General features: G+C 57.2%; 4 protein-coding genes across 14 annotated transcripts; 2 read left to right on the top strand and 2 right to left on the bottom strand.

The window, feature by feature from the left end:
• Positions 1–2847: 2847 nt before the first annotated feature.
• Positions 2848–7014, bottom strand: HRH3 (histamine receptor H3). Its single transcript, XM_061125798.1, has 3 exons — positions 6759–7014; positions 5583–5749; positions 2848–4571 (listed from the first exon to the last, which is right to left on the bottom strand). Exons 1-3 carry the CDS (start codon positions 7012–7014, stop codon positions 3642–3644), a joined length of 1353 nt encoding a protein of 450 aa, XP_060981781.1. The 3' UTR covers positions 2848–3641.
• A 15935-nt stretch (positions 7015–22949) lies between these two features.
• Positions 22950–58768, top strand: OSBPL2 (oxysterol binding protein like 2). Of its 9 annotated transcripts, none has more exons than XM_061126884.1 (14): positions 22950–23051; positions 41089–41259; positions 44551–44659; positions 46327–46402; positions 46552–46686; positions 47295–47392; positions 49709–49891; positions 51434–51541; positions 52306–52395; positions 53764–53887; positions 55150–55278; positions 56531–56654; positions 57224–57314; positions 57542–58768. In XM_061126884.1, the coding sequence occupies exons 2-14, from the start codon at positions 41223–41225 to the stop codon at positions 57642–57644; spliced, it is 1407 nt and encodes a 468-aa protein (XP_060982867.1). In that variant the 5' UTR covers positions 22950–23051; positions 41089–41222; the 3' UTR covers positions 57645–58768. The 9 variants fall into 9 exon arrangements, with proteins under 9 accessions (XP_060982867.1, XP_060982862.1, XP_060982869.1 ...); XM_061126879.1 differs by having other exon boundaries at positions 44515–44659; XM_061126882.1 differs by having other exon boundaries at positions 22962–23051; positions 41148–41259; positions 44515–44659.
• A 7941-nt stretch (positions 58769–66709) lies between these two features.
• Positions 66710–72461, top strand: ADRM1 (ADRM1 26S proteasome ubiquitin receptor). Of its 3 annotated transcripts, none has more exons than XM_061126876.1 (10): positions 66710–66801; positions 67520–67733; positions 68380–68496; positions 69844–69967; positions 70307–70393; positions 70945–71026; positions 71255–71487; positions 71632–71789; positions 71933–72035; positions 72230–72461. In XM_061126876.1, exons 2-10 carry the CDS (start codon positions 67521–67523, stop codon positions 72334–72336), a joined length of 1224 nt encoding a protein of 407 aa, XP_060982859.1. In that variant the 5' UTR covers positions 66710–66801; position 67520; the 3' UTR covers positions 72337–72461. The 3 variants fall into 3 exon arrangements, with proteins under 3 accessions (XP_060982859.1, XP_060982860.1, XP_060982858.1); XM_061126875.1 differs by lacking the exon at positions 66710–66801 and adding an exon at positions 67013–67304; XM_061126877.1 differs by lacking the exons at positions 66710–66801; positions 68380–68496 and adding an exon at positions 67009–67304.
• A 165-nt stretch (positions 72462–72626) lies between these two features.
• On the bottom strand, positions 72627–135118 carry LAMA5 (laminin subunit alpha 5). Its single transcript, XM_061125677.1, has 87 exons — positions 135026–135118; positions 133602–133677; positions 130983–131100; positions 130153–130291; positions 127863–127941; positions 125851–125922; positions 124707–125188; positions 124199–124492; positions 119593–119745; positions 110933–111050; positions 110004–110122; positions 109748–109918; positions 109345–109442; positions 104899–105014; positions 104418–104536; positions 104220–104310; positions 103864–103998; positions 103622–103684; positions 97527–97667; positions 97308–97445; positions 97087–97221; positions 96869–97003; positions 96645–96782; positions 96137–96189; positions 95829–95934; positions 95634–95686; positions 95438–95543; positions 94927–95026; positions 94636–94792; positions 94382–94520; positions 94078–94220; positions 93895–94001; positions 93647–93800; positions 92961–93121; positions 92744–92852; positions 90864–90961; positions 90582–90783; positions 90380–90506; positions 89664–89803; positions 89034–89149; positions 88739–88950; positions 88219–88423; positions 87850–87994; positions 87512–87652; positions 87270–87428; positions 86964–87065; positions 86777–86860; positions 86054–86284; positions 85499–85612; positions 85167–85294; positions 84848–84928; positions 84525–84739; positions 83995–84095; positions 83619–83799; positions 83374–83523; positions 82853–83004; positions 82656–82766; positions 82320–82431; positions 81523–81693; positions 81172–81368; positions 80864–80980; positions 80594–80748; positions 80178–80319; positions 79958–80060; positions 79233–79343; positions 78291–78470; positions 78048–78196; positions 77800–77970; positions 77566–77702; positions 77329–77482; positions 77076–77209; positions 76839–77001; positions 76466–76591; positions 76225–76373; positions 75998–76130; positions 75771–75917; positions 75542–75672; positions 75266–75430; positions 75030–75168; positions 74795–74940; positions 74517–74709; positions 74266–74430; positions 73997–74159; positions 73742–73875; positions 73573–73666; positions 73268–73387; positions 72627–73126 (listed from the first exon to the last, which is right to left on the bottom strand). The coding sequence occupies exons 1-87, from the start codon at positions 135116–135118 to the stop codon at positions 72999–73001; spliced, it is 12135 nt and encodes a 4044-aa protein (XP_060981660.1). The 3' UTR covers positions 72627–72998.
• Positions 135119–137177: the final 2059 nt, after the last annotated feature.

Raw genomic sequence — 137177 nt, 5'->3', positions numbered from 1 at the left:
GAGCTGAGCCCACCCCTCTCTGTGGGGAGTCCCTGAGGACACAGGCTCCAATAAATGTTGGTGGAAAGGTTCCTGCACCCCCTGAGCCCAGCCACGAGTGTCAGAATGGGAGGTGTAGGCAGGGGCTAGATAGGGTGGGTCTCCCCATGGCTCAGACCTCCAGAAGCCCTGCCAGCTGATCCCAGGCTTCCCCCATCATGACCCTGATGCCCCAAAGGACTGCTGAGTAATTTAGCCTTTTGTAGAAGGATGGGAGCTGCCTGCCAGTCTCCTGGGAATTTCACCCCAGGGTGGGAAGGACCCACACCCAGCAGTTGCGCAGAGCCAGTTCCTAGGGGGTTCTCCCAGAGCCAGTACCGCAGTGGGGGTGGGGGTGGCCAGACAGATGGAGCCATCACCCATGAGTGCCTAGGGCAGAACCCTGCCTCAGGCCTTTGCCCAGTTCTTCAGCTGTGTGCCTCTGCCAGTCTCTGCACTTGTCCTCCCAAATCCCCCAGGTACCCACTATTAGGGCTGGGCTGACACAGGCAGACCACCCTGACTGCGCACCATCCTAGGGCCTCAGGCTCACTCTCTGGTGGCCTCGTTGTCCTCAGAAGCAAGGCCACCCTCCTCATTTCGGCCTCCAGGCCCCGGAGCATCACTGCTGTCCATCTGGGTCCCTTTCACTTACATGCCCTTCTTTCAGCCCATGGGCTCAAACCCCCACTAGGGTCAGTGGAGGTTTGTGGAATGAAGGAATGAAACAATAGCTCTGCAGACAGGCTCCCTGTCCACATGGCTGATGAGTCAGGCGCCCCCTCCTCTTGGTCCCCCCAACCCTGTCTTCCACCCCCGTGGGAACGGCCCTGCTTATGGGCCAGTTGTTTGTCTACCTGCCTCCCACCAGCCCATGGCCGGCTCAGAGCCCAGCACACAGTAGGTGCTCAGTAAACAGCAGCTGCTGATGTGGGTGGCGCCCACAGGGGTGGCAGCTCCTGCCTCTGGGCTTTGTCTCTGCTCCCAGCAGTGGATCCAAGGAGAAAGGCCCCCTTGGCGGGTTTGTTTGTGGCAGGACACAACCCAATAGACTCTGTGTCTTTCTTCTCTCCTCCTCCACCCCTGCAAGGGAGCTTGGGGAGCGGCAGTTGCCAGAGATTGAAGGCAAAATTGCTTGAAAGCCTGCACTTTTATCCTCCAATTTGTAGCCATTTAGCAGGGCCAGGCTGAGGGGCAGTGCGGGCTCTGGCTGTGCGGGCAGCACAGAGGCGCCCACTGCTGCAGAGAATGGGTTCTTTGTCCTTCTCCAGACAGCTCTGGGCTGTGAAATGACGCCCACAGACCGGGGGCCAGGCAGGTCTGCAGGGCCGCAGGGAAGGTCAGTGGCCAGCCTCACCCCAGGGCCCAGAGCTGCGAGGGCTTCCCCAAGCTCCGGCCACAGGCAGTGGGTGGCCTCTGCTGATCCTGCCTCACTTCCCTGCTCCCAGTGCTCAGCTCCCGACAGTGCCCAGGCCCAAAGTGGACCCGAGGCTTGGCCCTCCCTTGGGCCACTAACAAGACTGTTGCCCTGCCTGGATCAGAGGGGTCTCTCTGGTGGATGGAGATCATGGAGGGGAAGGGGGACCAGTTTGGTGAAAAAAAATGTCTGGAAGAGAAAGGTTGTGGGTTTTAAACATTGTGAATAGCTGTGAATAGCTGCGCCCCTGCTGTAGTGGGAGTCAGCACTGTCTGGACCTCACTGCTGGATTTGGGAGCCACGGCACCCAGCCATAAGGCACTGAGGCCGCCGAGCGTCTCTCAGCCAGAGGAAGAGAGGATGTGGTCAGGACTGTAGATGCTGTTCTGGCACGGCAGGGGGTGTCTGTGAAGTCAGGGCAGGGAGGGTCCTCGTGGCTGGAACGGAGGGGAAGCTTCCTGGAGGCAGTGGCATCTGACCCACCCATGTTTATGTCACCCCTAGGTTGGGATGGTCTTGCCCTCTTTCCAAGTGGACTCTGGGCAGCTGGGCCAGTGTCTGCCCCTCTGTGGAGCCCAATGGACTCAGGCTCACCCAGCACCATCCTCCTCATCTCCTTCTCCCTGTCCCCGTCCATCACACTCGGTCCCGCCTCCAAGTTGTGGCCAGGAAGCCACGCTACCAGAGATGCCTCCCCACCTTGGGCCATCGTCCTCTTGAGCTCGGCTCCAGCCCCCACACCCCTGAAAGCTCCCTATGGCTGAGAACAGTGAGAACCCCTGTCCTAGGGCGGGCAGGCTGCAGCAGGTGGGGGCTGTGCCGTGTATTTTCAAGCCTGAAGTGAGAGGGAGTGGCGGGCGGGGCGCTGCTGGGGCGCCGTGTCCCTTACTGGGGTTAAACCCTCGTATTACTGCCGGCTCGCCTTCTCTCCCCATCACAGTGCCCCCTCCCCTGCTTGAAGAGACACTGTGGCCAGGCGGAGGGGCAGGCCTGCATCTCATGCCCGCCTGGGTGCTCCTGTGTCCCCATGGGTTCCAACTGATGCTTGGCCACCCCCATGAAGTCCTCAGGAATCAGCACCAATAAAAAAATACACTTTACTGTGTGGACTTCAGGGTCTGCAGGGGCAGCACGGCAGGTGTGTGGGGAGCAAAGCATGCAGCGCGCCAGCCAGTGCACGGGATGCGGCGAAGCGGCCCCTCTGCTGGGCTTGGCCCCTGGCCGCTGGGCTCCTCTGACTGCCCTGAGAGGACTCTCAGGGCTCGGCTGTTTCCCTCTCCCCAACCAGGAAACTCCGGTTGAATAGATGGAGCGGGAGGGGCAGCCTTCTGGACAATCAGGCGTCCGGGGCTCTGGCCACCCTCAGAGCCTCCAGTTGGGGCCCAGTACCTGAGCCGAGCCAGCTGCTCTGCCCAGCTGGCAGAGCAGCTGGCTCGGCTCAGCCAGAAGCGGCACACAAGGAAGGAGGGCGTGGGAGCCCACACCTGCCAATCCAGCCCCGAGCGCCTCAGCAATTTTGTCTCTTTTGATTAAACATCTAGGGAACATCGAGTTCATGGACGTGTTTTCTTCTTCTCCGTCTTCCTGAAACACCCAGAATGGAGACGCAGAGACCTGCTGCGAGCAAGGTTCCTGGGGAGTGCCCGGCACTTTGGGAGCAGATAAAGTTGGAGGGAGGAGGGATGAAGGACCGGGTCCGGCCTCAAGCAGGGGATGGACAGCAGCAAAGCCAGCAGCCAGGGCTTGTCTGGAACAGGGCAGGTGTGCAGGCATGCGCAGGTGTGTGTGTGTGTGTGCAGGGGCCGAGCGCTGGCCCCAGAGGCCTGCAGCACGCGCCAAGCACTTGCTTTGGGAAGAACACTGAGCAGTAACTGTGAGAAGCAAGGACATGACCAGCCATCACACTGTCTGTGGGGGTGGACAGAGTGACTGGGAGCCCTGGGTTGTCCCTCCTGGGCTACAGCAGGACTTGGGTGGCATCATCCTGGCTCACGCAGCAGGGGCCCTTCCAGCCGCCCACCAAGCTGCCTCCACTGCCAGCGGATGGTCTGAGAGGCTGCCATGGCATTTAGGGTGGGCCAGAGACAAGGCAGAGCACACGCCTGCAGGGCGGCCAGGTGGACGTGAAGGCCCAGCTGCCCAGGAACCCAGGGTCTCGAGGGCGTGGCAGTGGCCTCAAGCATCCCGGGTGCCATGGAAGGTCAGCTCACTTCCAGCAGTGCTCCAGGGAGCTGTGGGGCTGGATCTTGAGCTTCTGGGGACAGAGCAGCTTGGTGAAGGCCCGGCGGAAGCTATAGTGGCACAGCGGGTAGAGGACGGGGTTGACGGCCGAGTTGGCCCACAGCAGCCAGAAGGACGTCTCGTACCAGTAGTCGGGGATGCAGTGGCCATGGCAGGCAGCCCGAATGATCATCAGGAGTGTGTAGGGGGCCCAGCAGAGCCCAAAGATGCTCACAATGACGGCCAGTGACTTGGCCACCTTCTTGTCCCGTGAGAGCCGGAAGCGCTGGGTGATGCTCTGGGATACCATCTTCATGCGCTTCTCCAGGGACGCAGAGGATGCGGACGGCTTGGAGCCGCGCTTGAGTGAGCGAGGCCTCTCGGTGCCCCTTGAGGAACTGCCGGAGCTGGAGGTGGGCGAGGCCGCGGCACCCCCACCGCTACCACCCCCAAGGGCCACCTCCCCAGCCTCAGGGCCCGGGGTCACCTCGCTGACCCCCACCCCGTACCTGTGCAGCGGCACAGCCTCCCCACACCCTTTCTGCCAGCATCCCCAGCAGCTGGGTGCAGCAGGTGGTGGAGAGGGCTGGGCCTCGGGCGGAAGCTCGGTGGTGGCCGCCTCGCGCACTCCATCCAGCCGGACACGGGTGCGCCTCTGGATGTTCAGGTAGATGCTGAGGTTGAAGAAGGTGACGCTGAGGAAAGGGGTGAAGAACTCGAGGGTGGAGGCCGTGATGAGGAAGTACCAGTTGTAGAAGAACTCGGCGTAGCAGTGGCCCTCGGGGATGGAGCTGCCACCAGACAGGTACTCCCAACTGAGGATGGCGGGTCCATAGAGCAGGAAGGCCAGCACCCACACCAGCACCATCTTCTGCACCGCCCGCCGCGTGTCACCCTGCTGGGCCCGGTAAGAGACCTGCAGTGGGACACGCTGGGTCAGGGGGCAAGGGGACTGAGTCCAGGGCACAGTGCCGCCCAGGGCTCCGGGCAGCCTCCAGGCCTCTGTGCAGGGCCCTCCTCGGCAAAGATGCCTTCCCTTCTCCTCCATGAAGCCCCAGTAGGCTGAGGCCTGTGACTATCCCATGGGCTTGGAACCGCCCCTCAGAATCCTAATTTTGTGCCAGGCTGCCTGTCAGCCATCCCCCTGCCAGCTGTGCACTCCCCAGGAGTCACGTCACTGTCCATTCCTTGGAGGACCCGCCGTGTGCCCTGCTCTGTGCTCGGCACCTTTGATATCATCTCATTTAATCTTCACACCTGCTCCACCCTGGTTCCCACATTCTTGATGGTTCAGGTCAGGCAGGGAAGACCACAGGTGGAGGGGCTCCATGGGCAGAGCTGGCTCCAAACCCATGCTCTCTGCACCCTGACCCACTGCTTCCCTAGACCAGGACACACACAGCCACAGCAGAGGGAGCCTGGTAGAGCCATCAGAGGAGACGGCACCAGACTGACCTCTGCTGCAGTGCTGCTGCCAGCCCTGTGCCTGCGTGACTCTGACACGGGAAGGGTAGGCAGTCCAGGGTCCCTAAGTGTGGCCACCCACACCCAGGGCAGCTCGTGGAGCCTGTCTTTCTGAGGCACAGCCCCCCCCCCCCCCGCCGCGGGGAGGTTCCACCTGGGGCCCTTGGCCCCAGATAGTCCCTTAGTTCCAGGGACTTTGGACCTGCTCCAGGGTGGAGGCTGGAGTGATCCCCTCTTTCAGGTCTAGACGGCCCCTTCTGCCCAAACCCAGACCAGTCCTACTGGCAGCAGATGGCTAATGAGCAGGCAGGTGGTTACAGAATGCCTGAGGTGAGCGGACCCCAAGCCCATCCAGCACCGCCCATTCAGAAGTGGCCATACCCCCTGCCTGGTGGGTCTCCTGGCTGCCTCTGGCCACCCTGCCCCCTGGGAGCGAACATGGGCACCCACATCCCAGACTCACGGCTCGGGTGACCGACAGGAAGCGGTCATAGCTGATAAGCACGATATTGAAGACAGAGGAGGTGCAGAGCAGGTAGTCCACCACCAACCACAGCTTGCAGAGGCCCCGGCCGAAGGGCCAGCGACCGGTCAGCACGTAGGGCACATAGAGTGGGATGCAGAATGCCCCTGTGGGAGAGGAGGGCCATGGCTGGGCAGGGCCCTAGGGTCAGAATCCCCACAGCTGGGAGATAAGCAGGACCTGGGGTCACATAATGGGCCCCTTTCTGGGACCAGCAATCCCCCCTCCGCCTCCTTCCTAGGCATGCTCTGAGCCCTGCACCTGGCCTCCAACCCTTGCCCCACCCCCAGCCCCACTGTGTTCCTGGACTTGGAAGCAGGATAAAGCTCCAGCGGTAGGGCCCACTGGGCACAAGGAGACCCAAAGCGTCATTCCTGGCCTTTCGCTAGCCCTCCCAGTGCCTGAAGGAAGGAAGGAGAATTTCCTTCCTCTCCGCCCCCCTGCACCCCAGCTCCTATCCTGGCCTTTGGGTAGCTCCTCCTCATCGGCTCAGAAGCCGAGAAAACATTTCTCCGGACTCAAAGGGCACTTGACTGCTGCCACGCGGGCGGCTCCCAAGCCCCGCTCTGAGCAGCTGGCAGACGCTCCTCTCAGCCCCAACAGGTGTCTGGCGCTCCGGCCCCCTCCTTGCGCCCCGCCCCCCCAGCCGGCAGCAGCGCACGGACACGTGAGAGCGCGCGCTTCAGAGCATGTCCCCAACCCCCCCTTCCCCGCGGCCTCCTCCCCCAACACGGCTCTAAAAATCTCCCTTCCACGTCCCCTCCTCCCAGCCACCCCCCAGCACCCTCCCCGCGTCCTGAGTCCGCTGCAGCCTTTGTTTGGCTACGGCGCAGGAGCCCGCGCTGCACCGTGGCCGCAGCGCCTTGCGCCTTGCTGAGCGCCCGCTTGCTCGGACCCCTTCCCTGGGGACGTCCTTCCCCAGCCCGAGTCCCGCGGCCCGAGAGGCAAGGAACTTCTCCTGTGCCCACCTCCCCAAAGTCCTGGACACCCCCTACTCAGGCCTGGCTCCCTAGCGGGGTGTGTCCCCGAGGAAAAGCACCCTAGGTCCACGTTCCAGCCCCCGCTGACCCGACCCAGCTGGGCGCCCCTGACTCGGGCGGGGGCTGGGGGCTTTACCCACGAGGAAGTCGGAGATGGCGAGGTTGAGCAGAAAGAAGTTGTTTTGCGTGCGGAGGCTCGAATCCGCCACGAAGGCGAGCATGACCAGCGCGTTGCCCAGCACCGTGGCCACGATGAGCAGCGCCATGAGCGCCGCCAGCACCGCGGTCCAGGCGGCGGAGAAGCCGCGCGCCCCGCCCGCCGCCGCCGCCGCCGCCTCGCCCGCCAGCGCCCCCGACGCGTTCAGCGGCCCGTCGGGCGGTGAGCGCTCCATGGCCCCGCCGGCTCACGCAGCGCCGGAGCGCGGGGCAGGGTGCGGACCGCCGGCCGGGCGGCCAGGAGGGGCCCCGGTCCGGGAGCCTGGTCTTTGCGGGCTCTCGGCCCGGCCGGGTTCCCCGTTGGATGCCCGGCGCATGGTCCGCGGGCGCCGAGACGGGGGCCGGGGCGGGCCGCGCCCAGGGGGCCCGGCCCGGAATCTGAGCCGAACCGGGCCAGCGGCACGACCGCTGCAGCCTGAGCGGACCCGGGGCGGAGCTGGAGCCCGAGCCGCTGCTTGAGCGTCCGTGCGCCCGGAGTGCCGCGCGCAGCGGAGTGAGCCCCGCGCCCAGCCTGCGGCCCCCCGCGCCCCGCTCAGCGCCCCCGCCATTGGCTGCCGCCCTCGCCCCGCCCCCGCCCCGCCCGGCGCCGGCAGCACCACGGACAGCGCCGCGTGCCCGCCGGGCCGCCGGAGCCCCAGCCCAAGTGCGCACGCCGGCTGGCGAAGAGCCTGGCACGGCGGGCGCCCGAGCTGGGGGCTCGCCTGCGGTCAGCCGCCCGCGCACACAGGAGCCAGTCTCTGGGCCGCTTAACATGCCCCGTGCCCTCCGTCCCAGTGACCCCTGGCTGGCTCTCATCGGGATCTGGGGCGCCTAAGGGGGTCCGGAGTTGGGGTGAGGGGAAACTCCTGCATCCGCGCTCAGGGGAACTTGCCCCCAAGGGACCCCCTCCTCGTTTCACCCTTCGAGCAAGCAGGACTTGGAGAAAGGAATCTCCCAAGGAGAAAAGATGGGAGGGGTCTTGAGAGCCGGTGCCCTGGTCAGGGGTTCGCTCCAACCCCCATATGCGTGGGACACTGGGTCTCACTCTCCCTTGGGCAGGACCCAGGGCAGGGTCCAGGATGACCTGCAAGGCGCAGACAGATGTGGAGTTACATAAGGGAAGATGGGGAACCAGCGAACCCAGCCGGGAAGGGAGCGTGCCCATCCTGAGCTCAGGGGGCCGTAGGCTGGGGGAAAGCGCCCGTCGGCCTGGCACCCAGCCTCGGGGTCCCCCCGGTGGACAGCGCAGTCGGGAGGTCGCTGCTGCGGGGACAGACGAGGTCACTGCCCTCCCGGCGCAGCTAAGGCGGCGCGCTGCGTTAGCGCCTGCGGGAGGGGATGGGGGGAGAGCGGCAGGAGGGAGCGCCCCCTCCCCCAGGCATAAGCGCTCGGATAGACTGGGTCAAGGACGAGACAAACACAGCGAGACAGACAGACACGCCCGTAGGCAGACACACAGACACCCACAGACCAGGGAAACAGCCACCCAGCGTCAGGCTGGGGACCCACGAACGGCAGTTAGACACACACACATCAGACAGCAGACAGCGAGGGAGCACAGCCCGAGGGAGAGGGAAGCAGCGACTCCGCTCAGTCGCCAGCGGCGCACATCCGCGGAAGCCTCAGAACAGAAGGGCGCGTCTGCGCATGGGGGTAGGGACGGGAGGCTGGGGGAGGGGCTGCAGAGGGACCCCAAGTGCTGGCACACACGGGCACCCCCACATTTACATCAGCTTCCTGATCAAGCTGGGATATATTCCTCCTCTAGCCCTGAGGTGCTTTAGAAACTTTGGGGAGTGAGGGGTGCTGGGCTCCCCGTCCTCCTTCCCCAGGGCTAACTGCAGGGAGGAGACCCTAGCCCCTCACCCCAGCCCCAGAGGATGCGTGATGATTCTATGACTTCTTGCAGCTTGCGCTGGGGGAGAGCTGTTGAGACTCCAGCTCACCACCTGGCACCCAAGCCCTCTCTCAATACCTCCCCACTACCAGCAGTCTTGCTCCTCTTTTTTTTTTTTTTTTAGTCTTGCTCCTCTTACAGGCTCCCGCAGCTCCCCCTGACTGCACTCCAACTTGCATGGTGCACCAGGCTGTCCCAGGAGCAAGCTGATGGGTAGACAAGCCGAGGCAGAGAGCTCATGGAGTGGGCAGCCAGGCGCTCCCGCCATCCAAGCCTTCCTGCATCACTGGTGCTGGGTGAGGGCCTCGCGTCCCTGTGCTCAGCTGTGGCCATCCCAGGGCTGGCTCCGGCCAGTCGTGCTTCGTGGGCACCCCCACACCCCTTCCCTGGGTCTCCAGAGATGGAGTTGGATGGGGTTTTGGAGAGGGGCTCTAGTCCTCTCCTCACTGGCTGGGAGCCTGTTCCCCAGCCTCAGCTGCTGTCCTGGGTGGAGGGCTGAGTCAGGGGGTGTCTGAGCGGAGGGCAACCCCTTTACAGACAGTCAGGCTCCATGTGGTGTCCGTGTTCTCCAGCTTTCCCTGGTGGTCTCACACCACAGCAGCTGGAGCAGGGATGTGATGGGGGGAGGTGGACTCAGCTCAGACCCTGGCACTGGGGACCCAGCTGTGTGCCTTGGGGGAGTTACTCAGAGTGTGGAGACCTGGAAAGGAGGCCATCGGAAGAAGGAAAGCCACAGCTGGCCCAGAGGTTTGAGGGTGACCGTGGCTGTGGGCGGTGAGCGCCCCCTATTGTCACATACAGGCATGACCGCATGAGCCCCCGCGTTCACCCTACAAAGTGATAGGACCAGTAGCCTGTACGGAGCCCAGGAAGCCACCAGCCCAAGTCTCACAAGAACAGAGGCCCTTCTCTTGAGGGCCACACTCCTGGCCCAGCCCTGAGATCAAGGCCTCTGAGGTCACTAAAGGTACCAACTCTTGGGGCCTTGACTTTGGGTGGACGGGAACCTAGAGTCCTCTGTGCTGGGCCCAACTTAGCCAAGGCAACTTGGGATGAATGAGGCAGGTCCCCACGTGGCTGCCCACAGAGCATCCTGCCTTGAGGTCTCTGTCCCAAGGAGGGATATTCAAACCCCAGGATGGCAAGGAACCCCCCACCACCACCCAAGACACCGGGAAAGGCTGGCTGAGGGTAGGAGACATAGACCCCTCTTCTCAGCCCACCAGGACATCCTTGGAGATTATGGCCTGCAGCTTGAGTTTCTCCATTTATCAAAACAGCCAACATTTGGGATTCAAAATGTCCAGTCCAACAAGGAAGCAACGTCCTGACCACATAAACCCTAGATTAGAGAAATCAGGCCCTCTGCAAGCCCTCACAGAGGAGAGGCCTGTTCACTAACTGGCTGATTCATTCATTCATCCACCCAACAAGGTTTTATTGAGAGTGAAAGTGTTAGTCGCTCCGTCGTGTCTGACTCTTTGTGATCCCATAGATTGTAGCCCACCAGGCTGCTCTGTCCATGGAATTCTCCATGCAAGAATACGGGAGTGGGTTGCCATTTCCTTCTCCATGAAAGTTGCTCAATTGTGTCTGACTCTTTGCGACCGCTCATGGAATTCTCCAGGCAAGAATACTGGAGTGGGTAGCTGTTCCCTTCTCCAGGAGATCTTCCCAACCCAGGGATTGAACCCGGGTCTCCTGCATCACAGGCGGATTCTTTACCAGCTGAGCTAACGGAGAAGCCCAGGTTTTACTGAGCTCCTACTAAATATCAGGGAACTTCCCTGATGGCTCAGTGGTAAAGAATCCACCTGCTGATGCAGGAGATGCAGGAGACGTGGGTTTGAGCCCTCAGTTGAAGATCCCCCAGGAGAAGGAAATGGCAACCCACTCCAGTATTCTTGCCTGAAAAATCTCATGGACAAAGGAGCCTGGCGGGCTACAGTCCATAGGGTTGCAAAGAGTCAGACACGACTGAGTGACTAAACATCAACAGAATATCAGAGTATCAAGCATTCTGATGCAGGGAGGCAAGCGTAACACAGGAGTTGAGCAATGAGTGTGTCAGATAGCTGTGCACTCCAGGAAGAGAAAAGACCCCAGGCAGGGGACGGAGGGTGCCAGGACAGAGGGTTTGGGGACCACCGCTGCCTCCCTGGCATTTTGAGCCCCTTGGACCCAAGGATGAATGATCAAGAGGAGGGCTTTCAGTTCTGTTAGGGCTAATTAGCCCCAGTCAGCAAGGGGAGGTGGCGCTGCTGGTACACAGAGTGGCCAGGAGATATGCGGGGTCAGGGCTCTCCTGGCACTGTGGTAACTCTCACAGGAAGGCCTCTGAGACCTGCAGAGGTGACAGCAAGGAGGATGTGGACTGGTGAGTGGAGGCTGGAGGGGCTGAGCACCAGCTGAGGCCCCGAGACCAGCCGCAGCACAGGGCTGTCCGCCTCCCCACCACCGCACAGAGCTGAGCTGCTCAGAGGCCCCTCCACAGGGATGCTGCTAAAAGAAGGGCAGGTGACGCCGCCACCGAGACCAGCCTCTTTTCGGGCATCTCCCCAGTGGCCGTGGTACAGACTTCTGTGTGTCTGCTCTGAGGCTCACTGTGCTGGCCACCCCGCGCTGTCCCCGGGCAGCGGCTCTGCTTCCAACTGCCCCACTGGAAGACCTTTCTCCACGGGACCGCCTGCCCTGGGCTGGTGCCCACAGAGCCTTGCCCTGCTGCGTGGTGACACAGCCCGCTAATGAGAAATAATGAGGACAGTGGAGCCGCCAGCAACCCGCTGCGGGCAACTGTCCTGCTCTCCAGCCAGGGCGCATTTGCCAGGGTGCTTGTCAGCACTCTGGGGCCGAGTGCTGTGACTCCTCTTCGCTTTCACTCATTCTGCAGAAGCTCATCTGAATATGGGAATGCAGATTTTTCTTTTTTTGCTCCTTGTCTTTTTTTTTTTTCTCCTGGTGACATTCTAAGCCAGCTCAGGCTGCGTCCTGATGAGCTCAGGCCCGGGTGTGATCAGGATGGCTCCTGAGGCCACCGCTTTGAAAGAAAAACTGAGTGTTCTGTCTTCGGGGACAAGACTGAACTGGGCCCAGGGCCCTGGTGGCAGGAAGGAGGAGAGGACAGGAGAACGAGGAAATAGTTTTGGTTTGGCTGCAAATGACACAAATCAACTCAAAAAAGCCTGAGGAAAAGGTACATTTATTGTTGGCCAAGGCTGAAAAGTCCAGGACTGGGTTTCAGACAGAGCTGCATCCAGGAGCTCAAATACTGACTTCTTGTCTTTCCCCTGTGTTCACCTCATTCCTAGGAGTGAGCGTTCCCCTGAGATCTCTTCCCTGCAACTCCAGGCTGCTCTCCTGTGCTCTCGTCTACTCCCCTGAAGGAAGATGGGGTGACAACAGAGCCCCAGAATTAGCCCCATTGGCTTGGCATGGACAGTATTGGTGGCCAGCTGCGGCAGCATTGTTTGCCTTTACAGCAACGTAGTCAATGTCACTGGAACCCCATCCCAGGTGGTCCCCTGTGGGTACTATGTGCCTCCGCCACTTCCCCAGACAGCACCTTTGTTGGCGGTGCCCAGGGAGCCCATGCCTGGTCCGGGGGGGACAGCGTACCTGGACACTGAGACCCCAGTGGGAGACCCTTGAGATGAAGTTCATGAATGGGGATTAGTTGGGGAAGCTGGGCCAGGGAATGCAGCGATGGCTCTCCCTGGGCATCTGTGTCTTCTTGTGCCTGGTTGCTGTGAGTGCAAAGTCCTCTGCGAGAGTGAGCTGAGAGGGTGAGGGGAGTGAGGCAAGGGACTGAGGGAGGAGGGGCAGCTCTCTGCACAGGACTGCAGGGCCTGGGCCCGAAGGGGCTGGGGTCCTCCCCAGCGGTGGTTGCAGGAAGGAGGCTGACAGCCCTCTCCACCCAGTCTGTGCCCAGCCCTCCTGTAGCCGCTGCTGCCAGCTCAGAGGCAGGATCTCCCATCAATGGCCCCAGAAAACAGAGCTCTGGGGCCTTGGTGTCCATGTGGTGGGCGGGGAGAGGGCTCAGGCTGGAGGGAGCATGGAGAGCCTGGGGAGCTGATCGGAGTGGGGACCGGATCCTGAGTCTGAATTTTCTCACCCACTGCCCTTTCCTCCTACAGACAGTGCCCACCTGCGGAGATGTTAGCACAAGAGCAGGGAGCTCAGGAAGACTCTCTGGAGGAGGTGTGATCTATGGGCATGTGAACAGCTGCCAGGGGAGGTGCAGGGGGAGGCAGAGAGGTAGCGATGCTCTTCTCTGAGGACAAGGTGCTGTGCCTCTGAAGTCCCTCTGGGACCTGGCCTGTGGCTCTGGATGTGCCCTCTCCCCAGGGCTGGCCGTCCAGTCTTTGCTGAGGGAGTGGATGAAACCAGTTCCATCTCTGCAGGTTCTCTCCAAGCACTAAAAATGCATAAACCAAGGAGAAAACAGGAAAGAAGGGCAAAGGGGAACCTTTCTCTGGGGTGCCTTCTCCAGAGCCTTGGGTGGGGCTGGGTGTGGGCTGGCATGTGGCTTCAGGAGGCCCCCAGATCCAGCTGTGGGGGCTGGTCTCAGCCTGGGAACTTCCGCTGCAGCCCCAGGAGTATTTGGTGGGGCCACCCATGGCCCCGATCAGCAGCATCATGTATCACCGGGACTGGGGGCCTGAGCTAAGCATAGGCCGTGCATCCTGCCAAGACTCTCCAGGGCCTGCAGACTAGATCCCGATCAGACTCGGATAGTAAGTGTCAACCCTCCTGGGGTCACTGAGCCAGGCCAGGGTGGACACGCTGCTCCGATGAGGGGCTGTGGCAGTGGGTGAGTGTGGGTCACGTGTGTAAGCAGTAGGGGATGCCCAGCTCTGCCCAGCCTGACCCCCAGGTCCTCTCCCATGCTGCAACTGCACCCCAACCCCAAAGCTTCCTGCTGTGGTCTCAGCCCGGCAGTCTTGAGTGTGAGGCAAGGGCTGGGAGTGGGCGCTGAGCCACGTCTTTGTCTGGACGCCTGGCTGGCTGCCATCTGCCTGCCCCCGGAGGCCCAGCCCCCGCAGAGCATGTCCCCGAGCTGCACCCTGCGCCCAGCAGCGCCACTGTCACAGCAGGCCAGAGCCCAAAGGCATTGTCCTGCCTGACCTTACTCTGGCTTGCCTGCCCTGTTGCATTCCTGCCTTAGTCTGGGCCTCTCCTAGGGTGACCAGATGGGGTGGCCCTGGTGACAATGCCGATGAGATGACCTGGGCCAGGTGACCCCAGTCCATTCTGCAGCCCCATGCCTGGGGCTGAGGCTGGGCGGGCTGGGCTGGGGCAGCACGCCCGTTCATGGGCCAGCGACGCCCTCCCTGTGGACGGTCACAGTGAGGGTTGGGTAGTTGGTCTGGGGTGGGGGCTGGGTGGCCACTGGGCTGGGCACACTGGGAGCCATCGTGGGGGTCTGACTCCTGTGCAGGCACCACCTGCCTGGCTGTTGCCCTACTCTGCTCTGGGGTTGAAGCTGAGAGGCCGACAGCCCCCTCCCCAGAGCCCGTCAGGGCCCCCCAGACCCTGCCCTGGAACCATAGGCCACCTCCTTCTCTTTCCAGCACAGGCGCCCCTGCTCCCCGCCATGCCGCCTTCCCCTCCCAGAAGCCCACAGGGTTACTCTGGGTCTCCCCATCTGGCCCGACTGCCATGTATTGGGGTCCAGAGAGCATGTGTGTATGTGTGCATGCGTGTGTGGCTATGTCATGCATGCCTGGTGCAAGCCCCAAGGCACAGGCACAGTGCCCTGACCCTGCGGGGGGGCAGGGGGCAGGAAGCCCTGGGTCTCTCTTCCTCACGAGGCAGCCTTCAGAGGATTCAGAAGACGAGGCCCACGTTGGGAGCTGCTTCCCGCAGGAGACAAGCCCAGTCCTGGAGCAGAACCTCTGTTTACTCCCTGAGACCCGGCTGCTCCAGCAGCCGTTTGGGGAGCCTGTGCCTGTCAGGAAAATAACTGACCGACCGGCTCAGTGCTGGGGGGTGCAGTTAATGAAGACGTCCCCCGAGTCCTCGAGGAGGTGTGTACACGTGTGTCTATATGTGTGTGTAAGTACATTTGTGTATGCCTGTGTGTGTTCGTGACTATATATGTGTATGTGTCTCTGTACACACGTGTCTGGGTGCTTTTCAGTATGTGTGTGTGCATGGGGGCCTGGCTATGTGTCTATGAGTCAGTGTATGTGTCTGAGCACACACGTGTATAGGTGTGTGTCTGTGGGTGTGTTTCTGACTCCAGCAGGGGTGGGGCTCCTCCATCCCACCTGTAGGGACAGGCCAGGTCAGAGAAATGTCCCCTTCCCTCCACAGTGGTCCTGACTGTGGGACCAGGTCCCGGGCCAGAGTAGGGGTCATGGGGTCAAGAGATTGCTCCAGAATCAGCCCCCTCCCCTAGCCTGGGCACAAGTCTCAGTTGTTCACTGGCTGCACACACACACACACACACACACACACACACACACACAAACACACACTTCTGCACACACTCACCCACAGCTAGAGATCACAACATAGAAACAAGTAGACAGCCTCTACCAGGCCGGGGATGGGGGGTGGGGAGTGAGCTCAGCAGACAGAGGGGCCGGTGGGGTCACAGGCTGGGGTCCCAGGAGCAGCACCTTGTGGGTCTCGCCCTGGGAGCTGGGGTCTCGCCCTTCTGAGCTTTTGATCAGAAGCCATTGGCTTTTCTTAGGCCCGGCTAGTCAGTGGCTGCGCTGGGAGGCTGGCCTGACTTGGGCCACGAATGGAAAGTGGCCACGTTGGGCTGTGACTCAGAACCACAAAGTCCCAGCCCCCGACTAGAGCCTTGCTGTCTGTAGACAGCACAGTGGGACCACCTGAGCCCTCCCCACGGCCCTGGATGCTGGTTACCCTAGTGGAACTCCTGCCCACTGCCCCAGTCCCTGCCCACCTTCCCACCTCTGCCAACTCCCTTACACCCCTCCCCACTCCCTCACACCCCTGCCCCCTCTCACACGCCCCTGGCAGACCTCAGTTTGGGTCCACCTTTTCCTGGCATTGCATAATCCTCTCACATTTTCTAAATTTGTCTAGCTGATTCATGCAGAGCTGGAAATGCTCATGTAACAAGTAGCTAAGTTCACTGGAAGGCTCTTCACTGGGAAGCCCAGATGGACAGAGGAAGGGTCCAGAGGTCTCCCTGACAAGCATGGAGAAATCTTGGCCCAATAGGGCATGCATCTGATGGTTCTCTGGTGGTGGGCCTCCTTCAGGCCTGGCTGGATCCAGGAACACAACTCTCATGAGCCTGTGTCTCCCAGCCCAGCTCTCCCTTTGGTGTGGCCCCTCCAGGCTGACATCCCATCACTCACTGCCCTGGCAGCAGATGAGGGGGCCCCTCGCCCAAGACCATGGCCTAACTACTTATCTCAAAATGAGGTAGTGACTTCTGCAGTTCCAGACTCTTACTACTGATAGGCCCAGAGAGGGGGTCAGGCTGTGGGAGGTTCTGGGGCCTTTGCTAGAATACAGGGTTGGGAGCACTGGATGCTCATCACAGGGGTCCACGCCCATGCCCTCAGGTCCTCCAAGGGCCTGACCACTGGGGAAACAGGCTGTTCCGTGAGGTTTTGTGTGAGCAAGTGGCTGAGCCTTAACTTGGGGGCTGCAGGTTCCTCCCCGACCCCAGCTCACTGCTGTGTGCCAAACCCACTCCCACAACTGCCTGCTGGCCTCCAGAGCATCTATGGAGCATCTGCTATGTGCAGCTCAGCTAGGAGCCCAGAAGGCAGCATGGGTTCCCGAGGCCCGTGAATAGTGGGAGGTGCCAGGTTAACTTTGTCTTCTGGGGTGCCTCAGGGGGGACCCAGTCCTGAAAGCCCAAGCTCCAGGCCGTGGGGCTCTTGGATAGACTGCCTTCCAGTGGCTGGGGCAGGACTGGACAATTGCTGAACATGAGGCCTATCATCAGCCGTTTTGCCTCTTGCCCAGAACAAACCTGGCCTGCTTGCCCAGCCAGCCCCCTTCCCTGGAGGGCACAGAGCCACCAGGCCGGCTGCTCCTAAGTCCTGTGGCCCCAGGAAGTGGAAAGGTAGCACCCCATGGGCCCCAATTCCTGCACCGAATCCTCCCCAGGATGGCTACGGAATGTGTGGGTCCCAGTGCAAGACTATAGTGTGGGCCCCTCCTTAGAAGCTAGCCAGAAACTGAGCATGGAGCCCCCACCACAGTGGCCACCTCTGCCCCTGCCTCCAGCTGTGACCCCCAAGGGCAGGCCCCCACCCTCGCTGTGACCGCCTGGCACAGACTGCTAGCTGCTCCTTCCTCTCCAGGGATAGAATGGGGGGCAGCATCCCTAAACCTCCAAAAGTCCCCAAATGCCCTTATGCAAGGCCTCCATCCCCACCCACCGCCAGCTGCCAGGAAGGGAGGCAGGGCGGCTGCCACCTGTCCCCTCCCCACTGGCCTTGGCTGCTCCCAGGCAGAAGAATGATTCACCCCTATTCCTGCTCCTGGGCAGGTTTACACTTTGCCCCCTCCCACCTCCACGCCTGGCGCTCCCCTGGCCGGGCCAGCCGCTCCGACAAGTTAAATTTAACCCAGCCCAAGCTGTCTTCCTCTTGCTTCCACCCGCCCCACTGGTCCCCTGCACACAGATGCGCCTCCACCTTTCCCACTCCACGTGAGCCCCTGGGAGGGGTGGGGAGAGTAGGACCCGAGCAACCCTGCCTGCCTTCAGGTCCCCCGTGGTCCCTAGGCCCATGCTTGCTCACGATGGCACCCAGCACCCAGCGCAGGGCCAGCAGTGCAGGCAGTGCTCAGCAGTCAGGGCACAGCCAGGAAGAGAGAAACCAGGGCTCAGTCCAGGGACAATGCTGAGGCTCCTGCCTGGCACCAGGCTGGGCATGCAGCAGGCACACAGGCTGTGAGCTGAGAGTGCCTCTTTGTAGCTGGCACTGCCCCTTCTTTCCGGGCAGCTATTGTGAGCCCACACCATGCCAGGTATCTGACTGCATTTCTGAGCCTGCAGAGGATGCTGGGGGAGACCTGCAGGCCACAGTCAGGCCTGACCACACATGATCCTCTGGGTATTCTCAGGGGTCTCTGTCAGGAAAGGCCAGTAGAGAGGTCCTCTGAACAAGTGACCACACATAATATTCTTCCCCAGCCCCTTTGTTTTATTCAAACTGGAAATGCACTTAGCTAAAATGTTACTGCTCCACCAAGTGGCATGGGATAAACTTCTGGCTAGTGAGATGTGAACAGAAGTACCTGGTGTTATCTTCAGGAATAGGTTCTCAAAGGGAGCTGATTCACTTGGTGGGGCCCTAGTTCTTTCCCTCACTTCTTCCTCCTGGTCAAATATGCATGTGATGCCTGGAGCACCAGCAGCCATCTTGTGTTGTGAGGTGACACTGAGGCTAGAAGCCAGTATTAGAAGAGTGATACAATAAGGGCTTTCCCAGGTGGTGCTAGTGGTAAAGAACACACCTGCCAATGCAGGAGATGTAAGAGATGCAGGTTTGATCCCTGGGTGGGAAAAATCCCCTGGAGGAGGGCATGGCAACCCACTCCAGTATTCTTGCCTGGGAAATCCCATTGACAGAGGAGCCTGCTGGGCTACAGTCCATGGGGTTGCAGAAGAGTCAAACACGACTAAAGCATCTTAGCATAGCACACAGCACACAATAAGATAGGAACTGAGTACCTGCCAAACCTGGATGGCCTAGGCTTGTGGCATGTGAAAAAGAAGTACATTTCTGTTTTGTTAACACCTCTGTTATTCTGGGTTTTCTCATATATGCAGCTCTAACTAACCTTAAAAAGCAGGAGCCAAGTGGGCCCAAATGCCCCCCCAACAAGGTAGAAGGCCACTTCAGAGTCATACAAAGCATTCCATAGGGGAAAAAAGTTCAGTTCAAGGAAATCCTGGGTCTGTCGCAGGCCCTTCTGAGTCCTGGGGGATCCATACCCAACAGAGTGGGAAGGGCCCTGAGAAGAGGGACACTTGTTGGATTTGTTTAAATAGCATTCCCAAACCTGCTTGACGAAGGAACACTTTCCTCTCGAATCACCTCATGGCAGCCAGAATTGGGATTTCATGGCACCTCATTTGGGAAACCCTTCAAAGGGTGAATAGGGCATTTAACTGAGAAAGAACACTCAAAGGTACTTGGCCCACAGCTGGGCACACAGTATGTGCTCAGTAAGTGCTAGGGCTCCTATTGAAGCTGGAAGTGGGGCCCATGTCAACTCTCAGCACGGAAGTCACCCCAACCCCACCCGGCCCCTCATTCCTGCCTGTCCCAGGCCAGCACCCTTGCCCTGCCTTTTCTCCTGTTTCTGTGGGGCAAGGTGGCCCCCTGCAGAGGCCCAGGGACTGGGGGCAGAGCACTGCGGAATTGGGTGGCATCCACCTGGGGAAGAGTTGGTTTGCAAAGTTGCAGCAGCGAGGAAGGCACAGGGTAAAAAGTTTATCAGAGGATTACATTTTTTTCTGTTTTGGCAGAATTTAACAGGTGCAGATTGCTCAGGTCCCAAAGCCATGGGGAAAAAAAAGAAAAAGCCCTTTGCCGCTGCTATTGATAACTTGTCTCTCCACGTGGTGGGTTCAAAACTAAAAATACTCTTCTCCGACGGCGGGGAAGCCGAGCGCTGTCACGTTGCAGAGGAGAGTTGAAAGCTGTGTGGGGAAGGTACTGCGTGGGCCACGTGAGGGCTGGGGCCCCCCTGCAGTGGCCAGTCACCCTCTGCTCACCCAGGATGCATCCAGACAGAAGATTTCCTAGCATTCCACAGAAGGGGAGAGGGAAATTTCCATTCCGTGGAGCAGGAGAGTGGGCAGGGAGAGGAGTGACCTCAAGGGGGCCTCCCCAGGGGCAAAGGCCAGGTCGGCAATCCCAGGCACCTGGCATCCTTGGATGCCTAGCTCTGTTGCTGCTCTGGCCACAGATAGAGATAAAAAGATTCACCCAGGCTCAGAAGCCTGCTGGAAAGGAAAGTATGAAGCTGGGGACAGAGCAGTGGGCTGCAGGCAGGGCTGGCTCCACTGGCCTGCTTGGCAGTGTCACCACTGACCCAGACCTCCTGGACCTTCACATCTGCATCTGAAATAGGTGCCCAGATGTTCCTGGAGCCTGGGGGGCATGGCTCGTGGCCTCTGGGCCTCAGTTTCACCTCTGAAGGGGGAGCAATGATCTCTGTTCTGCCTCCTGAAGTGATGGAAGGAAGGGGGATGATGCACTTGAATGTGCCTCCTGAGGGTAAAGTGAGGGCATGTGCTCCCCCACGCTGGGGCCTCTGGAGCCCAGGATGCAGAGCTTCGCGCCCACGAGTTCAGTTGGCGACTGAGGGGAGAGGAGTTGTGGGCCACAATATCACCTGATCCTGATTCAGAAGGAGCTGGGACAGGGAGGCTCCAGTCATGCTCACTTGGGGTCAGGGGAAGGTCACAGGCAGACATGACTGCAGGGCTGGTCTGATTTTCGTCAGATCTGAGAGCAGTTGCAGTGGGACCAGACACCCAGCACTTCTCAGACTCTGAGAGCACACACAGGATGGACCCTAGGGTCCTGAAGGGACTCTGGGGCCAAGCTAGGCCCGAGTGCTCAGGATGAAGGGGGACACTACAATGACCCCTGCAACCATGGGACAGGAATCAGCTGATGTCCTGGCCACGAGCCATGCCCTCCAGGTTCCAGGAACACCTGGGCACCTATTTCAGATGCAGATCCTGGTCCAAGAGGTCTGGACAGGGCTTTGTCTTTCTGGCAAGCTCTGGGGCTAGGCCAGGCAGGAACACACCAGGTCAGGCCACTTCCTCATTGCAGGTCCTGGGTGACTCACTTCCCTGATTGAGGCTCAGTTTGCTCATCTGTGAAGTGGGAATGATGACCCACAGTATCTATTGGATTGGCTGTTGCAAACATGAAACTAGCTAATGTCAGCTTTCATCATCATTGTCTGTCCCCACACCCTCTTTGCCTGCCTTCCTGCTCCTAGTTTTCAGCCCATTCCTGGAGAATTTTGCCTCTGGAATTGGCCTCCTGACCTAGTGAAGGTCATAAGAAATGTTCCTGACTGGTCCCAAGGCACTCTCCTTGCAGCTTCTAGCTGGGGGAGGATTCCTGTCCAACCCACAGGCACAGGAAAGAGGAAGCAACAGCTGACACTCAGAACCCAGTTTGCTGCATTTGTTTGAAGGGGATGAACACCCCAGCCACGGGACCCACCTGGGATTGGAGCCCACCCCTACCCCTAAGGCCAGGGCGGAGATGGCCATGCTTAGTGTGGTCCATGGGCAGACGGAGGATCATTCAACCCCAGCCTGTCTCCTGGCCTGAGCACACCCTTGTGCACTCACCTCTGGAGTTCATGGCTGAGGGGTGGGCTGGTTGGTCGAACCCCTCAGGAGCATGTCCTTCGCCTGGGGGTCAGAGTCTTAGAGGCTTGTCAGAGTAACAGACCCTGCGCTGGACTCAGGCCAGGCCCATAAGGGAAACTGCGGAGCATCTCCGTGGCAACCGGCCTTGTCCTTGTCCTGGCTTGGGAGCCTGCACACTGCACCCTTCCCTCTCCTGCTGGAGTCGTTTCTTCAGAGGTAACCATGGCAATCCCTTTGTTTCTGAGGCTGAGCCCCGCCTCCCTCCCAGCTTTTCTCTTCAGCAGAGGCTGAGAGAGCTCCTTTTCAGTCCCCGCACGTCTCCAGCACCCACTGACAGTGGGCCCACCGGTGAGCCAGGGCCAGACCCTGGCATGGGGATGACTGGTTTTTTGGGCTCAGAAACACAGTTCAGGCCCTGGTCGTGCTGCACTTGCTTGCGCCCCACTATTTACAGGCAGCACCTTCATATGCACGGGGCTGCAGAGGCAGCTAAGGCCTGCCCTCAAGGCACCCCAGCTGGAAGTGGGGAAGTGTTCTGAGGAGGGAGAGCAAAGGCCCAGGGGGCTGGTGCTGAGGAGGAGATGGTGAGGAGCAGAAGCCCAGGACGTGCTCTGTGATTGGGGAGGTCTGTCAGCACTCTTGTGGCTCCAGGGTCCCACCTCAAACTGGCTTAAGCAGAAAGGAAAATGTGGTGATTCACTTGCCTGAATTCTTGCCTAGAGATTCCCATGGACAGAGGAGCCTGGTGGGCTACAGTCCATAGCATGGCAAAGAGTCAGACACAACTGAAGCAACTTAGCATGCACATGCCTGAAAAGTCTAGATAGAGCTTGCCAAGGTGGCAGCTGGTTCCAGGCAAGCCATGGGTGTTTGCTCTTGCTTTCCTCTGGGTTAGTCTTGTCCTCAGGTGGCCCCTCCCCACACAGTGACAAGATGCCCATCAGTAGCCCCAGACTTACATCTTTCTCTCACCTACTAGTTCTGTGGAGGTCTGTGGGTAGATGGGAGAGTCATTTGACCTCAGCTTTACCTCTGGCCTGAGCTATCTGACCCTCAGTGAAAGTCCCAGTACTGACCCTCACTGGCCAGCACAGGGTCACCTGCTCACCCATGAACCACTTGCTGTAACTCTCAGCAGTCAGCCTGATTCATGTTACTCCACTCACCCCAAATCAGACCTAAGACTTAGATGGGATTGGGTAGGAGAAACCTGGTTTGCAAAGGAAATCTTGGTACTCATAGGCTCAGAGACGTTAGTTTACTTGCCCACAGCCACACAGCTGGTAAGGATGCAAGCTCGGATCTGACTCCAGAGCTTCTGGGTTTAACCGTGGAGCCACTACCACGTCAGTAAGAGCCCTGAAAGATTTTAAACAAAGGAGGGAACCGTCAGGAGGGTAAACTGGCGCCGGGTTTTGGTGAGTGGTGAAAGGTATGGCACGGAGGGTGGACGGTGAGAAGCCCTGCATGCTGCTGAGGAAGGCAGTTTTTTGAAGGGTGACTCCGGGTTCCGCCCGTCCCCAAGGTTTGGGAGCGGCAGGCACAGAGGCCCCCACGCGCGCAGCATCAGCGACCCGGCCACCTGACTCGCTGTTTGTAAACTCAGCTCACCCAGCCACGCCCCTTCCTTCCTCTCGCCCACCCTTTTCGCGTCTATATCTGCATAATCCCGCCTTTACCCTCTTTGATTGGTCTCCCGCATCGTCACTCCTCCGCAAGGGCCGGACTCCAGAGGGGCGGAAGGCGGGGCCTATCTGACAACGTAATTAGCATAGTCCCGCCTCCCAGCACCGCCCTCGGGTCGAGCGTTGATTGGACCGGCGGCGGCTGACGCGACGGCGCCGGGCGCAGCGAGTGGCGAACGTGGGCTGTCAGTCGGCGGGGCGGCCGGCCGCACTTCCGCCTCGGTGTCAGTGGGTCGCTGGCCTGCGGGGCGGGGGCGGGGCGGGCAGCGGGAGTCGGCGGGCGGCGGAGGGACAGCAGTCCAGGTGAGTGACCTGGTTGGGACCCCGACCCTACGTCTCCCGGGAACCGCGCCCGGCGTCGGGAGGGCGGGCCTGGGCCTCGGGCGGCAGGGAGGCCGGGCCCGGCTAGGGGGGAGCCAGAGCCTCGCGCCCCCCGGCCCCTGGCCAGGCCTCGACCCCAGCCCCGGCCCGCCCGGTCTCCCGCCTCCAGCCAGCCCGCCGGCCGTGTCCTGGGTCCGAGAAAACTTGGGAGGAAAGTTGGCGGCCGGCGGCTGGGACGGCCCGCGGGCGGGGGCGGCGGGCCTGGGTCCCGGGCGGCCGCCCAGACCCCGCGTCTCCGGGCAACTGCGGCTCCGGTGCTGGACAGCCGGCCGCCGCACCCGGAAGTGGACTGGAGAGCGGGCCCGGGAGCCCTCCGGGCGCCCCTCTCAGCGGCAGGGATGAGTCGAGGGGCGCGTTGGGCAGGGGTGGCGGGACCCTCGACTTTCCCTTGTGTCTAAGGTAGCCGCGTCCTCGGTCAACCAGCCTGCAAGGGCACGCGGTGAAGAGCCAGTGTCCCCGCTCGTGGTGTAGCCCTCCCTCTCCTGCCCTCCCTTCCCCTGCCCTTGCGACCACCTGTGGGTTTGTCTGTGCCCTGCGAGGTTTTGTGCCCATGTCCACCCCCTCCCCTGCTCTTCCTTTTGTTTTTAATTTGTCTACTTAGCAGACTATACGTACTGCAGAGAGCTCTACACTTAACACATGTTAGATAAGTTAGATATGTAATCTGATTTTAAAAGCTTCCTTCTTTCTGCAGTTACATTTCAGTAATCAGCAGAATAAATCTTGAGAGTTAATAAGCCCAAGACTTATTAAGGGCAAGACTATTGGGTAATCAGCAATCAGTCTTCCCAGGTTTTTCTGGGAGAAGCAGCTGGGTGGTGTTAGGCTGTCCCTGGCACTCTTGAGTGTGAGGATCGCCTCCCAGGAAGCTGGGTTCCTGTCCTTGGGGTCAGTCTAGGACAAACTCTGGACCTCCCAGCAGCAGCATCCTGTGCCTTAGTCCCTTTGCTGGGGCGGCCTGTGCACATTTGGAAACGTGGTCTCACTCTGCAGTTCAGCAGACGTCTCTGGGGTGCCCGCTGCATGCCTGGCTGTGAGCTGCAGGCCCTGTCCATCCAGTGGGGCTGGGGAGCAGAGGTGTCCTGGGACCCCTGTCATTGTGGCTCCTTGTCCTGGTGGCAGAGCGAAGGCCCTTCCTGACTGTGCCCTGGGCAGTGTTTGCCCAGCATTCCTGGCCTCAGTTCCTTCCTCTGTGACACATAGCCATGTTCCTGGCAGGGCTGATAAGACAGCAGATGCAGCGCTTGTCTGCAGCAGCTCTGACGTGTGGCAGGTACACGGTTAACTCTCTGTCCCTTGGTTGTGGACAGGAACCTTACGGGCTGCACTTGCTCCTTGTCCTACGCAGCTCCTGGCAGTGTGCTGTTGTTCAGTCTAGGGACAGCCGAAATCTCCTTAGAGCTTACTTTTTCTGTTTGCTTCACCTGTCCTTCTGTTAATAAGCTCTTACCTAAGATGACAGTAATACCTGACAAGGGTTGTCCAGGACTGCTGTAAGCACATTATATTCACTTGATTCATGTGGTTTTCACAACAGCCTCCAAGACTCTTCCTTAGTTCCATTATCCTATGTCTAGTCATGAGAAAGCTGAGGAACAGAGAGGTTAAGTGTGTGTACTTAGTCGGCTCAGTCGTGTCTGACTCTTTGAAACCCCATGGACTGCAGCCCGCCAGGCTCCTCTGTCCTTGGGGATTCTCCAGGCAAGAATATTGGAGTGGGTTGCTATGCCCTCCTCCAGGGGATCTTCCCAACCCAAAGACCAAACCCACGTCTCTCGCCTTGCAGGCGGATTCTTTACTGTCTGAGCCACCAGCGAAGTAGAGAGGTTAAGTGACTTACTCTAAAGCACATAGGAGTAAGTTATAGAGCAGGGATTTGAACCGAGGCAGTCTGGCTCCAGGGTGCACATCCTTAAATACCTCTCTATACTGCCTTTTAAAACCAACATTTTCTTTCTCAAGGTCCCTTCAGCATTTTTCTGTGGAACGTTTAATTGCCTCATGACTGTGTGTCAGAACTTTGTTTCTTGCAGCACACATAACTGATAGCTTTTCATTTGGGGTGAGCATGAATGTTTATGAAACCGTTTAATTTCTTCTGAAATAAAGTAGTAATTCTCTATCTGGCTATCCAGGATTTTGCTGAAATATCCTGCCTGGTGCCCAGTTCTGCAGTCAGTGGGGAAGCCGCTAATGTTCGCTGTGTGAGAGGGCAAGTTGAGGGGGCAGGGATGACATGGATGGATATGCTATTGGGCCCAGGCCTGTGGTTTTGAATTCATTTCTGTGCAAGCCTGATCAGTGAACTTAAGGCTATAAACCGTGCACTGAGGGCTTTCCTTTCCTCCTAGGTGTATTCAGAGGGTTCTGGCTCTGGCTTACCGTTTTCAGAAGCAGTGTCATTTTAGTGTTTAAAAAGTGCCGCTTGACCTTCATCCCACTGCATCTTATCTAGGCCTTCCAGGAAGTGCTGGCAAACGAGTCTTGGATAAATACTTAAAACCAGCCTGACTTTAGAGATCTTGGTACAAATCTTGGTAAAATCTTCAGCTAATTATGAAATGTTGGAAACATTTTATTTTTTTATTTTTTTGGAAACATTTTATATATTCTTATACTGTCTTCAAATGATTTCTTTAGTATTCCTGTGAAAAGCCAGTGCCCATCTTTTCCTAGGAGTTTGGCTGTGTGGGTATAAGGCATTCAAGGCTTGCATCTTTGAGCAAGGGCTGTGATGCTGGTCCTCAGGTGGCTGAAGTGTTCTGTCTGAGAGGTTAGGAATCTTCCCGGAAGTGGCCTGAGGCTCTCCGGTTCTGGCCCCTTGGCTCTCTTTGATGGGAGGAAAGTTACTCATCTGCTCTTGCCTCAAGGATGCTGGCCTGTAAAGTGGGCTATTGCGTAGGTTATATGTGAAAATGTAACTGAGTGGACCTGGCACTGTCATAGATTCTCAGTAGACTTTCAGTCGCAGACCTGAGAGCCCTGAAATTGACCTCTCCCGACACTGACACAGACAGACAAATGCAGCTTATCAGTGAAGGGAAACCAGGGAAATCTTTGATAGGTAGATTTGCAGTTCTACTGAAATGAGCTACGGTAACACTTTTTTTTTTTTTTCACAGTAACACTTTTAGGATATGACTATTCAGGTGGAGTTGTCTTGTAGGAAGACCCCTGGACCCAAGCATTATCTCTTCTGGGGCTCAGGCCCACAGACAGAAACTTGATGCACTTTAAGATTGAATTGATATGGATCCTGGGAGGAAGTTAGCATTTGAACATAATTATTTACAAATACTTAAATCCTAAGAATCGTTAGTAGTTTAGGTCTTAGTTTGGGACTTCCAGTGCAGTTTCTGTGCACCGTGATTAATTTGTGTCTCTGCTGCAGTGTGTACTTGTCAAAGCATTTTTGCTGATAAATCCCAGGCATTGGCGTTGCAGCAGTATTGCCCTCTGGCTGGAAGCGTGTGTGGAATACTGGCCCAGCCCGGCAGCTCTCCTTAACAAACATGTAATGAAATGGTCACTGTAACCCATCCGGGATCTCTGTGGCTCTTATTTCCTCTTTTTTCCAAATTCAGAAAAGCACTTGGGGTCATCGGGCAGCGTTTCAAAGCATCACCATCTTTCAACTGGCTTTCCCAGTGATGTAAACACTCGTACCTGTGCGATGAGCTGGACAGCGGAGGTCAGCCTTCAGAAAGGACTGTGTTTAGAGACGTAGAGGTGTGGAGACCTCTTTGCCTGATGTTTATTTGTCTCTTTGCTTTCTCATTTCATCAGTGGAGTTCTTGCAGGATTTTTTTTGAGATGCAAACTCCGAGTCAATGCTGGCCCAGTTGGCCCTGAACCAGCCCGGCCCTTAGCCTGGGGGCGTGGGGCGGGGGAGGAAGTCTGCTCACCCCTGGGCACTGGGGTCATGGCAGGAGGAATGGTCTATGTGGCTCTGGGTGAGGCAGACCTGTCTGACCTCGAGCTCATACCTTTATCAGAGCAGTGGGCCCACTGGCCTTGACAGGTGCCCGGGACAGGTGCCTTCCAGGCTGGGGGAGAGCCTGGCATGAGAAATGGTCTTGTGCAAAGTCTTCCTGAACCCAGATTCTAGAAAAGACGACGGCAGCCAAGGGGGGGCAGGGGTAGGTGTGTGTTTTACTGAACAAATGAAACGCTGGTCGTGAGAAAAGATCAGCTGTGACTTGGCACCTGTGCCACTGTGCTTGGCTGAAGGGTGAGTTCCACTGTTGCCTTAAACCAGGGAAGTGTGTGCTCTGACGGCCAAAGCGGGCAGCTTTGTGGGTGAAAAGGAGCACCTCAGAGAGAGCTCCAGCAGTGGCAGGTGTGAACTGGGGCCGTGACCAGGGAGGGCCATAGCATCTTGTCCCCATCTTGGTACCAGTTGGGCACCAGTGCCTGTGTTCTGAAGAAGCATTAACCATGGGGCATGTTCCGACACGTGAGGGAGAGGGCTAGAGGGCCCAGGGCCGCCATGAAGTCCGTCTTGGAGGTAGGGTGCTGTGGGTTCAATGGCAGGGCTTCTTACCAGAAGAACTTGTGCAACTCTGTAAAAAGTGGAGGTTCCAGGCCCAGACCTCACCTCCTGGGAGCGGGCTCCTAGGTGGGAGGCCTGGGTCGTGTGTGCGCCCCACTCCTGTGACTCCAGCGGGGCTGGTGTTCTTGCCAGGGGTTAGGGTCTACTACAGGGTCCTAACCTGTTTTGGATCAGGATCAGGGACCACCTCCACCCCCCACCCCTGCTGCCCCTTGCTTTGAGAACTGAACGAAGAGTCTGAGTCAGGTTCCTGGGGAAAAGAATGAACGCAAACAGAACTTTGCAATTTTTCCCTTTTCGTTTCTCTCTTATTTTTCTTAGGGGTGGGGTGGTTAGAAATTGGTGGAGTTCCCTGACCTTGGTTCACGCTGAGGAAGTGCCTGGGGCAGGTGTGACTCGGTTGGTGAACTTCTTAGCAGGTGAAACTGGTTGGGGGAGCGAGCAAGTATGTCCTACTTGGGCGGGAGCTGATGGGGAAGGACCTGGAGTGGGAGAGGGAGCAGGCGAAAGGGTGAGGCTGTCAGACTGGTCCCTGCCCCATGATGGATGTGGCATCTGGAGCAGTCCCCGCCAATGTGTCCAGGCTGTGCTCCTGCTCATGAGAGATGGACCCGCCGCAGGAGGGGCATTTCCACGGCCTGATTGCTCCCGGCCCTCGGTGCGCTGCCTCCACGGTGGCTGCGGCTCTTGTGGTTTTGTATGAACACAGCCCCGGGCTCCCTGTCTAGAGCTGTCTCACCCACACCCCAGGCTGCATTCACACCACTCTGCTTTACTCTGTGTTGATTCAAACAAATGCATCTGCACAGAAGAGCATCCATTCATCCCGTGCAGTCCTTGCCTTTAGTACTGTGTGCTGCGTCATCAAAGTGTGTCCTCAAAGTGCGTACCAAGACGTACTGTCTTGGTGCTTGCCACTGCACAGGGAGCAGTTGGATCCCAGGGGTGGGGGTGGGGGGCGCATAGGTCTAAACTGAGTCTGTCATGGACAAGTAGGTGGATGGGGGTCTCAGCTGCTGCTGAGGCCCAGCAGGAAGTGTGGCTCCTGGGACCGGGCTGGTTTGCCCTGTGGGGTGGAGAATAGTAAACAGTGGGTGATTAATGGAGCTGTTTACACAGCAGAGAGGTTTGCTTACCTTCCTGAGTCTGGAAACTTTCAGTTTCTTGCCTGAACCCCTAACAACCTCGGCTAGTCATGTGCTGACTAAACTGCTCGCTGGCATGGACAAGACGGGAGCCTCTGGGGCTGGGCTGCCCTGGCCCCCCGCCCTAACATCCACCCCTCAGCGAAGACATTTTGAGGTCCCTGTAGTATTTTCATCTGTGATGAAGATCACACCACCTTGCAGAAGGCTGGGGCTGTGGAAAGTCCACAGTCAGAAAATACACACGTACTTGTTTTGCCCTAAAAGAGCACCCTGATGGAGCCTCAGGCACAACTAGACTCAACTGGATTCCATCGAGTGTAAGGAACCGTGTCCAAAAGGCCACTCTCGGTTCCTTCCTGTGGTCCCTGAGGTGCATGTGGATAGGTGCTCTGCAGATGACGGCCAGCCTTTTGAGAGGCCTTGCTGGGAGCAGAGTGGGGGTGTTTACCTGATTCCACCACTAAGCGTTTCCAGCCTTAGGAGCATGAAGATCTGATCATTCTTCAGCAGGTAGTGAAGTGCGCATTTCAGTGAGTTCAAGGTGTGAAAACCAGGGCAGCTTTGGAAATAAGAACAAAGGGCAGGCTTGGCCTGATGCTCTTCTCTGCACTCCATCTGTGGCTGGTTGGGAAAGCTGCAGGGACCAGGCCAGCTCTGCTGCCACTGCCTGACTTGTGTGAAAAGGCCAAGCGGGACCACCGGAGCTTCCTGGGTCCCCGTGTTGTCCCAGCCCAGCGAGGCCCTGCAGCGCTCTTTCTGGGATGGACACCACCCGCCACGTTGGCCACTGGAGCAGAAGGGATTCAGCCAGGTAGCGTCATAGAGAAATAAGCGTTGGCTTCCTCGCTGCATGAGCTCAGAGTCACCTGTGGCCCTGTGGCCACTGCTCCGGACAGAGCAGGTTAGAGAGAGTACTTTTAGCGCGGCGCTGGGATTGATGCAAACTGCCTGCTTGGGTCCATTAAGTCTTGTTATTTTACAGAAGAAAGAAGCTGGGCTCTGTGGCATGGTGGCAGGAGGAGGATAGATAGGAGTTGTCAGGCATCCAGGTGACAGGTGGGTTTCCTTGACAAAGTGGACATCTCAAAACTGAAACAGTCAGTGACCACAAAGGTCACTGTTCACCCACAGTGACACTGCCAAATGGAGGGGATGTGGCCTCGGGAGGCCCTGGGACTGGTGGTGTCCCTGGGCCTTGTTCCTTCCTTGGGGAGCGGCCAGATCAGGAGAGCCTGTGGGCACGCTTGCCCCACCCCAGGATGAGTTGGCATCACCCAGCAGTCTTGGTTCCCCTTTTCCAGATTTAATTTTCCCATCCCCATCCTTCGGCTCTTCAATTGCTCCAGATACTGATGGTGTCCATTATGTGCTAAACTCTGGTTTTCACACTCAGAAGAGATGCTGCTTCCACGTTCTTGGTGGTCATCCCAGCCTGTGTGCTCTGGTAACATGGAAGCGTCTCTGTAGCATCTCTCTGGGGTCTGACAGGACAGCCTCGGGGGTGTGGCCAGGTTGGTCCCAGCCAGATTGCCCCCGGGAAGGGGAGGCCCTAGGGCAATGCTGGGACCTCTGGTCTGTTCCATCACTGGCCCGAGAGTGACTGCTGCCCTCTGCACTTTGCATGGGCTTGTCTGTCTCCGGGAAGAGTTTGACCTTGACCTTGATAGCTGTGGGACACTGAGAAACTTATGGACAGACTGGGCTCTTGCTGGCTGCTGCTGCCTTGCTTCTGTCTCTGACTCATTCTTGACGGAAATCTTGTTTTTTGCATCTGATGGGTTGAGCACATGTCCTATCAGGGAAGCGTGCCCCCCGGCTGAGGCCCTGGCCGGGTCTCACTAGCGATTCCTTTGGGGTGACCTACTCCGTGACCACCCTCTGAGTGTAAGCTCTGGGGAGCAGGAGGTGGGGGTGGGGGGTGGGACCAGGCCTCGTGGAGTCCACTCTGAGGGCCTTCTGGCCAGTTCTGTACCCTTCTTCAATTCCCAAATCCGCTCCCCCACGCCAGCCCTGGTGCTCTAGTTCCCTGGTCTCTCCCAGTGGAAATGGGGATGGAAGGTTTTGGCTGCATTCGTTTGAGCCGTTACAAGGAGCAGCATACCCTGAGGTTGGAGTGTGGTTGGGGTTTGGGACCCTTTTTAGCGAGAGCCTCGCATGAGAAGCTGTCAGAGTTCCCAGGGGAATTCTCCCTTTCTAGGGCAGTGCTTCAGAGCCTGGCACCCAGCGCGTGGAGCTCTGTGCACAGTTGTTCATTTCTTGTTTGTCCTACTTGCTAATGTATTTTTTTTTCCAATTTAGAAAGTTGCAGTAAAATACAAATTTTACAAATTTGTATTTGTAAAATACAAATGCATAAAAATTACCATCCTGACCATTTTTAAGTGTGCAGTTCAGTGGTCGTATATACAGCCATCACCACCATGCACCCCAAAGCTCTTTTCATCTTGTGAAATGGTAAAGACCCATTAAGCATCAGCTCCCTGTTTCCCCTCTGCCAGCCCCTGACAACCACCTTCTTCCTTCCGTCTCTATGAATTTGACTCCTCTACAGTCCTCGTGTAAGTGGAATCACACAGTAATTGTCTTTCCGTGTCTGGCTTATTTCATTGGTCATAATGTCCTCAAGGTTCTTCAGTGCTGTAGCATGCAGCAGGGTTTCCTTCCTTTTTAAGGCTGAATAATATTCCGTCATGTGTCTGGACCCCATTTTGCTTTTCCTTTTGTCTGTGGATGGACACTTGGGTTGCTTCCACATTTTAGCTGCTGTGAACATGGGCGTGCAAAAAATTGAAAGAATTGCTTTCAGTGCTTTTGGGTGCATATCCAGAAGTGGAATTGCTGGATCACGTGGTAATTCTATTTTTAATTTTTTAAGGAACTGCCCTCCTGTTTGCCACAGCGGCTGTACCATTTTATGTTCTTACCAACCATGCGCACGGGTTCCTGTTTCTCCACACCCTCACCAAGACTTGTCAGTTTCTGTTGTTTCTGATAGTAGCCATCCTAAAGGGTGTGAGGTTGTGTCTCATTGTAGCTTTGATTGCATTTCCCTGATGATTAGTGAGCTGAGCATCTTTTCATATGCTTATTGGCCATTTGTATGTGTTCTCTGGTGAGATGTCTGTTCAACTCTTTTGCCCATTTTTGAATCAGGTTGTTTGTTTTTTGTTATTGAGTTTTAGGAGTTCTCTATATAGTCATGATATTAATCTGTTTTCAGATGTATGATTTGCAAATATTTTCTCCCATTCTGGGGTTGCCTCTATACTCTGATAGTATATAATGCACAAATTTTAAAATTTTTTCATGAAGTCCAGTTTGTCTAATTTCTCTTTGTCTCTGCCTTTGGTGCAGTTGCAGGACACCTAGGTTTGATTCCTGGGTTGGGAAGATCCCCTAGAGAAGGGAAAGGCTACCCACTCCACTATATTCTGGCCTGGAGAATTCCACGAACTGTGTTGTCCATGGGATCACAAAGAGTTGGACATGACTGAGCCACTTTTCACTTTCACTTTGGTGTCTTATCCAATAAATCATTGCCAAATCCAAAGTTATGAAGGTTTTGCTCTGTATCTTCCTTTTAAGAGTTTTTTAGTTTTAGATCTTACATTTAGGTCCTTGATCCATTTTGAGTTAATTTTTGTATATGGTATAAGATAGGGTCCAGCTTCATTCCTTTGCCTGTGGATATCCAGTTTCCCAGCACCATTTGTTGAAAAGATAGTCCTTTCCTTCTTGAATGGTCTTAGCACACTTGCTTGTCAGAAGTCAATTGACTGTATATGTGAGGATTTATTCCTGGACTCTCTTCTTTTCCATTGGTCTCTGGGCTAGTACCACATTGTTTTGATTATACTGTAGTTTTGTAGTAAGTTGTGAAATCAGGAAGTGTGGTCTTCTGGCTTTGTTCTCCTTTCTTCAGTTTGTTTTGGCTATTGAAGGTCACTTGACATTCCATATGAGTTTTAGAATGGATTCTTCTGTCTCTGCAGAAAACATCATTGATGGTTGATAGGGATTGTATTGAATCTATAGATTGATTTGAATTGTATCAACATCTTAATATTCAGTCTTCCAATCCATGAACATGAGATATGTTTCCATTTGCTTATGTTTTTCATTTCTTTTGGCAGTGTTTTATAGTTTTCATTATGTGGTCTTTAACCTCCTTGGTTAATTCCTAAGAACTTTGTCCTTTTAGATAACATTGTAAAAGGGATTGTTTTGGGGATTCCCTTTTCAGATGGTTCACTCTTAAGTGTGTAAAAATACAACTGATTCTTCTATGTCGAGTTTGTATCCTACTACCTTGCTGAATTAATTTATCCTAATAGTTTTTTTGTGTGTGTTTGTGAAATCTTTAGTGTTTTCTCTATATAGGATCACATCATCTGCAAACATAATTTCACTTCTTCTTTTCCAATTTGGATGACTTTTATTTCTTCTTCTTGCCTAATTATTCAGCCTAGAACTTTCAGTACTGTGGTGACTATAACTGTTGAAAGTGGGCATCAGTGGTTTCCTGATCTTAGAGGAAAAGCTTCACCACTGAGTATGATATTTACTGTTGTTTTTTCACATCTGGCCCTTATGATGTTGTCCTTCCATTGCAGTTTATCAAGTGTTTCTATCATGAAAAGGTGTTGAGCTTTGCCAAATGATTTTTCTGCATCAGTTGGGATGATCATGTGGTTTTCCCCCTTCTTCATTCTATTAATGTGATATATTACATCAATTGAGTTTCATGTATTGAATCATCCTTTCGTTCCAGGAGTAAATCCCATTTGGTCATGACATGTAATCCTCTTTAATATGTTGCTAAATGTGTGTCATTGTGTTCTATCTGTTAGTATTATGTTGAGGAGTTTTGCATCTGTGTTTGTAAGGGATATTGGTTTGTAGTTTTTTTTTTGTAGGGTCTTTGCCTGATTGCATAGATGGGGTTAGGAAGTGTCTATTCTTCTTAATTTTGGGGAAAGTTTGAGAGGAATTCATGTTAGTTCTATTTTAAATGTTTTGTAGAATTCACCAGTGAAGTTGTCAGATCCAGGGTTTTTCTTTGTTGGGAGATTTTTGTTTTGTTTTGTTTTGCTTTCTGTTGGGAGATTTTTGATTACTGATTGGCTTGCTCAGATTTTCTATTTGATTTGAGCTTAGTACGTTTTGTGTTTCTAGGAATTTGTCATTTCATCCAGGTTATCCAGTTTTGCAGGGTTCATAGCCCTTTCTTATAATCCTTTTATTTCTGTAGAATGAGTAATGTCCTTATTTCAATTTATGATTTTAGTTTTTTAAGTATTCTTTCTTATTGGTCTGTCTAACTGAAGATTAATCGATTTTGTTAATCTTTTCAAAGAACTGACTTTTGGTTTCACTGATTTCCTCTATTTTTCTATTCTTATTATTTTCTTCCTTCTGCTAGCTTTGGCATTTGTTGTTCTCCTTCCTTAAGTTGTGAGGTTAGTTTATTGATTTGATGTCTTATTTTTTAACATGAGTATTGGTTGCTATAAAATTTCCACTTAGCTCTGCTGTCACTGAGTCCCATAAACTTTGGTGTGTTGTGTTTTCATTTTCATTTGTTTATAAGGATTTCCTACTTTTCCCTTGTAGTTTTTTCCTCTGATCTGTTGGTTGTTTAAGATAGTTTTTCTTTTTGTTTTGGCAGTACCGGGCAGCTTGTGGGATCTTAGTTCCCTGATCAGAGATTGAACTCAGTCTCCTGAGAGTGAAAGCTGAGTCCTAACCACTGGACCACCAAGGAATTCCTAAGAGAATGTTACTTAATTTCCAGAACGTTGTGAATTTTCTAGTTTTCCTTCTGTTAGTGATTTCTAACTCATTTTGTAGTCAGAGAAGATGCTTTGTATGATACAGATCATTTAAAATCTACTGAGACATAGTCTGTAGCCTAACATATGGTCTGTCCTGGAGAACGTCCCACGTGCACTTGAGAAGGTGTGTCCTGTTGTTGGGTGGGGTGTTCTGGATACGTCTGTTAGATCTAATTGGTTGATGGTGTTGTTCAAGTCTTCTGTTTCTTATCTTCCATCTGGTTGATGCTTGCTAATGTATTTTTAAATTACTAAATAAAATTTATATTATTTTGGACAATTTAAATTCAGAATTGACATTTAACTGCAAAAGTAGCTTTAGAATTTTCAAATTATTGGTGAGCTTTTCTTTCTTTGTGAAGATTGCATCTAGGTTGCCTTGCTCATTTTTGAGCAGAGAAGTAATACACAGTTTGACTCTTTAGTGAGTTGACCTTGGAGATTAACCACCAGGTCCCTAAGCCAGCCAATTATTCGTCAGTGACTAGGTCTGTTTTTCTAAGAAAATGTAAAGATGGGTTTGTAAGACCTGAGTGCGGGTATTCATATATGTGGTGGTGAACAGTCCGCATTTAGAGCCGGGTCCTGCGAGCATGGGGCAGCACTCTGGGGGTGGGCACCTTGAAGAGAGGTGAGGAGCTCTGTGGAGGGGCAGGCACCTTGTGGGGACCTGAAAGCAGTGGGGCGCCCTGGCTGCTGGCCCTTGACGGGACCTGGAGGGAGTGCTCACTGTGGGGCTTGAGGAGGGGCTGCAGAGGGGGAGCCCCTGGAGGCCCACAAAGATGTCCAGCACAAGCTTACTTTTCTGCATTTTTCTCTGGACTTAGAAAAGGAAGCAGCTGATTTGAAAAAAGAAAGTCTTTTTCTGAAACCCGGTCTTCTCTGAGGTCCAGCAGACACACCAGAGAGGAGGCTTTCTGCTCCCTGCCCACTTTAGTGTCCCTCCATGGGTGTGGGCTGGATTGGAGGCAAGGACCACCTTGGGGTCAGAGGCCACTCAGCAGGGGACTGAGTATGGAGGGTCCCACAGCCATAAGGCTTCCGAGAAGAGGTCAGGTGGGCGGCCAAACCGAGATAGGACCAAGGATGCCCTGCCCCCATGCCCCTGGGGCCCCACTCTCCCTGCCCCTGGCCCCCCCCAAACTCAGGGAGATCCCTTGGGGGCTGTCGCTCCCAGGCATGCCCTCTGTCCTGAAGGAGGTAGATCACTGCCATCTTATGTTGATCCCATAGTGGTGGTTGGTTTCTCCTGGCACAGGAAAGACCATACAAGGTGTGTGGCTTTTAGGATAACTCCCCTAGGCATGGCCTGGACGCTGGGCGGGATTAACTGTGTACCTGGCAGGTGTGTGCAGGTCTGAGGTGGCTGCGAGGCTTCTGGCCTGGACTTGTGGAGCCTTCTCCATGGAGCTCGGGTACCTGGTGGTGGTTGGACCACAGATCTGCGTGGCAGGGTCACAGGGCTGCAGCCACGTCACAGTCCCAGCTGTTTGGCTCAGCTCCTGTCTTCACTGTTTGTCCAGCCTGACATCTTACTTTAAGCCTGACCTTCATTTTAAAGGCTTTCCATGAATTTTGATTGATTTACTTTGAACATTGGGACTTTTGTTATGGGCAGGGAAGCACATAAAAAGAAAATACCATGGCTTTGAACATGCCTTCTATTATGGGAGATATTAAAGGTACAGAGAAGCAGGAAGCACAGCACCATGGTCCCCTGTGAGCCTGTCCCCATACCCTGCAGTTCACCAGCTTCTGGCCCATCTCGTCCCCTTAACCACCCCGGCCTCTCCCCAAGTCATTTTGAAGAAACTCCCAGACATGCTGTTATTCTATCCGATGTGTTTCAGTGCATAGCTTGAAAAGATAAGAGCAGTTTAAAAGATGCAGTTATGACATCTGTGCCTATAAGTATCTTTTGGGGGGGAGTGTGAAGAAGCTGAAATTGAACGGTTCTATGAAGACCTACAAGACCTTTTAGAACTAACACCCCAAAAAGATGTCCTTTTCACTATAGGGGACTGGAATGCAAAAGTAGGAAGTCAAGAAACACCTGGAAAAAAAAAAGAAACACCTGGAATAACAGGCAAATTTGGCCTTAGAGTACAGAATGAAGCAGGGCAAAGGTTAATAGAGTTTTGCCAAGAGAACACACTGGTCATAGCAAACACCCTCTTCCAACACCAGAAGAGAAGACTCTACACATGGACATCACTAGATGGCCAACACCGAAGTCAGATTGATTATATTCTTTGCAGCCAAAGATAGAAAAGCTCTCTACAGTCAGCAAAAACAAGACCAGGAGCTGACTGTGGCTCAGATCATGAACTCCTTACTGCCAAATTCAGACTTAAATTGAAGAAAGTAGGGAAAACCACTAGACCATTCAGGTATGACCTAAACCAAATCCCTTATGATTACAGTGGAAGTGAGAAATAGATTTAAGGGACTAGATCTGATAGACAGAGTGCCTGATGAACTATGGACAGAGGTTCGTGACATTGTACAGGAGGCAGGGAGCAAGACCATCCCCAAGAAAAAGAAATGCAAAAAATCAAAATGGCTGTCTGAGGAGGCCTTACAGATAGCTGTAAAAAGAAGAGAAGCATAAAGCAAAGGAGAAAAGGAAAGATATACCCATTTGAATGCTGAGTTCCAAAGAATAGCAAGGAGAGATAAGAAAGCCTTCCTCAGGGATCAGTGCAAAGAAATAGAGGAAAATAATAGAATGGGAAAGACTAGAGATCTCTTCAAGAAAATCAGAGATACTAAGGGAACATTTCATGCAAAGATGGGCTCAACAAAGGACAGAAATGGTATGGACCTAACAGAAGCAGAAGATATTAAGAAGAGGTGACAAGAATACACCGAAGAACTGTACAAAAAAGATCTTAATGACCCAGATAACCGCAATGGTGTGATCACTCACCTAGAGCCAGACATCCTGGAATGCGAAGTCAAATGGGCCTTATGAAGCATCACTACCAACAAAGCTAGTGGAGGTGATGGAATTCCAGCTGAGCTATTTCAAATCCTAAAACATGATGCTGTGAAAGTGCTGCAGTCAACATGCCAGCAAGTTTGGAAAACTCAGCAGTGGCCACAGGACTGGAAAAGGTCAGTTTTCATTCCAATCCCAAAGAAAGGCAATGCCAAAGAAAGCTCAAACTACCGCACAATTGCACTCATCTCACATGCTAGAAAAGTAATGCTCAAAATTCTCCAAACCAGGCTTTAGCAATATGTGAACCGTGAATTTCCAGATGTACAAGCTGGTTTCAGAAAAGGCAGAGGAACCAGAGATCAAATTGCCAACATCCTCTGGATCACCAAAGAAGCAAGAGAGTTCCAGAAAAACATCAATTTCTGCTTTATTGACTAGGCCAAAGCCTTTGACTGTGTGGATCACAATAAACTGTGGAAAATTCTGAAAGAGATGGGAATACCAGACTACCTGACCTGCCTCTTGAGAAATCTGTATGCAGGTCAGGAAGCAACAGTTAGAACTGGACATGGAACAACAGACTGGTTCCAAATACGAAAAGGAGTACGTCAAGGCTATATATTGTCACCCTGCTTATTTAACTTATATGCAGAGAACATCACAAGAAACACTGGGCTGGATGAAGGACAAGCTGGATTCAAGATTGCTGGGAGAAGTATCAATAACCTCAGATATGCAGATGACACCACCCTTATGGCAGAAAGTGAAGAAGAACTAAAGAGCCTCTTGATGAAAGTGAAGGAGAAGAGTGAAAGAGTTGGCTTAAAGCTCAACATTCAGAAAACTAAGATCATGGCATCTGGTCCCATCACTCATGGCAAATAGATGGGGAAACAGTGGAAACAGTGGCTGACTTTACTTTCTGGGCTCCAAAATCACTGCAGATGGTGACTGCAGCCATGAAATTAAAAGACGCTTACTCCTTGGAAGGAAAGTTATGACCAACCTAGACAGCATCTTAAAAAACAGAGATATTACTTTGTCAACAAAGGTCCATCTAGATAAGGCTATTGTTTTTCCAGTAGTCATGTATAGATGTGAGAGTTGGACTGTAAAGAAAGCTGAGCGTCGAAGAATTGATGCTTTTGAACTGTGGTGTTGGAGAAGACTCTTGAGAGTCCTTTGAACTGCAAGGAGATCCAACCAGTCCATCCTAAAGGAGATTAGTCCTGGGTGTCCATCGGAAAGACTGATGTTGAAGCTGAAACTCCAGTACTTTGGCCACCTGCTGTGAAGAGCTGACTCATTTGAAAAGACTCTGGTTCTGGGAAAGACTGAAGGCCAGGAGAAGGGGATGACAGAGGATAAGATGGTTGGATGGTATCACCGACTCAATGGACATGAGTTTGGGTAGACTCCAGGAGTTGGTGATGGACAGGGAGGCCTGGTGTGCTGCAGTCCATGGGGTCACAAAGAGTCGGACATGACTGAGGGACTAAACTGAACTAAACTGAACTAGGGGGTATAATTAACATACAGTAAATTGCCGGTATTTGTTTATTTTTGGCCCCGCTACACAGCTTGCAGGATCTTAGTTCCCCCAGCAGGGATAAACCCGCACCCTCAGCCGTGCAAGCGTGGAGTCATAACCATTGGACCACTAGGAGTTCCCTAAATTGCACATATTGAAAGCGTACGATGAGTTCTGACATCTGTCTATACCCGTGAAACTGTCATCTCACTCAAGATAGGGAAGTGTCCCTTTACCTGCCACTTTGTGTGTGTGTGATTTATTGGTTGAAGAAGCTGAGTTTCACCCTGTATACTTGCCCAGGGTCTGGATTTTGCCCACAGTGTCCCTTTGGTGGAGTTTGGCATGTTCCTGTCTTCTCTGTGTTCCTTACGTTGGTAGTTAAGGTTGGAAGAGGGTCCATTCTCTTAGCAGGACCCCCGAGGAGGAGGCAGGTAGCGCATGTGGGTCTGTGATGAAATGGCCTCAGACATGGGAATTCATCAGGGTTGCACACAGAATGGACATAGCCCAGTCCTTCATGGATCAGCAGGAACGCCTTTAAAAAGTGGGACAGAGAGCCTGCACAGGAAGGCAACTCAAAGGCTTGTGCTTTCCTGCATGTCCTAGTTTTCAGAAGAACGTATTGTCATCATCCATCCAGTAGTGACCAGTCGATTTCTTTTTCAGCATCTCGGTGAACCTGGGTACTTAAATGTGTGAGGTGACTACTCTGGCTGTTCTCAGGGCTCACAGGAACCTGCTGTCTCAGTGGAGCCTCTGCAGGTTCGTCTGAACCTTTTGACCTGACTCAAGTAGTCTTGCCAGCTTCCTGCTGCCTCTAGAGGGACCCCACTTCTGGACTCAGCCATTTCTCCTCCAGGGAACCCTGGTTCTGCTTCGTGGCTTCTGGAGCCCGAGTGTGATGCTGGATGTTGTAGATTGGGCCTGTCACATCAGAGAAGAGTCAGAAGTGAGCAATAACTTCTCTAATTTGCCAAAAGGAAAACAGAACCAGCATGGATGACTGAGTGAGGCTTTGAATGGGTGTTTCCTGAAGCTGCCCGGGTGTGGTTCTGCCAGCAGGTTAGGAAGGTGGGGAAGGAAAGGAAATTCTGAAAGAGCTTTTTGGGCGGAGGAAGGATGGAAAACCCAATCCCAGTTGGTTTTATGACATAGATGCTCACCTGTGCTCAGGATGGAGCCCGAGATGAACCCTTTGGTGGTGATACCAGGTGCCATGTGGCCGCTCCAAGGCCTGGGGACCATCTGTTCCTTTGGAACTGCTCTCAGAACTGGAGGGGAGCGCTCTGTCCTGTGCCCACCTCACACAGTGAATGAACCGTGGGTCTCTGCTGATTTTCCTAGAACGTCAAACCTGTGGGGACAGTCTCTTGCCTGTCTTGATGAAACACTGCTTCATAAGGGAGAAGTTAATATGCAAGAGTTCTCCTAAAATATTGAGCTACAATAATTTTGGAAAAATTTAAGTTGATTACAGTTTATGCTGAGGACAGCGAACTTACACAGCAGTCTTAATTCCCCAGAGTTGAAAGTTGGTTTCAGGTTAATGTGGAATAAATGTTTTAACAGAACTTTGCATTATTTATAACCACTTGTTCCAGCTTCTGGTGAAGATATGCAGTGGCAGAGGTGTGTTGGGGCCTTGATATGTGGACGCCTCACTTTCACTAATTGGCCTTTCGAACTGTCCACGTGACCCCAGATTAGTCATTTCAGTGCTCCTTATACAGCTGTGGACAGTGGCTTTTAAAGCAACTTCAGATAGTGGTGCCCTCTGATGGACACAGATGTGACTGTTTCCTCTTGTGTGAGGTCATTCCTTTTACTATTTTGCTCGGATGTAATCGAGATGAACTCAAGGATAGTGAATGGGTATTTTTAAATGTTTCTAAACTATACAACCTCTGAAAGCTAAATACACCAAAAAAAAATTTTTTTCCCCTGTAGGTCTCCAGTGCCTGTTGGATTTTTACCTTAAAAAGTTCACAGCGTGAAATTTCTTACAGTGTCGATGTAGATTCAGTACAATGATTGAGTAGAGGACCCTCCAGATCAGGCGGCGGGCGCCTGGCTGCTGAAGGATGAACGGAGAGGAGGAGTTCTTCGATGCCGTCACAGGTAAGCGGAGTGGGTGCCAGCGCAGAGGCCAGGTCATGAGTGCGAAGCCCTCAGACATAGCCTGGGGACATGAGGATGGCCTGGGAGAGCCACACGGAGAGAAGGGTGACGTGTTCCCAGGAAAAGCACTTGTCCTGGCCCAGATTTGGAGGAAAACATCCACTTTGGACCACAGGAGATAACATGAAAGGGCAACTGTGTGTTTCAGTCTTTGAAAGGGTTGCCCTCGGGTGTAAATGTTTTTATTTGGCTCCTGAATGTGTTGGTCAGCATCCTTATATTGTTTATAATGATCAAAACCTTACTGTCCTGTCTTATAACTATATCTTGTTTTGTACCACTTAAAGTCTACCAAAGAGTAGTAGATCATCTGCTTCCACAGCAACTCTTGCTGTGTTAAAAGTTCAGTTATAAAAAAAAAAGTTCAGTTCTGTTTCGCATTTCAAACACCATTGTGAACACTGGTACACAGGCTAGTGGGGTGGAATGTATGGTGGGATGGGTGTTCTGTGTGTGTGTGAGTGACTGCGGGGGGCAGGGGGTGGGGGGCAGGAGAGGCCAGGCTGGGTCAGGCCACATTTGCTTAGAGCAGCCCCTCCTCCTCCTGTCACCTCCTGAGGGGGCCCCAAACTCAAGTTCAAGATGCCCCCGCTGCCCTCCACCCACTTGTCAGCACTGGGAGCATCACTTTGCTTTTCTTGCTGAGGGTTCTTATTGGTGGAGACGGACTTCAGGGGACTCTTCCAGTCCATGGCCTGCTCTCAGATGTGGGGACATAGAAACAGCGGCTCTGAAATGTTACTACCGCCAGGTCCTTCAGTGATAATCTCCCCAGTGCTGTCAGAGGGGCCCTACCATGGTTGGTGCCGAGAGAGCGTGGTGCCCAGCACGACAGGAGGCTCTTGCCTGGTGGTGGTCGCTGTCCCCAGACACCTGTGCTGTCCCCGCCGGGACACCTGGAGCCCTGGTGGAGCCCTGGCCCCATGCTGCCTGCGTTCATTGACCATACTTCTCCCGAGGGAGGGCTGGAGCAGTTGCGGGCCAGCAGCCCCAGGTGATGGACTTACTCTCGTCCAAAGCCCCAGAAGGAGCTGGCATTGTGCTCTCCTCGCTGTTCTTAAAGGCTGAACCACTGAGTCATCTCCCGAGATTTCATAGCTATTATGTTCCCTGTAGACATGTTTTCCTGGGAAGCGTATTGTCTGCTCAACCACCCGCTCATCAGTGATTGTTAGCAGCTGAATTCCACCTAGCAGCTGGTTGTCGGGGAATCATGCCCTTGGTCCGCCTGGCCCTGGCAGAGGCACCACGTCTGAAACCAAAAGAGCCTGACCTCAGTGAGGCCCTCTCACCCAGGAGCCTCCTGGAGTTGCCCTCTTACTGGGACCAGTGTAACTGGCTCTCCTGAGGGCTTTCCCTGGAGAGGCCCTGAACTGTGTGGGGTGCCATGTGTGTATGACTCCATCCCTGGCTCTCCGCACGGCGGGACCTTCCACAAGTCCCTGAGATGGAGGCAGAGGAAGCAGGTTTCTCGGTGAAAACAGTTTCTCACCTCAGTCCTTTGGTTCCCAAACAAGCAACAGGAAGATGAAAAATCTGAAGTCTCCCAATGCAGTGAAATGCCCAGTGAGTACTTTCCTGTCTTACAGTCGGTGTTAACTTTTGTGACTCTAGTTTAAGACATATTTAAACCCAGCAGTTACTGAATGGATGACTTCAATGGACAGTTATTCCCTATGAGAATCAGTACCTTTCAATTGAAAGGTTTTAAATAAAGCACATGAGAATATGTACAGATGAAGGGCTGTTTAAAAAGTCAGACTGACCTGTCAAAGACAGGTATCTCTAAGTAATCAGATTATAGATGCTTTCAGCTTGCTCCTTGTCTGTTCTGTATTTTCTCTTTGTGTAATAACAAGAAACATTGTGTGTTAAGATGATTAAGCTGTTACAGAGCGTTGGCTTCACCAGAGACAAGACTTCAGGCACTTGTGAGGGAGAAGCTGCCTTGTTTTCTGGGGCCTACCCCAGGGCTGTGATCTAAACGAACTTTCTACTTAATGGTGGCCTAGATTCTCAGCCCCGAGGAATACAGGGATACCTGTGCACTCAGCATCCCTAAGCTGGAACCATTTCAGGCTATGTTTAGACCCACGTTTATGCTGGGAATCAGCAGGTGTCACTTTGGGGATGGTTAGCAAAAACTAGAGGTGACAGGTTATTTCAGAAGGTATTGATCATTTTTAATATATCCTTTCAAATTCATTGTGTCATTGGTTTCAGTGCTACTACATTTTGTGGATTTGTCAATAGAGAAGAATGTGAAAGAAGGTATTTTTGCATTTTCTCAAGGAAGCTTATCAGTGGCGAGGTGGTTTACGTTTTGTGTGTGGCAGTAGCCCCCCGGGTCTTTCACGCTGGGCCCCACTTGCCACTCAGAAATGAGGGGCTGTTATGGGAGCCCACCCTGTGCTCCTCGTGGGCTCATTGCTGGGGGTCAGCGGTCAGGAGCCCCTGCTCCAGCTGGAATGACTCACCTGGAAGCCACAGCTCCCTCCAGGCTCGCCCTCGAGCAAAAGGAAACACACTTCCCTTGTCCCTAGTCACTGATCACTTCGGAAAAAGCCTTCCTGGTGGAGAAGACCCAGAGGTCTGCCCAGGGTTGTGACCTTCTTCCTCGGGGACTGGACAGGCCAGGAGACGGCTACCTGTGTTTCACATTAGTCCTCATGGGTCATTTTCTCCAAGTTTTCCGTGTACCGTGTACTCTCTGGGTTCACATCCATCATCCACGGTTTGGGTTATTGTTCATAGGTTGGCTAGGTTCTGCTGGTTCATTGGTGTGGTGCTTAGTCTTAGAAATACTACAGCAGATGTGTTTCAGAACATGATGCAGAGTTTGAGTTTGACCTCAAACATGGACAGAGGAGGAGGATGTTGTGGCCTGAGTTAGGTGTGACCACCCCAGAGGACATGAGTCATTGATGACCACGCGGGAAGACCGTCCTAGTGCCCTGGGGCTGCCCCACATGGAAAGGACCATGGAGCATGCAATGTGGGTGGCAGGGTGGGGTCCTCCTTGGGGAGCCCCCAGGAGCAGTCCTCGTTCTCCACCTCTGTCTGCAGCTCTTGGCAAGTGGAGTTAATTACTCTGACTGTCCATTAGAAACACTTTAGAGCTTCAGGTTTTCTGCTTTCAGTGAGAATCCTTAGAGGTGACGTCCTGCCATGTCACCCTCTGCTTGTCTCACACAGGCTTTGACTCTGATAACTCTTCCGGGGAATTTTCAGAGGCAAATCAGAGACTCACTGGCGTGATTCATGTGGACACCAGCAAAAGTAATGGGATCGGAAAAGTTGGGGACAGGACTCCTCAGGAGAATGGGATTCAGAAGCACAGGTAGGTTGTCCCATGGGTACATCTTAGTATCTCCCAGCACACCTGTACTCAACTTGCTCTAGATATGCTGAGGGTGCAGGTTGTGAGCTGAGAACGTTTTGTTCAGCGTCACTGGGCAGATCCAGGGCCTGTTCAGCCAGCCTCTGGGTGGCCCCTGCAGATCAGTGATGGTGCTTCTTCAACTTGAGCCCCGTCCGTAAGCTGACAGGGCGGCTGTGCCTGCTCCGGGTTGCGGGACTGAGCTCCAGGGTGCCCTGGTGTTTGCACACAGCCTGCCCTCACTGTTACCAGACCATCTTGCTGGCTTCATGCAGATCTGCCTGCATTCTCTTTCCACACACTGACCTCTGACCCTGAGAGTTTCTGAGGGTGGTTTGGTGCAGCGAGACCACATTACATTCTCTCTCAACCACCACTGGGTTCTCACGTGAGCAGACTCCAGTGACAGTGACCCGAGTTCGCCAACAGAAGGGAGGACTCAGGTGGGACAGACAAGAAGCATGTGGAGCCCCTGGGATGGTGGCAGTGGCCTCTGTCCACCCAGGGAGCCCACCTTCACCCAGCCTCTGCCCTGCACTGGACCCAGCGGGAACCTGAGCTGCCAGAGCACCTCCTGCCTGGTCTCATGGCCTGGGCTCAGCCATCAGCCCCCCGCCGTCTCCCATACCCCGGAATCTGGCTCAAGCTGGCCCTGGTACCGCACCCCTCTTCCTCCCATATCCGTCCCCCAGCCTGCCTTGCTGGCCTCTGGAGATGTGTCTTGGATGCCCTCAGTTCTGCCAGCTCCTGTGTCCCAGCCTGTCCCTGCCACACCAGGCCTCCTGTGGGCACCTCCTGTGCCTGCTTTTCGCCCAGATTCCACCGTTTCTGGACAGGTCTGCCCCCTTCTTAAAGCTCCCAGGCAGTAGACACACAGCCCTGAGTGAGGGTGCCGGCAGCCCTTTCTCCAGTGTGTTAGTTTGGACCATGAACTGTAAGGGTCTCCTCTAAGGATGACACCTGCACCTGTGCCTCTCCCCGGGGGCAGCCCTGCCCATTGTCAGAGGTCCCAGCCTCGTGGGGTCCTAGGTGCCCCAGCTTTTCCCTTGTTAGGGCTCTGTCTGCTCTGTGCCCCAGCCCCAGCCCCTCTTCTCCTCCATCTTGTCAGCTTCTGCCTTCACTCCTGTCTACATGCAGGGCCATCTTTGGGCCCTGCCCACCCTCCTCGTGACCCCTCACAGCCAGGGCCTGTCATGTTGTGGCCACGCAGGACCTCAAGAAAGACAAACACAGGCTTCAGAGGGGTTTAAGAGCTGGTTTCTGAGATATTTTCTGAGTGGGACTCCTTCCTGTCTGATCTCTGTCCATGGTCCTGTAGCTACTCCTGGCTGTTGGCGCCCGGCTGCCCTGGGGTGGGGGTGTGGTGACCTGACTCCCCAGCTCCATGGGGGAAGGTCGTCCATGTGGCCGTGATCATTTCCTAGGAGGCCCTCCAGTATTCGGTGCAGAAAGCTTTCTCTGGGACTTCTGCAGCAGTCTGGTCCTTTTTTCCTCCACTAGCGAGCCAGCATAGAGAAACCCTAATGCTTAGAAAAGGTGAAAGACAAGTGCCACTGAGCAGAGCCATCCACTGTAAGTGACTCTCATGTTGTTGAAACACACGTGTCGCTCTGGTTGCTCCTCTGCAGGACATCTCTGCCTGCCCCGATGTTTACCAGAAGCGACTTCAGCGTGTGGAGCATATTGAAGAAGTGCATTGGCTTGGTAAGTTCAGACAGCCAGACTTCCCGCGGGGCCTCCACCATCTTGTCTGGCTCAGGCGGCTGTGACTCCCAAGAAGTGGTGCTCGGAGCAGGGGCGGGTGTGGGGAGAGCCTGCTGCTAATGGAGCGGGTCCTCTCCGGCTCCTCCTAGGAACTGTCCAAGATCACGATGCCCATAGCCTTCAATGAGCCCCTGAGTTTCCTGCAGCGGATCACAGAGTACATGGAACATGTGTACCTAATTCACAGAGCCTCCCGCCAGCCCCAGTCCCTGGAAAGGATGCAGGTGAGTGGCAAGCTCATTTCGGGGGGCACCTGGCACTGTGCTTGGTTACGTGCAGACCATAGCAGTTAAGAATGTGATTTGATCTGACTGGCCACGTGGGGGCAGGGACCCAGGCCCTCAGCAGTGGGACATCTGGGAGCAGGGCCGGAGCGGCTCACACTGACTTTGGGGAACTGTCCTGCCCAACGGCCTAGGCATTTGCCACAGGCACATTCTCCATGGCTGTGGTCTTGGCCTCCTATTGGTTGGGCATGCGGGGCTGCAGGGGGGTGTGGGGCTGGCAGTTGGCCCCTCTTGGGTCCTTACAGCACCACCTCTCATGCAAGTGTGTGCATGTGTATGCGTGTGTGTGTGTGTGTACACATCTGTGAAAGACAGCCTGCAGGGCAGGCCCCAACTGGGGTGGGAGACGGCAGAGTTCCTGCTTTCTGTGGCTTTGAGGAAGCGGTGGGTGATAAACAGCATTTCCCCGGAAGTTCTGTGGTTTCACATGCATTACCAGCGGGAGACGAGAAGTCACCCCGAGCGTATGTCTGGGCGCCACCCCAGCTCTCGGCTTACACGTCCTCGTGGTCACCACCCCCTCACTGGCCTTTGGTTGCTTTCAGTCTGTGGCGGCCTTTGCGGTTTCTGCTGTGGCTTCCCAGTGGGAGAGGACCGGCAAGCCCTTCAACCCACTCCTGGGGGAGACGTATGAGCTCATCAGGTAAGTGGACAGGGCCCTCATGGTTTCTTGGGCACAGGACTCTAGTGACGGGTGAGGAGGGTCCTTGTGCAGTATGGACGTCTCCAGGCGACTGAATTGAGGGGCTTCCTACGGGTGGAAAGATGGTTCACATTAGAGAGGTGTTGTGTTAATGGCATAACAGAACCCTTGTGAGAAACCGAATTGAAAACTGAAGACTGCATTAGGTTCAGGAATGGCCGGGATGTGTGGTTTAGGCTCAGGACCTAACCTAGGTTAGGTTCAGGAACAGAGAGGGGATGGCGGGGTATAGGGCTGCTGGGTGCTTGTGTATGTGGGCATGTCTGCGAGGCCTACTGTAATTTGCAGCATCTTTATAAAACAGTGGTGTATTGTGTGACTAATCTTGGATTCAAAGAACCACAAACTTCTGGCTGTAGTTCTTGGGTCCTTGTCTGCATATGTGTTGTTAATGGTTGAGTCTTTCCAGTGGTGAGTAGATGATGCTGGGGTGTGGGGATGCTAGGCGGCTGAGAACGGGCCCTTCAGATGTGTCAGAGTTTACCGTGTGTGCGGAGGTGTATGTGTCAGCACTGCTTTCAGACCGTCCGGGGAGGAGTTGTCATCTTAGTGATGCAGGCAGCCTGCACATGCATCTCTTCCCAGGTGGGGAGGCAGCATTCATGCCAGTTTCAGATTCCACCGTTTCTGGCTCGTCCTGGATGGCTCAGCAGTGGCCCCTCCGTGCACAGGACCTGTGTGGGGATCCTCCTGGGTTTTAGTGTGCTTTAGAGGCTGGCTGGCTCTGGGTGCTGGAGGACCCCTTCTCCACGTCTCATTTTCTTCGAGAAAGCTGGTTGAGTTAGGAGAAGGCATGCTGTGTGCTGCCAGGGGGCTTGTAAACAACAGGAGTGCAGCAGGTGGCCTGGGGCTGTGGCAGGTCACAGCTAGAGGGACTGTAAGGCACAGCCCTCTCCTTGGAGAAACAGGGAAGCTGAAGCCCAGGCAGGGGAAGGCTGGCCTGAGGGTCAGTCTCAGGGGAACCCTTGTATCTAGAATTCATGTAGATGTTCCTTAGATATTCCTCTTGAGCAAGAGCTTCCTCCCTCTGGTCAGCATACTCTAGTCCAGTATTCGAGATTCTGCCCTTATGTAGCTGTTAGATAGTTTTTGGCATTTGTGCATATTAAGAGCATCATTGAAATATCTGAAAAGATAAATCAAAGAATAGTACATTAAGAGTTCCAGACAACAGAAAGTAAGCAGGGGGATTAAGAGCATGCAAGCCCTCCAAGGTGCTGAATGTAGTGACAGCCCAGTGTCCGTCTCTTTCAGAGCATAGTTCAGGGCTGAACTAGCCTCACAAACTGGTAGGGAACACTGACACACTCTCTACACTTGTGTCAGGCCACAACTTCCCAGTCACGCTTCCGGTGTCTGCCGCGTGCCACACGTGTGAGACAGCCATCTTCCTGTTTGGGCAATGTAACTAAACTGGCCACTCACCAGTATCGTTTTGTCCCTAGAGCTTGCTCATGGATAACTAAAAATAACACTTTCTGTTCTTAGACAAGTATTCATTTTGTAAATTACATACCTTGGTAGGCAACCTTTTAAAATCTAATTTTTCAACTTTCTTTCCTCTGTAATGATTGGAAATTCTGGTTCCAGTTAAGTTAGTAATTATGTGGTTGAGCTTTTATAATTTTTAATGACTACAGCTGTAGGTGTATTCAGAGTTCTGGAACAATTAAAAACTGACATTTTTATTGAAAAAGAAAGTGTACTAAAAATCCTGTTTCCTGGCCAGGAATATCTTGGGGCATAAGACATTTCATCACAAACATCCTGGGAGCCTTGAAAGGAGGCTGGACAGTCCTACTCTGGTTTTCCTGGGCAGTGGGCATCCTTCTAGAACTCCGGTGACAGTTTGCTGTCAGGCCTCTGAGTCGCTGGTCCTAAGAGCACTGGGGTGGGCAGGGGGTCAGGGCAGGAGGCCTCTCCACATAGTTGCTTGTTCTGTGTGTGGATGATCGCCCCAGGGGCACAGTGTGTGTGTGTGTGTGTGGTCAGCCTTAGGCCAAGTGTGACACTGGAGAGCCATGTAGGATGTTTTTGCCACGTGTGACAGCATGTGTGGTCCCCTTATCCCAGCACCCCTCCCAGATGTGGGGGTCAGGGGCTCTGTGGGTCCTCTACCCCACATGCGGGTGCTGAGCTATGGGCTTCCCTGGGGACAGGGGTGTTGGGCCGACTTTATGGGCTTTGCTGTCACTCACAAGGCCCTTTGGCTATCTCTCCTGCCCCTTTCTTTCTTTTCCTCATTTTTGCTCCCAGGGAAGACTTAGGGTTCAGGTTCATATCTGAGCAGGTCAGCCACCACCCCCCGATCAGTGCATTCTACTCGGAGGGCCTCCACCAGGACTTCCTGTTTCATGGCTCCATCTATCCAAAGCTCAAGTTCTGGGGGAAGAGCGTGGAGGCAGAGCCCCGTGGCACCATCACACTGGAGCTGCTCAAGTGAGTGGGGAGCTGTGCGGTGCAGGGGCCATGGTATTCTGCCAGGCAGGCAGCCTTGCAGCACAGGCCCTCCTCCAGGGAGCCTGGAGGCCTCGTTGGGGCGGTGGTTCCTGGGCAGGGGGTGTGCTCCTTACAGGATTGGGTTGGGTCCTGTTTGTTCTCCCCTGGTCTCTGCAGTTCAGTCCCTGGTCGTGGTCGTCATCCCCTGCTGTGTGAGAGCCCAGCTCAGAGCCTGAAACAGTCCTGTCCTCATGTGCTGTTGGGGGTGATGTGGGGGCTCTGTTGGGGTTCTGTGCTGGTGCAGCCAGGCTGCGGGCTGGACGAACCCCTGAAGACAACCAGGCAGAGCCTCTGCTCCCGCAGTCCCTTCCCCGGTCACTGGCGGAGACCTGAGTTACTTGCTGCTCCCCTGCTCCGTACACCTGTGCAGCCGGACGCTGGCACCCCCCAGAGCTAGGGGCCAAGGAGGGTTGCCCCAGGATAGAAGTGACCTTTATCACCTGACCTCAGAAGTGACCGCAGCCTACGTGCACGTGCCGTGGTCACACAGACCAGCCGTGGTCGAGGGTCTGAACTCCAGGAGGGGAGGAGAATGGAGAGGCCGTCTTCAAGGATGCCTGCATACCTTTAAATCCAGACATGCCCAATCTGACGTTGATCAAAGACCCTCCAGGCAGAAACTGAGTCTCTAGCAGCCCACTGGCACTGCAAACCTGTTGTGGACGATCCAGGCTGAGAGGCACAGCTGACTCCCTGAAGCATGGTCCTTGTTACCTGCAGCTCCGTGGGAGCTTTGGATGTCATTTGTGTTTCCTGTGAGCCCCACCTGGCCAGAGAAGCGTGGTCTCCACCCCAGACCCCTGCATCTCAGGGCAGACCAGGGCAGCCCCTCCTGGTCACCTGCTCTTGGCTTTCTGGGGTGGGGCACCGGGAGCTGCAGAGTTGCAAGCCTGGTCAATGAACGCTTTGGGTTCCCAGGACATTCAAACAGTTCCCAATGTTCCTCGTGAAATACTTGTGCCCTGGCCTGGTTTTTGCCCTCAACTGTGGCTCTGACACAGCCTCCCTTGAGACATGGATCTGGCCCTCCGCTCTCTGCCTGTTTATGAGGTTTCTTTTCTCCTGGGGGAAGCCCAGCTGGGGAGCAAGAGGCCTGACTGATGGGAAAGGCATTTGCACCGCAGGACCCACCCCGCCTCAAGTCGGCCCCAGAAGGCCAGGGCCCAGGCTCGCTAGGGACCTCGTGGTTCCTTCAGGGCAGGGCGGGGATGGGTAGAGGGACTGTTCTGTTGACGACTTCACAGGAAACCTCTTGCCTTTGTCGAAGCCTTTTATTGCTGATTAACTTGTCTCCACGTTTAAATAGAAAGCTTTGTTGATACTACAAAGGACATTTCAAACGAATGCTAAAGAAGTAGCCCCTGCTCGGGAGTTCAAAGCTATGCTGTGCCCTTCTGCAGCTTTCAGTCAATTATGGTGTGATTCTGTCTGGGACTTGGCTTCTGGGGTCACGCAGTGTCTCTGCTCTCTGGCGTATTTCAGACATAAGGAGGCATACACCTGGACCAACCCTACGTGCTGTGTCCACAACGTGATTATCGGCAAGCTCTGGATAGAGCAGTATGGGACAGTGGAGATTTTAAACCACAGGTAATGGGCCCAGTGCTGAGACGCTGCGAGTCAGGGTGGCGATGGGGCGCCCAGAGCACCGGCTGCTGGCGTTCAGCTGTGTATTCATGCCGCCCTCAGCTCCCCAGGGCCCTCCCTGGTCCCCAGTGCGCTCGGCTTCCAGACGGGCCACACTGGCCGCGAGGCACCACACGTGGTGCAGTTGGATCTGATTCTGGTCGGCACTGGTCAGAGTCATCGTTAGTGCTCCGTGTTGTTACTTCTGTGTTCTTAGTCACAGTGGTTGATTTAGTTTGAAGTTTTAAATTACACTCAAGAATGGTTTGAGTTCTTGGTGAAAACAGTGACCACTGTCCAGTCTGTCAGGCCTTATTCTTGGAAGTTCATGGCTGGTTTGCTTTGTTTTTTAACAGCTTTCTTAAGATATAATTTACATGTCATAAAAATCCACCCATTTAAAGTAGACATGTAAATGATTTTTAGTAAATCTACTGAATAGTGTAACCATCAGCACTAGGCAGTACTTGGAGCTTTCTGTCCCCTTGAAAGGTCCCTGGGGCGTCCGTGCAGTCCTGATGCTGCCCCGCCCTGGGGAGCCCCTCGTACGGGCTCTCGCTTGCTCCCCTCTCTCCCCTGCTATCTCCCCATCTTCCCCTCACTCTCGGTTTCTCCCTCTCTGTCTCTACCTCCATCTCTCTCTCCTTCTCTCTTTCGCTACCCCCTCGATTCACCTTTTCTGGACATTTCCCGTCCACAACAGAAGCCTGTGTTTGTCTTCCCTGCAGGACTGGAGATAAGTGCGTGCTTCACTTTAAACCATGTGGACTGTTTGGGAAAGAACTTCACAAAGTGGAGGGGTACATTCAAGACAAAAGGTAGATCCCTGCGCAGGTCGGGTCACAGGTGCCCAGTTGGTGCATATGCGTCTTCTGCAGAAGTCACGGTTTTAGAATCTGACCTCATGTTTCGCTCTCTCTGCTGGGCTCAGTATGGTTGTCAGGCAAAACCCAAACACTCGTTTACGGGCATCCTTTCCCACATGATTTTTTCATTCCTATCAGGAAATCTGGGACTTGTTCAAGTTTCTGTGAGCAGAGAAATGACCAGTAGTATTTTAACAAGTTTGGGGGATTCTTCCCTGCTTTGGGTTAGTTACACTATGTGTTGGGTCTCAGTTTCTCTCTCTTTTTTTTTTCCATCAAGTAACTTGGACCACATAACAGCCATAAGACTCCTTTCAGCTCCTAAAATATGTACATTTTCAGGTAGAAGTAGTTCCTAGTGTAAAGCAGTGGGTAAAAGTCTATCCCACTCTGTTGGGTGTCAGACGTTCACCTGTTCAAATCCCTTAAGTACCTTTAGACTTAGGACTCTGACCACTTCGCCCCTTGAAATCTGTTGGGACTTGGTGTGCGGCTTCACAGGACAGCAGTCCTGTTCGGGGCACTGGCATCGACCAGCCCTGCAGAGTCAGCCCAGAGAGAGACTGCGGTCAGCTGGCCTACAGACACAGGCTGCAGCAGTGGACACCCACCTGCACCAGCCCAGCTCCGAGTTTCTGGTTTTCCATCCCAAATTGGACAGAGAGGACCGGCCATGTGTCCCCGCCTGCCACCCTCCAAGCCCAGCCTCTGAGGCACAGGTGCCCTCCCAGCATGGCCCTCGGCTGCCAGCACGGCCTTCCAGGAGCACATGGTCAACTCCTTGCTCACCCAGGAAGATGCGGAAAAGGAGAACAGGGCACAGCGTGCATCGTTCCTTGGGAATCAGGCAGCGCGCCCTCTCTGGAGGCTGTGGGTGGAAGTGATGGGGGTCTGACTCCAGGTTATGGAGCTGAAGAGGCAGCGGCAGCTGAATGTGGGGAGGGTTGTTTATAGAACATGTAGAGAAGGGGCTGCAGGAGACATGGTACTTAAAGATGTAGTGTATTTAAAAAATGACAATCAGGCTCATAGGGTGTTACGTTACACACTTGTTCTCACCCCAGCTGCCTCCCACAGCCCTTCAGGTTCTCGTACCCTTGTTTTCTCTTCCCTGCTTTGGCAAAGGAGTGTGAAGAGTTAGCTGTGAGTGGCGATACTGAAATGGAACTTTCCATCTGCATGTTTGTACCAGCAGTATCCTGGGGTTTACAAAAAGACTGACAATGAGGATTGATTTGTGGTCAAGTTAGGGTGCTGCGTGTCTGGATGAATGGTTGCTAATCACTGTTACTCGCTTTTAAAAATTCCCTTTCCCTCCAGCAAAAAGAAGCTTTTCATGATCTATGGCAAGTGGACGGAGTGCTTGTGGGGCATAGACCCTGTCACATACGAGTCCTTCAGGAAGCAGGAGAGAAGAGGGGACTCCCTGCGGAAGACGAAACCGGTACGGGGCTGCCGTGGGGGAGTCCCCAGCGAGGGTGTGGGGGCCTGGCCAGGCAGTGCCTTTGTGATCCAGCTGGAGGAGATGGATTACAGAATCTGTCTCTCAGAGCGAAGGTGCTTGTCCACCTGATTTCTGGGCGGCCGGGTGCTGGGGTGCCTCTGCCCACCCCCCTATCAGCAGGATCGAGGGTGCTTCCATTTCCTTCTGGATATTTCTTGATACATCTCCTGTCCCCGCACCTTGTTAGCTGAGACCCAGTATACAAGCAAGTGCGTTTCTAGTTCTGAGTTCCAGGTGATAAAACCCAATACTGATTATCTTAAGACTAGTTCTTAAAAAAAAAAATAGTTCTTCTTGAGTCTAAAACTAGAGGCAGTAGTTCAAAAGAGGTGTCACGTTTTTCTAGATGATAAATTAGAATGTACCAAACCCGAGGTGTTCAATGTCTATTTAACAGAATCTTCAACTTCTGCTGAGATTGTTAGTGTTTCTTGTTTCGTTTTTGGCCAAGGCACGAGGCATGTGGCGTCTGGGAACTTAGTTCCCTAATCAGGGGTCACACCTGTCCCCCCTATAGGGGAAGCTCAGAGTCTTAGCCACTGGACTGCCTGGGACATCCCTGTTGGTTTTTTATATTGTAATATTTCACAGGTGCTATTAGACATCTTTTCTAAAAAATACTCCTTTAAACTAAAAAAAAAAAGTAAAGTTCCATTTGAAGACCACACAGCAGATGTTAAATCTGTTTACTGACATGTTTAGTGCATTTGCTTGGCTGTGTTGCTGCTTGGGGTGACGTCACAAGGAGGGAGCATTTCATGGGGGTGCAAACCGCTGCTGTGTGTCTTCACTTAGCTTCTGGCACCACACCATGTAACCCGCAGGCGGGGAAGACTGCCAGGCTGTGCTCGTTATAATTAAGTATCTCCCTCACAGCTAACTGAAAGCCACTCTTCTTCTCCAGGTCTCACTGCTTTTGAAAAGGAAGTAGCAGTTGTACTTTTCTATTGAGGTGTGACCCCCAGTTAGGGCTTAGTCTAGAGACGCTGAGACACCTGAAGTCACCACATGTGCCGAAGGGCAGCGTGTGGGGAGAGGGCCACTTGGGGGCGCCCTCGGCTGCCTGAGGAGGTGTCACCCCATCCAGTCATGCTCAGGAGGCCACATGGGCTCCCCTACCAGGAGTGTGGTGCCTGCTGCCCTCTCGGGGGCTTGGGAGGGTCTGCCAGGGCTCCGGGGGCAGTGGGTGCTGTGTCTTTCAGGACGACGGCCCCGAGAAGGCTGATGGCGATGTGGCGGACACTGTGCCCGAGTCTCAGGAAACGGTGCAGGTCATTCCAGGCAGCAAGCTACTCTGGAGAGTCAATACCCGGCCCCCCAACTCCGCTCAGGTCTGTGTGCCCGGCCCTAGCCAGGCCCCCCGCCATCCTGTCACCCCCGGGGCTCCCTGCCCTCCGAGCCCTATGACCCCCACCCGTCAGCACTCAGCTCAGGCATCCACACACACCTCAGGACCCGGTTACACTGCGAACCCTCAGTGTCTACGCCAGCTGTATCTGACCGCAAGGGTTTCCAAACTGGTTTCAAGAGATTGTTTTTTTGACTTGTCAGTTTAAGTCCTTAAATACATTTTTGATATTTATTTTGGAAAGTTGCACTTGTAATTTTGTTACCTATGATAAAATTGGAAAATTGCACTTATAATTTTGTTACCTATGGTAAAATGATTATATTACATACAGTAATGTTTAATATATAAAAATAATTATATGATAAATGTATAGTAAAATTCATTTTAATATATTATAAATTTTATATTATTTATATATACAGTGTACCATAGATTTTTAAAAAATTTTTTGTCACATCCTTTAAGTAAAGCCACAACCTGTGCAAAATAAAAGAAACAAACATTCAGCAATAAATAGATGATCTCAGCACAGCCATTACTGCAGTTTCAGTGGAATACAAATTATAAAATAATAGAGAAAAAGCTTCTGTTTAAAGATCATACACACACAGACACACACAGACACACACACAAAACCAGTAAAAACTAGAAATCACACCTGTTTCTTTGGTTCAGTGAACGTTTACTGGGTTGGAGTAGGTGGGTCCAGATCTCTTGGAGTAGAGCCCGAGGACAGATGGGCGAGGACCCCGGCCCCACACAGCAGAGTGATTGGTCTGATGGGCTGGAGGTGGGCCTCCTGGGGACATGGGTACATGGAGCAAGGACTAGGGAGCTCGGGCCATTGGCCAGAGGACCACATTCGGGCAGGGGAGCGGCCAGGGTCCAATCTCCTCTCTTACTGTACATGACGTGGGGAACCATGGGGTCATTTGAGGGACCAGGAGCCCCTCCAGCCCCTTGTGGAGATAGGCTTCGGGGCCAGAGCAGAAGGGGCCAGAGGGAGGCAAGTCCCCAGGTCTGGGTGTCAGGAGGTGGCAGACCCCACCGCGGAGGGGTTGAGATAGAGATTCCTCTTGGACCCCTGGGGCGTGAGGAGATAGACATGTAGGTCAGATGTCACAGAGTCTGGGTGCCTCCTGTGGGGGTGGAGAGGATGAGCCCCCGAGGAGATCCAGGCAAGTGCGGAAAAGAGTATCGTTTATAGTAATGACTCTGTGCCTACCCCCCAGATGTACAACTTCACCAGCTTCACAGTGAGTCTCAACGAACTGGAGACAGGCATGGAGAAGATCCTGGCCCCCACTGACTGCCGGCTACGCCCCGACATCCGAGGCATGGAGAACGGCAACATGGGTGCGTGTTCGTGTGGGGGGCTGACCGAGCACCCAGCCCTGGCCACGTGGGTGGTGCGGGAAAGGAACGCATCCCCATTAACTGAACACACGTCACATCTTCTCGACGTGCTTCTCAAACCGTCTGTGGGGAAGAGTTGTAAAGCTACTAGTTTGCTGCAGGCCTCTTCTTTTATAAATAAAATAAGATTAAGTTACTAGAAAAAGGAAATGAAAGAGAATATATACAAAATATTATACAAGTCCCCGATTTTCTTACTAGGTTCAACAGACAGTAAGGTTACATTTCAGAAGTTGTTATTTGAAAGTCTCTGGTGTGGAGGGTCCCCCCACATGCCTGTCCTACCCCACGGCCCCTCTGTGGGGCGCTGGCTGCCCTGGGGCCTGGGCCTGGCTGTGGGCTTGTGTCTGGGTCTGGTTTCCCGCACACTTACTGCCTGTGGTTCCCTGTGTGTGGCTTCCCACCTGGGTGGGGTTGGGTGGGGGGTGTGGGGGTGTCCCTCATCCACTTTCTCAGCCTCACCTCTGCCCGTCGCCCTGGTCCCTGACCTGCCACGTGCTTGCACCTAGATCTGGCAAGCCAGGAGAAGGAGCGGCTGGAGGAGAAGCAGAGGGAGGCCCGGAGGGAGCGGGCCCGGGAGGAGGCTGAGTGGCAGACGCGGTGAGGCACCCAGCGGCCACGGGGATGGGGCGGGGGAGGCACAGACCAACCCACCTGGGGGCAGTGAGGAGGGGCTGAGCGAAGCTACCCCGTGTCCCATGAGACTGCAGCTTGCAGCCTGGGCTGCACGTGAGATGACATGTCAGGTGACGGCGCTAACTGGAGGGGCCATGATCCCAAGTGGAGAAAAGGCCACCGGCCTCCTGACCACCCGCTCTGTGTCACAGGTGGTTTCACCGAGGCAGTAACCCGTACACTGGGACCCCAGACTGGCTGTACGCGGGGGGCTACTTCGAGCGGGATTTCTCAGGCTGCCCCGACATCTACTGAGAGGCCGGACCGGCCCCCAGACCCGGAGACCCGGAGGCTGGACTCCGTCAAGCGGCTGCTCTGAGCTTCCGCCACGGCAGAAACCAGCTTTTCTCATGACTGTTCATGGAGATCGCACCATCCCTGGTTGAGGATTTAATTCTAATTAACTTTTGATTGCCAAACATTTTACTACTGTTGCAGCCTCTTCATAAAACTTCCCTTGGGATCATCATGTTTCCATTAAGGTTTGAGAAGGAACAGTCTTTACAGTTCCCTTTATGTGACAGGACGAGCTGGGCTGGCGTAGAGTACAGTGCCCTCTTCATTACAAAAAGTTATAAATAAAGGAATTAATGGGAAAGGTCCATATTCCTCCTCGTAATGCAGCGGCGAAGGGTTTCTAAAAGTATTTTAAATCTGAACCAATAACAGGAAAAGATGGATCTTGAGAAAAGTCCCACCAGGAGCCTTATACAGGCCAGGAATTGCTTTTTAGATCACAGTAACACAGAAGTGGAGGTTTTCAAAGCAGCCGATTGAATGAAATGAAAAATTGTCAGAGTTTGTATTTTTTATCAATCTTCGATAATGTAAAGATTACTTTGAAAATATTTAAGTTCAAACTACTTGAATAATACTTTGCTGAAGAGCAAGATAGGCATTAATCACCACTTTACACTGTCCAAAATGAAGCATTACCATGACGACGAGGGTGGCCAGAAACTCTGACCAGTAGTTCTCAGATGGCTCCTAGCCCTCTGGTCCCTGAGGCTCCCCCTCGCTGCAGGCCATGCCGTCACACAGAGTGAGTCCCGCATGCACGACAGTCGACCTGTCCCTGCAGCACTCGTGTTCCTGTCATGCATGTGTGACCCGCCTCGGGGGTGTCCTCACCGCTGTGCGTGTCCACCTCCGCACACATCTACACCCTGTGACTGTTTACTTTCTGTAGAGATGCCAACACCACCGGTCGTGGCAGAGCTCTTTGAATCGAAGACAATCTGCCGTGTGCACACATGCACAAGCGCATACATGCACACACATGCAGCTGTACACAGTGTGGGTTCTCAGCAAGAGGGTGTCGGCATTGTGTGTCATGGCTTCAAAACCACATTTGTAATTAAAACACTTTTAAAAGTGAACCCTTGTTCTGAAGGCTTGATTCTGTAGCTTCGGAAACCGGAGGCGTGATGCCACGGTCGAGTTCCAGGGCATCTGCCTGGTGGGACCCAAGCCAGGTCCCTGGAACATGCAGAGGCCCCCAGACCACCCAGAGGCCCCAAGCATGTGTGGTCTCAGAGTTCTGCAGAGAGGAGGTGCTGACACACCTGGTCTTTGGCATCGGGAGCCCTGTATCCCTGGTGGGGGCCGGTAACTAAAACAAACTGCTTTTCTGGGGAATGTGAGGTTGGGGGACCCGGGACACGTTTAGAGCAATGGTGTTTAGGACAGTTTGACAGCTTTCACGGATTGTCCTGTTTCTTACCACTCCAGTAATTTGCTGCAAGGTTTGCATCTCTGGGGACTTCCCTGCAGGCTCAGATGGTAAAGAATCTGCCTGCAATGTAGGAGACCCAGGTTCAGTCCCTGGGTCAGGAGGATCCTCTGGAGAAGAGAATGGCAACCCACTTCGGTATACTTGCCTGGAGAATCCCATGGACAGAGGAGCCTGGCAGTTTACACAGTCTGTGGGGTCGCACAGAGTTGGACATGACTGAGTGACCGACACTTTCATCTGCATCCCTGGGTCCTCCCCAGGGTCAGATCCCACAGCGTAGTCCCCATTGCTGCTTCCTTCAAGCCCGATTCGAGTGGAAGGAGAACAGGCCAGGATGGCCTGGGACTCCAAAGCGCGGGCAGCACAAGTTTTCAACACACACCAGAGCTGCCCCTCAGCTTGGCCACCGTGATGCACTGGGACGTCAGGGGTCTCTCTTTAATAAAAGAGTGTTTCCGTGGGATTTGCTTTTAAGAGACGACCCCCCCCCCCATGACCGGTGTGTGGAGGGCATGGCCTTGTCGTGGGCCCCCAGTGGGTGATCGTAGCTTGGATGGAGGGCCTGGGTGGTTTTCAGAGCAACCTTGTAACTTGGAATGTCCTTGTGGGATGAAAAGTAGGACCCACTTCACCCAAAGACCTTCAGGCTTTGATTCTGCTGCCTCTGAAGGTTCAGTTCTGTGTCTGTTGATTTAGTGAAAGGTTCTGAGAGCCACTGGGGAGCCAGCCACACAGGCAACATGGTGGCCGATGGACCTGCTGCACGCACACTGGAGCTGGCTGGACTTCACAGGCCATCTAGGGCTGGGCCAATGCAGTGTCTGCGTCCCTGAGCCACACAGGCTGGTCCCCTCCAGGTGGGGTGCTGCTCTCCCTGGTGGGGTCAAGGGTCAGGGCCGCCCCAGCACTGGCAGGCTCCTCACCAGGTGTGCCCCCCAGTCACAAGAAGGCATCAGAGAAGCAGGCCCAGCCCTCATAGGCAGTGCTGTGTTTGGCCACTGCAGGCTTCCGTGAAGGCCAGGCCCCTCCACCCCATAGCGTGGTGGCTCTGTGAGGGGAAAACGAAGGTGCCAGGCCGACCTCTGCTCCTTCATAGGCTCACAGGTCTGTGCAGGGCATTGGCCACACATGACCAGGTGTCATCACAGCCTCCCCAAGTAAACGGAGCTAGCAATGGCACCAGCAGGGCCCCAAGGATCAGCTCTGACCATGTTCTTAGCAGCATCTCCCTTTCAGACCTTGTCCCCAGAGATGATGCTGGGGCTCCTGGAAGGAACCTCCTGCTCAACACTTGGGGAGAAGCACCCAGCCCAGCACTGATGGCCTCTGGGTGTCTGGACAGCCCTTGCTGATGCTGCCCTTCACCTGTTGCAGTGAGTGTGGAGGTGTCCAGCCAAAGGCATCGCCATCTGCTGCTGGGTCCTTGTCAGGCCCCGTGGCTAGGAAATCAGAACAGAATGAGAGAAAGGCCCAGAATCTTCCAGCCAGGCAGCCCCTCAGGTTGCTGTAGCAGGTGGCTTTCTTTCAGGACACCTGCTCCTGGGAGGAGAACAAGTTCGCCTCGAGCATCCACCAAGAAGACATCATTTACAATCTTAAGTCACTTCAGTCCTGTCTGACACTTTGCGACCCTATGGACTCAGGAGCCTACCAGGCTCCTCTGTCCCTGGGGTTCTCCAGACAAGAATTCGGGAGTGGGCTGCCATTTACAATGCTAACAAGCTTCCAAAAATCAGAAGCGAGGATAGCCCTCGCATCCTGTCGACCCTTGTGCCAGGAGGGGAGGGGCGGCTCAGTGAAGCCTTGTGCCCTGTGGGGAGCTGTCGACGCCACAGGAGAGTCTAGTCAACAGAAAGTTCCTACAGGACCTGGTTTCATCTTCCGAAGGACCTTCCTGTATCCAAAGTGGGCATGAAGGTCGGGTCTCTTGACAGAAGGGCCTGTAACCCCCTGCAGGACATCAGGCAGCCTTTCCCTCAATCCTCGTCACCTTTGGGCTTCACTATCCTGTGTGTTCTCGCATGAGGGTTTCACAAAGGGAAGACACCATTTCAAAATCTCCTGGCACAAGTTTCCTGGACAGTCAGCCCTTGACCGGAGATCCTGTTCCTCTCCCTCTCTGAACTGGCTGTCCTGGACCAGAGGCATGGCGAAGGGCTCCCTGGTCTCTGCAGAAGGTGACAACACACAGACAGGGTCCTCCCTCCATCACTTAAGGAACAGTTCATCCTATCCGTGCAGCAGGAAAAGGTCAGGCAAGAAACATGTAATGAAGTGGCTTTATTGTCATAATTTTATAATATGTAGTAACTGTCAGTGTTCGTTCACGTAGATGGAATCAGTCATTTGCAGATTTGGGGGAGGACTGGACAGGTCAGTGGAGATAGATGTTAAACCCTGCTTTTGAGTAGAGACTTGTAGCAAAGGGCGGCAGCTGACATTTGTTTTGGACTGAACACTTCTTCACTGTCTGCTGCTCTGGCCTCTCTGGAAAGGACTGCAAATTGGCTGTGGACATGTCCTGGAGATCAGGCGACAGACGTTTGGACTGTAGTCCTGTAGGACTGGCCCAGCAAACAGATTGTTTCAGAAAACTGCTTGTTACAGTGAAGAGGGGGCTCGGGCACGCAAGATGGAGGAAGGGGTCTGGGTTCCCCGGGGACTGGAGCCCACTGCCAGAAGCAATGAAATACCCAGAACACGGTGTCAGCCAGCTTGACTCGGCGGCCCCTGTGCCCGACCGCTGCTCTAGGTGCCCACTGGCTGTGTGCTTTCCAGAAGGGTGAGCTATGCAGTAGCCACGAGAGCTCCGGGCAGAGGGACAGACTGTTCATACAACTTTAATGCCCTGGGAATGCCCAGGTACATAGATGTGGGACCCCCACCATGGCCACCATGTCTGACAATGGGGACCACAGAGAACCCAGGCCTGCCAGAGCCTGAGCCTGGTGTCCTGGGTGCTTAATCCCCAAAATTACCATCCAGTCCCACCCACTGAGGAGGAAGAGGGGGTGCAGGAAGATGGGCTTGCCTGAGGCTTCAGAGCAGGTAAGTGGAGGAAGTGGAATTCAAACCTTGACACACAGTGACAGTCACCCTTGTGTACAGTTGACAGATTCATGCCATCTTGTAACCATCAACACTGTCAACATAAATAGTTTAATGGCAAGGTTCAAGGGAGGAAGGACTGTCTTTTCAATACATGGTGCTGGGAAAACTGGATAGTCATATGCAAAAGAATGGAGTTGACCCTTACCTCATACCATTTACAAAAATTAGAATGTATCAAAGGTCTAAATGTGAAACCTAAACAATAAATTCTTAGAAGAAAAGATAGAACACAAAGCTCACATCTTTGGATGTGGCAATTATTTCTTGGATATAACACCAAAGGCACAGGCAACAAGTGAAGAAAAATAAGCAAGTTGTACTTCATGAAAATTTAAACACATTTTGTGCATCAGACACTAGCATCAGAGTAAAAAGGCAACCCAAAGAGTGGGAGAAAATATTTGCAAATCAAACATCTGATAACAGATTAATATCTAGAATATACAGAGACCTCCTAAAACTCAATAACAACAAAAAAAGCTGATTCAAAAATAGGCAAGGACTTGAATAAACATTTTTCCAAAGAAGGTAAACAGATGGCCAATAAGCACGTGAAAACATGTTCAACATCACTAATCACTGGAGAAATGAAAAACAAAGCTACAGTGAGATACCACACCCATTAGGATGGCCAACAACCCAGAAACAACAAGTTTGGGCAAGGATGTGGAGAAACAGGAAGATTTGTGCACTGTTAGTAGGAATAAAATGGTACAGCCAGTGTGGCAAACACTGGCGGTTTCTCAAAAAACTCATAAATAGAATTACCATATAATCCAGCAATTCCATTCTGAGTATTTACCCCCAAAGAACTGAAAGCAGGGCCTTGAAGTGATATTTGTTCAGTCACGTTCGTGTGTGCTTAGTCACTTTAGTCGTGTCCAACACTTTGCGACCGCATGGACTGCAGCCTGCCAGGCTCCTCGGTCCATGGGATTTCCCAGGCAAGAATATGGGAATGGGTTGCCATTCCCTTCTTCAGGGGATCTTCCTGACCCAGGGATCAAACCAGGGTCTCTTATGTCTCCTGCATTGGGAAGCAGGATCTTTACCATGAGCTTTCCAAGATCTTTACCAGGATCTTTCCCAGGATCTTTACCTGGGAAGTCATGTTCACAACAGCATTATTCACAATAGCTGAGTTGTGGAAATAACCCAAGCATCCCTGCACTGATGAATGCATAAGCAAAATGTGGTGTAGACATACTTACAGTGGAAGATTACTCAGCCTTAGGAAGGGGATTCTGACACATGCTGTAACATGGACGAAACCCGAGGACATTATGCTGAGTGAAAAAAACCAGTCACAAAAAAGACAAGTACTGTACAATTTGATAGGTGCCGAGAGCGGTCAAATTCATGCTGACAGAAAGTAGAATGGTGGTGGGTTGGGGGAAGAGGGCCATGGGGAGTCAGTGTCTAATGGAGATGGAGTTTCAGTTTTCCCAAATGAGAAGGTTGAAGATGGATGGTGGTGATAGCTGCACAACATTATGAATGTACTTACTACCACTGAACTCTACACTTAAAGAGAGATTAGGATGGTAAACTTTCTGTTATGTGTCATTTTACCATAATAAAAAACTGGGGGAAAAAAAAATCAGTGGTTGCTAGGGATTAAGCAAGAGGGAGGGAAGGACAAGAAGAGGACATCAGATTTTCAGGGCGGTGAGCACACTCTGTGTGATGCTGTGAAGATGGACACATGTCGCTAAGCATTTGTCTGAACATGTGGATGTAGCGTGAACTCTGATGTAAACTCTGGACTCTTGGTGACGTGATGTGTCCACATATGAGCATGTGCTAACTTGCCTCAGTTGTGTCTGACTCTTGGCGATCCTATGGATTGTAGCCCTCCAGGCTCCTCTGTCCATGGGCTTCTCCAGGCAAGAATACTGGAATGGGTTGCCATTTCCTTCTCCAGTGTTTGAGCATGGATTGTAGCAAACACACAGCTCTGGTGGGGGATGTGGGTGGTGGCAAGGCTGTTGGATGGGGTGTGTGGGAACTCTGTACTTTCTGTTCAGTTTTGGTGTGGACATAAAATTTCTCTAAAAAAGAAAATCTATAATTAAAGAAAAAACAACAACAAAAGCCACCTGCCAAATGGTTTTTTTAAGTGGCTGAGCCATTTTGTATTTCCAGCACCAAAGACTCCCCAGCACTTAGTACTGTCGCTTTTCCTTTTTTAAGCCATTCTAATCCATGTGTTTTAATTTGCATTTCCCTTATGAATAGTGCTGTCCACCATCCTTTCCTGCACGTCAGGCCATCGGTACACCCTCCTTAGGAGATGTCTGGGCACTCAGCTTCCTTATCGACCCTCCCTGCGCCCACAGTCACTGCACCCCTTCCCTTTCACCTGGGGGAGGTGCCGAGGCTCAGGGAGAAGGACTGGGTTTGCTTTTTCTGCTGCGGGGCCCAGTTCCCAGAGTCCATACTGGGGCGGGGTGCACATGGACTGGCCTCCACGATGGCCATCTACCAATAGCTCATCTCCCTACTGGTTTTTCACAGAAACCAGTGAAAGTATATAAAGCTTTCTCTTTTTAGTCTCCCAGGACACAAGCTCCCTTGGTTTGGGACAAGGAAATGCTCATTTGAGGCCCCACTGAGGTCACTGCCCAGAAGGGTCTTCAGGTTCTAGAAAGTTGCTTTTCCTGTGGCCTCTGCTGGCAGCTTTTGAACTTCTCAAGACTTTGGAAAGTGACCCCCACCTGCTGGTCCCTTCTCAAGGAAGCCAGGTTGTTTTTTTACTGTCTTCTTGCCTGGTTTCACAGAGCGCGCAGGATGGTACTGCTGTGGGGATCATGACCCCAGTCACAGGCCACCGAATTTCTTCACGGGTCTCTGTTCCCATCACTTTGGTCTCGGGAACTCTTCAGACTCTCAAAAACTATCAAGGATCCCCATAGAGCTTCTGCATACATGGGTTTTATCTATGGATATTTACCATATTAGAAATTTTAAAATAAATATTAATTAAAAAAACACATTTATCAACATAAATATTTAAAAATGAAAACCAGCTCTATTTTTTCCAAACAAACAAACAAAAAAAATAGACTCTTTAGATCACAAAGCAATGGGTACAGAACTTGTGGTGTTTTATCCATCAGAATGTTATACAGGAGGTAAGATAGACTGTGTTTAGAGCTGTATATGTCAACATGGATACATCTTAAAAACAATGTTGAATAAAAGAATAGTTTTCACTTTTATACCTTTAAAAAAAAAGCTTAAAAATGGATTTTATGTGTTCATGGTGGTGGTGGTTTAGTCGCTAAGTGGTGGCAAGCTCTTGTGAGAACCCATGGAGGTCTGTAGCCCGCCAGATTCCTCTGTGGTGATGGTGGTAGGGGCCAGCTAAGTCATGTCCTACTCTTGCAACCCCATTGACTGTAACCTGCCAGGCTCCTCTGTCCATGGGATTCTCTAGGCAAGAATACTGGACTGGGTTGCCCTTTCCTTCTCCAGTGGATCTTCCCGACACCAGGAATCAAACCGAGGTTTCCTGCATTGCAGGCTGATTCTTTACCAACTGAGCTATAACGGAAGCCGATTCCCTTATAAATCAAGCAGGCATGGAGGTGGCCACACAGTTCAGGATGGCCCTGCCTCTGGAGTGGGGAGTCACACATCACCTGCAGCATGGGCTCCAGGTGTGTGTGCTGCTCTGCAGAAACTACAAAGCGTAAGTGAAGGGGAGTAAAGGCAATGGGAGGGCAGCGCTTCCGTTCCCCTCGTCCAGTGTGCGCAGGACAGCTGATTTCATTCGGTTCTGACTGCACACATCACACACCAGACACGGAATGAAGGAGCAGGCTTGTCGGCCGATTACAGGAGGTCTGGGGAGGATGGGGGCACAGTCATGCCGTCACTGTTGTGGGGGGCTGGGGGACTCCCAGGGCACAGGGAGGATGGAGGGTAGTTCTCAACAGGGTCTCGAGGCGCAGGGCAGCGCCACCCCAGGGGACCACAGCTCGTCGGGAGGACGCTGGGTCCACGCACCTGAGTCCAGGGCTGCAGTCACCTTCTCCCAGGGACGCGAAGACACCACACGGCCCCGCCGTCCTATGACATCCCCTCCCCTAAGCCGGCGACTACTTCGCCGGGTCTAAGAACCTGGCGTCCCGCACGGTCAGCACACCTGAGACACCCTGCCCCGCGCCCCGCAGGTGCCCCCCGCCCCGTTCTCGGTCCCAGGTCCAACGTCCGCCGCTCGGCCTGCGACCGCTTCGCCGTTCCCGGTGTTGCCGCCAGGGGCCGCCGCCGGGCCCCTATGACACAGCAACAATAGGGGCCGCTCTGGCCCGCGGGCCGCCGGCCCGCGCTTCCTCCGGAAGAGAGCCGCCGGCGCGGGGGCGGGTCTGCTGGTGGGACGGGCGGCGGCCCTCGCCAATCGCCCGCAGACTAGTGCCCGCCCCGCTCCTGACGTAGCCCAATCAGCGGCGAGAGCGGCGGGCGGGGCGGGGCGAGCGGGGTCTTCCGGCGGGGCCCGGCAGGCGCTGAGGAGGAAGAGCGAACCCGGACGGCGCCTCTCGGCGGAGTCTCGGCGCGGGCCAGGTGCGGGGTCGTCGGGGGCGGGGACGGTTATGGGGGTGGTCGGGGGCGGGGCCTGCGACGTCGGCGGTCCCCGGGCGGGCGCCGGGTCGGCTGGGGCCGCAGAAGCCGGGGGCAAGCGCAGGCGGGGGCTCTTCGGCACCCCGGCCGCCGCCCCGGGCCCGCGGCGCCCGCAGCCGAGAGCGCCGGGCGGTGGGGCCTGCGGGTGGGAGCGGGTCTTCACTCGCGCAGAGTCCTCGCCGGCCGCCGGACTCGCGTTTCCTCAGGTGCTCGCTCGGGTTTTCTCTCCGAGGGGAGCGAGCCGGCCGCGCTGCAGTTTACCGGCCGTGTGTCCGGTAGAAGCGAGGTTTAGGCCGAAGTCTGGCCTGCCATCCAGCGTGTTAGCGGCCTGTCTGCCCAGCTCGAGGTTTTATATCTTTCGGAGCCGCAGGTTAATAGATTATTTAAAATGTACGGAACGTGGTGTTGACGAAGGTCCCCAGCTGCCATGCGGTTTAGATGCACAGGTAAATTTCGGGGTTTGAGAAACGGGAGCAGAAGCTGATAACCTGGCCCCGTGGGCCGGCCCACCCCGGAATGAGTTCGGCCGCAGGTGTCGGGCGTCTGAGGCCTGGCCCGGCTCCGAGAGGCGCTTTCCTTCTGCTGTTCGAGCGCAGCATTCGAGGAGGACGTTAGGGTGTCCGCCGTCGTGACCGGGCCTGCGCGATGGTGCTTCTTTTAGGATGACGACTTCAGGAGCTCTGTTTCCAAGCCTGGTGCCAGGCTCCCGTGGGTCCTCCAACAAGTATTTGGTGGAGTTTCGGGCCGGAAAAATGTCATTAAAAGGAACTACCGTCACCCCAGATAAACGGAAAGGGCTTGTGTACATTCAGCAGACGGATGACTCCCTCATTCACTTTTGCTGGAAAGACAGGACATCGGGGAACGTGGAGGATGTAAGTGTCTGGGAGTGAACCTTGTCTTAAGGACACCTACCCTCCCCCCGCCCCCCAGTGGTTAGGACAGCGTGTCTTTACAGCAGGACACCGCGCTCTGGGCTTGAAGCAACTGGTTGACAGCTTGGAGTGTGTTGGTGGGGTACGTGGATCTGCTTGTGGGCTTTTTAGTCTCAACGATTATGTCCATCTCCTCTTGTCACCCGGTGCATGTGTAAAACTCTGAAGATCAGGTGCCTAAAATTGGAGAAATCGTGTAAAAATCCTGACCTTGATCACAGCCCCTCTAGAAAGCTTTCTTTAGTGATCATTTTATTCAGACAGTATCGTTTTTTTTGTTAAGTTCAGGAGCAGGTCAGGGCTGACTTTTTAACTCATCTTGGAATGTTGCTCCCAAAACGTCTCTATTAAAAGTCCTCCAGGAGCCAGAAACCCCACTTCCCTGTTCAGTACCAGGCCCCTCTCCTGGCCCTCACGACCTTCCTGGGGTGCCTGTGACCCTCGTTTGTCTGCCCTGCACAGACCCTGCTGGTGAGGGGCTTGGTCTCTGTGTCCCGGGGCTTCTGCCCAGCCCACCACACAACCCCAGGCCCGGGCCCGGCCTGTATTCCTGGAGGTCCTGGGGCCCAGCAGTGCCTCTCTTTAGGATCTGATCATCTTCCCCGATGACTGTGAGTTCAAGCGCGTGCCACAGTGCCCCAGCGGGAGGGTCTACGTGCTCAAGTTTAAGGCAGGGTCCAAACGACTCTTCTTCTGGATGCAGGTATGCAGGTTTTGTTTACTTTTTCTCTTAAAATCTTGTCATAAAATTAGGTTAGAAATTTGCTCATTGGGCCTTTGGGTATCTGTGGGTTTTTTATAGTCTCCCCGCCCCCCAAAACCCCTTCATATACAAGTCGTATTCCATGAAGGCGTGAATTAGGTCTGTTTTCTAATTCTATTCAGTGTATAAAATAATGGATTTTCCTGGTAGCACAGGCACTAAAGAATCTGCCTGCAATGTAGGAGACCCAAGCTCAATGCCTAGCGTATAGTAGGTACCCAGAAAATATTGTTGTTTGATTGACCTATGTTATTTTATTTTCAAACACAATTTTTGAAAAGTGCCAGCTTATCAGAATTAGCTGTTCTGATGATAGAATTTGCTTTCACTTATCAGCTGGTGCTGACCCTGCTTGCCATGGAACCTAAGGATTCAAGAGTATCACTGTGTGTGGGGGGGGTAGGGTGAGGGAGGGGGATGTTGTAGCAGACTCTGCCAGAGTCCAGAGTGTGTAGCTTGGCTTTGGGGGTCCTTTCAAGGCTGGAAATCCCTGGGCCACTGACAGAAGTGATTCTGGGCTGGGTCCCATCTCTGCCTGTGGTTTGCTGGTCTCCCAGTGTCCCCTCCAGGGTCATGAGAAGCCCAGACCGGAAGCCAGGTGAACCCTGTGTGGTGACCCTGTCTTGTGTCTTCCCCTTGGTGTGCTCTGGGGGCCTCTGGGTGGCAGTGCACCAGTCATGGGTGCTCTGTCTCGAAGTTCCGAGGGTGCCCTCAGGGTGATGCTGCCTGATGACCCCCTGCATGCCCAGGTGCTCACCGTCAGCACCCAGCTAACTCTGGAGGGCTGCAGGCCAGGGCTGGTTGGTGACAGTGGTGTAATTACAGGGTTATTTTACAGCATTACATGTGTTGAAGGATTTGAGGTTTTATTTTATTTTTTATTTTTAAAAAAACTTTGACTTGAAGTTTGAAACAGCAAAATTCTGTAAAGCAATTATCCTTCAATAAAAAATTAATGAAAAAAAAAAGTTTGACAACCATTTTTAAAGTCTTTATTGAATTTGTTATATTATTGCTCCTGTTTTTGGTTTTTTTTGGCCCCCGAGGCATGTGGGATCTTAGGTCCCTGACTAGGGCTTGAATCCTCACCCCCTGCAGTGGAAAGTGAAGTCCTACCCACTGGACCACCAGGGACATCCGGGATTTGTGGTTTAAGACAGTCACATAAAGAGCCTCATCCTGGAGGATCGGGTTACTTGTATGCCAAGTGCTCCTAGCGCATCAGTCTCCCCATCTGTAAGATGGGTGGGCTGCTCAGCTGCGCCTGTTGCTGTGTCCTCCCCACAGGAACCCAAGACGGACCAGGATGAGGAGCACTGCCGGAAGGTCAACGAATATCTGAACAACCCGCCGATGCCCGGAGCCCTGGGGGCGAGTGGGAGCGGAGGCCACGAGCTGTCTGCGCTGGGCGGTAATGGTCACCTTCCCGGATGTGCTGTGAGGTTGGAGTCGGTTTCCGCTGACGTGGACCCTGGGTGGTGCGGGCCGGTGGCTAAGCGGAGGTGGAGGATCCAGGTTAGGAGCCCCGTGGGGCGGTTCCGGAGTTGGTCCTTGTTCTTGTCTTCAGTTGGTGACCTGTCTGTGAGCCCTATTGTGCTGGCTCCTGGCAGGAGACACTCAGTGCACAGCTCAGGGGCAGCTGAGATGGGGGCCACCTCCAGGACCCTGGTGGCGGTGGAGGGGTGGGGGCAGACCCAGCTGGAGGCCCCTGGCCGCCGCAGCCCCGATCTGAGCACCTTCTGTCCTGCAGGGGAGGGTGGCCTGCAGAGCCTGCTGGGGAACATGAGCCACAGCCAGCTCATGCAGCTCATCGGACCTGCCGGCCTCGGAGGACTAGGTAACGTGCTGAGGGCTTGGGAGCCTCTTAGTAACAGAGTCGGGCAGCTTGCAGCTTCTAGTCGGCTCTGTCAGAGCCATGTCTGTGTGCTGGCTTCTCTGGGCAGGGGCGTGGTTTGCCTTAGGGTTTGACCTGGCACCAGGCGGGCAAGGCCTTCCAGGGCCCCCAGGGAGGACAGTTTCATACTAAAGGGGAGCACAGCTGGCTGAGGAGCAGGCACTAAGAACATGGGACAGGGATCCTGCCTGGGCCCACTGGTCTCCCAGGTTGGCCTGTCTGTTGGGGAACGCTTGTTACTTTGTACTGAATTTGGACTGTGTCCTTGAGTTTGGGTGCATTGGTAGTGTCATGGGATGGAGAAGTGATAGACTCAGTGGGTTAAGCTGCCAGAACACGCCTGAGGAGTCCCGGCCCTGGGCCCCCACAGACAGGCCCTCTCTGCTTCTTCCTCTGCTTGTCCTGGGCTGTAGTGCTGGGTGGGTCTGCTCTGTGGTGGGGGAGTGGGCCTCCGGCCAGGCGTGAGTTTTGAACTGTGTCCTTGCTCCTTGCAGGTGGCCTGGGGGCCCTGACCGGGCCAGGCCTGGCCAGCTTACTGGGGAGCGGAGGGCCTCCGGCAAGCAGCTCTTCGTCCAGGTAGGTGAGCCTCACCCCTGGCTCTCTGGTGTCACCAGGTGTTGCCTCCTTCACAGAGGCTGGACATACGAGATGCTGAAGCACAGAGTAGGCACCTGGGGAGGGTCTGTCCATTTCATGGTTCAGACTTCTAGAGATCTGGCAGCACAAGGAGGTCTGGGGCAGGACGGATGTGTTTTGGTACCTTTGTGGGCATGTAACCCTCCAGTGTCCCCTTGCTCTCCCCAGCTCCCGGAGCCAGTCAGCAGCGGTCACCCCGTCCTCCACCACCTCCTCCACTCGCGCCACCCCAGCCCCTTCCGCTCCAGCAGCTGCCTCAGCAACCAGCCCGAGCCCCGCGCCCAGCTCAGGTGACGGAGCCAGCACAGCAGCCAGCCCCGCCCAGCCCATCCAGCTCAGCGACCTGCAGAGCATCCTGGCCACCATGAGTGTGCCGGCCGGGCCGGGAAGTGGCCAGCAAGGTAACTCGGAGCCTCTGCCCCTGCCTCTCTCGCCTCGCCTCACCACACCACGCCCGGAAGGTCCACAATTGAGTCTATCACTGTCCTCCTGCGTGGGCATCCTGGCTGGCCTCCAGCCACTGACGGCCACTGCCTGTGCCCTAGTTGACCTGGCCAGCGTGCTGACACCGGAGATCATGGCCCCCATCCTTGCCAACGCGGATGTCCAGGAGCGCCTGCTGCCCTACCTGCCATCAGGGGAGTCCCTGCCGCAAACCGCGGAGGAGATCCAGAACACGCTGACCTCACCCCAGTTCCAGCAGGTAGACACATGGCCCAGGTGTCCTGCGGGAAGCTTGGTGTAGGGGACACGGCTGCCTGCAGCACGGCCCCTGGCACCAAGTGTCTTGGTTCCTGCGGCCCCTTCAGCTCCCTCATGGACTCAGGTGCCTGGCTCTTCCCACAGGCCCTCGGCATGTTCAGTGCGGCCTTGGCCTCGGGGCAGCTGGGCCCCCTCATGTGCCAGTTTGGGCTGCCCGCGGAGGCTGTGGAGGCCGCCAACAAGGGTGGTAAGTATCTGCGCCCCCACCCCTCGGCCACAGGTGAGGCCTTGTTGTAGTTGAAAAGAAAGGCTTCCCTCGTGTGCAGAGGATGCCTAGTCCTATGACCCTGGCCTCCGTCTGGCTTTCACCTCCCGTCCCCTGGTCAGCAGTGCCGGGCCCGAGGCTGGAAAGGTCACGTCAGGCTTTTTAATGCGTTTTAGACGTGGAAGCATTTGCCAAAGCCATGCAGAACAGCGCCAGCCCTGAGCAGCAGGAGGGCGACGGGAAGGACAAGAAGGACGAAGAAGAGGACATGAGCCTGGATTAGGTTGCCTGCGGCCACGAGGGCTGAACCCCCAGGTCATTTGGCCTCAGTAGTGGCGTTTGTGATCACACCCTCTCACCTCTGCCCCAATGTGCTAATCAGTAAAAGTCTTTTCTTTTATCTGCCAACTCTGGATTGTCTGCGTGCCAGGGTGGGCTGACGGGAGTTGGGTGCAAGAAGCTCCTCTGGGCCTGGGTTCTGACTCTGAGGGACAGTCGTGCTGGGCTTGGGCCTCCAGACCCACTGGGCTGCTTTTCTTTTTCTACATTTAAAGTCAACACTCAGTTACACAGGTTACTTTTTAATTTTTGTTTCAAGAAGCAGGGGGGGCCAGTGATTTACAGCTTTCCTATTACTGAATATTGGTGGAAGGGAAATTTCATAATTAAATTGAAAGATAAAAAATACAAACCCCCATTTTACAGTGTTATTTACCCTTTCCTTTAGGAAGTCAGACATAACTTAAAAACCACTCCCAGAAATAAGACTTTATTACCCATAGAATCTGGAGTCTAGGTAAATACACACAGACTTCATCTAAGAAGCTGGCTGAGGGTGGTGGTATCTGCACGTTGGGTGGAGGGGCTGGGGGCTCTGGGGGGCAAGACCTTGCCTGACGGGGCAGACCACCTGTGGGCTCCAGAAGACCCCCTCGTGCGGCTGTGCTACGTGGCTGGGCAGCCGCTGGCCCCCACTGCCCCCTGCACGCCCGCAGTAGGAGGCCAGGTGACCGACACCTGGTTGAGCACTAGGTTCCGCACGCAGCCGTTGTAGGGAGGCCTTTTCCAGGGTTCTAAAGGCGGGGAGGAGAGGGCCCCGGTTGGAGCAGAGGCTGGTGTCTCATCAGGCCTGGCCTCCCCACTCTCAACCTCAGCACCTGGTGCCCAGGGCAGCCTTCCCCCTCCCCCTGCCCCCAGGCCGAGGCTGCACTCACCTGGCAGGCCCCCGAGGTGCAGTGGCACCAGGGTGTTGGTCCAGGTGGCCGGCGCTGGGCCCAGGGTGTGGTTGCTCTGCTGGTCCACCTCCAGCCGGAGCACGTTCCCGCCTTTGGTCACTGCAAGCACGGCTTCCTTGTGGCTGGGCCAGGGGCTGTTCACCCTGTTTCTTTGGCTTTAAGTCCCTGCCACCCTCCCCACCGGGGGCCTGCGGCTGACCCCTGCCAAGTCCCTCCAGGCTCGACTGCAGCAGGTGGGGGTCAGGAGTGTCCCCTACCTCCCGCTGGGAGAGGCCCCGGCTCACCTCCCAGTCGGTGCCAGTGCCCATCACACAGTGCTGCGGGGCGTGTCACCAGTGTGGAGAACTCACCAGCGCCATCGTTGGCCCACAGCAGGACCTGGGGGTGTGAGAGGTCAAGGGGGCCCCGCCTGCCCCGATCCCACCCTGAGGCTGCGGCTCACACCTGTCTTACCTGCTTCCCCAGCACCTGCAGCTCTAGGTATGGGGGTGTCTGTCCCCGGCCCAAGTGGAAGACCAGGCCGGTGGCTGTCTGGGGCCGCACCTCCAGCTCCAGGGCCACGTCGGGCAGTGTGGCCCCCAGGGTGTCTGCAAGGAGGGGCGGTGAGAGAGGGAGGGCTTCAGCCCCAGGCCCTGCCCTTTCTGGCTGTCACTCTTCTGCCCCTCTGCCACCCCAAGAGACCTGGGAGGGCATGGGTCAGGGACAGACCTAGAGTGACGGCTCCCCCGCTGCCTGTGAAGAACAGGCCCTTCTCCAGGGGCCCTGAGAAGCAGGGTGTGACCCCCACCATCCGTGTGGGGGCCCCCAGGAGCCGCCCATCCAGCCTCAGCCTCTTCACACAACCCCTGAACCCAGGTCTGCTGATGGCCACCTGTGGGAACACAGAGAGTGGGCTGGGGTCAGGTCCCTGGGGTGCTGAGGAAGGTGGACAGCATCTGGCTGGGGAGGGGCGGGAGGCTGGGCAAGATGGTACTCACTGGGAGCCTGGGGCTATGGCCACTGGCAGGAAGGCCCCCCACAAAGAGTGTGTGTGGTGGGGGGCCCTGCTGCCCCTGGTGTTGCCGGCCTGGCCCCTCCTGGCTCTGGGCCCAGACCCCGTCTGTGACCAGCTGGATCCGACTTCTCTCCCAGCGCACGGACACCTGGGGGTGGGGAGAGGTACATCAGGGTGGGAGCTCCCAGATGCCCCCCGACCCGCTGCCCCGTGTTCCTTCTCCCAGTCCCTTACCGTATGCCACTGGCCAATGCGTGAACGCTGGCGGCTCTGGACTCGGAGCTGGGGCCCAGGGCCTTCGGTCTGAGCTACAAAGCGTCTGTGGTTCAGGAAGAGAAGCAGGGAGGGGCTGCTGGCTGTCTGGGGGACAGCGAGGAGCAGGAACCCTCGGGGGGCGTGTGGGCGGACGAGCATGGAGAGCTGTGACCTGGAAGCCAAGCAAGGGCGTCAGCCTTGTGCCCTACCTCCACCCCACCGTGGCACCCCCCACCCTGGCCCCCACCCAGGCTTACCAGTCACTGGGGGAGGCCGGGACATGTGCAAACTCCAGGTAACTGGTCAGGGGACCCCCAAACTGGTAGGCGTCTCGGATGGTCCTGAGGGACCCAGGTGGCGAGCAGGCAGAGTCCTGGGCAGGCTGCCGGCTTCGGCGGGCAGCCTGGGTGGGTCGGATGGGAATGCAGGGACATGAGGAGGCGCCCTTCTGCCCACCCCAGCCCCGCCGCCCACACCCCTCCTGTACCCCACCTTCCGAGACACGGTGGCCCGCAGCCCTTGTGGGACCTGCTCCGGGAGCTGGGTGCGAGGGGCTGGGGCGCAGCCTGAGCTCACATTGAAGCCGCCCAGGTTCTCCTGCAGGTCAAACACGCGCTGAGGCCCGAGGAGCCTGCGGAGGGCGAGGGGTGCAGGTCAGTGGCTGAGGCCAAGTCAGCAGGTTCTTGCCAGCAAACACCACCCCCCACCCCCATGCCCACTCAGCTCACCGCAGGACAAAAACATTGCTGATGCAGCCACTGAAGTTACGAACGTCATCGGCCTTGGGCGAGCCCCCCAGGAGGAGCTGAGGAGGCCCTGCGGGCTGAGGCTGGGGCCGTGGCCCCCGGTAGGGTTTCATCTCCTGAAGCTGGTCGTCCACGTAGAGCCAGACCCTGGTGAGGAGAGTGGTATTTCCCTGCCCTGCCACCCAACCCGCAGTGCATTGTCCCCAAACCCTCAGCCCTGCCTCCCTGCCCTGGAGAGGCCAGGTGAGCCGGGCTCACCCCGTGCTGTTGCTGTAGAAAGTGACGTAGTGGGCAGCCCCATCATCAAAACGCTCTTGTGTCTTCAGCTCAGTCCTGGCCAGCCGGAGGGTCACATGACCCTGCTGCAGGGTCACCTCGCATGGCCCACCCTGAAGAGCATGGTTGGGTCAGTGAGCCAGGCTGGGGGCCCAGACTCCCTCTGGCCACAAGCCCCAACCCTGCTGCCCTGGAGGTGGGGCGGACGTACCAGGGACTCTCGTTGGAAGAGCAGCGCACTGTCCTGGCTGCTGCGGAAGCCAAAGCCAGAGTAGACATCACCTGTGAGGGGCACAGCATCGCTGGGGAGAGCCAGGCGCAGGAAGCCGTGGCCGTGGAAAGTCATGGCCCGTCCCACCTGCGGGCAGAGTGACTGTGAGGGCCTGCGGTGGCAGCTGGAAAGGGCACGCACACGGCCGGGGGCAGGAGGGGACTCACCAGCAGGTCAGTGGTGCAGCCGGCGCTGATGCCCGTGGTGTTCAGCCTCTTGAGATCCACGTACTTGCCCAGGGCCTTGATGCCCTTGACGCAGCCTCGCACAGAGCCTCCAGAGGGGAAGAGCTGCCGCAGGCTGCAGGCACCAGTGCCCATGGGATGAGCCACAGGGGTGGCCTCCCCGGGCCCTGCCCCCCCACCCCCACCCCCCGCCCCAGGCCAGTGCTCACCTAGCAGGCAGTTGGCTGGGCGGCACGCCCCCCAGGTAGTAGGCATCAGCCAGCTCCAGCACATTCTCCTGCTCCACGCTGAACACTGTGGTCCTCTCAACGCGCACCAGCACACGCTTCCGGTTGCCCCCCAGCAAGAACACCTGGATCTGGGAGGCGCCAGCACAGGTGGGCACCTTCAGGGGAGCTGCGACCCCTGCTGCCCCTCTCCACCCAGGGCCTTCTCTGAACCCAGCCTTACCGCCTTGCTGGTTGCAGTCAGCTGTGGCGGAGGTTGCTGCAGCGGGTCGGCCTCCTTCAGGCCTGCGCCAAAATCATAGAGGAGCACGAGTTTGCCTTCTTGCACAGCCAGGCACAGGAACTGGTCCTGGGGAAAGGGGAGGGTCAGCACAGCCAAGTGGGCAGGGGAGAGGGCATGGACAGCAGGCAGGCAGGGGCATGGATAGTAGATGGGGGCATGGACAGCAGGCAGGCAGGGGCATGGATAGTAGATGGGGGCATGGACAGCAGGCAGGCAGGGGCATGGATAGTGGGTGGGGGCATGGACAGCAGGCGAGGTGGGGGGTGTGGATAGTGGGTGGGGGAAGGAGGCGGGCATGGACAAGCGGACATGCCTGATGCTGCAGGAAGAAGATGATGCCGCTGTAGGACACGAGTCTCAGCTCCTGGTCGAAGCGTTTGGTGTTGCTGAACTGGCTCTCCATGCTGATGCGGGCAAAACCGGAGCCGTCCAGGTAGGAGCCATCTGTGAGCCATGGGTCCCCGGTTGACTTGGAGCTGCCAGTCAGAGGTGGAAAGGTCAGCTGAGGGTGGGCGGAGTCGGAGTGAGCGCTGGCTCGGACCACACGTACCGGGCACAAGGCTTGTCCACAGCTGTGTCCAGCTGGAAGGTTTTCTCAAAGTTGTAGAGACTGACCACCTCCTCGTTGAGCGTGTCCAGTTCAATGCAACCCCGGTAGCCGGGGAAGCGTAGGGGTTCGGGGGGCTGTGGGCACAGTGCACAGTCAGGGCAGACCCCAGCGGGGAGCTCAGGCCAGACACTGAGCAGGACTTCCTGGGACAGGCGGGCAGGGCGGCTTGGGCAGCCAGGCCGGCCAGGCTCACCGTGAAGTTGCTGGGGTAGCCCCCCACATAGAAGACGAAATCGTCCGGCTGGACATTGAGCAGCCCCTCAGCCCCAGGGGCCACTGTGTCTCCCTTGGTCTCCTGGACCATCCGATTCTCCACCGTCACAGACATGCGGCCAAACTGGAGGATCCTGAGGGCAGAAGTGGGAGGTGAGGTGTGGACACACGGCCACACTCGCAGGTGGGGGAGTGCTGTGGGGACTGGGTGTCCTACCTGTCAATGCTGATGGCCGCGAACTGCTCCCCAATGTCCTCGTCGATGCTGAGGGTCGCAGGCCCTGCCCCGCCGAGCTGGTACACCCAGTGCACCCTCTGGCCCCGCAGAGCCACACCCATGTAGTCACCGGTGGCCTGGGTGACAGGAGACTCAGTGGGGCAGGGCCTCGGGCACCCCACCCGCTCCAGCCTGGCACCCAGCTCCACCCAGCCTGCAGAGCCCGCCTGCTACCTGGCGGCCGCCCATGTACAGCACAAACTGGTCCCCCACGACCTGGCCGACTGTGGGCTCTGGGCTCTGCAGGTAGAACTTGAGGGCAGTGTAGGAGGCGAGGTTGGTGAGGTCCCGAGGGGTGCGCAGCTGCACCCCTGAGCTCCCGTTGAACTTCATGGGCACCTTGACCTGTGGGGACACACGGCCTGTCAGCGTCCGCCTCCTGGTCTCCCAGATGCCCACGTGGCCCTGGCACTCGCACCCACCTTGCTGGCGGCACCACGGGCCTGGGCGATGAGCTCCCGCACGCGGCCAATACTGGCTGACAGAGCCAGGCTGGCGTTGTGTGCCCCGCGGTCCTGCAGGAGGTTCAGCTTGGCCAGCAGCTGTGGCAGCGTCTTCTCCAGGGTGGACACTGCAGGCAGGGAACAGATGGGAAAGCAGCCCTGAGTGCCTGGCCTGCACACCCTGGCCCACCCACCATCAGGGCACCATGCCCCAGGGCTCACCTGAGCGGCCAGCATCAAGCACCACACGGCCCAGGTCCTGGCTCTGCAGGCCCTTGTACTGGCCCTGCCACCGCTCCACGTTCCTGTGCATGTCCTGAAGCTGGGACTGCATGCGGGCAGCCGTGTCCTGGGCCTCGGCGGCCACGGCCTTGGCATGGGCTATCTTCTTGCTCGTCTCATCTGTGGTGGGCCATGTGCAGGCTCAGTGAGGGGGGTGGGCTCATCCCCATGTGGGGAGACCGCTAAGATCCCCCCCTGCCAGGACCAGCAACAGGGAATTAACCCCCGGCCCCTCGCCTCGTGAGAATCTCAGGGCAGTTGAGACTCACCCACCACCCTCTCCCAGATAAGATAGCCCGCCTGTGCCAGCCACACGCCTGAGTGGAGTCCCCTGAAGCCTGCCTGCATCAGATCAGCCTCATCTCCCCCTGGTCGGCCCCCCGCCCTGCCACTCCATCTTTCCTGAGGTCCTTCCAGAGTTCCCGTGGCCCCTAGGCTGGTAGGCAGGGTCCACTCTCAAGTCAGCAGGGATCCCTCCTGTGCCCTGAGCCCTCCTGGCCCCCAGACCCTCGAGGTGTCTCCTGGGTGTCCAGCTCCAGCCACACTGACCTCTGCTGCTGCCGCCACCTCTGAGCCCACTGAACACCTGTACCTTCCCCGCCCGCCCCACGTCCTCTCTCCAAATGCTCCTCGTTCCTCCTGGTTTCACGTGCTACCCAGGCTGACGTTGGGGGCAACCTTTGTTTGGTGTCTTGATTCCCAACCAGAAGAAGGTCCTTAGAGCTGGGGAGAGTCCCTGGGGTTGGAACCACCCTGGTCCCCCTCCTGGATGGTGACCCCACTGGACAGGCAGGGCTGGTGGGTTGATGCCCGTGTGGGCAGGTGCCCCTTCAGTTCTGGGGACAAGAGGTGGGGGAAGTGCAGGGAGGAGAGCCACCCTACCTGTGTCCATAGCCAGCATGGCTTGCACCTCCCGGACACGGGCCGCCAGCTGCTCCTTCCTGGCCCGAGCATCGCGGAGCTGGGTCCCAGTGTCCTGGAGGGTGGCCCGCGCTGTGGGGGAGATGGCTTCAATCCTGAGGAGCCCCCGCCCCCACAGTACAGGTACAGCCACTTCAGTCCTGACCAGGGAGTGTTAAGGCTCACACACACACAGTCAGAGGGAGACACCTGGATACAAGAGCCATCTGCGTGGGGGGAAGTACTGCAGCCCAAGTCTCAGAGCAGCCTCCTGGGCCCACAGCAAATGCAACCATCCCCATTTTATAGGTGAAACAATGGAGGCTCAGAAAAGCTAAGCCACTGTGCATGGCCACCAGTGCCCTGAGGTGCTCACAGCAGAGGGTGCACACACACACACACAGCCTGCCTGGCCCTCCCCCATGGCCTAGCACACACATGGCCCTCAGCCAAGACAACAGAACCATCAGCTGGTTCTCGTGTCCTCTCCCCAGGCCCTTCCACGTCCTGGGTGCCTGTCACAAAGTTAAGGTGGGTGAGCCTTTGCAGGGCTCCAGGAGTGGACTTGCCTGGGCAGTGGGGAAAATTCACACCCATGGCAACTGCCATCCTGACTCTCACAGTGACAATCCACGAACCCCCATACAACGTGACTGGAGGGCAAGAGTCCCACAGAGCCGGGACACCCCTCAGGACATGACACTCACCGAGGTCCAGTCTCCGCTGCTCTCCCAGGACGGCCTCTTCCAGGGCACTGCTGTTATCCAGTAGCTCCCGGGCCCGGGGCGCCAGGCCCCGCTGCACCACCATCTGCAGATGCGGGGATAGGACATGGTTTAGCCCTGCCTTAAGGGGCTGCCAGGAACAGGGGCTGTAGCTGGGGCTGTGGAGGTGGGGTGGGGTGGGGTGGAAGGGTCAGGGCCTCACCGCCCACGTGTGGCTCGCTTGCTGCCGGGCCTGGTCAGCAGCGCCCTCAGCAGCCTGCACGGCTTGCAGAATGCTGCTGTACGCGTTAGCGGCCTCAATGGCCCTCTGGATGAAGCGGTCCTGGTTGACTCCTTGGATGATGCTGTGAGGGGAAGCCAGGGAAGGTCCGAGGCTAGAGTGGGGGCTCAGCCCAGCTCACTGGCCTCCCCATCACAGCTGCTGGGCCTGCCTGCCTGCTGGCCCCAGACTCCCGGCCTAGGTCATGACCCTCCATTGCCCAGTGTTCCTTTCCTGCTCCTGTCTGCCAACCTGGGCCCCAACTTCTGCCCGGCCCTGCAGGAACAATGGCTGCTCCATCTAACAGCCCTCGCAAACCAGCTCTGCCCTACCCACGGCATCCTGTTTGGGCCCCATACCTGGAAAGGTTGAGTGCCAGCTGGTCCAGCTGCCACGCGTGGGCCTCGGCAGCCTCTACCAGTTCCAGTTTGCTGCTCGCTGGGGAGAAGGCATGCATCTTCTCAAGCAGTGGCGTCCGGGCGCCATCCAGGCTGGCAGCGAGGTGCTCATACTCCTGGGGTGAGGGGTAGGTAAGGTGGGACCCTCGTCCCCATCCCTGTTCACCCAAACCTGATCTGGGCATGCCCGCCCCCACTGAGTATGCAGCCCTTGGGGAGGGGGTTGCTCACCTCCCTGGCCTGGTCCATGCCACGCAGAAGCTCAGAGACCCGGGCCAGGGTGTCTCTGGCAGCCTGAAGAGTAGCCCCCAAAGTGGCATTGTCCCGGGACAGCTCCTGCTTCCGTTGCTGGAGATGATGGGGAGAGCATGGGAGGTAACAGAACAGAGGTGAGGTGGGAAAGTAAAGGGGTGGGGGTGACGTGGTGATGAGTCCGAGGGGGCGGGGTGGAGGAGGGGGCGCGGAGGAGAGGAGGGGTGGAGGAGGTGGTGGGGTGGAGGAGGGGGCGGGGAGGAGGAGGGGCAGGGCCAGCTCTCTACCAGGGCTTCCTCCAGGCGCTCCTGGTTGCGGCTGTTGAGCTCCTCTGCCTCCCGTGTGGTGCCCACTGCCCGATTCAGGGCCTCCCGCAGGTCCATGAGTCCAGCCTCATGCTGGGCCAGCTGGTCTCGGGTGTGTGTGACCAGCGCCTGGTTTCTCTCCCAGGGTCTGGTCAGCTGCTCCTGCACACGGCCCAGCACTGGCAAGGCCCAGTGTAGGAATGGTCACTCGGGCAGTGCCCCCTGGTGCCTGCCAGCCCCCATCCACCCTGTCAAGCTGATGCGACACCAGTCTGGGCTGGCCTCAGCCCCAGGGCCCTCCCCACTCTGCCCTGCTGGGTGGACCCCACTCACATCGCTGGGCCTCCCCCAGCTCGGCCTCAGCGGCTGCTCGTGGAACCCCCAGGTCACGGGCTTGCATCTCCTGCAGCAGCCGCTCCACCTCGGCCAGGACCCGGCGCAGTTGCTCACCCGACGGGACTGAGGCATTGGCTGGTGCCAGGCGGTCCGTCTGGGACTCGAGCTCTGTGGGGGTTTGGACAACGGGCTGTCAGGGCCCAGGGCTGGCCTGCTATCGGGCAGACCTCTGCCCATTAGCTTCCATCCAGAAGCCTCTGGCCAAGCCTCTTCAGGCACCCCACACATGAGCTGGCAGGCCCTGGACTGAGATCCTGCTCCAGGCCACGACTCTGAGGCCCGCCTGGCCTCTGGCCCATGTCCCCTCACCTCCTGCAGCCCCCATGGCAATACCCCCACCACTCCCTCTGCTCAGCCCACTCCTTGGCCCCCTGGTTTAACCATCCCTCCTCCCAGCCCAGCGCTCAGTTGCAGTTTCATCTCCTAGGCCCTGGCCTGGGCCTGGTCCCTTCTGATCTCTTCTTGTGACAGGTGTCAGGTTGTAACTAAGGCTCACCCACCACTTTTCCCACTTTGCAGGGACTGCCTGCCCTCTCGTTCTGGCCACATGGGCTGCCCCTCTCCCTTCCCTACTCAGACCTGATGCTTCTGTGACCAGGACACCATCTCCCTGTCTAAACAGACACCCCGAAGTGTGTTTAGAGGCCAAGCCCCCAGAGACACACCCCTTGCCCTCAGCCCTGAACATCATTCTGCTCAACTCTCCTCACCCGCCCAGCTGAGCCAGTGCCTACCGCTCAGGGCAAGGTCCACAGCCCCGATGGCTGCCAGCAGCGTCTGTGCCCGGCCTAGCGTGGCGTCAGTGCTGTCCAGTAGTTGGCTGGCCTGGGCTCGGGCTCTGGTGGCCTGTGGACAAAGTTCCCCATCAGGCCTCAGCCCCTGCTGGCTGGGGAAAGCCTGGGGCCCTGGGAGGGACCTTGAGCCTGAGCTGAAGGTCAGGGGTGACTTTGGATTGTTTGGGGCCTGAGGAGAGAGACTTCTCAGGGAAGGTTTGGCTGAGAGCGAGTGGGGGCTTCTCTGGAGGAGGAATGTTCCAGGGGGTTCTGGGGCAGGAATCCCCAGGGGCCTGCCTGGCCATCCAGATGCTGAGTGTCCTGCCCGAGGCTTGAGGTCTGTTGTTCCAGTGCCTCCAGCTGCTGTATGGTCTCATAATGGGGGCCTGGGGGGCTCCGAAGCTGGCTCTGGGGGAGAAGAAGGTGAGTCTGTGACCCAGGATGGGTAGGTTACGGGCCGGGAGAGGGCGCCTGGGGGTCAGGCAGGGCAGTACCTGCAGGTCGGTGATGGAGGCGTTCAGCCTGTGTAGCCTGGCCCAGGCCACAGAGCTGGCGTTGATGCCACTCAGCTGCTCCCGGATGGCAGGGAGGAGGGCGCCAACCCGCTCCAGGTCGTCCAGGAGCAGGACCACACAGTGGTCACACACTGTAGGCAGGGGGCAGGTCGGTGTGGGGTGAGGGGCAAGGAGGGCGGGGCCCAGCAGGGAGTCATGGGGGCATCAGCATGGTAGAGATGGTCACCGGGGCTCACAGAGATATAACAGGGGTGCTGGGCTGAGGGTGATGAGGTGAGTGGGGGGTCAGAGGTTAGCATGGGGGTCTCAGGGTCAACAGGAGGACAGCTGTGAGGTCTCAGAAAACTGAGAGGGAGAGCTAGGGCTCTAGGGCTGCTCTGGAAGTTGAGATGAATGTCAGGGTCACCAGGTCAGCACGGGGCTGGGACATGCACTGCCCCAGGGCAGGGTGAACCAGGTGTGTTTCGGTGGCCAGGGCAGTGGGCAGGGCAGGGACGCACCTTCACAGTGCACGCCGTGGCCCCCAGGACCTCCTGGCACGGGCACCTGGTGCTGGTGGCTGCAGGTCTCACAGCGTTCCCCACTGACCCCAGGAGGGCATGTGCAGCGGCCCGTGTGCAGGTCACAGTGGCCCCCTTGGCACTGGCAGCCTTGGGTGGGAGGGGCGGGAGAGGCGGGATGAGTAGCTGGCTGAGGACCCTGGGGGTACTCGCCACCCCAAGGTGCCCCGCCTGCTCGCACTCACGCCTGCAGCCCTGCTCGGGGAGCCCCCAGTGGCCGGGGGCACACTCGTGACATTGGGGTCCCCCAGTCCCTGGTCGGCAGTGGCACTGCCCACTTTGGGGGTGGCACTCGGAACTCTCGGCGGCTGGTCCACAGGCACATGGGCGGCAGCCCTCGCAGCCCTCGAAGCCAAAATGTCCTTCCTGGGGGCACAGACTGCAGTCAACGGCTCTGTCCAGCCCTCAAAACCCACCTTCCTTCAGCCCTGGAGCCATGAGGTCCCGCCCACACAGAGCCCCTCCCCTCCCACCGGGCCCCGCCCCTATCGCCCTGAGCCCCACCCATCCTACCGAGCCCCGCCCCTACACCAAGGCCCCGCCCCTCCCAGGCAGTGCTACCTGACAGCGGTCACAGCGCAGCCCAGTCACACCGGCCTTGCACAGGCAGTGTCCACTGTGGGGGTCACAGGCCTCCGTCCCGCATGGGGAGCAGTCACACCCTGCAGAAAGTCACCCTGGGAAATCACCCCAGCTTCTTCCCAGCCCTCGGAAGCCCTTACTAGGCTCCTACTCCACATGCACCTTCCTCCTGCCCCAAACGAAGCCCCCAGATGCTTACTTTTCACCACCTCCCTGCTTCATCCAGGTCCAGACCACACAGCTGCCCGCTCACTGTCCCACTGTGCCCAACTTCGCTGCAGCCCAGGCTCAGCCCCCAGAGCAGCCCTTTGGGGAGCCCTGCCAGAGCCCTCCTGGGGACCCCCACCCTCAAGAGAGGCCAGAGTCTCCAAACAACCCCTGGCCCGGCCAGGGGGTGCCTAACCGTGAGCTCGGGGGGCCTGGTCAGGTCCACACCATCCATGCTGGGCTCGGCCCAGGACACAGCCTGCTCGGGGGGGACACCCCTCGTCCCTGCCCTCCCCGCTTACGGGTGCAGTTGCCGGGCAACAGGGCATTGCCGTAGAAGCCAGGGGCGCAGCTCTCGCAGTGGGGCCCAGTGGTGTGGCGCAGGCAGCCGCGGCAGGCGCCTGTCAGGGGGTCGCAGTCGCTGAAGAGCATGTTGGGGTCGCCGTTTCCGCTACAGTCACAGGGCTGGCACGAGCTGCCCAGCACCAGGGGGTTCCCGAAGAAGCCAGGTGCACACCTGGGGTGGGGGGGAGCGGGGTCAAGTGGGTGGCGCTGGCTCAGGCACTCAGTGCCCTGGGCCTCTCAAACAGACCCTGCCCCACTCAGGCACTGCCGCCCAGCTCACCGCTCGCAAGAGGCCCCAGCGTAGCCGGGTTTGCAGAGACACTGGGTGCGGCCACCTCGCAGGATGCAGCCTGTCGCGAAGCTGCAAAGACAGAAGTGGTCATCACACACTGGCATCCTCTGGGCAAGCACCTGTGTACTTAGGCTGGGCCAGGCACCAGGTGCTGGGGTCCCACCTCATGGGCCCACCTGGCTGCAATGGCCTCCACAGAGGGCAGTGTTGATTCAACCAGGTGTGGGGGTGGTATTCCCTTCTGGGTCTATAAAGACTTTGGGCCACTAGCCAACAGTCGGGACCCGGGATGGCTGGCCCAGCTTACTTGTTGGAAGGCACGGCCAGGGGGCAGGGGCAGCTGATACAGGGGGCTGCAGGGTCCTCGGAACCAGTGCGCACGAAGCCAGCCTGGCAGCGCTCGCAGTGGTCACCCTCGGTGTTGTGCTGGCAGCCCTGGGGCAGAGGGAACAGTTCAGCACCCACAGTGGAGGCCTGGCTCCCACCAGCTCCATCCCCAGCTCTGCAGGGTCTGTGCCCAGGGCACCCACCCCTGCCTACACCTCAGAGTACCCACCACCACGGACCCAAAGGTGCCCTGGCCTTCCCCACCCTGTGTCTTTGGTGCCTGCTTCCCACCCCCCACGGGGCCCCACTTACTACACAGATGCCTGAGCCAGGGAGGCAGCGGTCTGAGTGGCCGTGGCACTGACAGGGGATGCAGCGACCCAGGAAGAGACCTTTGATGTCCCGGTAATAGCCAGGGGCACACTCCTGGAGTGGGTGGGCATTGGTGGTCAGGGAAGGAGGCAGGGCCAGCCTGACGCGGGGGCAAACCAGGGACCATGCTCACGGGTCAGCCCTCTGGGGTCCTGACCCTGACAGGCTGAAGGCACAGGTGAGGTGTGGAGGAGATGAAGTGGATGCTGTCTGGGTGAACTGTGGATATAAGACGAACTGTGCGCTAAATGAGTGAAGGCCAGCTAGTGCACACAGGGGCCAGGCAGGGAGCAGCTGACAGTGGACAAGCAGATGGTCGAATAAGCAGCCGGCTCGGCCTGAGGCGGGAAGGCTGGCTGCTAGCAGGGTGATGCCCAGCAGGTATAAGAGGAGAAGTGGGGTGAGATGGAGATGGAGGCCAAGTGTGAATGCTTAGGGACGTGTGGGCCGGGCAGGCGGAACACTTGGCCCTGGTGCCCACCTCCACTGCCTCACCTGGCATGAGTGCCCACGGTAGTTGGCAGGGCACATGCAGAGCTCCACGTTGCTGGCTGGAGGCCCCCCACCCATCTCACTGGCCACCTCCAGCGCCACCCTGCGCAGGGAGACGGCCGAGGAGGCCTGCGAGAAGAGGGCACGGATATGCAGCTGCTCCAGGCCAGCCAGCACCATCATGAGCTCCTCGCGCGACACGGTACTGTGGGTCTCCATGTGTCGGAAGTTCCCCTGCATGACCACGACAGGGCTCACTGCGCTGGCCACAGGAGGGCACAGCAGGAGCCCAAGACAGACCCTCCCTTGGGGGCGGGGGCACTCAGAGCACCTGGGTGAGGGTGGGGGACATGTGGTACGGTGAGCGACTCCTGACCTGAGAGACAAAGACTTAACTCACAGAAACACTAACTGCAAACACGAAAGCGGTCTATTTGAGCCTACTGAATATAAGACTGTCTGTGACCCTGAAGGGATCTTAGAAAAAGATGCACAGGCTACAGATGCAAAACAGACAGCACAGCTCCGAAGTCAGGACACAGGCTGAGCATCAGGGATGACACAGGCCCACCAGAAAAGAGACAGGTAAAAGACAGGAGTGGGCAGCGTGCAGAGGGAACCACGAGGACAGCGCACTGGAGGAGCTAACCCATCCTGCTCCTCGACGCTGTTCCACGTCACAGGGAGCAGGCCCCGCAGCCTTGGGGACCAGGGATGACCACTCACCTCCACTAGCTGCAGCTCCCCATGGTGAACGTCGCCAGGCGCTGGGTACACCGGCTCCAGGAACGTGATGCTCATCTGGTTGCCCTGGGGAGGCACGTGGGTGGATAAGGGCCAGGAAGCTGGCTGACCACAGTCTCGGCTTGCCTGTGCCCACTGCCCACCCCACCAACATCCCCTGGTCGGCCACCTGTAGCACCACATCCGGCCTGCTCTCCATGGGGTTGAACACATCCCCACGCTGGGTCTCCGAGTGCAGTTCGTAGCGGAGGGTCCCACCATAGGATGACACCTGGAGGCCAGACAGAGATGTGACTTGGCCAGACTCAGTCCAGGGGCCCGGAGTCGACAGCAGTGGTTCTGGGCACCCTGGGGCTGGGGGTGCGGGTGGGGCCGAGCACCCTCACAGAGCCTCCTCCCTCCCTGCTTGCCCTCAGCCTCCAGGAGGCCCTGGATCCTCTCGAGGTGCCCTCCCAGGGGACCCTTGGCTGCTCACCCGGTCCCCCAGGTAGGAGGGTGGGGCCTGCCAGTATAGCTCGGGGATGGCCTCGGGCACGCGCTGCAGGTCAGCGCGAAGCAGCAGCGCCTCCGGCCGCTCGTGGGGCACCACCTGCCGGTCACCACTCAGCAGCGTCCAGCCCTCCATGTCCACGAACTGCAGGGCACACAGGTGGATCACACAGGCTCACGTCCTATGTCCACACGGGCTGATGTGTCCCTGCCTGCCTGCCCACACACCTCACGACGGGCGTAGGTCGAGCTCCGGCAGCGGTCAGTGGCCCCGAAGCAGAAGCAGCGGGTGCAGCCTTTGGGATTGGCAGCGTCCAGTGAGAATGTCCCCAGGCGGCACTGGTCACACCTCAGGCCCTGCACGTTCTCCTGTGGGTGGGAGGGCACGGCAGGGCAGGGCAGTCAGCCATGTGTAGGGGGTCCAGCCAGTGCTGCCTGTCACCCTGCAACTGGGCTGGCTGTCCCAAAGGGTTCCAGGAGGAGCCCTCCTGGAGAGGATGAACTTCAGCTGACAAAGCAGGACGGGGGACGTGGTGGGCAGCGGGCCGGGCCGGTGGACCCCTCACCTTGCAGTAGCACTGGCCTGTGACGGGGTCGCACATGCCAGGCGCAGAGCCTGCCTCATGGCAGTCACAGGGGCGGCAGCTGGGGAAGCCGTGGAACCCAGGAGCACAGGTGTCACAGCGGCGTCCGGCCACGTTGGGTCTGCACCTGCCGTGAGAGGTCAGGAGCCGGCTGGGCCTCCCTCCACCTGCCCCTCATGTTGAGACGGGACCAGAGGTGTCCCCCCACCATGGTGATGACCCCCCAAGAGCCAGAGGAGAGGGCGCTGCTGAGCCCTGGGAGACCCTGCCGGGGGGGATGGGGTCAGGGCTCGCTGGCAGGGGACCTGGGACTGCTCCAAGGCCACAGAGACCCCCAGCGCAGGCACTCACTTGCACTGGCCGCTGTCCACATCGCAGGTGGGGTCCATGAGCTCCTGGACACCGGGCCCTGAGCAGTTACACTCCTCACAGCCCACCAGGGGGTGGCAGCCAAAGGTCTGGGGCTGGCAGACGAGGCAGTCGGGCGGGATGGTGCGCGGGGGGCAGATGCACTGGCCTGTGAGCTCATCACAGAGGCGGCCGCTGCAGTCACAGGCTGTGGGTGCGGGCACAGCACCCGGTCAGCAAGCCCAATGGCAGCCCTGAGGGCACTGAAGGTGGGGCGGGGAGCGAGGCCACCCTACCCCAGCCTGGATCCACCCACTCCGGGCCCCAAGTCCCAGGCAGCTCCTCTGATGTGAGGTCAGGCGCTCAAAACTGCTGTCCGATCCCCAGGACCTTCCGGACAACAGTGCAAGGCCCGACTCTCACAGACAGGAGGGGGCAGGGCTAGTTCACCAGCTCGAGAACATTCTCCTGACCGTTCTTGCCTGGAGGGCACCCCGGGCACTCCCAGGACTGGGGTACTCACGCCTGCAGTTTGGGAAGCCCCAGTAGCCCGTGGCACAGCGGGAGCAGTCGCGGCCGATGACATGGGCGCGGCAGGGACACTGGCCCCCAAAAGGCTCGCATGTGGGGCCCGTGGCGCCCACCTCGTGGCAGCCGCACGGCCGAGCCCCATTGTTGTAGAAGAGCGAGAGGGAGGTGGCGGCACTGCGGCAGAAGGCGGACGAGCCGGAGGGGCTGGGGGAGGGGTGGGGGTAAGGCCAGCTGCCAGCCAGCCACACCTCTGCACACCCCCACCCCCAGCCCCGAGCCCGGCCCACCTGATGTGGTAACCGTGGGCGGCGCACTGGCTGATGAAGTCGTAGGACTTGTCCAAGGGCTCCTCCCGCAGGTAGCTGGAGCTATAGGCTTCCTCGGGGACCACCAGCACGTACTCCTAGAGCATCAAGGCCCGGTCACCTCCTGTGGGCCCAGCTCAGGGTCCAGGTTAGGGGAGGGGCCAACACCAGCGCTTCTCTCCCACAGGCCAGCATCCAGTCGGATAGCATCACACCCTGTCCTGGACCCTGGCGAGGCTGCCAGGTTATGGGTCCCTCCCTTGGTCACTCAGAGGGGAGGCCGGCCTTTGCAGCCAAACAGGAGCTCAGGAACAGGTTGTGAAGAGGCAACTGGGCTCCGGGTGCCCCCATCCTTTTCTGCCAGACACCCCTGTCTCCTTCCAGGCCTCCTCCTCCAGGAAGGCCACTCTGACCAGCAGGGCCCCCAGGAGCTGGTGGGTATCATCTTGGCTCAAGGACACCCAGGGCCTATCAAGATGGGCCTGGAGGTCCCCAGATGCTGCTGCCCTAGCACCGGGCTCAGAGTCGCCTGTAGAGAGCAGGGGACATGCCCTGGCAGGATAACCTCTAATGGAAGGATGGGTGGAGGACAGACACCAGCCTCCAACTCACCAGCCAGAGCCACCGGCCCTCGGGCACACGCACGGTCACAGTGAGCTCACTGTCAGTCACGTCCAGGATGGCCCGGCCCTCACACACCACCAGTGTGCGGCAGCCATAGCCATGCGGGCAGAAGCTGGCGTTGGCGTGGCCTGGAGGCGAGAACCAGCAGGTCAACACCCACCACATGCAGACCACCCCTGCCCCACGGCCTCGTCCCAGGAACCCCTGCAGTCGCCATGGAGGTGGGGGCACCCAGGGCAGCACGTGCCACTGTGGATTGTGCATCTATGAACATGACACGGATGTGTGACCCGAACAGAGGCCCACATGGCTGGGTGCACTGTTACAACACGAATTGGCCGTGCTCACGCACGAGGGCCCGTGAGATGCAGGTCTCTGAGCCCTGCAGAGCAGAAGGAAATAAATACATATGGACATGTGTCCCCAGGGAGCCCTCAGTCACCCTGGCATGTGGTGGGGGAGTTCTGAGTTACCACACAGACGTCAGGGGCAGGGGCTGCCACCTGCCATGGCCTGGGGCACCCCGTTTGAGAGCCGAGGGCAGGACAAGTTGTGTGGCCCAGTCACTCACAGCCAGGGGATGGGCTCTGCTTTGTGGCCTCGTGAGCTGTGGAACCAGCCGCACCCCATCCACATCCTGCATGGGCCATGTGGACTAGACCCCTGACAGCCCTCTCACCCAGGGGTCCAACCCCTCTGCTCACCCTGCCAGACGCGGCCCCCATTGATGAGGACCTCCACGGCGAAGGTCGGGTGGGCGGGCTGGTAGCCGTGCAGCAGGAAGGCGTAGCGTCCCAGGGCAGGCACGTGGGTGGTGAAGACCACGGTACCCTGCGGGGAGAGGCTCTGGTGAGCCCACACCAGGACAGGCGGACTGCCCACGAGCCTGTGAGTCCGGGCCCTCACCTGGGGGTGGCGCAGCAGCGTGGGCTCTGCGTCGGGGTCCACGGCGGTGGGGGGCCGGGGCTGGGGCCCGGGTGGGGGTGCGCCTGGTGTCAGCTCCTGCGAGCGGGTCAGCGGGAGGCCGGGCGGCAGCGGCAGCACTTGGCAGTCTCTGAGGAGCACAGGCTGGGGCGGCTTCGGGAAGCGGGAGGGCAGGCAGGCGGCACTGGGGCAGGGGATACACCGGTGAGCTCCCGTGTTTCCGCCACCACCCTGCCGCCCCCGCCAGGCCCCCAGCCCCACTACCTGCTGGGGCTGAAGGCACCATGACTGCTGATGCAGCGGACTCGGGGCTCCACGAACTCTGAGCTGAAGGTGTCCGTGGGTACCAGGGTGACACTATTCTGTGGGCAGCAGATGGTGTGGGTGCAAAGGCAGGTGAAGCCCAGCCACACCTGCCCAGGCTGGCCCGGCTCTCGGCACTGAGCCCCTGATCCCCACTCAGCCTGCCTCTCCTCCGGCTGCACAAACCCCAGCCCTCGAACATGGTTTCTAGGCCCTAGAGCGCCTTCCAGCCCCAACCAACCGCAGGCCACACCTCTTCCTGCGCCCTCACCACTGTCCATGGTCACAGGGCAGAACCCAGCACAGGTAGGTGCTCTGCAAGCCAGGGCTCGTGAGCAGGTGTCTCCGCCCTGTGCTGTCCCCAAGGGGTAGAAACACATGTGACAAGTATGGTAAAACATGACCTCCCAGTGTGTCTAGAAAAACCTAACAGTGGAGACAGAAGACTGCGAGGCTACAGCGACAGGTCAGTCCATCCCAACACAGCGTTGGCAGAGAAGACAGCACAGAACACCCACGTGACTCCCGTTATGGCAGGTTCCAGAACAGGCATACAAGGCGGCACAACCAGTGTCCAGGGTGACCACGGGAGGGGCCTAAGGGGCATCAGGGTGGGGCCGTCTTGCCTCTGGCCTGAGTACTGGGCGTGTGGGAGAATCACGCTTGGGCAGTTGGTATAGCTCCATGGGATGTTTACAGTGACCCAGCCCAGGACTGTAGGACTGTGTGTGTGTGTGAGGAAGGAATCACAGGGGTTCCAGCATCAAAAACTTAGGAGGAAGCTATGTGACATGAGTCACTCAGCAACATGGAAGAGACACACTGACTCTGGAAGGAGGAATGAGACATGGCAGATGGGGTGTGGGACTGTGGTTTTTGTTGCAAGTCTTTTCAATATTTGAAGCTTTTATAAATATGTGCACCTATTACTTTGATAAAACTTTTAAAGGCCTAGGGATACGTAATGATGAAACTGTGTAATACTCTGATGAGAAAAATGTCATCTATTTTGTCACTTACTGAACAAACACGTATGCTTGGTTCTGGGCATCAAACTAATGGTTAACACTGCATGGAGTTTAATGATGCAGAACAGGCCTGCAAACAGTTAACCTTGGGATTTAGTTTCCAACTCTGTGAGGAGGACACAGAAGCAACTGAGTTCGATGCTAGCTGAGTCCCAAGCTTCAGGACCTAAGATGCTCACATGGTGTGGCATTTTTGTAAATTATACCAAAAAGCGGCCTTTCTTTTGATACCAAAAGATCATTCTTTCTGGGCTTCCCTTGGGCTCAGTGGTAAAGAATCCATTTGCCACTGCAGGAGACACGGGTTTGATCCCTGATTTGGAAAGATCCCACATGTTGCAGGGCAACTAAGCCGTGTACACAACTACTGAGACCATGCTCCGCAACTACTGAAGTGAAGCCCACACACCCTACAGCCTGTGCTCTGCAACAGAGAAGCCACTGCAGTGAGAAGTCCAAGTACCGCAATGAAGAGTAGCCCCTGCTTGCAACAACTAGAGAAACCAGCACAGCCAAAAATAAATAAAAAATTTAAAAAGGTTATTTCTTTCTACCCTGGCTCCAACGCATTATAGTTCCCCTTAAGTGACTACAGGCATTCTCTATAGATAAATACACATTTCATACCCATAGGAAAAAACCTGCAGGGGAGGGGTTCTGGAAGAACCTGGATTTAGCACAAGCTGAGGGCAGTGCCTGTGATGGGCATCCAGGCTCACCACACTTTACTTCTGCGCAGGTTTAAATCTTTGGAAAGATGGAGCCCTGCAGTGGGGTCCCGGGGCCCATGCAGGTGAGGAGTGGGGGCCTTACCAGGAAGAACCGTGCCTGCTCGGCTGTGAGCCGGATGCTGGCTTCTGTGTCCAGGTAGAAGACGGCCAGGTGGCGCTGGGCGTCCAAGGCCGTGCCTCGGCACAGGGTGCTGGGGTGGGCAGGGGTGGTTAGTGGGTAGGGCAGCCCTGGGGTCCCGAGCCCAGCCCCAGCGCCCTCCACACCCGGGGCTTGCACCCTCTACCCACTCCCCACACACCTGTATGGGCAGGGGTGGAGGGTGAGCACCCCCTGCTGGGGGGCTCTCTGGGGGGTGTGTACTGCCACATCCACCTCCTGGCGGGCGTCCCCGTTGGCATACTCCACCACCAGGGCATAGGGGCCTGGCTGCGGCACTGCCATCTGAAGCTGGACGTCCACCTGGGGGGACAGTGCGATGTGAGGCCCCACCCCAGGCCCCCTCCAAGAGAACAGGGTGCTCCTGAACACGGCCCTTCCCATCCTCTGTGCCCAGAGCCTCGTCCTCCTGTCTCAGGGCCTGTGTGCCCACCATTCCTGCTGCTGGAGGCGCTCCTCCTGCGGCCACTCGACCTTCCAACCTCTGCTTACTCCGAGCGTCCCCTGCCCATCGTGGCCCACCAGCCTCATCACTGGAGAGTGTCTGGTGCCTGAAGTGAACCAACGACCTGCCGCCCCCTCGTGATAAGCTGGAACGCTGGGCCACCCTCACCGCATTTACAGCTGAGGCCCCAGGCACTGACTCTCAAGGTCAAAATCCGGAAGGCAGCAGGAACTGCCTGAGCCACTGTGTGGGCCTTGCCCCCATCATGTTTGCCCTGCACCCATGTCCCCTCTGCAACACGGACCCCCCCATCCTCCAGGCCAAGGGCATGCCTCCCCAGGACTTGATCCTACTTGTCCCCAAGGGGCCCCGGGGACACGCACATCAGTGCCCCAGCAGACAGCGAGTGGCGGGTGCGAGGGGCTGAGCTGCTCCGTGGGGCAGGGCCGGGGCAGGCTGTTGTCACGGCGACACAGGGCCTCGGGCCCAGCGGCGGAGGGGAAGCCATCCAGGGGTAGGTGGGTGTAGAGGAGGCAGCTGCTTAGGGACACACAGTCTGGTCAGCAAAGGGCAGGTGGCCTGAGCACCGGGAGGGGCAGGTCCCCCCCAGCCCCACCAGACTGGCCCTCACTTGTCTCCAGAGCGCTGGGCGTCTGGCCGGAACATGCAGGGCTCGGTCACTCTTAGCTGCAGCAGGGCCGCCTCATAGTAGGCGCTAGGCAGCAGAACAACGTAGTCCTTGGGGGGAGGGGGGAGGTTAGGTGTCGTGGCCCCTGCCCCAGGCCCCGCCCCAGCCCTCTCAGCCCCGCCTCACCAGGAGCACCCCCTCGGCCTCCACGAGCAGGGCCCAGGCGCCAGGGTTCAGCACAAAGGGCTCCCCCAGGCCCCTCTGGGGCACGGTGACAAAGGCAGGCTCGGTGCTGGGTGGGAAGGCCACGGGCTGGCTCTGTTCTGTGCCTGGGGGTGCGGACAGTGGGCTTTCTGGACGCAGGGATGAGACGGCCACCCCAGGCCACGGTTACCAACCCCCCAGGGTCAGGAGGACGGGTCTGGCCTCCCCACCCACGCATGGGGATGTGGTGGGAGCTGGGTGGGGAGGGGGCAGCCCCAGCACTCACAGTTGGGACACGTGGTGAACCTGCCCTGGTCTCGCACGGAAACCCGCCCGCTCACACTCGTGGGCCCGCGGTTGACATAGCGGAAGACGAGCCGGAAGAGGTCAGGGGAGGTCAGGTTCAGCTTGGCCACGATCCTGGGCTGCAGTGGGGTCGGGGAGTACAGAAAGTCGGGGCAGCCCCTCCCGGTCATGCTCAGTCCACACCCATGAGCCCACCCCCTGCCAGCCATCATGCCAGGAACACTGAGCCCGCACCTGGATGGGTGTCATCTGCGCATAGCCTCTCCAGCTGAAGTTCTCGAACTCCAGGGGGTTGAAGCCGAAGCGCACAGCGTGGCCCTCAGGCGTGGCCGCCTCCTCTAGTTCCAGGCGCAGGTGGTGCAAGTCGGGGAGATAGTGGTCCTGAGCGGGCCTGGCCACAGCAGGGGCAGTCAGGGCGGGACAGGTACTGGCCCTGCACCGCACACTGGGGTCCCCAGGGAGAAGCCAGTGGACAAGCTGCTGCCCCAGCCCACACCCCCAGCCCAGCCGGGGTGGGGTACCCACTCGCTGCAGGTGGAGCCCTGGGTGTTGGGGCGGCACATGCAGGCGCCTGTCCTCAGCTCACAGCTCTGCCCCAGTGCTCCGCCAACATCACACCGGCAGCCTGCAATGGGGGAGCGAGTGAGTGAGGCCCAGCCCCACAGCCTCCGTGCTCCTCCTGCAGCCCGTGGCTCAGGACTCCGCTCCATCCACCCTCCATCAAGAGTGACCCAGGCTGAGAGGACGAGTGTTGCCGCCACCAGGAGCTGCCTGGGGCTCTGGACAGCAGAGGGTCAGGGTTTAGGGCAAGGGCCCTGGGATTGGTGAGTGATGCCTGCCAGGGCATGGGACGGAGGGAGAAGGACGGGGTGAAATCTGCACCTCCTCCACACCAGCACAGGTCTGGCCAGGCACCCAGAGTGGCTCAGCGAGTGCCATGTGACACCCAGGCCCTGGCTGGCCCTTGTCCCATGTGTCCCTCCCTGGGCCTCAGCCTCCCCAGGACATGGTCCAAGGGCCAGGCAGTGGGCCTTACTACGGCAGCCGAAGTAGTCAGCCTGGTCCAGCCCGAAGAAGCCGTCCTTGCAGGCCGCGCAGGTCTGGCCACACACGTGGGGCTTGCAGAAGCACTGGCCATTGCCCTGGAGACCAAGGGAGAAGCTGGGACCAGGTCTGGGAGGGTCCCTACACTCTGTTCCCATGGACCCTGGCACCTCTGCCCTCAGACTCACCGGCTGGCACTGGGCAGCCCCACCCAGCGTGCCCCTGGGATCACAGTTGCAGCCTGGGGGAGAGGCAGAGCAGGGCTGAGAGCAGGGTGGGGGGCAGGAGGGCTGGACTCCATCTCCACCCTGGCCATTGTGGAGCCAGTCCTCCCCTCCCCAGCGTCTCCCCCAGCACACTAACGCCACCCCAGGCAGACTCACGGGTACAGCCCTCAGGGTTGCTAGGACTCAGCCCCCAGAATCCAGGTTTACAGCGGTCGCAGCTTGGCCCCTCCACATGAGCCCGGCACGTACAGGGGGCCTGTGCCTGGGAGAGAATGAGACTGAGGTTCAGAGTAGGTCCCTGCCCTCCTAGCACAAACCCTCAGCCCTGGAGCCTGGCCCCATCTCAGGCATGACCCAGCCAGGGGACCAAATGGGCTCTGAGGTTGCCACAGCAACCGAGCAGCAGGTGAGTGATGGTTTCTAGAAGTGAAGGCCTCAGCGCCAGAGGGCTGCCCCGGGCTCACCTCGGGAGGGACACGATCAGCTGGGGCCAGGCCAGCAGGATGGCAGGAGCCAGCTGTGGAGAGAGGCCCAGGCCATGGTCATTATTCAGCCATCGATCCTGACGGCTGAGGGCTTCCCCAGGCCTGGCCAGGACCTGAGGCCCCATGGGAGTCAGCACACATGCCTTCCACATGTACGAACAGGTAAGAAACCACAGATGCCTTCATGCCCTAGTCCCTGTAGCTGTGAGGGCATGTGCTCTCCCCCACCACACAGCTGTGAACACACAATGAGCACACACTCGCACAAAGCACATGAACAAGCGTGAATAGATGGACAGCATGTGACCACATGCACAACACACGGACACTCATGTGATTGCAGTGTGTGAACCGCATGAACACACGAGAGAGCACACAGGGCACAGCACCAGCGTCGCGGGAACACACAGCACATCACACTCACACTCACACACACACACACACACACACACACACACACACACACACACACAGGGGGCCAGCCCACCTTCGCAGTAGGGGAAGTTGTATGCACCAGGCACACACGTGTCACACCGCAGTCCCGTCACTCGCGGTCGGCAGCTGCACTGCCCACTGTGGGGATCGCAGGCTGTGTGCAGGGAACCTTCAGGGGAGCAGTGGCAGGCTACAGGAGGGAGAGGAGGGGGAGTCAGCACGTGGAGAGCACGCGCCCTCCCTTCCCTGCCCCCCTCCCCCTCCCAGGGCACTCACGGGCACAGTCGGGGAAGCCGTGGAAGCCAGGGCTGCACTCCTGGCACGTGGCTCCCGCGTAGCCTGGGCGGCAGCGGCACAGCCCACCCGCCCCACACAGCTGGTCCACGGAGCCCCGGGGGTCACAGGCACAGGCTGCAGAGGACTTGGGGTCATGCCCTGGGCACCTGCAGTGGCCCTCCCCCCTGCCCAGAGCCCCACCAAAGCCACTTGCTCACCGTGGCACTCGGGGTAGCCGTGGTAGCCCAGGCGACAGCGGTCACAGTGGGGGCCGTTGAACTCTGGCCGGCACGGGCAGTGGCCAGTGTCGTCACAACCCTCGGGGAGGGTCCCCACGGGGCTGCAGCCACACACTGCAGGCCGAGAATGCACGGGGCCCTGAGCTGGCAGCCCAGACCCAACCCCACTCCCGCCTGCCCACTGGGGGTGCCATACTCACACTGGCAGAGGGGGAAGTGGAAGTAGCCGGGGGCACAGCGGTCACATGCGGCCCCCTCAAAGCCTGTCCGGCACATGCACTGGCCCGAGTCACGGTCACAGGTTCTGTCCACCACGCCGGGGCTGGAGCACTGGCAGGCTGCAGAGAGGAGGAGGTCACAGAGGGGCCGGACTCCTGGGCTTTGCGAGGGGATGCTGCCAGGGCCGGGGCTGGACTCACGCTGACAGCCTGGGCCGTAGAAGCCAGGGGCACAGAGCTCACAGTGGGTGCCCTGGAAGTTGGGTTTGCACACGCAGTGCCCCACCTGCGGGTCCTTCCGGCAGGCATTGCCCTGGGTCCCGGCGGCACTACAGTCACAGTCTGGAGGGGGACAGGGTGGGACGGGGATCTCAGAGGCCCTGCAGCTGTCCTGCTCAAAACTTCCCTTCTCCACAAACTCCTTTCCTTGCCTTTTAACACTGTACTTATGCACAATGAAAAAGACTTTAAAAAGGCCAACAAGGGAAAGTGGATGTTTCAGGAAAACAGTGGCATGCAATGAAATCAGGAGCATTTTATATACACATAATTAATTGTTTATAATGTAGACAACAAGTCAACTGCAGGTGTTGACATAACCAAAGAAAATGCAAAAAAAAAATCTTAACAAGGCAAAAAGAAAATTCTACTCTTTATATGTAATTCTGGAGATTAGGAAGAAGGAAGAAAAAGTGTGCTAGATGTCTTAACTGATGCACAAAAAGGGACTAATATTATTTTTGTTACTGACATAAAATAAATAATGGTTCATTGTTCAGTCACTAAGTTGTGTCTGACTCTTTGCAACCCCATGAACTGCAGCATGTCGGGTTTCCCTGTCCTTCACTGTCTCTTGGAGTTTGCCCAAACTCATGTCCATTGAGTTGGTGATGCCATCCAACCATCTCATCCTCTGTTGCCCCATTCTCCTCTTGCCCTCAATCTTTCCCAGCACCAGGGTCTTTTTCAGTGAGTCAGCAATTTACATCAGATGGCCAAAGTACTGGAGGTTCAGCTTCAGGCTTTCCAGTGAATTGGAAGCGTTGATTTCCTTTAGGATTGACTGCTTTGATCTCCTTGCTGTCCAAAGGACTCCTAAGAGTCTTTGCCAGCACCACAGTTCAAAAGCATCAATTCTTCAGTTCTCAGTCTTCTTTATGGTCCAACTCTCATACCTGTACATGACTACTGGAAAAACCAGAGCTTTGACTATATGGACATTTGTCAGCAAACACTGTTGAGGGTTGTCACAGTTTTTCTTCCAAGAAGCAACTGTCTTTTAATTCTGTGACTGCAGCACAAAATAATGGTTCATTATTTGTCAAAACATAAAGGTAACCTTGGCCCAGACCAGAAGATAGAAACAGAACTTGCAAACCCTCAGAGAAGAAAACACAAGCCAACCAAAACAAGTTTTGCAGTCAATCCAGCAAAAGTCAAGAAAGCAAAAATTTAAGCAGAATGAAAGAACTGATACAGCTGGGGCAGGGGCAAGCCCAAACCAATAGCAGCCACAGTCCCTCTGCCAGGCCGCATCTCCCCTCATGAGATAAACCCAAAGGCATTGGTTTGACTCTTGAAGGAGAATCTGGTCGCACCCTTTTGAAAGAATGCACCTTGAACCAAGGACTTGGACAAGAAATAAAGAGCTTCCAAAAGGGAGAGTGTGGAGTGTGGTGAGCCCAGGCACGAGCATTAATGGAGACAAGGATGTTGTGTGTGGAGGAAATGGACTTGCTCCCCAAAAGATGCTGAAAACCCAAAGCTCTAAGAGCAGGATAAACATGGTCCAGAGGTACTGAAAACTAAAACTATTGAAATTGGGAGGGAAATTTGGTGAAACCACTGTCAAAGAGAGAAAGACTGAATACACTGTTCCCAGAATGTGACAAAAACTAAGAACAGAGTGGGTTTAAATAGCATAATTAACATGTCCTTTAATAAACGTATGTGTACAAATCTATTCCCACAGAGAACACAAGTTCCTGTCAAACATTCTCAGACAATCTAAAAGGGGTCACATTCCAGGTGAGAAAGAAAACCTCAAAATCCAAAGACAAAAAGTAGAAATTTTCAAGCTACCAAACCTGACCATGGTGCAGTAAAATAAAACAGAACCATAAAAAGAAGGGACAGAATGGAAATCTAACCATCTGGAATGACAAACACAGTTCTAAACAACTCAGGTGAAAAGGAAAATGAAAACTGAAATGATACACAATTTAAAAGGAACAGTAGTGAGAACACAGCATATCAACTCTATGGGATACACCTAGCCAAAGCTACATTCTGAAGCAAATTCATAGCTTTAACCCTGGGTTTCTCAACCTTGGCACCAGTACCATTCTGTGCTGGATGACTATTGTGGGGGTGGGTCTGTCCTGTGGTCTGCATGATATTTAGCATCATCCCTGGCCCCTACCCACTAGATGACCATGGCATCCTCCAGTTATAATAACCACAGATGTCTCCAGACATTTTCCTGTCAAATAAAATCAGCTTTGGTTGAGGAAAAAATGCTTTAAATGTTTTGTGGATAATTACGAGAAACTAAAAGTAATAATAATGCAAGAAACTATGAAAATGGTAATAAGTCAAAAGAAAGTAGAAAAAGACAAATACTGTATGATCTCACTTATATGTAGAATCTTAAAAAATACACACACACACTGAATCTTTAAAAATACCCTGAGCTAGTGGATATTAAAAAAAAAAGGTTGATAATTGCCAGAAGCGGGGATTGGGAGTTGGGCAAAATGGATGAAGGGAGTCAAAGGATGCAAACTTCCAAATACAATGTTAAATAAGTCATGGGGATATGACCCACAGCATGGCAACAGTAGTTAATAATAACATACTGCATAATTGAAAGTAGCTAATACTTTGGCCACCTCATGCGAAGAGTTGACTCATTGGAAAAGACCCTGATGTTGGGAGGGGTTGGGAGCAGAAGGAGAAGGGGACGACAGAGGATGAGATGGTTGGATGGCATCACCGACTCGATGGGCACGAGTTTGAGTGAACTCCGGGAGTTTGTGATGGACAGGGAGGCCTGGCGTGCTGCGATTCATGGGATTGGAAAGAGTCGGATGTGACTGAGTGACTGAACTAACGAACTAACTAACTAAGAGAGTAGACATTAAAAGTTCTCAGCCAAATTAAAAAAAAAGTTCTCATCATGAGAAAAAAATTATAATTCTGTGTGGTGACAGGTGTTAACTAGACCTTCTGTGGTGATCATTTCACAATGTCTAGAAATACCAAGCCTTTGTGTTACATACCTGAAATTAACATACTGATTTAGAATTATACCTCAACAAAAGAGAGAAGAGAGAAAGATAGATTTTAGCTCAAATTTTTCTATATTAGGAAGTAAAATCTCTCTCCCAAACCAGAGAAAAACTCCAGCAGATCTTATCAATATAAACCTTAAGCTGCACTTCAAAAACACTAAAAAACTCAGCAAACTTCTGTTGTATCTCATGAAGGCAGGAAAGAAAAGAAAAACAGACAAAAGGAACGGAAGGAAATTTGAAAATCACGTACAGAATACTGTGCATAACTTTATGCCAACACCTTTTAAAATCCAAATGATATAAGCAAAATTTGCTAAGAAAACATAAGTAACCAAAACTGACTTAAGATGAGGTAGAAAATGAACATGCATAATAAAAAAAAATTAAAACCATCACCTAAGATGTCCATGGTCTAATCAGATTCACATGAAGAAAATAACAACAAGGGCAAATTACCCACTGGGAGAAAAGCATGTGACCCATGAGGCATAGATACTATAGTTAATGTGGAAAGAGCTTACAGCAGCAAACGAGTGAAAAGAAAACTGAGCCATGACCTCAAATGGGAAATTCACACATGAAAGCAACAGAAAGAGTCCAGAAACATGAGAGAAGATTCAAACGCAAATGAGGCAAAGAAATACGGCTAAGACCAAGGAAACACCAAATGCCATCAGATCTAAGAACCAGTTACAGGACACACCACTATCTTGAGCTGCTGTGAAAGGAAAATACTGGCTAATTAGACATTGATAAGCCACCAACCAAAAGGTGCACCCCAACTCCAGGAAAACTGAAGATTTCTGGATTAATGAATGTTGCCGTGCAGAGACAGCAACGTTTTGACACGAGTGACGTGAATGATGCCACTCCGCCCAGGCAGACGATTTTGCCAGGAGAGCAGTTTGGCAACATGCAGCCAAAAATGTTTCAAAACCTTCTTCTAGGAAACTGTCCTGCAGAAATAGTTAATAATTCATGGAAAGCTTTAGCTGCAAGGATGTTTACTATGGTGTGTTTTTTTTTTTTTATGGTGTTATTTTTAAAAACTCTGGAAAGAACCTAAATTACCAAGAATTGAGAGTTGGTCAAACAAGAACTACATCTGTGTACATAATGTAGAATGTGAAATGACGTGTTTACAGGATGGTGTGGGTGGAAAGCGCAATTACACAAAAGTGCACACAGTGCACATGGATGTTTATAAAAACACAGCATACATGCAGAGGGAGGAGGGGTTGTTTGCAGGAGTTGCGATTCTGGATAACTCTCTTTAACTTTCCGCTTTCCTATATTTTTTAAGGTTTTCTAGAATGAATATGTATTATTTGCACAAAATTAAAAGAACCAAAGACAAAGTGAACAAAATGGAAATATCAGGTTGGTGAAAAAGTAACTGCGGTTTGGGACCATGAATTTTAAATCATTATAACCAGGCTCAAACACATCTTTATTAATGAAAATAGGAACCATTACAATCAATACAAATAAGTTTGCTTATTCCTGTAGCATAAAGATCCGTGCTTCGGGATTTGATGAACACTTGAAAAGCATTTTCTGCCTCCTGCTGGTTGTTGGAAGCATTTTCCCTGCAAAAAGTTGTCAAGATGCTTGAAAAAGTGGTAGTTGGTTAGCAAGAAATCAGGTGAATATGGCAGATGAGACAAAACTTCTTAGCCCAATTCATTCAATTTCTGAAGTGTTGGTTGTGCGATGTGTGGTCGAGAGTTGTTGTGGAGAAGATTGGGCCCTCTCTGTTGACCAAAACTGCAGGCATTGCAGTTTTCGGTGCATCTCATCGATTTGTTGAGCAAACTTCTCAGATGTATTGGTTCTGCTGGGATTCAAAGAAAACTGTAGTGGATCAGATTGGCAGTAGACCACCAGACAGGGACCATGACCTTTTTTGGTGCAAGTTTGGCTGTGGAGCTTCTTTTGGGTCCAACCACTGAACTAGCTGTCACTGGCTGTCGTATACAATCCACATTTGGTCACACATCACATTCCAAATGAAGAAATGGTTCGCTGTTGCTGCACAGACCAAGAGAAGACGACACTTAAAGATAACGATTTTTTAAAAATTTGTGGTCAGCTCATTAGGCACTGTCTTACTGAGCTTTTTCACATTTCCAATTTGCTTCAAATGCTGAACAATTGTAGAATGGTCAGCGTTGAGTTAGTTGGCAACTTCTCATGTAGTTGTAAGAGGATCAGCTTCGATGATTCTCTTGGTTGTTGTCAACTCTGATGGCTGGCCACTGCACTCATCTTCAAGGCTTCTGTCTCCTTTGCAAAACTTCTTGAACCACCACTGCACTTTATGTTCATTAGCAGTTCCTGGGCCAAATGTATTGTTGATGTTGCAAGTCGTCTCCGCTGCTTTACAACCCATTTTGAACTCGAATAAGAAAATTGCTGAAATTTGATTTTTGCCTAATATCTTTTCTCTAATCCAAAATAAATATAAAATAAACTGGGGCTGCAAAGAGTTGGACATGACTGAGTAACTTTCACTTTCACAAACAGCAAGTAATTCATTAGGGCTCCCCTGGGGGATGGTAAAGAAACTGCCTGCAATGCAGGAGACCCAGATTCAATCCCTGGGTCAAGAAGATTCCCTGGAAAAGGAAATGGAGCCCACTCTGGTATTCTTGCCTGGAAAAATCCCATGGACAGAGAAGCACAGTGGGCTACAGTCCATGGGGTCACAAAGAGTCGGACATGACTGAGCGACTAACACTTTCTTTTTTTTTTTTTCGACTAACACTTTCAACTTTCAATAAGTCATTAGCAAAAAGAACATAAAATAAGAAATGTGCACTAAAATGATGCATCACATAACCATATTTAAAAATGTATTCCAATATCAAACAGCAAAGGTCAACAATGCAAAATCACAATTACTTTTGCACCCCGTCTCTGTGGGCCTGGGTGTGGCCCACTTTGCCCCACTGCTCCAGTGGGGCCTAGGGCAGGATGGGGATCTTGAGGGACACTTACTCACGATATGTCCGGCAGGCAACACCTGCTCCCCGGTGTCATTGTGGGAGGAAGAAGGCACCGCTGAGGGAGGGGACAGCACATGTCAGCGAGGTGGGGTAAGCACCTGGCTGCCAGGGTCTCCCCATATCCCCAGAGGTACAGGCAGGATGAAAGGGTTCCCCCCCGCCACTGGCTCCAGCCCAGTATCGGGGGATACTCAGGTGCCTGCCCACTCTCCCCAGCCCCCGTCACGCCCTCACGGTAGCAGTGTGGGAAGTCAGTGAAGCCTTCAGCACACGCGTCGCATCGCGCCCCTGTGAAGTTTGGCCGGCAGTAGCAGCGGCCAGTCAGGTCCTCACACGTCCCGTCTGTGAAATCCGACTCACAGTTGCAGCCTAAGTGGGTGTGGGAAGTCAGGGGACCCCAAGCCCAGAGCTCTCAGGCCTCCAAGGAGGGTCAGCACCTGCACCGCCACCCCCCAACCTGGGATGTGGGATGAGAGCCATGGCCTCCCAGATAGCTGCAAAGGCCCCAGGACTCCCCATCTGGGCACACCCTGCTCCTGGACACCCTTGGGACACACCCACCCCGACCACACCCGGTCACCCCCACTTACGGCGGCAGGCATGGGGTGAGTCGAGTGGGTGGTCTGGGGAGCGGTAGAAGCCAGGCAGACACTGCTCACAGTTGATGCCCGTGGTGTGATGCTGCGATGGAACAGGGCCACTGAGTCCAGGAACCCACTGCCCCCAGCCTTGTGCGGGCCCTGCCCACCCGAGACCCTCACCACAGACCTAGCGATAGCCCCACCCACCTGGCAGTCGATGCACACGCCCCCGCCCTGGTAGACCTGGTCTTGATTCTGGCTGGCATTGCGCTGATCCACCTCTGGGTCGTAGTAGCAGTCATGGGCGTGGCCATAGCAGTTGCAGGCTGGAGAGCAAGAGGCTCAGCTGTGGCCAGGCCTCCATGACCCCCGCCAGACTGGGACCCCCAGGCACGTCCCATAAACTGCAGGTGACCCCAGACTCAGGTGATGGAGTGTGCCATGTTGCCTGTGTGCCAGGCACTCCTTGAGCATGTATAAGCATGTGTGAATGTGTATGAATGCTGTGTGTACTGTGTGAGCACATGTCCACATGCACATGTGAGCAAACACGTGTGTGTACATGAGTATGAAGAATGAGATGTGAGTACAAGAGTGCATCGTGTGGGTATGAGTACATTTGAGCACGTGTGAGCATGTGTAGTAGCGCGTGTGTGAGCACCATGCAGGTGTGTGGAGAGGCACTCACACTGGCATTCGTTGGCACTGTCTGTGGTTGCTGGCCTCCATGGCTGCTGGTTGAAGCCGGGGCAGCAGTGGTCACAGGAGCCCCCACAAGTATTGTGTTGGCAGGCGCACTGAAGCCTGTAGGGGACACATGGGCACAGGAAGGGCTCAGACCCACCAGGGACCCAGAGGGACCGGAGAAAGGCAGTGGCTGTGTAGGGACTTCATGGAGGACGGGAGCTCGGGCAGAGCATGGCATGGTCCGTGCATGTGGCCCCTGACCACAGGTGAGCCTGAGCCCTGGGCCCCTCAGGTTCTAGCTACACCCTCCCCATCACAGCCAGGACCCAGGCCAAGTCTGCAGCTTTCCCGGGCCAACTCTGAGGTCTGGGTCTTGCTCAGCAGGCAGCCCTGGGCTCAGCCAGACGCCCCTATTACCCAGGGCTCCTCCCAGGGGCAAGTGGCCAAGAACTGCTTCCTCTTCCAGCCGGGGGTGGACTCCAGTCAAAGGGCTGGAATCCAGCCTACTGTCCTGGAGAGCAGCTCCTGCTGGCTCAGTGGGCAGGGGGACAGCTGGCTGCAGCTGAGGACTGAGCACAGAACCACCCTTCCCCTCGGCACACACCTCCACAACTCAGTCAAAGGGGGAGCAGGAAGAACAGCCCCACCCCAGGGCCGTGTGCGCCTCAATCCTAGACCAGTACCACAGTGCTTGCAAGTCCTGAGCCAGCCCCAGGAGCCAGTCCAAGAAGAAGAGACTGAGAGCTCCAAATCCACTTGAGCCCCTCCCTTCCTGCACAAGGGGCTACATACAGAGCCTGGAGAGTCAACACTACTGCTCCTTGGCATCCAGAGAGGGACCAGGAATAATCTGCCACAGAGGGGCCATCATAGGAAGCCCCGAGGATCCGCAACCAAGGCCCTGTGGCTGGTGTTTCATTTTTCAAGAATCTACACTTGAGAAACCTGTACGCGGGTCAGGAAGCAACAGTTAGAACTGGACATGGAACAACAGACCAGTTCCAAATAGGAAAAGGAGTACATCAAGGCTGCATATTGTCACCCTGCTTATTTAACTTATATGCAGAGTACATCATGAGAAATGCTGGACTGGACGAAGCACAAGCTGGAATCAAGATTGCTGGGAGAAATATCAATAACCTCTGATATGTAGATGACACCACCCTTATGGCAGAAAGTAAAGAAGAACTAAAGAGCCTCTTGATGAAAGGAGAGAGTGAAAAAGTTGACGTAAAGCTCAACATTCAGAAAACTAAGATCATGGCATCCAGTCCCATCACTTCATGGCAAATAGATGGGGAAACAGTGGAAACAGTGTCGGACTTTATTTTTCTGGGCTCCAAAATCACTGCAGATGGTGATTGCAGCCATGAAATTAAAAGACACTTACTTCTTGGAAGGAAAGTTATGACCAACCTAGACAGCATATTAAAAAGCAGAGACATTACTTTGTCAACAAAGGTCCGTCTAGTCAAGTCTATGGTTTTTCAAGTGGTCATGTATGGATGTGACAGTTGGACTATAAAGAAAGCTGAGCACTGAAGAATGGATGCTTTGGAACTGTGGTGTTGGAGAAAACTCTTGAGAGTCCCTTGGACTGCAAGGAGGTCCAACCAGTCCATCCTAAAGAGATCAGTCCTGGGTGTTCATTGGTAGGACTGATGCTAAAGCTGAAACTCCAATACTTTGGCCATCTGATGTGAAGAGCTGACTCATTGGAAAAGACCCTGATGCTGGGAAAGACTGAAGGCAGGAGGAGAAGGGGATGACAGAGGATGAGATGGTTGGATGGCATCACTGACACAATGGACGTGGGTTTGGGTGGACTCCGGGAGTTGGTGATGGACAGGGAGGCCTGGCGTGCTGCGGTTCATGGGGTCGCAAAGAGTCGGACACGACTGAGCAACTGAACACTGTCAGTGTACCCCTTAACCAAGAGATTAACACAAAGATTAGGGCATCTGTCAAAAGTCCTTGGAAAACCACACTGGAGGGATGCTTCCCAATCTAGGGCACATGGTCATCACACAGGTGAAGCCCTATTGAAAACCTGTACAGAAACAAGCCAATGGGGTCAGTCGATGCAACCAACCGCAGGGTCGCACCCCAGGAACTTCACTTCATGGAGCAATCAGGTTGAAACCATAAAAAGAGAGTGTTTAAAGATTATAACAGAAGACAGTGAAACAACAATTCTCAAGTGTTGAAAGAGATAGCCATCAACCAGGAATTCTACAGCCAGCTAAACTATCACCAAAGAGGACTTCCCTGGTGATCCAATGGTTGGCAGTCCGCCTGCCAAAGCAGGGGACATGGGTTCAATCCCTGGTCCGGAAGGACACATGCTGTGGGGCAACTTAGCCCACACAGCAACTGCTGAGCCCATGCACCGTAGAGCCTGTGCTCTGGAACAAGAGAAGCCACCACAATGAGAAGCCCAAGTAGCACAGTTAAGAATAGACTCTGCTTTCTGCAACTAGAGAGAGCTCCCAAGAAGCAACAAAGACCCAGCGTAGCCAAAAATAAAATGCTTTAAAACAAAAAAGAATCTTAAAAAAATTAAAAAATAATAATAATAAAAATAAAAAGACCCCGGAGAGCTCCCTCGCCCCTCCCACACAACAAGGACACAGCCAGAAGACAGTCACCTATGAACCAGGAAGGGGGCCTCAGCTGCCTCCAGAACCGTGAGGAATAAGTCTCCATGGTTTATAAGCCGCCCAGCCTCTGGCATTCTGTCAGCCTGAACAGACTAAGGCACAACAGAAACAAAACAAGTGCCTTCCAAACCGAGGGGTGGGGAAGAGTGACTGGGGGCTGGGCACAGACTGGGCAGGTAGTCGGCACTCAGAATGATGGTGGTAGAGAGGGCAGAGAGGATGCAGGTGGGGGTGGAGGTGATGGTGGTAGAGGGTGAGGGGCAGAGAAGAGTAGCTGGTAGGGCAGAGCCTTCGTGGAAGAGGCAGGAGACACAACACAGGGAGGACACAGCAGGCTGACGCTGCAGGGCAGGGGTATGCGAGGGGTTTTGGCACTTGAGGTTCTGGGAGAGACACCCCACACGCCCTGCAGGGTGAGCAGAGCTCTGTTTATGCCCAGGTGCAAGTGAGTCAGGGCAGATGCCGATGCCCTCCTGGCAGGCATGGGCAGGCCTGCCTCTCCTCCGGGGCTGATCTGGCCGCCCAGCTGGCGCCCTAAACAACCATCACGAGTCCCACTTGGCACTTAATTTCCTGGAGCAACCAGCTGCGCCTGGGTTCAGCACCTGAAGCTGTGGGCAGAAATCCTCGCCCAGGGCCACACTGAGCCTGCATGGGCCACACGGGTCCTGGGAGCCTGCACCAGTGTGATCGTACCCCTCCCCCTGCAGACCCATTAGCCACGCCTGAGGAGGTCTAGGGTTCACCTCTTGGTGTTTTTTGACTATGAGAACAGGGGTGAGCTTCTGCATTGTCTGGGTTTCATCCACCTCCCTATCAACTAGGATGTGGACACAGTGATAAACCCCAGAACTGAGGGGCCTGCATGATTTTGAGGCGAGGGAAGCAGCAGGAGGAGGTGGCTGACAGAGGGTGGGGGCTGCAGGAGCCTGACCTCAGGCTCCCTTGGCAGGCTCTGCTGCCTCTTCCAGCATCGCCTGTCCAGCCCTGGACCTGCTTTATGCCCCAGAGCCCTCAGCCCTGCCAGGACCTCTGTGCTGGGCAGAGGCCTCCCATTCCCTGCCTGCCCAGAACAGGGGCTGCTGGGGTGGGGCGGGAAGCCCAACCTGTGCCTCTGAAGCAGAAACACAGCCCAGCATGTGTTAACTCCACACACAGCTGCTGATGGATGGGAGGGAGGAAGAGAGGTAAGAGGGAAGGGAAAAGGAGGGAGGGAGGAGTGATACACGGACGAATCCACTGCCGAGCCAGGAGGAGAGCTGGCTTAGTGCCAGGCTCCAGCTGATAATTTAGCTGAGTGCTCACTGCTGAATTCATGGCGCTGGAGCCACTTAGGCACATAGCACCAGTGGCAGCTTGTTAAAGACTTAGGTTCCTGAGCCCTGCCTTACTGGCTGAGCTCAGAGCCTCCACTGAGCGTGTCAGATGGGGGTCTCTGGGCTGCTCCCTGTCCTGAGCCTTGGCCCCTGCCTGTGTTGAGGATGGAGGTCAGGGTGGGGCGGCAGGGAGTGTATAATCTGTGTCCTCAAGGAAGGTGGGAGAGCTCCCCCCACCCCAGAGGGGCAGCTGGGTCACAGGTCCAGGTAAGGCTCCACCTGTGTGGGCAGCAGGGCAGAGACCCAAGCCAGACACTAGGCCCTGCCCTTCCACCTCACTGTGCAGACGGGGAAACTGAGGCCACGGGAAAACGAGGGGCAAGGGGCCAGGGTAGGGCCGATGAAACCAGGCCTCCTCTCCCTCAGGTTGAGCACCAGATGGGGGGATGAGTAGGGAGCTGCAGGTCTCACCTGAAGGGGTCTGTGGGGTCTTTGGCATCACAGACATCCGCATGCCCGTGGCAGACACAGCGGCCGCCGATGCTGATGTCCTTGATACTGTAATAGTACTGTGCAGGGCCCGCAACGTCAGCGCGTGGCGTCCCGCTCCTGCCCTGAGCCCAGGTGGCCCCGCCTCATCAACCCCCAGCCCCAGTGGCCCCGCCCACAGCAGCCCGGTCCCACGGGGCCCCGCCCACAGCAGCCCCAGCCCCGTGGCCCCGCCCACAGCAGCCCCAGCCCCCGTGGCCCCGCCCACAGCAGCCCCAGCCCCCGTGGCCCCGCCCACAGCAGCCTCAGCCCCCGTGGCCCCGCCCACAGCAGCCCCAGCCCCCGTGGCCCCGCCCACACCAGGCCCGCCTGCCCGCCCGCTCACCCTGCGGGTGACTGTGGGGTCCCGCAGCGCCTTGCCCATGAGGTGGCCCAGCAGCGTGTTGGTGCGCAGGAAGCGCAGGCGGATGTTGGTGGCTTTGGTGAAGTCACGCAGCAGCGGCGAGTAGGAGAAGTTCATAGCACCTGGGCGGCCGTTCACCAGGGACACCACGATCTGAGGATGGACGCAGATCAGGCGGGGGCATGGTGTCATCACTGACCGCCAGGCCTCATGCCCCGCGCCGTCCCGCCCGGCCCACCTCGCCATTCTCCAGAGGTACGATCCGCGAGTACTCGGTGCTGCAGATGACATCGTCGTCCTGCGTAATGCGCTCCAGCGTCTGCGGTCCAAACCGTTCCAGGCAGTCCCTCTTGGAGGCTGCGGGAATGCCGAGGGTGAGCGCGCGGCGCTCTGGGGAAGCCCTTGGAGGAGGCAGTGCCCTGCTGCCCTGCGCGCCCTGGCGCCCTGTCTTCCGGGAGCCCCATGGCCTCAGCCAGCAGGAAGCATCAACCGGAATGCAGGATCGGAATGCAGGATCGCGGCCCACCCTCGGGGTTTTGTTGAACAGAGCATGGAGCACATCGCAGCTTCCTCCTGAGGGCGCGTCAGGACCCAGGGTGCCCCTGCCCCGAGGCTCTGAACTTGCCCACCTTTGGCGAGCTGACCGTCCAGGCCTTTGCCATTCTCTCTGCAGAGTGTCCCCTCGCGTGTCCCTCCCCAACCCCACCCTTGGGGCATCCATCCTGACTGTCCCTCATAGGGCTGCCCTGCACTCACCCTTGGGCTTTGGACCTTGAGGGGGACACAAGTTCCAGGGCCACCCAATCGAAGCCTCATGGACATGATTGGTCAGGGTGGCACATGGCAGAGCCAACCAGTGAGCAGGGGCGCAGTGCTCCCGTGCTCCCCTGATGGGGCAGCTAAGTTGGTGGCCTTTGCCACCTCGGGAGTTGCTGGAGCATAAGGCCAGTCCACAGCGAGCTAGGAGATGGACCCAGCAGTGCCATGTCAGGGACACAAGGCCCTGAACCCTCACCTGCCTTCAGGAATATGCACCCCACAGCCCGGCCCACCTAGAAGCCAGGCGTGAGGGCAGGCCTGGTATCCAGAGGCCTTGAGAGCACAGCACTGGCAGCCCACCCACCCAGGGCATCCCCCCTTGCCAGCCCCTCATTCCGGGAGACTCACATGCAAAGTACTGCCAGGGCTGGTAGGTGTGGCCAAAGTCCGTGGACCGCTCCAGCACCCAGAGGTCTGGCCGAGGGGAATTGGCAAACTTGATGAGCACGTAGGCCACATGGAAAACCTGCCGGATGGTGGGTGAACACCCCTGAGACCCCTTCCATGCCATGTGGGGCCCCCAAACAACCTGGAGGGCTGCCCCCACCCTGTGAGGTGAGGTTCCAGGAGATATCTGTGGGCTTGCCCTCAGGGGCCAGATACACCCAGGTAAGAGGGCCAGCTGGCTCAGGAAGCAGCCGCTTGGCTTGCAGGCCAGCCCAGGGCCAGTGAGACCTGCACCGGGGACATAGAGATGACCAGCAGAACCCAGCATTTCTGGAGGGCTCCCCTCTTGGGCCTGAGGGTGCCTTAGGGCTCAGACACACCCCCTCTCCAGCCCCACCCCAGCTGAGGCTGCACACAAGCCTGATGGGGGCTGGAGTCAGACAGGGCCCAGGCAGTGGGGTTGGGCAAAGTGATGGCAGAAGCTCATCCCACTGTCCCCAGAACTCTGGTGGCTGGCCTGGGAAGGTGGCCAGATGATGTCCCAAGCTCCCAGGAGCCTGGCCTCCTTGCACAGCAGGCCGATGAACCCCTGCCCGGGATGGGAGCCCCTGTCACAGTCATCCTGGTGACCCCATCATCCTCAGAGCCAACTCAGGACCTGCCCATCTCACCCACTGACCGGCCACAGGGGCAGGCAGCGAGGATCCACCAGGGCCCAGCCTCTGCCTGCCACTGGTACGAGGCCCCAAGAGGGGAGACAGACAAACACAGGCCCTCCTAAAGCTGGGCCAGGGAGACCCTGCCAGCCCAGGAGTCAGAAGCTGGAGCTCTGCTGGGCCCAGCCATTGGGGCAGCACCTGGTCAGGGAGACGGGGGAGGCTGTTCATACAGAGGCACCCAGAACCCCCAAGGTCCCGCCAGGTGACCCAGGCTGACCTCTACTGTTCCGTCCCTGGGTCTCAATCTGACCTCACTCCCTTGTCTCTCTCCTCTGGGCCAGAGGTCGGCATCCCTGGATGTCCCTCTGTCCCGTGCCCCAGACCTCAGCTTAGAGGGCCAATGACCCCTTCTCCTCCCCCACCTCCGCCCCAAAGTCAAAGATGAGGCGCCATTTTCTGAGCTGCTCTCTAAGTGCAAAGTCTGGGCTCCAAGGAGACCTAGGCAGGGCTGGCGAAGAACCCGGTGCCCAGTCTGTACACAAGGAGAGCTGAAGCCCTAGACGAAGGGCAGAGACACAGCTAGTGAGCACCCCACCCATGGACGACACCTGCCCCACGCCTGAGGGCCCTCAGTCACACCCCCATGCCAGACCTGCTCACACGTGGGCGTGCTCACCAGCCTCAAGGGCAACGTCGCACCTCAGGCCACTCACTGTCCCCTCAGTCAGGCCCTGCCCAGCCCAGGGGAACAGGCCCTTTCCAGTGTCCACTGCTCTGGAACCAGCTGGTCTGTCAGTCAGCCAGGCCCCAAGCCTAGGGACAGAGCAGGGGTCCCGTCCAGGGCTGCCCAATGCCCACAGTCACCCCCTCCCCTGGTCAGCCTGAAGCTGCTGTGGTAACCCCTCGAGGGACAGTGAGGGGACCACGGACCCCTCAAGGCCCAGCCCTCAGGAGACCAGGCGCCTAGAATCCAGGAGTGGGGGTAGGGCAGGGGGCGGGGGTTGTGAGATCCCAGGACCTTGAGACACACCCATTCCTAACCCTGTGCTTCCAGGAAGGCCTGGCTTTTGCAGGGAAAGGCCTGTCCCAGGGTGTGTTGGGGGGTGGAGGGGGCGGTGAGAGCCTATTCACCCATTGCCAGGCCTTGAGATCATCTTCCACTTGGCCCTGCCCAGTCAGGGGAACGGCTCAAGCCTCTGGGGGTACAGACCCTACATTTGGCAGGCACCTTGGCCAACCCCTCAGGCATTCCAGAAAGCCCTGGGGACCGAAAACGGCCCCTGTGCCAGGAGGGGTCTTCATGAGGAAGGCGGACACAGCAGGGTGGGGGCCTCAGTGTGCACTGGACACGGAGAGGCTGTTTTGGGGGTGGCAGCGTGGCTGCCACAGAAGGCCCCCAGAGAGATTAAAGCCTCGCTCCGAGCCCCGTGGGGCCCACCGCCGCCTTTCCCTGAGTGAGGCCACCAGGCTGCACACTCCGTGGCTAGCTTGGTCCCTCCCTCAGGTCGGCGGGCCGCACACATTTTTCCCAGCTGAGAGCACTTGCACAAATATTGACTCGAAGATGCTAATCAGGCAGGACAGGGGCAGCAGGAAAACTACCGCCCCCCTCCCCCAAGGCCCAGCCCTCTGGGTGCGCTTCAAGGAAGACCCCTGCCTTCCGTCCATCTGTCCACCTGGTTGTCTCACTGTCACAGCAGGCTGGAAGGATAGGAAGGCATATGTTCAGCTCTCCCATCTGTCCCCGATCTGGTTCGGGGAGCCGCACAGCCGCCCTGGGCACGACCCAGAGCAAGTGCAGACCCCTGGCCTCCCTGGACACGGCCCCCCCCACATCGTCCCCGCCTGCTTCACTCTGCTCAGCTGCCAACTCCCCTGACCTTTCCCGCTGCTACAGAGCTCTGCGCAAAAGGAAAAAAAGTCTTTTAAAGCAAGAGCCAAACAAAAGCCTCCTGAGTTATTTTTAAATAACTATTCTGGGGCAGGCACGTCTCCAGGACAGCGGCCGGACCCGCCTCTCGGCCACGGCCCCCCCCACCCAGCCTGACCTCGGAGGGCTGGGCTCGCCAGGAAGGGGTCTGCCCTGTGACCGCTGCCTGGAGCGGGTGACGGAGCCTGGAGAGCCTGGGTGCGTCCCAGGCCTCAGTGGCTAGATGGTCCAGGGTGGGCAGGGGGTAGTGGGACAAACACAATAGAGGTCAGAGGCCAGGGGTCAGGGTGCAAGACCTGAAGAAAGGGTGTGAAGGCTCAGGGAATCTCCAAAGAGAAGAGGCCACCTGTTCCTGCAGGCAAGCAAAGGTCACCCAGAGCCACATCAGAAGCAGAGATTGGGGGGCGGGGGGAGGGCAAACAGGGGATGGGCTGGAGTCAGAAGACACAGGGAGGGCCAGAGAGGAAGCCGCTGCTGAAGACCCCTGGGGGGTCTCCATAGCCCCAGGGACGGGGGTGCAGGGGGGCACAGCAGGCAGGAAGCCTCCTGGGCTCAGGCATCCACGTACCAGGGACAGGGCTGATGCTGGAGCCTCTGGGAGCACAAGGTCATCAGGGCCAGCACACTCCACCTCTGCCCTGAGCCAGGCCCTGTGCCCCTGTCCTGGGGAAGGAGGACCCTGCCCCCACCCGCTGGGCCACCAGCATGAATCACCAGGCAGCCTGTGACTCAGCCTGACCCCGCAGGAAGCAGGGCCCCCTGCTGATTCCCAGGGATGGGCCAGGGTCCCAGCCCGGCCGGGTGGGGCAGGAAGCCCCTCCTAGACCAGGCGTCCGGACCACCTACCCCTTTGTTCCCAGGGGCACCCAGACCTCCTGGACCACCACCCCAGACTGTTGGACTGGCCTCAGGGCCCTGTGTGCTGAATCTAGTTGAGCCAGCACCGCGGGTTTGCCCTCTCCCTGGAGACCCCATCTGGAAACCTTGATAAATATAAATGCCACAGTGGGAGGTGGGGGGGTGGGGTGGCCTAGTGGGCATGTCAACTCAGGCCCCCAGCTGGGTAAATAAGAATGGCCATCCACACAACGGGGAGCTGAAAACAGGCCACACGTGGCTGCCACTCCAGGAGTGGAAAAGCCACTGCTGGAAAGAAAAATAAAACCTGGAAACATAGAGTGGGCAGGCAGAGGCCCCAGGAACCCTGACTCTGTGGGGCCAGGTGCCCAACACACAGGTGTGTAGAATGGAGCACGTAGGGGGATTCTCAGCGATTGGGCAATCTGACAGCTCTATAGGAGCTCACCAGCTCAATGGAGCTGGGCTTGGCGGGGAGTTCAGACACCCCCAACCATCCATATGCTGTCTTGGGTCCCCTGCCTTGAAGGGGGGGCTTGGGGTCCACCCCACCCCCACCAGAGCTCCTGTCCCTGTCCCACAGCGCCTGCAGCCTGGCCCAGGTCAGGCCAGATGGTCAGCCTCGGGCCATAGGAAGTGGAGTTTATCCCAAGGGGACCCCAACACCCAAACAGTTTATAGACTTCAGCATGAGCCGTGTTGCTGGAAGCCAATGCCATAGTGTTTGTTTAAAAACAGACAGAAGAAAGGAGCCTGGGGGGCTCAGTATGAGGAGGCCGGAGTGTTGCTGCGTGCCATGATGGCCGGGGGGTGAGTGGCAGCAGGGGCCAAGGACAAATGGCCCCCAGTCCCAGCCCCCCATGGCCCCTCTGGCCCTGCGTCCTTCAAGCCCGAGGGACGAGCTGAGGCACAGTCTCCCGACTCCCACAAGGAGAGAAGGGACCCCTGTTGACCCGAGGACTCACCCTGGGGAGGCTGTCCCAGACCCCCACGCTCTCACCACCCCCCCCAGGGAGCCTAGCCCAAGGAGCTGTGTCCAGTTCAGGCCCCGCCCCCCCCCCCCCCACCTGTAAGCAGAGCCTGGCTGCTTCCAGCCACTTCCCTTGAGCAACCCCGCTGACCCTCCTGGGGCGCTGCCCACATGGCTGAGAGCCCAGCTGGGCCTGGCCAGCCTGGCCAGTGACCGTGACCTCATAACCCAGCAGGCCGGCGGGCACGCCGGGACCAGGCTGCCTGCCCAGGGAGCCCCAGACTGACCAGCTCAGAGAGGGTACAGTCCGGGACTGGGGTGGGCAGGGTAGGGCTGCATGGGGGGTCCTGACCACAAAGCAGCCAGCACGTCTGGGGCCCTCGTGAGCAGCAAGGCACAGGCACGTGCTCACAGCCCACATCCAGAGGAGGGCCGGAGGCATAGTCAGCCTGGCCTCTCCTCCACACTGGGGCTCCAATCCCCCTGTGGTGGGGGTGGGAGACAGCTGGTGCCCTCCCTGCCTCCCCACTGTCCCTCAGGGAGGGCAGATTCCTCACCCTGGTATTTTCAGTCCCTCAACCAACACTTTTGGCCTCCCACCCAACCCCCCAGCCTAAACCCCACTACCAGCCCAGACCCCGCTCCGCTGTACCCCTCACCTGGTCTCCAGTCTCCTCCCCTCCAGGCCTGGCCTTTTGGGGCTGGGACAAAGGGCCGCCCCATCAGGGCACAAGCAGAGAACACAGCCCACAGCTGGGAGGGGACCTCTATTCCTCACCTGCCTCTGCATCTGAGGTGTGAGGGCTGAGCCCACAGGTGGGGGTTGCTGGGGAGAGGCCCTCCCCCATGGCTGGGCCACCAGGGGGCGTCTGGAAAGGGAGGGGACTCCTCCCAGAACCAGCCCTTACTCACCCTGCCCAGCTCCCTAAGACCCCCTGGGAACATAGAAAGTGAGGCTCAGAACAGGGAGCCTGAGACAGGCAAGAGGTCCGGGGGAGACAGGAGACAGCAAAAACCCGCTGGCCCCTGGAGGACCCCCAGGCAGGCCACTGCTGGGACTCGGGACAGTGCCCCCTCGGTCTCCAGCCAGAGACCCCCTCTGAGGCTGGCATCCCACAGGCTCAGCTCCACAGCCAGTCCTCTCAGGTGTGGGGTCCTGGCCAAGGTCAGCAGGGCAGGAGTGGAGGCCTGGACTTCTCCATGCCCTTCTTGGCCAGACCCTCACTCTTGGGGCCTCGGTTTTTCCATCTGCAAAATGGGGGGAATAGAGTGCAGTGACCCCTGCCCCATCCTGGGGAAGGTCAGAGGTGATGAGGAGGAGACAGGGAGAAAGCTCCTTGAGGTCCCAGAACAGACGGACGCTACAGGGACCAGGCCCCACCAGCTGCAGCTCCACCCCCGGGGTGAGAAGGAAGAGGAGCTGCCAGCGGTCCTCCCTGGCCTCCCGGGGCAGGAAGTCCTCCTGATGCCCAGGGCCAGCTGCCCCGCCCCCACCCGCTTTCCTGGGGCATCCGCTTCACATCCCAGAACAAAGGCCCCTGGCAGCCGCCGCAAGGGGAGGGCCAAGCCTCACTGCCCACTCACCGACTCTGACAGAGGACCCAGCCCCACCCCAGGGGGACCTATGCCCCAAAGGAAGGCCCAGCCCCTAAGCCAGGGAACCCCCAGGCCCCTCCCACTGGCCTCTCTCCCCCTGCACAGCCAGTGTGCTTGGAGGGTCCTGCCCGGGACACCCTCAGTCTGGCTGCAGGCCAGCTGCTCCCATGACCAGAATGGGGGCACTTGAGGAGGTAGATCCCAGGGTCGCTGTGAAGGTGCCTCCAAAACACCTTCCCGCAGCACTCCAGCCGGTGCCCCCTCCATCCTCCAGAGCTCCCATTTCCTACCCCCATGGGCCCCTCTGCCCACGAGGGACCTGGTCTCTGTTCCCAACCCCCACTGGCCAAAGGCACTGGCCGAAGGGACCCAGTAGTCATGCAGTGACTCGGGGAGGAAAGGGCAATGAGCTCCTTTTCCTAAGGGGAAGGTGGTGAACATGGGAATCACCTCTGGAATTCCACCGTGGCTCAGAAACATGTCCAGGAAAGGGTTTTCTCTCATCACAGAGTTGGACACTGGATGCTTCCACTCCACCCAACTCCAAAGCACACAACTGGGCATGTCCGAGGCTCCCCTGCCCTCACCCCAATCAAGGCTGGCATCCCCTTAACCAAGATGGGGGTTTCCATAAGTCATAAAGAGGAGAAGGAAGAAGGGAGGGGTGGGGACATGGGAAGAGCAAAGGGTTGGCAAGTGGATGGATGTTAGCGGGTGGGCTGGTAAGGTGGGTAAATGGATGGATGAGTGGGAGGGTGGGTGGGTAGATGGATGGGTGGGAGGGTGGCAAAAAGAGAGGATGGGGGAGAGAGAGAGTAAGAGCAGTGGGAGTGTAGGAGAGTCGATCTCCCCACAAGCAGGGCTGGAAACGGTCGCTTTCCGATTTGTGTCATTTTACATTTGGGGAAACCGAGTCTTGGTGGGCAAGACGCACACAGAGTGAAACCCTGGCCCCAGTGCAGGCCCAGTCTGCAGGGCAAATGTCCCGCCTGCCTCTGCATCTTTGTCCTACACAGACAGACACTGAGGCGCAGGGGGCCACGGAGGCGGGGCGGGGGTGGGGTGCTGTTAGCACTGTCCGAGCTCCCCCTTGGCCCCACCCACTGTACCTCGGGAGGGCACTGTGCCCACCTGCTTTGGGAGGCCAGACCACTGTGTGCCCAGAGAGCACCCCTGCCCTGCCCCAGCCAGGCCAGGTTTGTCCACAGAGGAGGAGGGGCGAGAAGGACCCAGTGGCTCCGCACAAGCTCCCCTGCTGACCCCGGGGCAGGGGCAGAGTCCACGTCCCCCTCTCCCTCCCTGGCGCCCCCACTAGGGCAGTGCCAGAGACAGGGGCACCCTGGGGCACCCAGGGGTGCTGAGGTCCCTCTCATGCTTCCAGCAGAAAGGAAGAGAGCACAGGTGTGGTGAAGGCCCAGTGAACTGAAGGGCAGTGGGCCTGGCGGCCCCCAGACCTGGGCCAGGCAGCACTAGCAGCCCAGGGGCCTCCTGCAGGGCCTGGGAAGGGAGCCCCTCCCAGGGCCTAAGAGCTAACCGCCGCCCCCCCCCCCCCCCCCATTCCCCTGGAACTCCCAGGCCACTTACTGGGACTCAAACCCATTCCCCTCACTACCCCCTGCCCACCAGGCCTCCAGGTGGGGGCAGGAGGCAACCAACACTGCCCCCTAAACCCACCTGCAGGGCACGCCTCCCACCCAGCCAGGCTCCCAGGAGATGCATCCCCAACTCTCCTGGGATGCCCTCAAGGTGACAGCAGGATGGAGGCCCAGTGAGGAACAGAAACCCACCAGGTCACGCACCAGGATGGTGGCTAAGTCCCTATGACCAGAGAAGGGGTGAGCATGGGGTTGAGTAGGATCAACCCTGAGCCTGATGCCCAGGCAGGCCCAGAGCTGGCTGCTCCTGGGCTCGGCCTCATCGACCTGCCACCCCTACCCCACTCCACCCAAGGAGGTGATGGGACTGCTGGCTCATTTCACAGGCCAGGATTCCAAGGCTAGACACCTAACAATGTCATGTGGGGAGTGGGACAAAGCCTGTGAGCCTGAACCAGCCCAGATCCACCAAAGGGGGAAATGCCTGACATCCTCCTGCCTGCCTGACTGGGAGTACGGGGTGGGGGGGGGGGCACACCTAACCCTTGGGTGGCCCCGCAGCACAGGTATCCTAGGAATGTCCACTTCCGCTGGCCTGTGCATTCCTGCAGCCCCTCCCACTCCCCAGTGGGCCTGGCTCCCTGCGGAGGAATTCCTCTGAGTAAACACCAGGGCGCCTGGCCAGGGGCACAGGGCCCACAGCCTTCAGTCCCACCTCCGTGTCAGCCCCCCAGCACCCCTCACCCTAATTCTCCATGTGACCTCTGGGAAGGCCCCCATCTGGCCTCCCGCCTTGCTGTGAACCAGGAGGATGCTGAGAAAACAATGGAAGGTGCCCCCTGCCACGCCTGTGTCTGTGCTGAGCCTGCCACAAGCAGCCCATCCGTGCCCGGTCCAGCCCGGCCTCCCAGTCTACTGTAGGTGGAGACCCCGCCTTCCAGTCCATGCCTCAAGGGGAGCCCTACGGCCAGAGACACAGGGTGGGGCTGCGGCAGACAGAACAGGGACTGTACCTGGCCCAGGTCCAGAGTGACGTTGACCTCGTTGTACTCCAGGCCCCGGGACAGTGGTGGGCTCTGCCACCAGCGCTCCGTGCCGTCAATGGCATTGCTCACAGGGTGAGCCCTGTTGCTGCTGGCGGCCGTGCAGATGTCGCAGTACTGGCCCTGTGGGGGAGAGGTGGTCAGATGGCCAAGGAGTGCTGTGACCTTTTGCCTCTCCAGTCACTCCCACCCCTGCCCACAGGGCCCACCCCTAGCCTGTGGAGCCTTGTCTGCCGTTCACTCTTTCACTTGGCAAACACACACTGGGTGCCAACACGGCTCATATGAGACAATCACACCTGCCACAGAGGAAACAGGAGAGCAGGCGGGGGAGGGGCACCCAGCGCAGGTGGGGAAATCATGGTAGGCCTCCCTGAGGAGGTGGCTCTGAGTCCTACACCATAAGAGAGGGTATGCTCCAGGCAGAAGGGCTGGCTGTGCAAAGGCCCTGGGGCAGGAAGAGCAAACTAGGAGTAAACCGCAAGAAGGCTAGTGTAACTGGAGCTGAAGGGCAAAGGGCTGGCTAAGGAGCAAGTCACATGTCGTTCTCCCCCACAAAACTGGCCACTGCAGGGGGCTTTAGAAGGGCTGGCACAGGATGGGGCCCAGTGGAAACCTAAAGAGGGAGGAAGGTGGGGCTACAGTCAGAAGGCCCAGGCTGAGTGTGTGCTCCTCCCCACCTCTACCAGCCCATCCCTCAAGCCTCCCTGCTAGGCTCTCACCCAGAGCCATGGAGCAGGGTCTCCAGGGAGGCAGCCTGTGGGGAGGCCCCAGAGGGCAGGCACGTGGGCAGCCGGCAGACGAGGCCGGGACCTGCTGGCTCTACCATTTCCGAGCTCTGGGACCCGGCCAGATCCCAGCAACGGCTGAGCCTCACTGCCCTGTCTGAAGAGTGGGCGTAATGCTGGCACCTGCTGCGGCCACTGCAGGATTAATGGATCCCACGCGGGGCCTGGCAGCTGCTTCTGTCACGGTCCAGCCACCTGCCGGGGCCCTGTCCTCTGGCGGGGGACACAGGGGCTCCCAGCACCATCCCGGCCTGCTGTCCCCATGGGGTAGGAGCAGGTGCTGGAAGCCCAGGCTGGGGTAGGGGGCAGCGCTGGGCCCTGGCTGCTGGCCCAGTGGAGGCCCAACCCCCCAGCCCAGAGGAAACCAGACCTGCTGTCCCTTCACACACAAAGGCGGCCCTCGGAGACTTGGCACTGATTGAGGCCCAGAGAGGCCGCGTCTGGGAAATGTGGCCGCTCCACCCCTCCCAGCCTCCCAGGGGGCCAGACCTCCTCCTAAGAGTTGGGAGCGTGGGAGATGCCCTGTCCCCACTCCCAGGCCTGGCAGCCAGACAGCCCCCAGCCTCCACCCACGCAAGGTGTGCCCCTGCCTCCCCTGGACACACCTGCTCACAGCTTCCACCATGTGCCCAGGACAGCAAGACCTAGAGGAGGAAGCTCGGGCGCCAAGCCGCCAAGAAGCAGGACCCCGTGTGTTGGGTGCTTGGGGAGGCCCCTCTACCCTCTCCCTACAGCCCTCGCACCCTGATTTCTTGTCCTCCAGCTCAGCTGTCACTCCTCAGCAGAGCCCCATTGCGCAGGACCACCCAAGAAGCTGACCTGACAGCCCCCCTCCACCACTCTGCTTTATTTATTCTGTCACATGAGGCTGTTGCGATTCTCCGATTCTCCGTTTACTGCCTCCCTGGGCAGAAGGGGCAAGGCAGGGGGGTACACCTGCATTGTTTTTATATCTATTTTATTTATTTATCTGGCTGTGCCAGGTCTTACTTGTGGCACACTGCATCTTTTTGTTGCAGCATATGGGATCTAGTTCTCTGACCAGGGGTCAAACCCAAGCTCCCTATGTTGGGAGAACAGAGTTTTAGCCACCGGACCATAAGGGAAGTCGCCCTGCCTTGCTCTTAACTGCATCCCTGAGGCCATGACCCAGAGCTGCCGCACAGAAGGGCCGGAGCAATGGAGGACACCCAGAAGAGGGGCACCATCTGTAGAAGCCGTACCGCCAGCTCAGATGGAGGAACCTGGACTCTGGGTCCCAGACTCTGAGAGCTCCCAGAGGCTGGGCTCACAGAGGATCATGGGAAACACCGAGCACATGTATGCAAGCTGTCTGGGGCCTGGTGGGGCTCTCAGAGGAGGTGGGTAGGGCGGTCTGGCTGGGGTGGTGGGCCTTTCAAAGAAGACTGCCTTGGTCAAGGGAGACAACGTAAGTGTCTGCTCAGGTCTCCCCAGAGAGTTGGGGCCACAGCAGGGCTGCGTGACATGGGCGCACAGTGGATGGAGCCGGGGGTGGAGGGGTGGGGAAACGAGGTTCACTCCGCCCCTCCACTGCAGAGGGTCCTGCTGGGAACAGAGCGAGGAAGCAAGGAGCAGTGATAAGGACTTCCCCTCCCAGTGAGTCACCATGCTGGCAGCTGAGCCCCCGACTTCCCCTGCAGCACTGGGGCCGGCCCAGAATTTCTCACGTGCCCACCTGAAGTCACAGGGCCAGATCCCCAAGTTACCCTCTGCCTGCCCCAGCTGCCCACAGGACTGCCTCACCCCGATGTACAGCAGGGCTCACCCCGTGCCCTGGGTGGCATGCCCCCAGCCAGCTTCTGCTCCATTTCCCCCAGGAGACCCCAGGAACTGCTGGCTTGCAACCGTGGACCACACGACCCTCCTGACACACCCACAAAATTGGGCTCTTGGGATGGAAAGGTGGGCCTGGTCGCTCAGCTCCAGACAGTGCTTACAGGCAAGGCCCTTCACCATCCCAACAAGAGGCCAGGGTGCTGAGCAGACCTCATCCCCCAAGGGGACAGGGAAGCAGGTCCAGTGACTCGACCAAGGCTGGCCATCAGTGCTTCTGGCCATGCAGGCAGCCTCCGAACAGGGGTGCCATGGTTGAGCCTCTGCACAGGGGTGCCATAGCTGAGCACTGCAGACTTTTAAAGTGAGGCTTCAGCCCTAACCTGCTAGACTGAGAGTGCAGGACTCAAGTTTTGCTCAGAGCCCTTGCCTGCAACTCCACGGCCATGGCCACTTGCCAAGCGGTCACTGTGTGATGGACCGCCTCCTGGGCCCCTCAGGCAGGCCAAGCTCACAGTTTCAGGTGAAGCGGCCCTCGTGATGTACCCATTTTATAGATGAGGAGCCTGAGACTGGGATAGGGGGAAGCCACACAGCTAAGGAGAGGGCCTTGGGCCACAGGCCACCAGCTCCTGGGCTGCTCATTTAAACACTGTGAGGAGGTAATAAGCAGCCTTCCCTCAACGGCCTGGGCAGGCAGCACAGGTTGGTAGGGGTGAGGTGGCCGGGAGCCTGCGCTGATGAGCTGTGGAATCCCAGCTGAGCATCTGGGGGCGGGGCACTTAGCCAGGCCCTCTGGGCAGCTTTGGAGCTCCCCACAAGCTCCTCCTTTTGACCTGGCTTCTCTGATGTCACCTAGAGACACTAAGGGCCCAGGGTAGGGGTCCAGGTGGCCCCGCTCACCCTAGCCAGATCCTGGTCTGCTTTGGGGCTTTACAGGCCTCAGTTTCCCCACCTGAAATGTGGGCTTGAGACCTCCCCCTCAGCTGGGCAGGGCTTTCAGAAGAGCATGAGTCCAGAAAGGTGAGTCCAGGAGCCCGAAGGAGGTGACACTCTGCTCCAGACAACACTGCCGCACCAGGGCCCCCTCTCACTTCTACCCACCCCCACAGGGGTGGGGAGGCAAGGGGAGTGGGCAGGCAGGCCCTGTAAAGGGGCCCCAGCAGTACCTCCCTCATTCATCACCCCCATCAAAGCTCCTCCCCTCCCCCCGTCTCTCCTACCTGGAAGGTGGCAGCAAGTCCCTGGAGGCTGAGGCTCAGATTACAACAGCCTTGGGGCCCCCAGACTCTCCCTAAGGTAGGGCAGGGATGGGAGGATGGGCCCAGCATGGGATGTCAGGAAACCTCCGGAGCAGGCCCTACCCCGTCCCCAGGCAGAGAAGTGCCCCTGATTGCAGCTCCGAGCTCTCATCCCCAGTTAAAAACCCCTCCGTCTGTCCCCCTCTCACCTCGAGGGTCCTACCGACTCCCTAGAAACCCCGGCGGGGACAGTTTCAACCTTCCAGACGGAGTTAGCACTCTCTGTGTCTGGCCCCTCCGCCCCCATCCCTGGCCCATCCCGTCGCCAGCAGGTTCCAGCCTGTCCCGGAGGAAGGCGGAGCGGTCGGCCCCCTCCCCAAGGGCAGCCGGCCACGGAGGCCAAGTCCCGCCCTCGCCGGGATCCCGGGACTCGGGGCCGCGGGGGACCAGGCACCAACCCCTCCCGTCCAGCTCGTCACCGCGGCCGAACTCAACTGGTGCCAGCCGCGCCCGGGTCGGTTGTGTGCCGCCTTCCCGGCGGGAAGCGCACTTCTCTGCGCTGAACCCGAAGGGCCGAGCTGCGGTCCCTTCCGTCCCCCGAAATGCACAACTGGGGCACTGGGACGGGCGGCGGCGGCCGCGGTGCGTACCTGGGCTCTTCGCCGAGTCGGGCTGGAATTCCGGAGTCCCAGCCCGGCGCTCACCCCGCGCCGGCGTCCCCACACCCGCGCCCGGCCTCCGGCCCTAGCTCACCTGGATGGTCTGGTTGGGGTCCCCGCCGGCCACGGGGCCCCCCACCAACTTGCAGTAGAGGTCCTCGGTGGGGCGCGGGGCGCCGCGCGCAGGGGCCTCCTCGCCGCAGGTGGCCGAGGCGGCGATGCGGGCGCCCTCCGCCAGGTTGAAGTAGGGCGGGTGCAGGCTGAAGCCACCGCCCGCCGCCCGCGCCCGCGCCGCACCCAGCAGCGCCAGTCCGGCCAGCAGCAGCGGCGCGGGGCCCCGGGGACCGCAGGGCCGCGCACCCGGTTTCGCCATCTTCCAGCTCGCGGACTGCGGGCGAGGCGGGAGCCCGGCGGGTCTGCGGCGCCCGGCCGGGTTCGGCTCGCTCCGCCCGCGGACGTCAGGCCCCGCCCCGGCCCGCCCGGGAGCTTCGGCCCCGCGCCCCGGGGAGGGGGCGGGGGAGGCCGGGGGGAGGGGCGGCCGGCCGCCTTAACCCTTGGGACCCCGGCCCGGCCGGCCTCCTGGAAGGGGGATACCTGCTGACCTCGGGCCGGGCCGTGGGAACGCGACGCCGAGGCGGCCCCGGGGCGTGGCTCCCGGTCCCGGGCGGCCCCCTGCGCCCTCCAGCACCGCGGTCCCGGACGCGCCGGCCCGCTCCTCTCGGTCCAGCGGATCCGCTCTTTGTTTCCCTAACTTCGGGCACCTCTCGGCGGCCGAGGGTCCCGGCGGGCCCGGGTTTGGCGCCACTCCTCTCGGGTCCAGTCCGGGCCCAGCCCGTCCCCACCCGCGACCCCAGAACCGGCAGAGCGACCCGAGTGACCGCAGCCCGGGAGCCCAAACGCGGGGTCCCTGGGATTGAGATGTGAATTCCGGAGCGCAGCGCATCCTGGCCGCCTCTCGCCGGCGGGTTTTCGGTGTTTTGCGCATGGCACTGGCCCCCATTCTGCTTCATCCAGCAGGTGTGCTGGAAGGTGCGCTCTGCCGGCTGTGAATGGCGGTTGGTAGTGGCCCCGGAGGCAATACGATCTGCAGAGGGAGAGGGAGACCCTCAACTGTGGACTCCGTGCTCCCTTGCGAGGGGCCAGGTCAGATTCTACCCCACCTGACTCCTGCCTGGGCAAGGTTTGGTTTAAAAATTCTCTAAAACGGGGAAGTGGGGCCCTCTGCAGTGAAGGGAGGATACTCAGAGCCCCGTAGGCGCCAGGAAGACTGGCTGCAAAGGAGGGCATCTATTGAGCACCTGCTGTGTGAAGGGAGGGGCCAAGTGTGAGCCCACCCTGGTGCCTGGGGTTCCTTGCTGGGAGGCACTGTGGATCCCACCGTCTCTGTCTGCTAGTGGAACCCTCAGGCTCAGGGCAGGCGCTCAAGGACACTGGGGAAACGGGGCTGGAAGAGAGGTCGGTCGAGCTCAGGATTGTGTCCCAGCTGTTTTTGCATTTGGGTGGCTTCGGCCACTGGGTCTCCTCCCCTCCTTCAGCTCCTGGCCCACATACGCCTCAAGGGAAGCCCTGATGGGGCTGGCGCAGCTGCTGGGCTGGCAGGGCCCCCAGTCTATGAGCCAGGCCAGCTGGGTGTCTGTCCCACGTGGGACCCCCTGGACAGTCCTGGGGAGTCGAGTAAGTGCGTGGGGTGGCAGCCAGCTGGTCCTGGCGGGTCCTGCCCCAGTAGTTGTTCCCGGAAGGTCACACCACTGGTCACATCTTTCTGGCTGTCCCTGGCCTCCTGCAAATCCTGAATCCCAGGGGCTGGAGGCAGCTTCTCTGCAGAGTTAAGACAGGCAGGCGGCGGTGTGGGCTGGCTCCCGCCTCCCCTCCCTCTCCTCTCCCTTCTTCTCTCTCATCTCCCTCGGCTCTCAGGCTATTCTGTAATTCCACCTGGGCAGGGGGAGAAGAGGTGGTTCCTCCCCAGAGACCCTCTGAGTTGGAGAGGGCCTGGCTTAGATGGGGGGAGGGGCAGGTGGACAGGAAGGAATCCAGAGTCCCTGTGCCTTGACAGGCCAGCTCACCAGCTAATTTATGACCCCTTGAGAGGACAGCTGCCTCCGGGCAGTAGCAGGGTTTCCAGATGGGGGATTTGACCTGTCCTGGCCCCGCCCTCCCTACTGCCCAGAGGTGCCCCCATAACACACACCACAGCAGTGTGCTCTGGCCCTGGCATCAGCACCCCCTTAGCGCTGGTGAGCTGGCATCCTGGGGGCTGGGGCCGGGAACCCTCCACCCGGGCCGCCCCCCATGTTAGCTTCTCAACACCCATGGAGGGGCCAGGGGACAGAGGTGAGAGGCAGGAGCCCTCTGAGCCTCCCAGCGACCAGGCCACCACTGTCCAGAGGGCACAGAGCAGACGGGAGGGAGGGGCCGCCGCCTGAGAATGCGCTGAGTCAGCCGGGCCAGCATGCGGAGGGTTAATCGTGGGCTAGCGGCTTCCGGGAGACAGCTGCCCTGAGCAACTGGTGGCCTGGGCCTGGGGGTGAGGGGGGAGGCACATTGCCTGGTGAAGTGGGCAGAGGGCAATGTGGTGGAAGGAGCTGAGTGAGGTGCCCACTTGGCCCCCACCCTGTGCCCGCTTAGGTGTCCCAGCTGGAGCAGGGCAGGGGAAGGAGGCCCGTCTCTGCTCACCTTCATGCCTGATGCCCAAGGCACATTTCCAGCAAGTCATTTTCAGCTGGTGCAGCGAGGGTGTCCAGTCTGCTCTGACTCCTGGGCAACCCAGCCACCTTTCCTACTTAGGAATTGGGAAACTGAGGGTCAGTTTCCAAGGCCCAGGGGTCAGTCAGGAGCATGTGATTAGCAAGGGAGAGAAGGAGTTGGACTGGCATTCATTTTCTCCTCCCAGATGTATTAGGCACCTTTGGGGTACAGGTCCGTAATGCAGTGCCCCCCCACCCTGAAACAGGCTGCTTTAGCCTTCTGTCCTAAGTCTACAGGAGAGGGACCCCAAGTCCTGGGAGGTGGGTGGTGGATGGAGGCAGCTCATGGGGAGGCATGTGGAGGCAACCTGACCCCCTCTGTCCTGCTACGCTCTGACCATGTCCCAGGGGAGGACCCCACACCCAGAGTTCCCCCCATCCAGCCCCACAGTAACTGGAGCCCTGGGACCTGTGGGAGGTCGGACACAGGTGGCAGCTCGAGTGGGAAAGAGGTGCTCCTGAACCCAGGTAGGGGGTCCAGCCGATCCCCCCCACACCGAGCCCTGGGATAAGACCCCTGTGGTGGGGCCTGGGCCAGGGGAGCCCACCCTCGAGACTGCACCCCCCCACCTTGATGTCATGCCCAGGAGCCCTGCTCAGCCCCATCTGCAGGGCAGCTGTGGGGACCACAGGCCAGGCCACAAGGGCACACCTGCCATAGCCTGAGCTGAGTCCTAACCGCGACCATAACTCCCCAGGAACAGCTGCGAGGGGCACCCCTCATTACACTCAGCCGCATCATCACGTCACAGTCGGTAACAGATGACTGTGCCTGACCCTGACCGCTGTCCTGGATCCCAGCTCTCACCCGGCGCTGCTCCTCTGGGGGGTGGGGGGGAGATACTGCAATGCCCCGTGGGAGGAGGAAGGTGAGCTCTCTGCTCCTCACTGGGAGTGTCTGTCTCCTTTTGGCAGGAAGAGGTTTCAGGAGAAGCTTGGTTGTGGTTTGGAATATTCGCTGCCCCAGGGTTGCCCTGATGCCTTCTGGGGAGCCCAGCTGGCCAGAACATGTACCTGGTCCATCCGGGCTGGCTGTGGGGCAGGCGGCAAGGCTGATGCTGGCGGCTGCTGGCAGCCCTGGTCCAGCCCAGGCCTGCGGGGGGAGGACGCAGACCAGCTGAGGGGAGGCCTCATTAGGAGGTTGTAAAGGGTTGTAAAGCCAGCAGGTCTGGGGCTGAGAGAGCTTCCTGGCCTCTGGGCCATTGCTCAGTCCAGAGCCCTCCCCTGGCCGTGGGCTGGCACAGTCCACTGGGAGGGCTGAGGACAGGCCAGATGACCTGGATGGGCACCAGAAGGGTGCCAGGCTGGAGTCCCCTCATTCTCAACTGAGGAGTGTCTGGGGACAGGTCCCTGGATGCCCCTGATGGACTGGTGTCTCCTGCCTGTGACCCCAACCGGGCCACCTGGGGGCTCCCCCAGGCCTCCAGGGCGCGGGCTCTGGGAAACCTCTGAGGCCACCAGGCTTTGGGTTGATCCCAATGAGCAGCAGAAGCTTTTGACCCCCGTGCTGGCCAGCCAAGGGCCTTCCTCTAGGAGCCTTCTGTCCCCGGAGCTCTGGATGCTCTGTGCCCAACCTACAGGCCGCAGTCTCCAACCTAAAGGCCAGACCCTTGGGCATCCTGGTGGGCAGTTTGCACCTCAGAGGGGGTCCAGACAAGCTCATGTGTGCCCAGTGCCATGGGCTGGGCTGGCCAGCCCCCAGGCCTGGGCTCTCCACAGAAGTTCCCCAAAGCTCCTTTGTCCTACTCGTCTCACCTCCTTCCCGACTGGTGTCCTAGATGGGCAGGCCTGGCTCTGTAGAAGGCACACACGTCAAGGATGCTCAGAAATGTGGGGCTTCATGACTCCCCATGGGCTTGTCTGCTGTCCATGAACAGAAAGCCTGGATCAGGCAGGAGTCCATAGTCCCGGGTCTGGCTTGTACATCCCCTCCTGTGGCCTCAGTGTCTCCAGCTGAGTGTAGGGGAACCCCCACCCTGCTGACATAGGGGCACCAAGCTTTGTGAAGGACGCCACGAGCTGGAGGAATCGGACCAGTCACCTTATGGACTGGAACCTTTATGATAACAGCTAGGGGTGCCAGCTGCCTGCTGGGCTGGGGCCCTGCCACGCCTCATCCTGTCTCCCTCCTCCCAGGCCAAACTGCCTTTTGCTTATCTTAGGATAAAAGCCAGACCCCTCACTGAAGCCCCCAGGCTCCAAGGAACCTCACAGCTATGCGTTGCCTGTCTGGGCCGTCAGGCTGAGCCTCCAGCCTTCCCTCCACTTCTGTCTCATGGAACTTTGGCCTTATTCCCTCTACCCAGGACACAACAGAGCCCCTTGTCTGCTTTCCTGGGCCTCTATTGGGTCAGACAGATAGGCACCTACCCTTTCTCAGATTCAGTTCAATCACACCTGTGTCTTGCCTGTCCATCTTGCCATATCCCCAGGCCTGGTGAAGAGGAGGTGCCTGGGGAGTGCCCACCACATGAAGGACAGCCTCTTGGGTTTACCCTGTCACAGGTCCTTCCAGGCTGTGCAGGGCCCTGTAACCAGACTTGGGCCTCTGGTTCCCCAGAAGAAGCCCACTGCTGTGCTCTGGGGACCCCTTCCCAGCACAGGGTCTGTGAGCTGGAAGGAGAGGCAGGGCCTGCGGAGAGGAAGGAGCTGCTGTCTGAGATAGCCCCCATGTCTGCATCCTTGCACGATATCTTTCCCACCATGGCTCACCAGACGCCCCCCTGACCCAGCCCTGGGCTTGAGGAGCAACCCTCAGCCACAAATCTCCCACCCCAGCCCCAGGGGAGCGGCGGGCTGAGTTGGGGGGCACCCTAGGAACCCCTGAGGAGGGGGCCCGGACCTCCCTGGAGAGCCAATCATATCCAGAGGGCAAAGGAAGGGGCTGGTTCAGAAGGGAGGTCGCTCTTCAGACTCCAGGCCCAGGTGCCTCCCTCAATGGGTCACCTCCCAGCACCTTCCTAAGGTGTAAAATCGGGGGTCCAGGCCTTCTGCTCTCAGATCTGTGGGGAGCAGGGGGGTGACCCCGGAAGGCTTACATCAATCCCGTATCCCCCACACAGGACGGCAGCATCCACATCGGACACCTGTGGGGCCAACGTGTCTGCAGTGTTATTATTTACCCCATTTGACCTTTGGCTCCTAGGACTCCCCCACCCCCACGCTCACCACTTCCCTGCTCTGTACTCTGGACTGGGCAGCCCTGGGGGAAGCAGGTGAGGGGCAGGGGGTCCCCAGCACAGAAGGAGAGGGTGGCACCTAGGGCCCTGGGCTGTCCCTGCACCCCTTCCCTCTCAGGACTGACCTGCAGCAGGCCCCTCCCCCCAGGTCCCTGGGGGCCTGGCCAAGCTCCGGTTCCCGCGGGGTGAGGGCTCTGCAGCTCCTCCAGGAGGTGCCCACAGGCGGCCTTATATGGCCAGAAGGCCTTGCTGCCCAGGAGGAATCTGATCCCACGGGAAGGGCAGGGATGTGGGGCTGAGCCCCAGGCCGGGCCAAGGGGAGTGGTTTGAATGGCTCTAGTCCCCTGGCCTACAGCCCCCTAAAAGCAGCCAGATAAGCCTGACCCCCTTGCCAACTTTGGGACATCTGGTTGGAGGCCCTGTGACGAATCCTGGGGGTCTGCCATCCTGGCAAGAGCTGCAAGATTCGAGGCCAGCTGCCCCACCCCACCCAGTACCACCCGAACTATACCAGGTACAGCCTGAGACAGCCTGGGGCCTGCAGCCCCAGGTCACTGGCCCTCAGCAAGTTGCCTCCTTCCCTGGGCAGGCCCAGCCTGGCATCAGTGCCCTTCCCAGAGTGGCACCGGGGTCCCCACGCCACATCTGGACACCTGCTGGGATTCAACCTCCCTGCCCAGCCTCCCCGCCCCCCTCCCAGCCCATCATCCCTTCCTCCATCACCCCCACCTCTCTCTCTCCTTCTCTGGGTTTCTCACTCTGGCTACCCTCTCTCTCTGCCTCTGTCTCCCTGCCTCTGTCTGTCTGTCTCTCCTTTTCTCTGTGTCTCTTGGTGTCCCTCTTCCTCCCACCTGCTGCACTCCATCTGCTGAGCTCCCCTACTCTGGGCAGCCCTAGCCCCTCCCCCAAAGATCAGCAGCAGCAGTGGTGACAGAGGCTCCTCCTGCCCACTGGCCTGTCTGCCACCTGGAAGCTCTGGCCGTGGGCGCCTGGTGGCCCTTGCCGGCAGGGCTGGGGAGTGGGCCAGCCGATGAGGAAGCAGCTCCCCTGGGCCCCTGAGCTGTCACATGGCCCTGGGACACAGCAAGTCGAGGTGGAGTCCACCTTTCCAGGGGGGACCAGAGTCCACTGCCTGCACATTGGGGCTGCGGCCAGGGGAGGCCCCAGACCATGGGCAGGGAAGGACAAGTGGTGACAGGGCCCACACTGCTCGGCGCAGCCATTCCTGGGCCAGCGGGGGAGGCAGGGGCTCTTGTCACCCTGCTCACCAGGTGAGCAGAGGGGGCAGGGCCGGCCCAGACCACCCCCTATGTCTCCCCATATGAAAGAAAGACGAGGATGGCGTGGGGGCCAGCCCCTGCCATGGGCCTGCATCTTGCCTGCAGGCTCTTGGGGAAAGCTAAGTCTCAGGCAGTGCTGTGACCCAGGAAAGGGGCCTGAGACGACACATTGAGGGGTCGACAGCTGTCTGTCCATCCAGGATATGCTCTGGGCAAGGGCTGCCTGGCTGCCCAGGCCAGGGAAGGGGAGGAGGCCCGGGGCAGCACTTAGCCAGTCCGTCCTCTGCAGTCCAGATGGGCACGTGCCCTGGGCTGACAGAAACCCGTGACATCTCCTCCCAGGAGGGGCCGGGCACAGCTCTTGGGAGCCCTGACTTGAATGCTGCCCAGGGGCTGCAACTCACCCACCCTGAGGCCCCTGGCTGTGACTGTAACAAGGGGTCCTCCTCTGCCTGTAACCTCAGGTGACTTTTAAGAGGCAGGTTGCCCTGTTGCTCCTGTCTTCAGACCCCCCACAGCCTCCAAGGTCGTTGAACAGCCCCTCACCACCTCAGAGTGCTCAGTGTTCCAGCCTCACTGGCCTCCGTACAAATGCTAAGTGCTCCCTTGCACCACAGGACCTTTGCACAAACCACACCTTCCTCCAGAAATCTTCCACCCAGTTCTCGGCTCACCCTACAGACCCCAGCTCCAGGGTACATTCCCCCTTTCTTCCTCCAACAACTATGTAATATTTTATTACATTTCACCTTATTATTTTGTTATTTAGTGTCCTGAGTCCTGTGCTGAGCTGGTGCTGGGCAGTCATGGCTGGACGCTGGGACACCTGTGCCCCATTGCCTTCACATTGGCCTGGAGGCCTGGGATAGGGGCAGGCAGGTCAGAGGGGTGAGGGCTTGGTGCCCAGGCCCCTGCTCCTCTCGCGCAGCCCGAGGGCCACAGTGCATAGTAAAAACACAGACAGCAACAAGTGTGGGCAAGGATTTGGGGAGTCGGAGCACCCACACTGCTGGTGGGGATGCAGATAGTGTGGGTGTGGAACAGTCTTGTGCTTCCTGAAAGGTGAAACAATGTCCCCGTGGGTCCACACCTCCACTCCCAGGGATGGGTCCATGTGAATCTCCTCCACGAATGTTTGTGGCGGCACTTTCTGTAACAGTTGAAAGGGGGAACCAGCCCAGATGCCATCAGCGGGTGAGCAGGAGGGAGGTGGTCCAGGCGCTCGGGTGCCCGGCAGGTCCACACCTGCCACACCACTGAGCCTGGGAGGCAGGCTCTTTGAAGAAGCTGCTGGAACCAGGGGGCTGGCAGCTGGGGTGCACCTGGGCCACTGGCCTCTCCGAGGTGTGGATGGGGAGGCGTGGCTTAGTGGGTGCCGAAAGACGGAGATGGCGGAGGCTGAGTCACCTCTGGGTGCCGGACCACCCACAGCCACACAGCCCCCATGCTCGCCAGCTGGTCCCGTGCATCCCGTGAGCATGGCAGAGGTGCAGGTTTGTGTTTAGGGCTGCAGGGAACCAAGACACTCAACCGTAAACAGCAGACTGACTCACCCTGACTGACTCACCCTGTCTTGAGCGCACACGGGGCCCTTGGTCACACGCAGGTCAGCCTATGGCTCACACCTCAGGGTCTGACTGCGAAACCCCCCAAGTACTGGGGCTCCCCCAGGGCCACCAGGGCTTCAAGTGCAAGTGACACCCCAACCAAGCCCATCTCCTGTCACCCCAACTTCACAAAAGGGGGCTTGAGACCATGGAAGGGATGGGGGGCACACAGGAACCCACGGTTGGACCCCCATCTGCCCGCCCAGGGCTCTGTCCTGGCGGCAGCACAGGAGGTCCCCTCCAGGACCCCCGCGGGGCCTCTGCCGCACGGAGAGGTAGGGTGGTGGGTGGGCTCAGCTCAGGCCTCTGTTTGCCTCAAGTTTCAACATTTACAGAACATTCGTCCTGGGCTCTTCTGGGGAGGTATTTCCTACAGGAATGTAAACATTCGAGACTTGGAAGGCTCGTGCCGGGCATGGCGCTGGTGGCCTGGGAGCCCGTCTTCATCTCGGGGTGGGGGGTGGTTCTGGGAGTCTGTGCCTGGCCTCCCCAGTGGGTGGGAATTGAGAGTCACCCCTCCTTGGGAGCCTGGTCTCCTGTGGCCTCTATGCTCCATCCGGGGCTTGCTGTGTGACCTCAGGTCAGAGGCACGACCTCTCTGGGCTCGCAGAGCCAATGGGACCGATTCTGTTTTCTCACCTCATCTTTGGCCCTAGCCCTTCAGCACCACGTCTCTGTGCCGCTCACCTAGCGGGGCTTTAGGGAGCAGCCCTTTCTGTGTGCTGGTGGCTTGGCAGGCGCCTGGTCTGATGGTCACAAAAGTCTTAGAGACAGGAGACAGGGCATCAGAGGGTTCTGTGGACTCTGACTGTTGCTAGCACCATGATTCTGAGGCTCTGTGCAACCCGGCCTTTTGTTCAGGAGTCAGGAAGCTGCCGGGCTGGTAAGTCCTGCCATTATCTGCAAGGTGCTCAGTCCCTATCCTGCGGGCTTGCTCCTGGCTGGACCTATGTTCACATCTCTCTGGGACGCCTAACCCCAAGCGTCCTCAGTGAGGCCTGTGGCCCCAGCCCCAGGAAGCTGAGTGGGGGCAGAGCCTCAAGAGGTTACCTGGGCCCCACGGGAGGCTGGTGCCAGCAGCCTTCAGGCCTCCAGCATCTCCACTGGAATGCTCAGAGCTCCCATCACCTGCCCACCCCGGGGGAGGAATGTGGCCTGGGCTACTGGGAGCCAGAAGCCCGGGAGGAGGGGTGGTGAGAGGCCTCCCTCCGCCTTCTGGAATTCCCCAGGCTTGGCATCAGATCCTGGCCTGCTTCTCCCCACCCCCACCACCGAGTGAGCCCCTGGCCCTCCTCTCCACAGGCTGCTGTGACTAGGGTGACCAGTGGGAAGGGGTGGCACCTTCCAAGGCTGGTCCCTGCTTTACAATGTCCCCTCCTCAGAGAGGCCTTCCCTGACCACCTGACCTATGGCCCCTTCGGAGAGACCATTGCCCTTCAAAGTCCTAGACCAGGCCCCACTGGTGTTCTGGGCTGGATGCCTCCCTGTGGGCCATCCTGGGTGCTGTGGGGTTTCGAGCAGCATCCCTGGTCGCCACCCAATTATGGCCACAGCGCCCTCCCCTCCCCCAGGCAGGATAGCCAGTACTGCTGTGTATCCTGGGCAGGGTGGGGAAGGAATGTCCCCAGGTGAGACCCACTGCCCCAGACCTTCCTGAGATGAGAGGCTTATTGTCCTCTTCTCCAGGACAACTGGTGCTTTCAAACTGTGGTGCTGAAGAAGACCCTTGAGAGTCTCCTGAACAGCAAGATCAAACCAGTCCATCCTAAAGGAAATTAACCCCGAATATTCACTGGAAGGACAGATGCTGAAGCTGAAGTTCCAATACTTTGGCCACCTGATGCAATGACGTGAAGAGATGACTCATTGGAAAAGACCCTCATGCTGGGAAAGATTGAAGGCAGGAGAAGAAGGGGACGACAGAAGATGAGATAGTTGGATAGCATCACTGACTCAGTGGACATGAGTTTGAGCAAGCTCCGGGAGACAGTGAAGGACAGGGAAGCTGAGTGCTGCAGTCCATGGGGTGGCAAAGGGTCAAACACGACTTAGTGAGTGAACAACAACCGGGTCAGGGGCTCCCTGGAGACGCTGCCGGGCCCAGGACTCACCTGGGGCCACAGGACAGCCACCTGCCCAGTCACCTGCATGAGGTCATGGTGGATGGGGGCAGAGGCACCTCCTGGCTGGGCCCTGCTGGACATCCTGGGGCCTCAGAGGACTTGCAGAGCTGGGCAGGGAGGGGAGAGCTGGGGATGGGCAGAGTGAGACAAGCCTGGGCTAGGCTCCTCACCGGGGCAGGAATTTGGGTTCCCCCTCACCCTCCACCTGCACTCTCCAGGCCCAGCAAACCTCTGCCTCTGGGCACGTTCCAGCAGCTGCCGACACACTCACTGCCTGGAGCTCAGAGGATGGGCCCTGTAAGCAGATCATCACCACCAGGGGCCCAAGGGAGGGCCTTCCTCTCTAGTCCATTCCAGGTCCCCAGCTGGGTGTCCCCAGCGGGCAGGTGAGGGACCCCCACACCTCTGCTTCAGAGTTAACCCTCCTTAGGGCTCAGCTTTGGGCTTGGGCATGGGGCAGTGTTGGGGGATTCCTCTCCTCCTGTCCAAGGCCCTGTTCTCGCTGCACTACATTCCACCCCCCACCCCAGAGCCCCAAACTGGGCCAAGCCCTGCCCTGTGCCCTGGCTCTGTAACTCTGGGGGAGCCACTTCCTCTCCCTCGGCCTCGGTTTTTTTCTCTGTACAGTGGGCTCATAATTGCACATCCTCTCAGGGTGGACATGGGGCCACCTGGGTGGGGTCAGAGGTCAGCCTGGGGATAGAACCTGGTGTCCCCCTGGTGGGCCTGGCCCAGGAGTAAAGGTGGGCCTTGCAGCCTTCTTGCTTTGAACCTGAAACTCCACCCAGTTTGGCTGGAATGTCTTGGCCTCTGGCCAGTGTGGTGAGCCTGTGGCGTGTCCACTGGGATGAGCCAGCTGGCTGCCGCGTGCATGCCTAGGGTGGAAGTGCCTCCATTCCTGTCCCTTGGCTCAGCCCTTGTGGCCCGGCCCCGAGGGAGGGGTGGAGCCAGAAGACGAGACATTCCTGGGTGTCTCTGACCTCATAGTGCTCTCTGTTGGGTGTCAATGGGGATCCAGGTGCCCAGCTTAGGCCCCCACCCCACCTCCAGAATGTCTGTACATGTAACTGGGGAAGAAGTCCGTGAAGGCCTCCTGGGAGCCAGGTGGGGAGGGGAGAGGCCCATCCAGATGCTGCCCCAATGTGCAGCACACACTGCCCCAGTGTGCAGCACACACTGCCTGCATGGGTGAACACAGATGTAAAAATCAGGGGGGTGGGGGGCACTTAGGGTCTGTGCTCCTTATCACCACGTGTGGGTTATATCTCAATGAAAAAGCCTAACACAGAATAGTTTGAGTAAACTCTGGGCTTCCTTGGTGGCTCAGATGATGAAGAATCCATCTGCAATGCAGGAGACCCAGGTTTGATCCCCAGATTGGGAAGATCCCCTGGATAAAGAAATGGCAACTCACTCCAGTATTCTTGCCTGTAGAATTTCATGGACAGAGGAGCCTGGTGGGCTACAGTTCCTGGGGTTGCAAAGAGTCGGACACTCTGAGCGGCTAACACATACACACACTGGAAGATAGTAAAAGACAGAGAAGCCTGGCATGCTACAGTCCATGGACTTGCAAAGAGTCAGACAGGACTGAGCGACTGAACAACAATAAATGATAAAATGACAAAATAAAATAGAGCAGAAAGGGTGACCGGCTGGATGCTCTCAGGCTCCTAGCCCTGATGGCCTGTGAGCACTGGTGCCCAAGGCCCCACACCCCAGGTCACTGAGGTCAGACCTACGTGCCGGGGCTGCACAGCTGCTGGGACCTCCCTTGAACTCACAGAGACTGGGGAGACTTTGAGTCAGACAGAACCGCCTGTTTCCTTGAGACCGGAGGACGGTTTGGAGTTGTGGCTGGAGGCGGTGGCACCAGGGACTGCTGGAGTACCTCTGAGGCAGGTCTGTGTTCAGAGCTGGACCTTCTCCCAGGGAACCAGGGCAGGCAGGAGGAGCTGGTGGCTGCAGCTCCTGGCTAGGTCTGCACGGGGAGAATCCTGTCCCTTGGCCCTGACCTGTATCTCACCCTGGGCCCGCGCCCAGGCCCGGAAGGAGGGTTTCCTGGTTTCGGGGCTGGTTCCCCTCCACACACAATGCATGTCAGGCTGCCCAAGCCCCACCCAGCCCAGACACAGCTTCT

This window comes from Dama dama, chromosome 23, assembly GCF_033118175.1.
Source record: "Dama dama isolate Ldn47 chromosome 23, ASM3311817v1, whole genome shotgun sequence".
Lineage (NCBI taxonomy): Eukaryota > Metazoa > Chordata > Mammalia > Artiodactyla > Cervidae > Dama > Dama dama.
Note: the sequence above shows the minus strand (reverse complement) of the source record. Positions and strands in the feature narration are given on the sequence as shown.

Excerpts from the sequence above, each read along its gene's own strand:
- HRH3 (XM_061125798.1), bottom strand. The coding sequence starts at position 7,014 with ATGGAGCGCTCACCGCCCGACGGGCCGCTGAACGCGTCGGGGGCGCTG. Across the intron at positions 5,750-6,758 it reads CATCTCCGACTTCCTCGTGG|GGGCATTCTGCATCCCACTC; the intron begins GTAAAGCCCCCA and ends CCTCTCCCACAG. Across the intron at positions 4,572-5,582 it reads TCCTGTCGGTCACCCGAGCC|GTCTCTTACCGGGCCCAGCA; the intron begins GTGAGTCTGGGA and ends GTCCCACTGCAG.
- OSBPL2 (XM_061126879.1), top strand. The coding sequence starts at position 41,223 with ATGAACGGAGAGGAGGAGTTCTTCGATGCCGTCACAG. Across the intron at positions 47,393-49,708 it reads GAGACGTATGAGCTCATCAG|GGAAGACTTAGGGTTCAGGT; the intron begins GTAAGTGGACAG and ends TTTTGCTCCCAG. Across the intron at positions 51,542-52,305 it reads GTGGAGATTTTAAACCACAG|GACTGGAGATAAGTGCGTGC; the intron begins GTAATGGGCCCA and ends TCTTCCCTGCAG.
- ADRM1 (XM_061126875.1), top strand. Across the intron at positions 68,497-69,843 it reads GACTCTTCTTCTGGATGCAG|GAACCCAAGACGGACCAGGA; the intron begins GTATGCAGGTTT and ends TCCTCCCCACAG. Across the intron at positions 69,968-70,306 it reads CGAGCTGTCTGCGCTGGGCG|GGGAGGGTGGCCTGCAGAGC; the intron begins GTAATGGTCACC and ends TCTGTCCTGCAG.
- LAMA5 (XM_061125677.1), bottom strand. The coding sequence starts at position 135,118 with ATGTCCAGCAGGGCCCAGCCAGGAGGTGCCTCTGCCCCCATCCACCAT. Across the intron at positions 81,694-82,319 it reads TGTGGACCTTGCCCTGAGCG|AGCTCGAGTCCCAGACGGAC; the intron begins GTAGGCACTGGC and ends AAACCCCCACAG. Across the intron at positions 74,710-74,794 it reads CCGGCCTCCCCCAGTGACTG|GTCACAGCTCTCCATGCTCG; the intron begins GTAAGCCTGGGT and ends CTTGGCTTCCAG.